At 38.5% G+C, this 144,179-nt stretch overlaps 4 protein-coding genes across 9 annotated transcripts in view; all 4 read right to left on the reverse strand.

Moving 5' to 3' along the window:
• Positions 1-445: 445 nt before the first annotated feature.
• On the reverse strand, positions 446-11,209 carry LOC121873304 (4F2 cell-surface antigen heavy chain-like). Of its 3 annotated transcripts, none has more exons than XM_042376804.1 (11): positions 10,961-11,209; positions 5,326-5,480; positions 5,055-5,218; positions 4,637-4,764; positions 4,140-4,298; positions 3,236-3,357; positions 2,668-2,782; positions 1,817-2,049; positions 1,554-1,559; positions 937-1,080; positions 446-750 (listed from the first exon to the last, which is right to left on the reverse strand). In XM_042376804.1, the coding sequence occupies exons 1-11, from the start codon at positions 11,060-11,062 to the stop codon at positions 666-668; spliced, it is 1,413 nt and encodes a 470-aa protein (XP_042232738.1). In that variant the 5' UTR covers positions 11,063-11,209; the 3' UTR covers positions 446-665. The 3 variants fall into 3 exon arrangements, with proteins under 3 accessions (XP_042232738.1, XP_042232737.1, XP_042232739.1); XM_042376803.1 differs by having other exon boundaries at positions 5,326-5,483; XM_042376805.1 differs by lacking the exon at positions 1,554-1,559 and having other exon boundaries at positions 5,326-5,483; positions 10,961-11,208.
• Positions 11,210-32,955: 21,746 nt separating this feature from the next.
• LOC121873306 (T-cell activation inhibitor, mitochondrial-like) lies at positions 32,956-46,226 on the reverse strand. Of its 2 annotated transcripts, none has more exons than XM_042376806.1 (9): positions 46,058-46,226; positions 43,236-43,501; positions 42,284-42,509; positions 41,745-41,965; positions 41,160-41,251; positions 39,579-39,679; positions 37,649-37,792; positions 37,288-37,419; positions 32,956-36,015 (listed from the first exon to the last, which is right to left on the reverse strand). In XM_042376806.1, exons 1-9 carry the CDS (start codon positions 46,090-46,092, stop codon positions 35,772-35,774), a joined length of 1,461 nt encoding a protein of 486 aa, XP_042232740.1. In that variant the 5' UTR covers positions 46,093-46,226; the 3' UTR covers positions 32,956-35,771. The 2 variants fall into 2 exon arrangements, with proteins under 2 accessions (XP_042232740.1, XP_042232741.1); XM_042376807.1 differs by having other exon boundaries at positions 46,045-46,226.
• A 15,177-nt stretch (positions 46,227-61,403) lies between these two features.
• LOC121873307 (leucine-rich repeat and WD repeat-containing protein 1-like) lies at positions 61,404-114,710 on the reverse strand. 3 transcript variants are annotated; one of them, XM_042376811.1, is made up of 10 exons: positions 114,560-114,710; positions 104,777-104,863; positions 101,188-101,343; positions 99,912-100,054; positions 90,328-90,557; positions 85,272-85,488; positions 81,753-81,917; positions 79,406-79,506; positions 72,473-72,636; positions 61,404-64,377 (listed from the first exon to the last, which is right to left on the reverse strand). In XM_042376811.1, the coding sequence occupies exons 2-10, from the start codon at positions 104,840-104,842 to the stop codon at positions 64,225-64,227; spliced, it is 1,395 nt and encodes a 464-aa protein (XP_042232745.1). In that variant the 5' UTR covers positions 104,843-104,863; positions 114,560-114,710; the 3' UTR covers positions 61,404-64,224. The 3 variants fall into 3 exon arrangements, with proteins under 3 accessions (XP_042232745.1, XP_042232743.1, XP_042232744.1); XM_042376809.1 differs by lacking the exon at positions 114,560-114,710 and adding an exon at positions 114,197-114,307; XM_042376810.1 differs by lacking the exon at positions 114,560-114,710 and adding an exon at positions 110,097-110,158.
• A 12,932-nt stretch (positions 114,711-127,642) lies between these two features.
• LOC121873308 (UBA-like domain-containing protein 2-B) overlaps positions 127,643-144,179 on the reverse strand; it is a 138,342-nt gene continuing 121,805 nt past the window's right edge. Inside the window, exon 5 of the mRNA XM_042376813.1 lies at positions 127,643-128,797. Coding sequence (XP_042232747.1) covers positions 128,787-128,797 — 11 coding nt within the window. The 3' untranslated portion in view covers positions 127,643-128,786. The remainder of the gene's footprint in view (positions 128,798-144,179) is intronic.

Below are 144,179 nucleotides of genomic sequence, written 5' to 3' on the forward strand. Positions count from 1 at the left end.
AGCTGCTTCTTTCCCAAGACTTGAGGCCTGTAAATCACTCCCATAATTAGTTTTTCTCTTCCTTCCGCAATTTCTACCCATACAGACTCGGTTCCTATTTCACCTACATGCCCAGGTAGAGTGCATGTACAGTAGTACTAGGAATCTAGGTAAATGACAATAATTTTTTTGTCAATCTTTTATTTCATGACAACATTTCAAGACAGCTCTCATTAATTCTGAATGTACTCCATTAAAATACAGTATTAAGCATTGTTAACCAAACTGACAAAAAATATACCGTTAAAAATATCTACATGATCATTTTTCATTATGTCAAAATTAAAACTTTTTCAGAGAATACAGTAGAAAATAAATAGGTGTGATAATTTTCATTAAAACAACAGTTATTAAGACTATAAAAACTACTGAAAAATAATCTCAAAATATCCAAATCAATAGTGTGCAATAGTTTTCATTACAGCACGAACAATTAAAATTATAACAGCTGTTCTAAAAATTTAATAAAATAAAAAAGCATTCAGGTGTGCGAGTCAGTCTACGAGAGTTGCCTGCAGGGGAATAATCGTCCCGAGCATATAGGAGCAACTGTCAGTTACAGTGCTCGGTATGTAAGCTGCAGTCAAATTTCAGAGGATCAACTTGCTGCATCCTTCACGTACAGTTTAGAAACTTGGCACAAACTGTATGACTAAACCCTCCAGTGGCCCTAAGAACACTGAAGACATGTCTGATCGTCCAAGATTGTGGCTGCAAAAACACAAAGTAAAAAGATGAATAACAATATTTAAGATAACAGTGTATTTACTAATCATAAAGGCACTAGCACAAAACTTTAAATCCAAATGAACTCATAGTAACTATAATACAGTACAGTGTGTTTAATTTTAGAAATTTAACTGTACAATCTAAAAATTAACTTTTAATTATGCTTACCTGTTAACTGCAATATCAACAGTTGACCTCAATGCGTTGTCACCCTTATCAGACACCCCCGGAATTGATGTGAAATTAACCGTGGCATTATTGGAGTTATGCATGTTTATAGCAACAGCATAACCGGGTGTGCCCTTCATCACTCTGAAACATTACAGTACACACATTAGTATTTGTTAGTGATTACTCGAGTCAGAACGTGTACTGGATTGTCTTAACGATATATAAAGGAGACAGTTCTATGAAATAATTTGCGCATTAAATTAACTCCATCAGTCAAGCTTGTGAATGAATCGACAACATGACGGTAACATTTTGGGTAAGGAAGTGATGCTGGATTATGTGATGCAACGGGAATTAGCGAGATTTGGGACTTCCAGGTCAAAAAGAAAAACCACAGCATTACCCATAAACTAACTAATTATGGAATTTAGGGAAGAAGCAATCATGCATGTATCCTATGTGGGTTTTTTTTTTTGTAAGATTTTCTACAAACCGAAAAGGGAAAAGATAGAAATAAAGAATACCATACACGATGTCAAGGAAAATTTTTCTGGAGTTAAGAAATAATACAAGAGATTAAAAGCAACTGAACTACTATGATAAATATAACTTACGGATTCCTGACAGCACAAAGAGAATTTTGGTGTTAAAGGAAAATGTTACCTTTATACAAATTTTTTCTTCAATCCCCAAACATTTTAAATCAAAGTTCTTCATATTTAAAAAAGCATTCAAGAGCAATGCTGAAATATCCATTTTTATTTGTATTAAAACTAACATTAGACAAAGGATTGAGGACTAAATACATTAACAAGATGTACATTGTTAACATTTGCCCACTACTTATACATTCCTGTAAATGAAAAACATTCCTCACCTGGCAAATGCTATGACATCTTCATCTGTCCCATTAACAAAGTTCATCTTGCCCACTTGAACGGATTCTTTCTCTCGGATATCAGAGAGAGACTTTATAAAGGTTTTCTGATTTTCAAAATAAGTATTATTAATTCCATCAAGGATTGGGGTCCCAGGCACCAAGAAGAGAGAGAGGGTCACCAAACGCACATAGTCTTCGGAGATCTTTCCTTGGGCTACTGTGGGGTTAAACTGCAAAGAAGAGAAGTAATAATGAATAGTAAACAAGAACATCACTACAGGTAAATCAATCTCCCAGCAATTCAGATTAATTGCAACCAGAGCCTCTATGAACCCAAAAGGATATCTCTCATTAGGAAAAAATAGGCAAATACTTGTACCTGTACTGTACAGTAACTCCTCTAGAATACTGTAATTATTATTGTTCACTAACTATACCAAATTATATGAATAGTAATCTGGCTGTAAATATAACAAGATACTCGAACAGTACTGTAGCATGATTCGCTATACTATACGGTATTAAAAACCACTTTAAGTCATAAATTACAGACTGCAGAATTAACATAAGTAATGGCAGAATCAGCCAGTCCCTTCTCAGAATATTTCTCCCAACTTAGAACATTACAATTCATAAGCATTTCAATACAGTACTAGATTTTGTAACCACTAAAAATGTTCAAATTAAGGATCACTGAATTGCAGAAGGATTACATTATATTCAAAACTTTAATTCAAATAATTCTCAGATGGGTATTTATTGAGCGTGCATGAAAACAAATGCTTTGGACTTTTACTGTGAATTGAATGTTTACTGGATAATAAAAAATGTGTAAATCCATTCCTCACCTTGTAGTAAGACCAACTATCAATAGCGTGTTCGTCAAGGAACTCTCGGTATATCCTGGCTTCAAAGCCCGCCACCAGTTCTTGCATCAGGTCTACAATACCATGCACAACAGCCCTGTAGAAAGGAATGTAGTACAGTTCTCAGGAACGTATAGTAATTCAGTTAAAAATATTATACACCGAAACATATGCAGTGAAGCTTATTTTACAGTATTGTACTGTAACACTAAATACTATGCACCTATATATTAATATACATTAGATATTGTACAAACTTCTTTAATACAAAAGCATAATTTTCACAAAAGTTCTGGAAGGTGGACACTCCAAAATAAATGATGAATGAGAAATTCATTCATTTGGATAATTTCCCCAAATCATCTCCATCTGCAAGAGGATGATTTCTCAAGTCAGCTGTTTTGCTGTTCCCTATGTCAAACACCTTAAAACCTAATTAATCCTACAAGTATTGTGAAAATGTAGTGGCAAAACTGTTTCACAGTACAGTGTGTCTACAATACCCTAGTTTTGGGAAGTACAGTACAGTAAATATAAATATTCCTCTTACCCATCAACTGCCTCTAGATTCTTGTTTAGTATGATGCTGGCATTCAGTAACTCTTCTGTGTCTGCTATCTTCATCAAGTAGCCATCAACACCCTTTTCCTTCCATACACCACTGAACAGTTTCTATTAAAAAAAAAAAAAAAAAACAGGAACATTTTAATTACTGGAGAGTCAAGTAACAAATAATGAGAGAGAAGAAACCCACAATGGCACACAAAATGTTTATTCAATGCCGTTTCGGTGACAACCAATTAGAAAAACATTTTCTCTGCCATTTGAACATTATCTATTATGGAGGAAACACCCCACCGCACACACACTAAGTATAGTTTTAAGTGATAAATAATAAATATAGGCAAACATTAAATCTGGCCTCATCATACACAGATTTACTTATGGCCAAGAACTATATTGTTTTGTTAAAAAATTGTAATGACTGTCAAGTCATATCTAACTAAATGTGTTACAAAAAAAAACCCTTCATGAATGCCACTATAATACCAGTACTGTACTGTAGCTACTTCTTTGATGCTCAGAACAATGACATTATAATTTGTATACAATATATACTGGTACCTTTTAAATAAATTATAATAAGATTTACTGCTGTTCATATAAGTCATTTATGAACTTTAAATTATTAAAAATAAAATTACAATTACTGTACAGTAAAATATCCATCTCAGATTTTCTACAGCAATACTGTATTATGTACAGTATATTTAATATTTGCATAAAGCGGTAATATGAATACTTTACAACAAAAGCCCATATTCAACAGAGCATGCCAAAAATTACATAAATTTTCTTTTTAAAAATATTGATAGTTAAGGTTAAACTATTGGAAAACTTTGTGAAAACTGTACAGTACAAGTCACTGATCATTAAACAATATATAAACTTACTGTAAGCTTTTCCAAGAGGCCCGAGTTACCAAAGTCCAGGTCCCTAGAATTGGGCTTGAAGAAACTTTTCATTTCAGGATCCTGGAACCATGTATTGTCTTCTCCCACTTGTGTTGGCACAAAGTCTGTCACCACATGCAGACCATTAGCACTTGCTGCCTGTAAAAGAAAGTTTTAGGATATTTAACATAACCTTGATTCTGCCCTTACACCAAGATTCATGTACAAATACTACTGTATTACCAATGTGGGATGGAGGATCTAAAATGGAAGGTAAATATGTTTTGATTGGGCTTGCAGGATTTATGGTTAACAAATTTGACATCTCAATGTAAAAAAAAAAAAAAAGCCCATGACAGAAGAAAAATTATTTAAAAACAGAGTACAGTACTGTACTGTAAATTCATAATATCTAATGAGTTTATTCTCTATAGTTTACCATAATAAGGAAATTATTATAATTAGTAGAAATTAAAGATGAATAATATCAAACTTACCTTTAGAACATTAAGAACATCGTTCTTAGTGTAAAGACCTGTGTTGATATTCTCAAAGTCTTGGGGACTAATGAGGTCTTCTAAATACACAGTTGTAATACCCAAGTCTGCTGCCATCTTGATCAAGTCTGTGAATATACATAAATGTAACCTTTTGCTAAACATATACTGTATGGGTATTCAAGAGTTTTTTAGCTACTTAACAAAACTGAGAAATGCTGACTACAGTGTCTCCCACCTATAACTTGTTAACAAATGGTAATGCATACTTTAAGGATCACTAAGTATACTGTATGTGTATGTCACTTTAAACACTCGTATCAGTCAGTCAGTCATATTTTGTTTTTCAATACCAAAAACTACAAGAAAAGCCTTCCTGATGGCTAATATGTAATGTTTAAGTTGGAAAGGCACCTACCCTCATGAGTTTCACCAGTAGTGTTGTCAGCTTCAATAGGGGCATTCAAATCATACTTAATCATCGCAGATTCCTGAACCCAGTCAAGTGTTTCCTTTGGAGCACAGCGTGGAGCCTGAATAATGATCACAATTGCTACCACCAACATTGCAGCCCAACCCACCCTGTGAAAGAATACAGTGGTTAGATTAGTTAAGAAATTGCAATACAAAAGTTAATGCTATTTCCTGAATGATCAGACAATATTCACTGCACCACTAAAGCTACTTACCAGAATAAGATGAAAAGAGCCCATCGAAGCCGAATCCAAAATGGGTCATCACTATATTTCATCAACTCCTCCTTAGATAGTCCATTGAAGGTTGGGGCTGGCAAGTCAATCTTGACATCTCCATTTGGTGGATCATTGCCAGTCGTAAACTTCACCTGCTGATCAACAAAATAAAATTACATTCTTGCCACCAATCAAGCATAAACCCACACAATGACCACACTAACACTAAGCCAGAACAGAACTTCCAATCACGAGTGCCTGGGAAATCACCATAAGTGACTGCCCTGACCAATTGCCTTGCACTCTTTTAATGGGAACTCATTAAATATGGTACTCTTACTTCAATTGAATTTAGGTAAATTTGTTTGGTGTTCATTTTAGTCTGTTACCTCCACACTTTCCCTCTACAAATTGCTGCCCACTTTGCACAGCTAATATTGTGGGTAATTTTATCAGTTAAAAAAAAAATAAATAAAATAAATTCTGATGGAAATGCTGTAGAATAAATAAATTTTGGTTTTGGTAATTATTCAGATCATGACCGCCCGCTGTTTTTCATTGAAAATGGGTTTAAAGATACCCAGGTTTTACTGATTTTATTAAAGGACACTGTACTGTATTGTTGGGGAAAATATAAAAATGGCTGAAATCATGAGCTAACCTAGGTAATCAAACCAAACCTTTACCTTAACTCGCCTATATCTAGAAAACTAAGCATTTACACAAGAAAATGAATAGAACAAAGTAATCAGCATACAAAACTGTCTAAAAAAAACCCACTCATAATCACCAAACCGCCACGTCTCATTTCTTAGCCCTCATGGTACTGTTTACATCTGCCACATCACAGCTGATGACACGGCTGTCAGAATGCTATCTTAACTGGCCTATATCTAGAAAACTAAGAATTTGCCTAAGAAAATGAATAAAAGTGAAAGTAACCAGCATAAAAAATTTGTAAAAAAAACACCCTCATAATTACTGAACCGCTGACGGTCACGAGTCGTATATAAGCCTTGAAGTTTTTCCTTCTTTCTCCTGATATAATACAGTACTGTACTTAATATATAAGTAAGTGCTTGCAACTTCTAAATATTAACTAAACTTTCTATGAAAAATTGGCAACAGGTCAGTCATTAATAATGGTTAATATCAACGACTGGCCCGTGGATGCTTGTTTGGTAGATAATGAGGGGACTATGTGGGCACTAGCTTGTCTTCTCAGCGGTGAAGTCTCATCCCAGAATGTAAACAGAGAATCATATGGAGATTTCACAACACTCCGCCGCTCGGGCCGGACAGATTTTGATACTCGGTGTATGCTTATATGAGCCGTTCGGTACGGGCGGCTGCTCTCACGTCCACAAATATTGTAAGTAGAATTACACCATGATATACCGGCTAGGAAGTTATGGAAGGTCAGGTTGGTCAGGTCTTCTAACAATGCTTCAGCTGCTTGTTTTTCTTATCACCTGAGGTTAGGTTAGGTTTAATTTAGAAATAACCACTTAACACATTTGCACAAACTATGGCAGTGTCCACTATAAAACAGTGAAATTGCAGCGTTTTTATAATTGTTTTCTATGAAAAATCGGCCGCGGAACTGTTGTCAATATTTACCTTGTTTGGTGTTCTTTTTAGTACTTTACCCCATAATTTCCCTCTACTTCAAAGCCCTGCCCACTTTGAACCACCATGATTGTTGGTAAAGAGTGTGTGTGTGTGTGTCATATCAATAACTGCTCACTTGCAACCAAAATGAAGGTCAGATTAGTTTAAACTAAACAAAATACGCCAGGAAAACCTTTTCTTATTAACAAGGTATTAGTTTCAAGTTTCGGACCATAATAAGCTACAATTAATTTGATGTGTTTTTAGGCCTATCATCAAATTAAGCAACATTTCTTCTGTGGCACTTCCGTCGCAAATGAATAATAACCAAGGGTAATGATGCAGTTTAGAACAACCACAGAATTCCGGAAATTCACTACACTCAATCAATAGAAGTATTTTTTCTATGATTATTTTCTCATATTGCCGCAAATTGATAATAAGGAAGTTTCTGAATTAAAATAAATAAATAAAATCAGAGCACCTGTTGCCCCTACACGGTTGCTCAAATTGTGTGTGTTCGTACGTTCGCTTACCGGTACCTCCTGTGCCGGGGGGCGACCACCAATCAAATCAGGGGTGGCCGCAGCCAATCAAATCCAATAAAAAATCTAAACTTTTGTTTCAACAAATCAGCGTTCAATATTCGGCGTGGGCACTAGGATGCGGGACATTTTTAATCAGTTGCAACATGGAGCCATAATGTGCTGTGTGAGATTTTGATTATTGAAAGTTTATTGTAAAGTATTATTTAATTCAAAAATATGGAATCTTTAGAGAACAGAGGAACCCACGACACATTCTGGTCCTTGACTCAAACCCCCAACTAAGGTAAGAAATACTCTAACGGCTATTTATATTCTCGTGGAGGCTGACCACGCGACACTAGGTTTATTACATAGTGTTTGGAGGTCCAGGGGCAGGTTTAGTTTGGGTATATGGTATAAGTTAGCAAGCCCAGAGTACCAGGAATTCAGAACACGCAATTGATATAACTATTATGGGGGGGGGGTCTAAATCACAAACATGTGATTTCCAACAAAAACGATGGACATATTTGAACTAATCGCATCAAAACCCACCAGAAAACACTTTTTTCTTTTCAAATTCCATGGTTGCTGTAGTATGCACATTTACCTAACCAAGATATGGGGGTGTTTACCTTAAAATCCAAGTTATTTTTCACCTTACCCCTATACACGGGTCTCTGTTCGTCCACATTCATGTGTGTGTCACCGTGACGTCACAGCTTAAGTGTTAGGTTAGGTCTCAAAATCATTCTGGAGACGAAGCCTAGGTTTTTCCGATGGTTTTTGACGTGTTTTATTCGATTTTGATATTGCTTTTCGTCGGTAACCACTCGTTTTGACTGTGGTGGTGTGGGGAGGGGGGGGGGGATTGCTATCTCATAAACGAGTGATTTCCGAGGACAATCAATATATCAAAATGGAATAAATCACGGTTATTTTTCGTTATCCACCCATCACCTTTTTTCATATGAAAAATATATTTTTTCGCTAGTTTTCTTGCTGTTTTAGATGATTGACATTTATCTTTGGGGCAAATCACTTTTTTCATGTGAAAAAGGGCGATGGGTGGATAACGAAAATAACCTAAAACACATCAAAAACCATCGGAAAACCTAGGATTCATCACCAGAAAGATTATGGTCCGAAACTACCTTTACCGCTAATAGTTTCCGTGGTGTAACTAAAACGAATCTTTACCAAAACTTTCCTTCAATCCGCACACAACATTCCTACCCCTAATCTATTATCACATTCGAATAAGACGTCTAATTATAAGATAATTTTCTTCTATTACATTACCGTCGCAAATGTATAATAACGGAGATAGCGTATCAAAATTTTTCTCTATTTTCTTCCATTATCTTTCGCCATAATCGCCTACCTCACCTCCCATACTGCGTGTCTCCTTCATAAATCATCACGAGCATGCATTCCCGTACACGTCATGCAGCCACTCAAAAGCTTTTTTTTTTTTTTTTTTGCAACTAATTAATATTTGTGGTTTAATTCTCAGTATTTGTGGCCCAATCAAATTCTATTTTTATTTTGGGTCTCATATTTTGAAATTCAAATTCATTTCTGACCATGGAAGTCTGCGATGGGTGTCACTTCAATTATATGGAGCCAATTGAGAGTTTTTTGGAGAAAAAAAAAAAAAAAACGAATTAACTGTAGCATTTTTTCGATTGCATGGTGTTCTCCCGACCCCAGTAATGTGTCCAAGTGCAAGAATGAATGCAAATATCGTCAAGACCAACATATGTGGCATTGTGGTAACTCGTCCCTTATCCCAAAGACAAAGGAGATGGTGTTCATACACCGTCAGTGAATATAAGGGAACATCTTTAGAAAGGTGCCATTTTCAGCTATGGAAGTTACTTTTATTTCAATTTCAATTGTCTATTCCTTGATAGAGGAAGCGGGATCCTAGTGCTGTCACTAGGTACCCCTGTACAATGACACCAGAAGCATCTGGCAAGTGTGACAAGTATATACAGTATAAATATTATAAAGGGGCTTACTAAAGCCTAAGAAAGGAAGGATATTCCTTTAACACATAATCAATATTATTTACATAATATCTGGCCAGTATGGGGAGGATCATCGTGTCTCCGTCAGGGGGTCGTGGAATGGTGGTCCAGCAGGCGTCACGGAAGCGTTGTGTGTGGGGACATCTTAGGAGGTAGTGGATAAGGGTGCGGCTGTCGGGTCTTCTGCATAATGCACAAGAGCGATGCTCAGGGGATGCTGGGATACCAATCTCCCAAGCAAAGTCATACCCAATGATAATACGGGCAGCAATCACGTCCCCTTTCCGCGACCCTTTCCCGTAGACATACGAGAGGTTACTTTTATTTATAAATTATTGTCTTGTCTTTGGGACCACAAGACCATAATTGCGTGCTTGAAGCTGGCCTCTCATACGTCTGTAGACTGGCAGAATTACTTTAGCCAAGTAACGCAATTCTGGTTTGAGAATCAACAACCTATTGGAGGGCATGGAATTGCTGTTGAAATTTAAGAGACTAATTGTTCAAAGGAAATACGAACGCGGACGCACCTTAAGCCAAGTGTGGATCTTGGGGTGTCAAAAGAGTCAAAAAATTAGTTTGTGTTTCCGGTGGTCGAGCCCCTACATGAGAAGCATGACCGGGAAACTTTGGTGTCTCTCATTTTGAAATATATCCGGCCTGGTTCTATTATATATAATGATTCTTGGGCTGCATATAAAAAGTTATGTGATAAATCACTCCGAGAATTTTATAGATCCAGCCCGATATACACACACAAACAATTGAGAGGGTTTAGCATTACTTAAAGGAGTGGATTAAAAGGCCTGGCATCCAGAAACACTTCCTAAAGCAATACCTAGCAAGATATCTGTTCATACAAGATTCTTCGGGAGATGTACTTCATCACCTCACGGAAGAAGCTGCCCGCCTATACCTCCCGTTAAGCGAGAATCAGCATCAGCAACCTGTAATCTCAGAATCCAACGACGAAACGAGAACCAGGCCAATAAGGTAAGAAATAAGTTATTTCATCATATGGTGAGAGCCAGTTTTCTTGTTTTTTTTTTTGTATTTTGTATTTGCCAAGCCATTTTTTCCCCGAAAAACGCCCCACCAAAATAAAAATATCGATAAAAAACGGCCAATTTCCTACGGAAATGAAGGTCATAACCGATCTAAACACAAATACACTAGAAAAACATATTTTTTTACTTTTTAAGAGTTGTGTGCACGTATACAAATTTACTAGTGAATGTACCTTCGTTACCATTGTACACTAAATACACCTTCCTCGTGATATAACCAGCAGACACACTCGACCCCATACTGTATCTCCCAAGTTTATTGTGGCCTTACCTCAAATAAATAATTTAGTAATATTCATCAAATTCTCCTACAAAGCCGTTCTGAACTTATGAATTTCACATGTTTTAATAGATAATCGTAAAACTGAGACTAGAGTCCTCCATCTTTACTTACCTCAGGGCTGTCGTTGGTCAGGGGAACCTTAGTACCGTCTTCTTGCGGTGCCATTTCAGTGTTTGCTGCGCCGTTTTTGACGCCGGTCTTCTCCTCAGTCATGATCACAGCTCTTGGCGAACCTCACTCAGCTAAAAATAATCTTGTTACTCGGATGAAGTCGTAGGGCTTCGTGCCAAATAGTTCAGTATGACGTCTCGCCTCGGTCTGCCTGTCGTCACGGGAGTCTCCTGCCTGGCACCACCACACCCGCTCTTACTCTCACCCCACTCACCCACCACCTTCTCTTTCTCCTCTATTTTATTCTGGGTTTCTGAAAAAAATACACTATAATAATTATTACTTTCACTTTATAGTTTTAATTTATTATATATGAGGTATCTCAGTTATATAAGTTCATAAAAGATGAAATTACATATAATCTATTACTAGGGAGGAGAATAGAACAGCCAGCCTTGACAAGGAGCTTTGAAGGAGGAATGTGATTAATAAATGTAAGTTGATCTTCAATACAAAAATATCCCGTATAATAAAAATTTTAGGGCTAAATAATATTGATATAAACGTATAAAATTGAAGAAAATCCCCATATCATATGAGTTTAACAAATATTTCATATATTATTGAAGTTAACATTTAGGACGCCCCTCGTTGCACAGCCGTGGGCAGGTCCCAATGTAAACCAGTTTTCTTATCATGGCATTGATTTAATAATATGGATTTCAAGAACTGTATTCATGCGTTATCGAAGGTATGAAACATATTTTAATTATGCACCAGTTCACCAGTTAGTAGGAAAACAAAAATATAAGTTACAACAGATATATTTTGCAAGTTAGTGATGACCATGTGGGTGAATGTTGCGTCATGCTGTCCACAAGAGATTTCCACTTAGGATAAAACTACTGTACTACTACTACTTTTTTTTACTACTACTACTACTACTACTACTAATAATAATAATAATAATGGAGCCGCTAATTTGGTTTACTGGAAACAATATTATAAGAGGGGTGGATCCAGGAATATTCAAAGGGATGATTGGGGGGGGGGGTCCAAGAAGTTGTGGGAGGAGGAACATGGCGAGTTTTAGTTAGTTAGTTTAACAAATTTATTGACAAAGTTTGGAGTACAGTTTGCCTATTCTGAGTAATTCAGTCAGTCTTGACACTGAGGGTCATAGGTAGTAGGCAGCTACCAAACAGGGAGATACTACCGCCTGGGAAGATATTGGAAGCATAATGTGTTGTTTAATGGTAGACCCTGCTGCCATATGGCATCACGAAAATTGTGACCAAGTCCCAGGTTGCTGATCTGATTTTCTGCCTCATTTATACACAATTGCAGGGTCTCAATTGTTTCACTTACTATTGACAACTCAACATACATATATTGTTTCTCACTTTTGATTTTTTTTAATTTTTGTATTTATTTTTATTATTAAACTATTATTATTATTATTATTATTATTATTATTATTATTATTATTATTATTATTATTATTATTATTATTATTGTGACTATTGTTATTATTATTATTAGTGTTGTTATTATTATAAGTAGTAGTATTTTATTATATTATTTTTAATTTTGTCTTTTTTATTATAAATTTTATTTACTATGAATTATTACTGTTATTATTATTACTATGTAATCCTATTACATTTTCGCCCCCCAGGCCCCGATGTGGGTTGGTGACCTGTGCCCAGGTGGGCTAATACTCGTAAAAAAAAATCACTTCTCACTACCACGCAGGACAGAGGTTCATACACAAAGAAATACATCATATTCATTAACAGTATATATAGGTCAGATTCATGTGGGTGATGTCACTGTTCACTGCGCGCAAAGTGAGCCCACCCAGCTAGGAGGGGGGGGGGGCGCTGTAGGCCCCCCCAGATTTTTTTTTAAATCTGGCCAATATCATGGGCATTTTGAGGCCATTTTGAATCCATGTGCACTTGATATTAGGAGATATTCTGAGGTCAAAAGTAATTACTTTTTCTGTACAAAAATGCCTGAGTACAATAATGCATTAAAGAAAAAGTACTAGGATTTTCTGATGAAAAGGGGGGGTCCGGAACCCAGGACCCCTGGATCCGCCCCTAATATATATATATATATATATATATATATATATATATATATATATATATATATATATATATATATATATATATATATATATATATATATATATATATATAGTGGAAGAAGAGTTTGAAGAGAGCTCGGTCTTTCTGGACTGTCAGGCAGGCATATAGACAGATATAAAAGACAGACATAGATGAGGCAGAGATAAATAAGACAAACAGAAAATAACCAAGACAGACAAGACAGGCAAATAGATAAGACAGACAGACAGGCATTTAGTCAAGACGGATAGAGAGATAAAGAGTCAAGACAGACATAGATAGACAAATAGACGAGACAGATAGACAAGTCGTACAAACAGACAGGCAGACGAATAAACAAGACAGATAGAAAAAAACAGACAAGACAGACAGAAGCAAACAGACAGGACACAGATAGACAGAAAAACAGACAAGACAGACAGACATACAGACAACATCCTCACATTTCAGCAGTGGCAAATGAGAACAGCCTCCTGGTCAGGTGTAGTGTAGTGGGTCAGTGTCACAGAATAGAGTCAGTGTCACGACCAGAATACACAGCGGGAGGGGGTCTACGTAAAGACCTTGACTAACGTGTGTATGCGTTTCTAAGATCATATCCTTGCCCCGAAAACTTTGCCAAGTATTTCAGTTGTCCCCCTTGGCTAAGCGTACGGACAAAGTTCGTAGCGTTGTCTCTCGCGATGGTCGAGAAATTGTGCTCATTGTTGTGATGTCTCTTTTGTCCTTAAGATGGAATTCGTGAGCATTGTGAAAAGGCAAAGTGACGAAATTTGTCTATACGATTAGCCTTAGCCTTTATATGGCCGTATTTTCAAATTGTATGTTGTCTTTAAGTAATTCAAAACATATACATTAAAAGATAAGACTACAATTATCTGTGTCTATAGGTGTTTGGTCAACCGATATACTACAGATGTTGAGTAGGCGCTACTTAATGGTTAATGGTGGCGCTTATACTATTTTTTTTTGTATTAAGTCTCTTTTACAAATCTAGAACATGCATAACAATATGTTCACACAGTTTAGACCTAAAAGTTGCTGTTGATTGATTTAAACTGTAATAAAGCTTCCTCTCATTTAAAACTTAAATTTCAGCTTATATAATAAAATTGATATTCTGTCAACTAACTGATAACAAATCGAATACGCATGAATATCATTACGTCATCAATATAAACTAAATTCATCTGTGAATAATGAATAAATTCCATTTCCCATGGCGTTAAGCTGAAAGGTCCTCAGAGATGGCAGCGTGTACACGAATGTTAACAAACAGAAACCGGAAAGAGCAGCCCTCATTTGCCTTGTCCTCCTTCCTAGGTTCAGTAAGCAAGTAACACACATGATAAGAAAATGGCTCGTGCCCCCCGAGGCACTTGCACCCCTCTCTCCTCCCCCCAGTTGTTGCTGAGGTGCCAAATATGTAAATATTAAGGTCAACGAGTACTTGTTGACTTTGATGTAGTATTTTTGGTAAAAATATACTGACCATTATAATGTGGTCATTACGTTTGCATAATAGAATATAAAATAATACACACCTACACACAATGACACATTCACTCATAGATATTGACACGCACACAACAAAGAGTTCAGTTAATACCAAGGAGGTACTACCGCCTGGGAAGATATTGGAAGCATAATGTGTTGTCTATGGTAGAACCTGTTGCCACATGGCATCAAGAAAATTGTGACCAGGTCCCAGGTTGCTAATCTGACTTTCTGCCTCATTTACACACAATTGCAGGGTCCCAATTGTTTCTGTTACTGGGACAAAACAACATACATAATGTACATCGTTTCTCACTCTTGATTTATTTTTTTCGTTTTTGTATTTATTTATTATTATTTTTATTTTTTTGGTATTATTCTGCTATTAATTTTATTATTTAATATTATTTATTATTATATTTTCGCCCCCCCAAGCCCTGTGGGTCAGTGACCTGTGCCTGGGTGGGCTAATCCCCGTAAAAAAAATGCAAAGAATGTCACGCATGCAGCTACAGCCTGGAGTGTCATTGAGCAGAGAAACATTTCAAGGAGTTTTGTGTTAAGGACGTTGATGCTGCAGCTGATCTAACAGACGCCACCCCCCGTCAAACTACGGAACAGGTGAATACCAAAGAAGATCAGTGTTGGCACGCACCACCACAAGTACACTAATGTTGAAAAGTAATATTGACATCAGTACTTTGAAGTACTAGTGCTGTTCAAGGTGAGATATCCAGAAGAGTGTTGCCTTCGTCCTTGGCTTGGTGCCGCCTACCCTGTCCTTTTGATGTAATGGTTTTTTAGTGTCAGTAAAATATTTCAATTTCAATTTCAATTGTTGTTGCCGCCAATAGAGAGAACAAAGATTAGATCCCAGATGAGGTTAGGGGACATTATCAGAAGGATCTTGACTCTCAGAAGCTAGCTTGCCTAGCTTATACTACAGACGGGCAAGGGGTGACCGAATTGAGGTGTATAAGCATCTCAAGGGGCCCTACTTATTCGAGTGTCCTTACTTGGAGCTGGCGGACGCTCGCCCCACAAGGGGTCACAGCTCAAGACTGAAGAAGCCGCAAGTCCAGAAAACTGTGAGGGCAAACTTTTTCGGAGTGAGAGTTGTGAACTCTTGGAACAATCTACCAGAAAGTGTTGTGACGGCACCGAGTGCGAGCTCTTTCAAGACAAGACTTGACCAACACTGGAGCGGGTTCAGGTACATTCAGGAGCCGGTGCATGCCCAGTACTTGCCAACAGTGCGTGACAGAGACGTGACCGATCGCCCAAGCAGCTAACGAGCCGATCATTAGGTGAAGAGGATAAAAGTAAAAAAAAAAGTAAAAGTTTATACACGTCTGTTAATGTTGGCAGATGTTGCTTTTGCTTTTATCATCTTCTACCTTGAGGCCTATCAAACCCCACTTGTGCAGTACAATCTCCCAATCACGTTTGAACCATTGTCTGCAAATATAGGGGGGAAGGCATTAAAGGCAATGACGTATAAGACATCTTTGGTTGACCTCCCTGCTGTAAAAATTTGTTACTACTACTACCACTTTTCTGTCACTCGGATTCGAGTATGACGATCATCCAGCTATGATACAATGATATGAGTTATTATGGCTGTCACCTAGGTTGGTGAGTTCTGAGGTGACTAATGAGACCAATACGGGACCGGCAGGGTCGATCACAGATATTGTACATGTGGGGGGCTACTTCTAGTGTAGGAGGGGCAGCGGCAGCGTCTTTCCGGCGTTGGCGCTTGTCTGCCTCGTTATGCAGTCGGGCTAACTTGAAGTAGTGACACTATCTTGTGTGGTGATCCTCCAAGCATTACGGTGTGGCACTTTTTCAGTTTTGCCTTAAGACTATCCTTATACCTTTTCAGTTGCCCGCCGGCGTTACGTTTACTATTCGTTAGGTGACTGTAAAGTAGCTGCTTTGGCAATCTATTGTCGTCCATGCCGGTATCATGGCCAGTCCAGCGTAGTTGTTCATGGAAAATGGTATAGACTCGAAGCTTCTACAGTTGGTGTCAGCAAGGCTGCTGGCATTTGTTCTCTTGTATTCCCAGAGAACTCGTAGGATGGAACGTAGACTACGTTGGTGAAAGTTTACAAGTTTTTAGTGCCTTGATGTGCCTCCTGTATGTGACTCAAGTCTCGCTGCCATATAGCAGGGTGGGGAGGACCACTGCTCGATATACATGTAACTTTGTAGATAATTTCAGCTCCCTACAGCTGAAAAGACAGTTTCGGAGTCTGCCAAAGGCTTAAAATGCACATCTGATCCGATGCTGAATCTCTTCGTCGATGTCCGCGGTGGTGGACAGGTGGGAGCCGTGATACCGAAAGTGGGTAACATTAGAGAGGGTAGTATTGTAGTGGATTTCTCCCCTACAAACGCTGTTTGTCGCTGAGTAGCCGACCCCACCAATTCCCCAGTGTGTGCCTCGTGGTCTTGGTCAACCAGCGCCGCCATACATCACGGAGCGGGGGTCAACTACTAAGCCACGCCTACCCCCGCTATTTAAGACCTGACCTCGTGGTGACCTGGCTCTTTCTATCCACACCAACCAGCCAGTAACACCACCTCCTCCGCCGCTGCCTGGCGGCCCTCGCTCCTCCTCCGCCGGCGAGCATGGCGACCCACAAGCTGTCCTTCTCTGAGCATCCTCACCAACCAGCTCTCTCTACATCACGCTTGTAACCATGCTGCCTTCCCAGCACCAAGCTGCATTGTACATCCAATACAACATGTATATAGAGAGCACATTGTGAGTTTCCTTTCTCCATTCCATCGTGAGTGTGAACCAAACATCCTGAACCCCACAGTATCGTTAAGATGGATGGATGGTGGTGTGACTGGCAGACGCGCGCACACATTGTCAAAGACTGTAAAATAAAATCGAACTTATGTTTTCAAACATATCAATAATTCCAATAAAAACTATCTTACCTCAAACTTTATACACCGCTGCTAATAGAACGGATTTCCGCTACCTAAGTTAACCCGTTTTTTTAGCCCATATCCGTGAACCCAAACAGGTTTTTGAGGTCATGACTATCTTTTCACGTTGTCTCTCGCTTGAGGATATGTTCGAGAATCATTCAATTCCCTTCCTATGTAGGTAGTAGGTAGCTATCAAACAGGGAGGTACTACCACCTGGAAAGATAAATTAAAGGAAGCAGAATGTGGTTTTTTGTGGGGTTTTTAGCAAAAGGTCCCCAGTGATTGGAAAATGGCTTATGCGAGTCCTATCTTCAAGAAGGGCGATCGTCACTCCACGACTAAACTATAGACCGGTGAGTCTGACCAGCATAGTATGTAAAGTATTTGAGAGCATTAAAAGAGATGCCATGATGAAACATCTACTACGAAACAACCTTGTAAAGGATTGTCAACACTGTTTGTGTTGTCTAACTCTAATGGCAGACCCTGCTGCCATATAGCATCACAAAATTGTGACGAAGTTCCAGGTTGCTGATCTGACTTTCTGCCTCATTTACACACAATTGCAGGGTCTCAATTGTTTCACTTACCATTGACAACACAACATACATATATTGTTTCTCACTTTTGATCTTTTTTTATTTTTGTAATTATTATTATTATTATTACATTTTCGCTCCCCCCCCAGGCCCCGATGTGGGTCAGTGCCCTGTGCACGGGTGGGCTAATTCCCTGTATATATATATATATATATATATATATATATATATATATATATATATATATATATATATATATATATATATATATATATATATATATATATATATATATATATATATATATATGCAGGGTCTCAAGTGTTTCTCTCACTTTAACAACACAACATACATATTATAATTTCTCACTCGATTTTTAATTTTTTTATTTTGTTCCTTAATTATTATCATTGCTATTATATTTTTATTTAATTTTCTTATGAAAATTATTATATTTTCGCCCCAAGGCACTGATGTGGGTCATTGACCTGTGCCTGGTGGGCCTATCCCGTTAAAATAAGTAAATATTAATTAGGAAAATGGTCGTATGGATCCATATGGTCAACCTCGGCAGGGCCGGATTAAGCTTAATAGGGGCCTGAGGCACAGATCAACTTGGGGCCCCCTACCCTCAAGGTATATATAAATAACAAGAACAAAATATACCCAAATTTATCAATGATTTCATCAATATTAAGCTTCTGCAAAATAACACATTTAATGTTCATAAGACAGAAAATTGAGACTGCTAGGACATCGTTGAACGAAGTTCATGTTTTATACGCTTCAACTTTGAGAATGGTTGGATTTGGGGGCCCCTTAAGAGTCGGGGGGCCTGAGGTCAGTGCCTCATGGTTAATCCGGCACTGAACCTCGGTCAAATTTATAATAGCATTTTAAATAAACTTGGTACGAAGGGCAGTGGGCATAATTTTGTAGTACAGTACTGTAATTGTTAGACCTATTATGTATTCAACCATAAAACATTTCTTCCTTACGGTTATAAAGAACATTAATAATTTGCTGTTACTATTGCATGATGTCTACAAAGATATCTTTAGTGTAACCTGACCTGATCTGATCTGATCTAATCTAACCTAACCTAACCTGATCTAACCTAACCTGACCTAATCTAACCTAACCTAAGCTAATTTAACCTAAATGTCTTGTAGACCACACACACACACGTCGTTAACGCATAAACACGCAATGGTGGCATTTTCTTGGGAAGTTACTGTTGTGTCATGCACTACCCAGTAATCAACAACTCAGAGCGTTCGTTTCCATCATCACAAGCAGTTACCCGTAACTTTCCCAACCCAATTAATAATACACTTTACAGACCCTGATCTAATGGCATATAATTTAACTTTTTTTAATGTCGGAAATATTATTACTTGTGAAATCCTTGAGATAAATGAATTTTAAGTTTTTGTATCAACCAAAGACTGAGACAAGCAAGGGGTTTCAGACGAAGGAAGACGAACACTAACTGGGTATTCAGGGATGCTGCCTCACGACTCCTTGCGAAAGACGGACATGTGTTCAGTCTCGGCCCTCTGGAGATTTTAAAAGAAACAGGTTGTGGATGTAAAGCTCATGGCGAATGCTGATGCAGGAGAGGGTATTCACGCCTGCTGGGAGTATCTATGAAAAATGACAAATAAAAGCTCGTGATATTTTCTCATCGTCTCTTTTATCATACTTAAACTGATTCTTGTATTTCTCATTAATTTATCCAAAGTATTGTAGTATTTAAAGATGAAATTCATTAACATGGTGTCCATCTAAAAAATTAACGTCAAAAACGTAATTAAATAACACTGTTTTTATGTAATGAACAACCTTTTTTCTTGTCTCGGGAAACTTCCACTTGTGCACAGTTTTATTAATATTATTTGTGGGATTATTAAGCTTGGAAATAGGTCAGATATAGTTTATGAGATGAGCAATGTGTTTAAATTTGGAGACTTGGCAATACATGTGAACTCTATTTTACCTGTCAAGATGTGAATTATTATAAGTTTGGTTCTGCTCTTAAAACTACGTTCTACTACTGTATAACCACATACTGTACACTAAAACACGCACACACAATTCACACATACATACACCCACATCACACACACACATCCACACCCATATCAAACATACTGTACACACCAACATCACACATTCTGTACATGATACACCAACAACACACATCCTGAACATGATACACCCACATCCAGTGGCGTAGCTAGTGTGTGTGCCGCCCGGGGCGGCCCTTGAGTTTGCCGCCCCCCCCCCCCGTGACCCTACAAAAATACATATTGCACAGTGACTCACTCTTTTATATATATATATATATATATATATATATATATATATATATATATATATATATATATATATATATATATATATTAAATAGTTTGCCTTACTGTTGTCAGACAAAAGCCACCCCGATCAAAGTAGGGGGCTTTTGTCTGGGTGGCTTTCGTCTGGGGGGCTTTTGTCTGGGTGGCTTTTGTCGGGGGGGCTTTTGTCTGTACCCCAGTGAGGATAGTGTCTTAGTATAAAATCGCAATGCTGTGAAACAAAATCTTAATATTTAATCTCAGTACCGCAGCAAAAGTCACATCAATATTTTTTAACCAATACTTTGATATTTCTTACCTTATAGTATTATGTCTTCCAACGAAGTAAATAACTGGATCGAAAACACAAGAGAACTTAAAAGTCGTCTAGCCTCCCCTCGTCTTGTCACGATGGAGACTTATGCAGAACTGAAGTGAATTGCTTGTAACTGGTGGATTGGTCGGCTGTACATGAACTGATATGACCCGAGACTGCATGGTTTTGCAGCTACTGGAGACGTTAATTCTTCCCTTTGTATCGGCGGCAAGTTAATCCTCGTCGTGTCTGACCTAACACCTGACCCACACCACATGAGCTCACTGGCGTACTTGTTTGAAGTTGTTTCCTTAATCCTCAACAGGTTACAGGTTGTGTGTGTGGCGGGGGGGGCGCATAGCAAGGGTGTACGTAGCTCATGACGTGGCCGTGATGATGTGGGTCAGGTGTTAGGTCAGACACGACAAGGATTAACTTGCCGCCGATACAAAGGGATGGATTAACGTCTCCAGTAGCTGCAGATATGGGTGATGAGCAGACCTAAAAGTGCCGCCCCCCAAAAGTGCCGCCCGGGGCGGACCGCCCCCCCTTAGCTACGCTAGTGCCCACATCACACATACCTGTACATGATACACCCACATCACACATACTGTACATGATACACCCACATCATCCATACTGTACATGACACACCCACATCACACATACTGTACATGATAACACCCATATCACCTTATATTGCACATGATACACCCACATCACACACATACTGTACATGATACACCAACAACACACATCCTGAACATGATACACCCACATTTACACATATGCTACTGTACACGATACACCCACATCACCCATACTGTACATGATACATCCACATCACACATACCAGGCATGAGCACACTCATTATCAATGGTATTGTATATTGAGTACACCCACATCACCCATAATACTGTATACATGATACACCCACATCACACATACTGTACATGATACACCCACATCACACATACTGTACATGATGCACCCACATCACCCATACTGTACATGATACACCCACATCACACATACTGTACATGATACACCCACATCACACATACTGTACATGATACACCCACATCACACATACTGTACATGATACACCCACATCACCCACTGTACATGTACATGATACACCCACATCACACATACTGTACATGATACACCCACATCACACATACTGTACATGATACACCCACATCACCCATACTGTACATGATACACCAACATCACATACCCACATCACACATACTGTACATGATACAATACATACATCCTGAACATACACACCCACACACACATACTGTACATGATACACCAACATCACACATACTGTACATGATACACCCACATCACCCATACTGTACATGATACACCCACATCACCCATACTGTACATGATACACCCACATCACACATACTGTACATGATGCACCCACATCACCCATACTGTACATGATACACCCACATCACACATACTGTACATGATACACCCACATCACACATACTGTACATGATACACCCACATCACACATACTGTACATGATACACCCACATCACCCATACTGTACATGATACACCAACATCACACATACTGTACATGATACACCCACATCACACATACTGTACATGATACACCCACATCACACATACTGTACATGATACACCCACATCACACATACTGTACATGATACACCCACATCACACATCCTGTACATTAGGGAGTGACAGTTTGGCAAAAGTTTTCAAAATCTAATTGCTTGGGTTGGATTATTTGTCTATCGGCCACGCTAATTCCGAATATGTTTGAGTTTTTTACATCATTGCATTAGAAGGTTTGTGGATACTTTTGGGTTTGGCATGAAAAACGCGAAAAAACTGTAAATAATAAAGGGACTGGCAATGTGGCACAACCTGTTAAAATCAAGTTATTGAATTGGATTATTCGACTACTGTGTACACTGGTTCATAATATGCTATTGTTTTACAACTCAATGCGCTACAAATTATGCCGATATTTTTGCTGCAAGTCACCACATACGTATATTTCGAAAACCAGGGCCCAATATTACCAACGGCGTGGATAGATTCCGTGGAATGAATTCAGGACATTCCCGCTCATGGAACATTACCAAACTCCGTATATGTGCCAATGGCAGGCCAATGGCAATATTTACAGAGTTTGTTGAGGCTCCCTGGACGGGAATGCCCTGAATTTATTCCACGGAATCTATTCACGCCGTTGGTAATATTCGTCCCAGGACTGATCAACGAATTCAGCCCAAGTAGCTTGACTTGGACAGTTAAGGACAAAATCTCAGTCCGTACTTTTGAATAAAATATTGTTCAATAGGTGGTGATATTGAAGTGCTGAAAGTTGTTTTTTCTGTGTTGTTTTGCAGTTAGTTCAAAGGGCCGCCACCAAGATGGGTCGTCCTAAGATTAGCAACACTCAGCTGCGCCAGGGTAACGATAAGGTGTTCGGGGTTCGGATGCCTCTGCCATCTAACAAGTTGCCTCTGAACAAGGAAGTTGGAAGTGCCCTGGCTTATGAAGCAGAAAACGAGAGGTTAAGGAGAAGAACAAATGCTTTTGATTATATGGATGCCACCAACAAGGTGACTGAGAAGGTACTGGATGTGTATAGGAAGGCCACTGTCCCCACTATCTCTGAAATCAGGGTGAAAATGAGAGTCCACGACCTGTGGAGGATGCGGAGGGAGACGATGATGATGAAGGGAAATGGACAGAAACAGAAAAGGAAGAAAACGAAGAACGGGAAGCTGAAGATGAGGTTCGAGGATATAGCTGAGAAGTTGTTTGATGTGGCAGACGACAGCAAAGTGCACGAACGAGAGAAAAGCTTCCTGGCAGCCCAGAGGAAACCGGGAAGGGAGGGCTGCATTGATGGCGTTGACAAAATTGTGACTGCCAAGCTGAAAGAAGAGAGGGAGAAGGAAGCGAAGAGGGCAAAGAAAAGGGCTGAGGAAGAGAGGAAAACTGAGAAGATGAGGTCAAAGAGTAAGGAGGAGATGGAGAGGATGTCGTGTAAAGTGTCGGCAGTGGATGACAGTGCTCAGGAAGAAGATAGTGATTATAAGGATGTCAATGACAATGAGTTCAAGGCTATGGTCGACAGGAGAGCAAGATCAGAGAAAAGGAAAAGGGAGAAAGAAGCCGAGGACAGGATCGGAGAAACTGGTGACAGGTTCAAGGTATCCAATGATGCAGTGAGGTTAGTTTAGGGTAGGTTAGAGTAGTGTTAATTTAGGCTAGTAGTAGGTTAGGTTAGTGTTTAGCTAGGATAGGTTAGGTTAGTGTTAAGCTAGGATAGGTTAGGTTAGCATTGAGTTTGGATAGGTTAGGTTAGCATTTAGTTAGGTTAGGATAGAGTAGTGTTAAGTTTGGATAAGTTAGGTTAGCATTAAGTTAGGATAGGATAGGTTAGGTTAGAGTAGTGTTAAGTTAGGATAGGTTAGGTTATTGTGATTAATCTTTAGGTGAAATAAGTTGGTGTGGAAATTCTTCAGGTGATCCAAATTTTGTATTCATTTACTGAACTACATCATGCTCACAGCCTATCACAATACAGTATATATTAATGGCACAATCTATGATTTATTAACACAAAGAAGTGCAATAATCAAAGCACGAATATAATCTATATCCACATATTTTCTTGAAGCATTGAAAAAAAATTCACTTCTAATACTTTTTTAGACTTATTATCAATACCTTTATTGATACAGTAACCTTGAATACTAGTCAGTCACAAACCTAAACATACCATATGCCTTGATGGTCACAAACATCATAAAAATAGGTATGTAATGTTTTAAAAATCACCAGCAGTGTTCATCATATAATTTCTAACAATTCATAACACAGTACAGTACTTCCCCTCAATGTGTCTAGACTGGCAGTTTCTTAAAACGATTTATATTCTAGAATATATAACATATCAACCTGAAAATAAGCTTGTCTAATTCTGTCCTCTGGTCATATTTTACACATTTTCTCAAAGGAAAGTTTCCAGTTTCAAATCTAAATTACAAAAAAATATTACTTGTATATAAGTAATATTTCATTCTACATTTCGAAAATAGGATGAACTTATGAGAGAAAACTTAAAGTTCAGTCAATTGCACTAATTATCATTTATGATCAATTTGCCACGAGAGATTATGATTAATTTGGAACAAGGAATTCCTAATACAGTACAGGGTGTTTAATATCTATGTACATAGCACCAGAATTTATAATATCAAATTAAATACTTTTACTAATACCACAGTAATTCATGAACAATATATTACCTCAACGCACACACAATACATAAAATATAGTACAGTATACAATACAGTGGTCCCTCGACTAACGAGCAGTTCAATTTATGAGATTTCAGTTAACGACTTAGCTCCCATAAGGATTTTCAGTTCGACTAACGAGTACAACTTCAATTAATGACAGCCTTACGAGAAACACGCTTTGATGCGCGAGTGAGCTGACCAGCTGATCGACTAGTCCACCAATACAGTTATCGGTTTGATGTTTACATTTGTTTCCAGCGGAGTAAATATCAAGAAAGTTGTGCTCTTGAATATTTTTGGATTTTTTATATTAAAATTATTGGTCATTCTGAAATTTAGTTAACATATTGATAATATACAGTACAGAAATTAAGAAATACGAAGGCATTAGAACCAATGCACTCTGTAAAGAACATGGCATGTCGTCATCGACTGTGTCTACAATCAGCTGTTTGCGCTGCCGCTATGTAAACAAAGCCTCCGGGAATTCTACATACGCACCTCAAATTAAGTGTTAATATATTTTATTGGTTTTTTTTTTGTATACTGTACGGTACAGTACTGTATTTTGTTTATATTTAATGTTTTGTTAATTCTATTACCGGTATACAGTACTTTGTATGTACTTTTCTGTGAGTTGGAACCAATTACCCAATATCCCATTGAAATAATAGATTCAGTTAACGACTGACTCTGTGGAACCAATTGTGCTCGTTAATCGAGGGACCACTGTACTGCACATGTTGCTAAACTAAACAGTCCTATACTATACATTAATATACTGTACTACTATAGTATAACTAAAAACTGTGGACAGAACATACAGGAATATTATTGCAACTTTAATGACTGATACATTCCTATTAAATGAATGGAGTGCTGAGCAGTATTGGTCAGTGCATTAATGCTATAGCTCGAATATACTCCCTGTAATGGTTCAGTGGTCACTACCCTACAAAGCTAGAACTACAGGTATACTTTATCCTTGTGCTCAACATCCAATGAATTAGCAACCTAAACCTCTCATGTAAAGAGTTGAAACCCTGTACAGTAATTTCTTTTTTAAATTTATGAATCTTATGATACAGGATATAGTCTTCTACTAAAAACAATTCACCATTACAAAGTAGAATAAGACATCACAGATTATCTACAGTTCTCTTGACCAAAAACAAATAAACATCATGGGATAAAAGTCACCACACACCAAAATAAAAAACAAAAATAAATAAGTTTAAGTAATTTTTTTCTATTTTCACTTACTACTATGAAATACATAATTTAATTTTTTTACAGTATTTCTGATCATTACACATTCCTTCATTTGCTGTCACTCATTACCCCCATCATCTCTAAGAACAACTCAATACCAAACTCTCCAGTCATTCACATACACCAATGAATACAGTACTATGGTCTATTTACAGTCCTCCATAGTTCTATCAGCTACATTTTATATTCTCTTTTGTCTAAAACACAAGAGAAACAGATTCATTGAACACCTAAATTTCAAGTTTATACACAAGCAACACTAACTAGGGTGCTCCAACACTTGAGAAAACCCAAGTGAGAAGGAAATAACACATGGATGACAGAATTATATGGGGGGGGGGGTGTATTCTATAGGTTTCTCTGATGGTCCTGACCTCTAAATACTTCCCTCTTACTCTTACCACATCATGCTTTTCATGAGTATTCCCAGATGCTCTTCTGATTCAATAGATGTATACTGAGGAATGTTATTAGTCCAAAGAATACATATCCATAATGAAAGAAAAAAGCCAAACAAACATTTTACAGTTTTGTTTCCTTAGACAAAAAAATGGAGGCACAGGATCTGTCTGTTCCACCATCACTGTGAACAAGAGGCACTTAGAAACAGATAAGTCTGGGACTAAATATGATGAGCTTGAATAATTGAGTAATGACACCCCACACAGAGAAGTTGAAAGGTAGACAAAACTTACAATGTTATGTACCTAAAAGTGAATCATGCATAAGTCACCTTGCTGTATGGTGGGGAAAAATGTCCATAAGAAATAATCTGGAAAATGGTGATCATTATACTTAACTTCACTGTATTTACAAAGATGTAACACTTAAATACAGTCATTTTTTTATACGCAATGATATGATCAGACTTTTATTCCTACTGATGTTTAGGTTCCTGTTTATTGCACGTCCAAAAACACTGTAAACATTTAGGGTTCTCAAAAAAAAAAAAAAAAAATGACCCTGTAAAAATGTTGTGGCAGGGAAATACTGTACTATTATCATAAGAATAATATTTGTTGCATATGTAATCACCTGTATTGACATTCTATATTCTCTATAAAAAATACTGTATATATACATCTATTTCTATGCAGTAGACCCTTGCCATTCGAGGGTTTGAGTTTTGTGATTTCAACGATTTGCAGTAAGCAGCTGGCGGCTTTGGTGGTTAGCTTGTGAGCCTTTCCCTGCAGTGCAACTAGTCACCCCACGCACCTGCGGCGTCTAATCTTCCTGTTTGCTCTCACCCAGTACCCATGACCTAGCATCTCGTGTTGTTACTCTCAAAACTTTTGTATTTCTATGTAAAAAATGGCCTCAAAAAAGACTGCCTAGTGTCAGTGCTAGCGATGCTAGTGGAGTGACACGTAAAAGGCATAAGTCAGTGATGACCCTGAAGAAGAAAGTTAATTATCAGACAAGTTAAAGGAGGGGATGAGTGCTGCTGTGGTTGGTCGGTTGTTTGGTGTGAACGAATCCACAGTGCGGTATATCAAGAAAAATGAACAAGTAATTAGTGATACTGTTCAAGTAAGTGCTCCTGCAAGTGCTAAGGTGGCACAGGTTGTTTGTTACAAGAACATAGTGAAAACTGAGAAAGTACTGAATATTTGGACTGAGGACCAGCACTGCAAAAATGTTCAGATCGACAGCAACGTGATTCGTGAGAAAGCTAAAAGTCTTTATGCTCATTTTACGAGTCAACAGGTGGTGAAGTGGCTAGTGCGGCTACTGAACCAACTTTTAGTACCAGTAAAGGTTGGTTTGAGAATTTTAAGAAAGGATTCTCTCTCCATAATGTGAAGATTTCGTGGGGGGGGGGGCATCAGCTGACCACAGGGCCGCATATACATTTCCTGTCAAGTTAAAGTAAATAATAGAAGAAAAAGGTTATAGACCAGAGCAAGTGTTTAATGCTGATGAATCTGGTCTATACTGGAAGAAAATACCTTGTAGAACCTACATAAACAAGCAGGAGAGGCATGCCCCTGGGTTCAAGACAGCCAAGGACAGAGTGACACTCATCTTCTGTGGCAGTGTAGCTGGCCACATGATCAAACTTGGCTTGCTTTACCACTCAGCAAACCCTAGGGCTTTAAAGGGAAAAACAAGAACCTTTTGCCAATATTTTGGCAGTCAAACAAAAAGGCATGGGCAACTGTACATTGTACAAGCATTCCTGGATTGGTTCCATAAATGCTTCGTCCTGGAAGTGGAACAATACCTTGCTTCCAAGAAGATGGAATTCAAGGTGTTATGACTGATAGACAATGCACCAGACCACCCAGAAAGTTTGCAATTTAGCCATCCAGGTGTAGAGGTGGTGTTCCTACTCCCTAACACCACTTGCTCTTATTCAGCCTCTCGATCAGGGTGTAATACACACCTTCAAGGCATATTACACACGCCGCTCGTTTGGTCGTATCCGTAGTGCCATGGACGCAGACCCTGACCTAGATGTTAGCAAGTGTCGGAAGGAGTACAGCATTGTGGGCTGCATTACCAAAATCAGTGAAACATTCAATGAACTCAAACCAGAGACAGTGAATGCTTGTTGGCACACCTTTTGGCTTGAGTGTGTGAATAACTTACAGGGATTTCCGTCCATAGTAAAGGATGTGAATGACATTGTGAGTGTTGCACATCAGTTGGGTGGTGAGGGGTTTGTGGACATGTTGCTGAAGATGTGAAAAAACTGATTGATGAGCACGGAGAGGAACTGACAGAAGAGGATTTGGAAGAGTTGGTAAAAAGTGCGGAGGAAGATGATGAAGAAGAAACTATGGAATTGCAACAAGAAGGTTGGGGCTTGGACAAATTTGGTGAACTATTTCAACAAGTAAAGATGGTAACTGATTTCATTGTTGACCACGACCCTTCCTTAGAACGGAACCTTAAGATGGTCCAAGGAATCAACCAGGTATTGTTTCCCTCCCAGGAAATGTTTGAAGACCTCAATGCAAAAAAGAAACAACTACCAATCATGAGTTTTTTCAAGAAAAAACCAGCTACTACCGCCACTGCTCCACCCTCCTCCTCCCAGTGACCCGCCACCTCACTACACACCTCCCGGCCACGCACCACCTCCCAGTCGCACGCCTCTCCACCAACCACCACTGCATCACCTTCTTCCAACAGTGATCCTGATGATCCCCCTATGCTTCAGTAACCAGGTGTCTCCCTATGTACAGTGCACCACTTATCAAGCTCCAAATTTTCACATACAAGTGTAAGTACTGGTGACTAAGTTTCTCATAAGCAGTATAGGTATATATTAGTGCACTAAGGTATTATATAAGTAGCTATTCGCGGTTTTGCCAATTCACGCCATTTCTTGGAACCTAACCCTCATGAATGGCAAGGGTTTACTGTACTATACACTGTCACTATAGATATTTAAAATGGGGAAGCACACAGAAATCTTTCCATGTTTCTCAGTTACAATACATTTCCACAACCAGGCAGTAATGTCTTGAAAGACCGTAAATCAGTTTGGTAGTTTAAACAGTAGACAAGTGATGGACAAACTTCTATATGTGATCATTTTTATGATAAATTTACAGTAAACTACGCAAAGACTACGAGAATATACTTGCTTTGGCTATTTGAGTAAATCTATTTTCTATACCAGTGATGTAGTCAAGCTGGGGACCGAGACCATTCACAATTTTTAGCTTTTATGAGGTTACCTGAAGATTAACCCACTAAGTGCTCACCTGAAGAGTCGCCCTTCTGCTTTAGCCTGAAGTTTAACGGGCGGGGAATCTTCAGGTAATCCATAAGGCTAAAATTGTGAATGACCTTAACTATATCACAGTTCTATATACTGTACAGAATCTTCATTAAAATTTGGTTCAATGTAATACCTATTCTGACCGTTTCCTTGTACTAAGAAGCCTCAACATCGACATTTTTTATTTTGCAATTCAAGTTTGGGACATCAGGTATGATATCTAAATGTCACCAATCTACAGAACAGTAAAGTAAAGTTAGGTAATAGTTCCTAAAGACTGCTGGAATGATTTTAGGACAACTTCAACAGGAGTTTTTTTCTCTTCAATGAGCAAATAGAAAATGCTATATTGTAAGGGAATGTACAGTCAACCCTCACTTTACTCGGTCCCACATTCCGCGTTTCCACGGTACCCGGCCGAAACCCGGGATGCTCACATTCCGCAGTGCGTGTACCCCTTTACGTGGAGTGTCCGGCTCGACGCTATTTTTAGATTCGCCCCTCCCGCCTGCTCCCGTCCCCGCGGTAAGGTTGCGCAGTGCATGTCTCTGTTGCGTTATCAGTGACATCATATGACGTATCGGACTGTGATTGGCCATGCATCCCTACCTCCCTCTGCTGCTAGCTGTAATTGGTTTAAAGTAATATGACGTGTCCACCCGGGGGAGGGAGGGAGGGAGGGAGGAAAGACGACGCTTGACCTAGCCGCGGCAGTTTCATCCCTCCAGGCCACACCGTGTAATCGTGCATCCATTGTTCTGTAAAATGGCTTCCGCCGGACCACCGCCCCCAGAGAGAAACCTTTCCTTGCCTGGACCCAGCCGCCCTAAGCCAAAGAAGACACGACGTTCCTTAAGCTACGAGGTGAAGTACAAGATCATCCAAGAGTTGGAGAAAGGAACAAGACAGGTTGATTTGGCGCACCAGGATGGTGTGAACGAATCTACGATCCGGACGATAAAGAAGGATGCAGCCAAGATAAAGGAGCACATGAAGATCACAAAGTCTACAGGTGCTTCTATGATCAGGTATTTCCACAACCAGGTGCTTCTCAAGACGGAAAAATTACTTGTGAGCTACTTGGTGCGTTAGGCGCGACGGAACATGGCGGTTGACACGCGCTCTGTTAAGGAGCACGCACGTGAACTGTATGCTGCAGTGTCACGAAAGATGGAAATTACAGAGCCCAAACCCTTTAATGCTTCCTCTGGGTGGTTACAGAGGTTTAAGATGAGGAACAAGATCACCAATATCAACATTGGTGGTGAAGAAGCTAGTGCTGACCGTGTTACGGCTAGGGAATTTCCTCCGTTTTTACGTGAGATTATGGAGGAAGGACAGTACACCGACGACCAGGTGTTTAACATGGACGAATCTGGTCTTTTTTGGAAAAAGCTACCTTCCAAGACCTTCGTTGTGAAGAATGCCAGGAAGATTCGGGGCCGGAAGTTGCAGAAGGAGCGCATCACCGTCCTGTTTACCACCAATGCCTCCGGTACCTGTAAGCTCAAGTTATTGGTGATCCACACAGCACGCAAGCCGCACGCCTACAAAAGCATGGACATGACCAAGCTAAATGTCCACTGGCTGACCGCACGTAAGGTGTGGATGTTCTCTACACTGTCCCTCTCCTGGTTTGATGACTGTTTCGTTCCCGATGTAAAGAAATTCTGTGAGCAACAGAATGTGCCATTCAAGATTTTGTTGCTGCTGGACAACGCACCAGGACACTCGCCTCTACTGTTAGATCGTCACCCCAACGTAAAAGTGGTCTTCCTTCCTCCCAACACTACGTCTATATTACAGCCCATGGACCAAGAGTTAATCTGTAATGTAAAAGCTGCATTCTCTACTAAAAAATTCAAGCTCCTGAACGACTACACCAACACCAGGGAAGAGTTGCGTAACCTGAGTGACACCACCACCGATAGCAAGAGCGAAGAAGATGAGGATCATCAGTTGGCAGAGCAAAAAATACTTTTCAAACAATTCTGGAGAATATTCAACATCAAGAAAGCTGTGGACTTCTTGGTGGAGGCATGGGATCAGCTGTCTGTAGCAACTGTTCGTCACGCATGGAGACATGTGTTGCAAGGCATTCCAGCCGTTAGGCAGAGTCAATCTGTGACTGGTGAGGTTCAGACTGTTGCAGTAGCAGTGGACCTTGCCAGAGAAGCTGCGCAGAGTGTTACAGCTGCAGGCTTCTCCGAGACCACCAACGACGACATCCTGGAGGTGATAAGGGATCCTGATGTGACTACCGACGAGATGGTAGATGATGATGACGTCAGTGAAGAGGCAGGTGGTGCGTCATCCCAAGAAGAACACCGCTTATCCCATAGTAATGTTAGGGGTGCCATCGAGTGTATCGAGAAAGTCAAGCTCCTCCTTTCCGACGACCCTGACGCAAACAGGTATGAAATCTTCACTACCCAGCTGTTGCAGACGATGGAGCCCTACATCAAGGTTTATTACGACAACATAAACACCAGCCGTCAGCAAAGCATAACAGAGTTCTTCGCCCGCAACCCACCACAGCCAGCCCAAACCAGTGATAGTGACAGAGGTAGAGACAGTGAAGATGACTTTGAGGGATTTGTCAGGGAGGCCCTGACAAGTGTGGATGACAGTGATGGTGACTCACCTGAGGGCCAGTAGCCTGCCCTCTGCCTCGGAACCAGCCCCCATCCCCGTATGCCGACCCATCTCTTCTACTAACTTAAGTGTTAAACCTAACTTTTAGTTTTCCTTACCTAACCTTTATTTTTCCTAACTTAACCTTTATTTTTCCTAACCTAACCTCTTCTATATTAATTGTGTGTGCATACCATCATAAAGTTAAGATAAAATTTTTACTACAACATAGTTGTGTGTCGTCAAAAAGTGGAGTTTGGGGGTCGGCCCGGTCTATTTCAATTAATCCCATATGTTATGTTGTTCACTTTACGCGTTTCTCACTTTCCGCGGTACCCTGTGGGTTGTATTAACCGCGTAAAGTGAGGGTTGACTGTACACAGAAATCATACACATATCTGAAAACAGTAAATGATGAGAACATAGGGTGTCTAAAAAAAATAAAAATAATTACATGCTGCCTTACAGATTTTTATGGAGATCACGTGAAAGATTATATTATAAAAGCAACATTGTCCTCAATTGTGGGATATCTTGCACATTAACAGGTGAGGACAATGTTGCTGTTTTAATACTGTACAGTATATTGTACAGCTACAGGCATTCCCATGATCTCCACAAAAATCTGTAAGGCAGAGTGCATAACTTTTTTGGGAACACCCTGTATATGTGAATGAATAAATTTACACATGAATGACGCCATACGAAGATAATGACTTAGAAATCTGACTCAAGTAGATAAGACAAACTTTTAACACAACAAACTAAAAGAATTATAAATAACATTGTAAGTTTACACTAGAAGTACATTATAAGCAAGGGCAAAAAATATGTAGGTGTGCATGGTAAGCAAAGATAAAAGATTTTTCAATGGAAACCCACTTTAACCCCTTGTGTACGGGGGTCTTTCTGTGTTGAATGAAATCAACTGTCGTTAGCCAAGTAAAACATGAAAAGCGGCGTCCCTGTAGTGATGGGGTTAGGGGTGAAAAAATAAAGAGCAGGTGATTACTTGGAGATACAGTCATACTACAAAACAACGTTCTACTGATTAGACCCCCACCCAAGCTAATTTTCCCTGATGATTAAACACCTTAGCACTACCTAAGGGGGGAGGGGGGGGGTTAGGTTAAGTCATAGATTAGGTTTTTTTAAGTTAAGTTATGTAAGGCTATGTCAGGTTAGGTTAGCATTAGGTCAGGTTAAGTTAGCCTTAGGGTGGTTAATCTTAAGGTGAAATAAGCTTGGGAGGTTAATTTTCAGGTGATTCTTTTTCATTACCATCCTTAAGTGAACACAACTCATGAGATTTCTGATGAAAAATGTTTCAGGCAGACTTATGAGAGTTTGACTGATCACTGGGAAAACAAAAGAAGAGAGGATTCCTTTGTGTACTGTGAGCACTTATGGTGGAAAACGGCTTCTGAGCCATTGATTTGCAGCAGGAAGATTACTGGAAGGTTCAGGGTGATGAATATAGGAAACCAAATTAATGATAAATAATGAGGTATGATTAATAGAGAAATAAAAAGTTGATATACAAATACAGGGTAGATGGATACTTTTAATGTGATAAAAAAGGAAAAGATTAAGCACTTCTGTTAGCTGGTAAATTGCTTATCAGGAAAACCAATGAAAGGTTACTGGAGTTTAATAATGGCACCTACTGGGGAAGACCAATGGGTAATTCTTAAGATGGACCAATAAGGAATTTCTTACGATAGACTAATGATTGTTTTTTAAGAACAATGGAAATTTTTTTCCATTTGCTTATGGGGGAAAATTTCTTGGATGAAACACTGGAAAAGTCATGGTAAAGAACAAATGAGGGATCCTTAGCACTGTCCATGAGAAAGTTTTTTGTATGGATCAGTGGAACACTCTTAAGAGAGAATACATGTTTGGACTTCCAATAACTAAATGGAAGTGATGACTAGGGAAGCATTCAATGTGTTCTATAATAAACAAAATAATTAGCTAGTCATACAAATGTGAAGTAAAGTACTTATACATACGTACATACATACACACACACACCTCCCACAGTTTAAATAAGTTTGGTGTAAATAAGGCAAAGGATTTACCCTTTACCAATAAAAATTTGATATACAGTATACAGTACATGGTGTTTGGAAGTTCCTGTTAATGGAGTATTTTCATGACTTTAGAGGACTTGTGAAGACTATGAATAACTACAGTAAAATGATATCTATAAAGTGAAACAGTGTATAGCACTTTAACTCACTTTTTCAAGGTCTTCTTTCCCCCAACTCCAACTGGCCGTAATTTCACCACATCAAGCAACACCCCGACTGTTGCCTTTGATAGCCCACAGGTGCTGAAGAATGCCACCATGCAACTCAGTGAAGCAGCCCTTATCTTCAATAAATAAGACATGCCACTACCTGATGACAACCAAGCCAACCCTACACTTTCTCCTCACATCAACATGTAGAGCTCCACTACACTGTTATGTCTTAGTGTGTGCAGAACTTTAGCCTATAACTGGTGAGTACAGTACACTACTTGTATATTCGTGTACAGTACAGGATACATTATAGAATAGTTTCATATTCCTAAAATAAACTACAATACAATACATCACTTTTTTGCTGATGTCTTAGTAAGGATACTGTACTGGGTTTGGAGAAGGGGTCTGGAATGTACACCTTAGTTACTACAGAAAACTAGGATTGCTCTAAATGAATTTGCTGTAAATGAGCTTTTTCTGAGAAAGCATCCTTTGTTTGGGTCAAGGGAAGGGTTTGTGTGTGTCTGTGATGTATTCTATCTCCTATGTAAACCATTCGTATATAAGCAATAGCTGCGTTCAGGCAAGAAATGCATTTTCATAAATTCTTTAGTGAAACTTTCTGCCTCAACTATTTATTAAATTTTTAATTTCAATTTAAAATTTTGTTTATATTTACAGAAACTTATGAATTAAAAGACAAGGTATCCTACTGGAAGTAAGTCCTATTTGCAACCAGACTGTGCAGAAAATACAGCAACATCATTGGAAAAAATAAGTTAATGTTACCATTAATACTGTACTTATGATAAACCTGAGCAGAAGAAATTCAAAATTTTTCCTGGTCCCAGTTCCAGGGGATACACACTTCACCGTCCACCATAACAGCGTAGTAATGTGTGATCCAGATACGTGCACCTGACAAGAGCGGAGACAGACGGTAGCCAGAGTCCAGTAGACGCTCCAGGCACTCTATCATCATGTTTGGCATAACTGAGTCATCTTTCTCCAAGAATTCTAGTCCAAGATCTTCTTTGCACTTTTCATATAAATCCTTTTCTTGGTCACGAATACTGAAGTGGCAAGAGAAACACAGTCACAACTAACGTTATCATTAGCTTCAACACAATTCTCATATAATTACTGTGTTGTACTTGAGTAAATAATGTGCATTAATATAAGAAGAGATATAATGAAACATCACCACAATTAATGTGCTATAATGATTTTTCTAAACAACCAGACCATTTCAAGCTTGGTTTAGGTCAATCATGAAAATGTATTTGTCATTGATATTAATTTAAGTCAGTAACTATTTTATCTTAGGTCAATTTATCTGTATAAAGTGACTTAAATTACCTAACAGATTCTATGATAAAAACAAGTAGAGTAGAGAAGAGTACAGTGGGCCCCGCAAATCTTTGAGGCGTGGTATGACAATGTCAAGCGTAAATAAGCAAAGTTAACTTCTTATGGGAAATAAGGGCTAAGGTAAATTAGCTCAAACATGCTTACAGCTTCCCCCAATACCTAACAGTAAACTACTTTAAATAATGTACAGTAAAGCTTCATTCTCCATCATGTATTTCATAAATCTCAATAACCCTGTACAGCCAGGCAATGGCACACTGGTAAAGCCAGTCTTTACAAAGTGTTCAACATTTTAAGCTTTTTATGAATATTCAGGAACACACACCTCTACCGCTGCTTCTTCTCAGGTTTCCTGTAATATCAACTTGATGTTTTTGGGAAGAAGGAGATGCCATGTTACAAATCAAGGCAGATGATGGGCAATAAGTATAGCAGGCAACTGTATGATAGAGAGAGTATGGCAACTGGTCAGATGTAGACACACGGACAAGAGGTATTTGCCTCTGTGTCCAAGTGTGTATATAATGTGCAATGTATTTAGGTGGATTAATTCCTGATGCAAGTCAAAATTTTATGAAGCCATTGTAAATAATTAGAAAAAAGTAAATTATAATTTGCCAAATATTTGTGGAACATAATTATGAGAAGTATATATTTGTGGGGAACCATTGTACAATAACAGATTTTTCATTCAACTTGACATTTCCAGCTAATGTCATCATCTTTTTCAGAAATGTTCTCTCTTAAGAAAACTCTTATGATAAACTTTTACAGTTCAAATAGTCGTATATTCCACAAGATTCCCCCTTCACAAAAACTGTATACTGGTACTGTACTGAAACAGTTTTTTATTATTACTTTCATCAAAACTCTATTTTGCCAAAAACGTTGTTCTTTAAAATTCCCTGATAAAACCATCTATCTACAGTACTGTATATCAAACAGAAATGTCCCCAATTTTATATTCCACACACCTTTCATACTCAGCAATCATCTTCTCTGCCTGATCCATATTTTCTGTAATAAAGTTGACTAGCAGCCATGGAGGGCAGGAAGATGGTGCTAATATCTGGCCAGTTGGAGACAACATGAGTGGACCAGCAGCCCTAAAATGAATATATTTAAATCAACTCATATCACAAAATACACACATTGTCTTATGGCAGAAAAAAAGATTAAAAAAAAAAACACACACACACAACAGTAAGCAGTACAATTAATCAACCAATTCACTGATTTTTTTTAGAATTGTTTACCGAGTTTGAATTAAATAAATTGAATAGCCAATGTAGTATATTATATCACATATCAATTAAAAGTGCTTTAGGTACTCACGACTCAACCACAAGTTGTAAAGAAGACAGTTTTTCCGGCCAAGACTTTGGAAAACCTTCACGGCCTCGATAATCTCCAAGTGATGTGACTAGACGTCTCAGATGCTGAATGTAATGTTCCACTAACACAAATGGTTGATACTTTCTGCAGGCAAAAAGGTATTTATAAATTTCCACTTTTCATTTCTCATGAGATCAAGTACAAGAAACTCCTATAATGATGCAACTTACTCCAACATTCTCATAAATTTGCTATTATATGAGAAATGTTTATTATCCTTTAATAATCAATGAAATGAGATGACTTCATAGGACAACACAGAAATTAACTTCATTTATTTAAAAATAGAGAACTTCCAAAAAGACTTTGCCATAAAAACAAATTTATGTCTTTATAAGTGGAAAAATACTGTATCCAAATTTCTAAAACTTTCTCTGATGAAAATAAAGAGCAAGGATTGAATCCTTATAGATGGTCAAAGGGATGAGTGAGGTGAGTTACCTGTAAGACAAAGCTGCCAAACACCTCCTGGGCAAAACCTGCCATTGACATCACACTAAAATTCAATTGACCTGCACTAAGTGCCACACTGTTCATACGTAATGAAAAGCTCATTTCCAAACCCTTAAAACATCTCAGTTTTAGAATGGTGATTAAGAAATATAATTGTTTAGTGGCCAAAATAGCTTTGTCATATAACCACAATAATAAGAGTAACACCGAACACATACTAAACAAGGCACCCAATGAGGACCTTCTATTATCCGAAACACAGACGAAACTTAAGTCTCCTGAGCAAACAAGGCCGGTTCCCTGTCATTTATCTTTTATTTATTATTTCCACTTCTCAACTTACTAACCAGTCAGGCAGTGAGCCTGTTCTTTGTTATGACCTTCATTGTCCAGTGTTAGTGAAGGACAACACTGGAGTACAGTACGTGCCTGAAGAAAACCTGAGATGTTTTGGTAGAGTCACACTGGTTAACACTTTTCTAACTTTCCACCAGGGGATTTAAACCCATGACTACAGTGGTGAGACACATGCTAACTACCACTGTAATGAACCACCATTACAGTACTTACACAAAATATGGTTGGGTTGGAAAGTAACTTAGGTTCAGATGATACAGAGGAGTTCAAAGTTTACTCATATAAAAAATGCACTCACTGACCTACCACAGCCTATTCAAATTAACTGATAAGCCTCTTGAAGAGTTTACCAATGATTAGCCAATTACTAACAACTGTAAGCGTGTTAAACTCTCCAGGAACAAAATTGATGAATGTAAAATGCAGGTCTGCCAAAACCAGCAGTGTTGCTTCAACATTTGCTTGCACATGGTCATCCTTTGCTCACATACCGACTCACCCCAAACAACCCACCTGGGGCAAGTCCCAGTCCTCACAAATAAACACATCACAAAATACATGGAGAAAGGTAGAGTGTTTGTGAGATGCAATTTACATAATCCAGTGTTAAGGCTTGCCACTTCTAGCCTGCTAACCCAGACTTGGCAGCACCAGCAATACATGATGATAAACCTTACAATATGATACCAGTAAGAACATATATTTGCTATACTCTATATTGGTATACTGTACTCTATATGATAACTGAGGAGCAATAGCAAACATATCCCTGAGATGACCATCAGATTCAATCAGACTCAGCAGGTTGGGTAGGATGCAATTCAGTCATTGTTTGTACTATAGTATATCGTTGTCCATCAGTATAATGTCCTGTTGTCACATACTATACTGCACATTCTTTGGGCACTGGCAGGCTCTGTACAAGAGGTGATTGACAACAGTATGCATTGTAAGTCACACAAGAGGCTTTTTAACTATAAAACTCATCTCAAGGTTCTCATGCTTCACTTCAATTTCCTGATTCCTGAAACTAATTTCTACAGTAGAAGACCAGTCTTACCGATGAGTGACTTGAATTTCTCTTAAAGCATTTGAAACTGCTCTCTGCATGTCAGGTATGCGCTGTATCATAGAATCCTCCTCAGGTAGTTTGCATATAACCTATAAACATATATGACTTGTAATAAAACTTATTCAACACAAATTTCACAAAATAACAAGTATATTATTTTTTCACTTAATAATTTATCATCCTAAACTGAGAAGCAATAATCTTTTTTATTCTAAATAAAAGAAATATACTGTACAAATAACATTCTAATTTATAAAGTGACCTTCCACAGCCATCTGCTGTAGTCAATTACATGGCCAGTGTATAAGTCACCAAATACTGTATCAAAATTACTGTAGGTGTAACTCATCTATTCATCTCTTGTGATCCTGAAATTCAATTCTGTAGCTGAGCCTGGATTGTGTGCCTAATGGTCCCTTCCTATAGGGGCTGCTGGAGGGAGTTGGAACTGAGGTGGTTAATCCAAAAATGGTAGTCTGGAGGCAAGCAGTGAGGAGGAATAATTTTTTTTGGGGTGTTCTTCTGAATGTCAAACACAAAATTACGGCTTCATGTTTGGATGAAGCAACTCAAGAGATGGAGGAAGAAGACAAATACAGTATACCATAAGTTCCAGGTGGTGTGAAAGGGAACTACCCATGTTCCCCTCCAGATTGTGTAACCTGGGAAACAGGAGGAGGTAGCCGGGACTCCTTGAGGAAACAGATTAATGACTTCACTGCCTCCAGTGAATTATCCAATCTAAAGTTAACTGGCAGTCAAATTCCCTTTGATAATCCAATACTGTATTCATGAAAATTTAACATAAAATACAGTACTTCATGCAGATTCAACCACTCCAAAGGTGAGATGATCATTATTGCTTACCTCCTTCAACCTCCAAAATGGAAGTTTCCTTTAATTCTAATTTGTTTAGCATATTATCATGATTATTATCATAAAAAAACAGATTACTATACTGTATACACTAAACCCCACACCAGTGCTCAATACTATAAGGAGTAAGGTGCATCATACAAGCAAAACATTTGAACCATAGGGAATAAAATTTATATGTGGGTTCACGTACAGTACAGGTATATCCACACAGCAAATATAGACATTAACACCACCAGCCACACACCAGGTACTGTAAGTGTGCCTGGTGAAGAAGGCAACTTGACCAGAAAGAAGGGACAAAATTAAATGTTAGTCCCCTAGTAAGCACCCTGTATTGTGAGAACAGATCAGACTTACAGCACACCTCGAAAATTTTACAAAGCATAGCATATAAACATGTTTGTTCAAACCTATTCCTGTTTCCCATAAGAGGTATTCTAACCTAACTATACCATCACACAGGTTAGGGGAAAAATTAATTTCAGTATTAACCTTAAACCTCGGGTTAGGGTGTTGCTGGCAGTACACCCCCACCCCCCTACGGGGATAAATCGATAAAAAAAAATCTACTTCAAAAAAAAAAAAAAAAAAAAATAAATACATAAATAAAAATAAATCAATAAAAAATTGGTGGGAAAATAGGCGGACGTTCTGGAACATCACCCGGGGCCTAAGAGTTAAATGACCAACCTTCAGCCACTGGTTACGGACTTCTGAAGTACTAAGAACGACATGTCCTTCCAAACTCACACCCGTCTCATTCCCAAAGTGGACAGCCCGACCTGGTGATAATTACAGCCTTTAGTTTATTTTATACTGTATATATCTCCTGCTGAATACACTTCTACTGATGAAGAGAATCAGTTATATCAAAAATTTGTTTTTACTTTATACTCTTCACCACTGATCAGTTTCTTAACCCAAACTCTTTACCACAAATCAGCCTCTCAGCCTCTTAACTCAAACCCTTCACCACTAATCAGCATTTTACACCCAGAGTTTTAATCAACCTCTTCCGGTGACGGGGGTCATCGTGTATACAACCAGACTTTTAAATATTTGAGTCACGAAGGACACTGCACTACTGTGTTTGACAGAGAGGTGTGGCAGTAAAATTAACTTATAATAATGGAATTAGTTACTTTTACCACCACACCCTCCTCTCAAAGGGTTATTAAAACTCTGGGCTTTAGCCTCTTAACTCAGACTCTTCACCACTGATCAGCCTCTTTAACTTAAAGACTCCTCAGCACATGTCAGAAACTCTTCACTCACCTTGCAAAATTTCCTTAATCTCCTGATGGTGCATGGTGAGTGCCTTGAGACCCTGAAGGCAGCCTCGCAAGTGTGTCGTGCCAAGACCTCGTTGCCAGGAGAGCTGACTCAGATTCAGTTCCTCTATCAAACTGTGGCGGAGTCTCACGATATCTTGGCGAATAGGCTCACTGACGGCTAATCTTCTCTCGGCCTCCCCCATGTTCTTGATCAGCCATGAACTGTAGCAATAAGTCAACAATTCAGTCAAAAGACATTCTGACTTTGTTTTGGGATTATGTAAAGATTAGACACCCCTAACTTATTTCACCTGATGATTGTATAACCCCTAATACAGTGCACTCCTAGTAAGAAATACTGTATTTAAAAAATGAAGGGGAAATTATTGAAAATTTCCTTTTATAGTATCACTCTTTTTTATGCAGTATACCTCTTACACTGTGTACAATGATTTATTCAATCATAAACTGACATTTCTCACTAAGTGGGGTTCTTAACTAATATTATGCAGTACAGTCGTTGAATAAAAAAATTCTTACTACAGATTTTCCCTCAGTCTGGCTGAATACAGCTCATCCTCAGGGTTAAAGGTGCTTGAGCCACCATGAAATGGTTGATGCCACTTTATCTTCCTGTCTGGTTCGTGCAGTGACTCTGGAAGGTTGTCCACATATTTGGTGGGAAGGTCAAATTCATTGAGAATACGGTGCACGATGTCTCGAGCTGAAGGTTTATTCAAGTTCAATGCTACTGTGTTCAGGCTACCTGTAATTTAAATTAATTAAAAATATCAAAGAATACTTGGTGAGAAGTTCCCTAAAAATTATCGACAAGTTGCTGGCTATTATGGAGGGGTCTGTTAGAGGTCTGATAGCTGATGTTCTAAATAAGTGAACACATGTGTTAAGTGCCACACTACTCTTCAGTCATGCTTGGTAATGTGACTCAAGAGACAACAGTGAACTATACTGAGAAGGCAGGTTATTGTGAGTTAAATGTGAGGCAGACAGTGAACAATTCAGTCAAGACACTTAAAGGCTTCCCTTAGTGATTCTAAAACATTATTAAAATTAATGAGAATGTTGATAGCACTGTGCCACTTGACTACTTTCAGACTGTGGAAAAGACGGAACAAAACTACCAACAGCCTGAACCAACAGTCTCATGAAGGCACCCAAGAAGACCCATTGTTATGTCCCTTGTGAAGCACCACATTATGATATCAGAAAATTATATGTGTCCAAGATATACAAATTACTGTGATAGAGAATACATATATTACTAAGTCACTTTAATTTAGAAAGATTAAAGAACCCCCAACAGTTTGTAAGAGATTCACCAACAGCATAACAGATGCCACAGAGATCATTAGTAATGACTGAAGGAACCTCTTACAAGGGCAGTAGAGGAAGACACACCATAAGCTGTCCAAAGTTTAAAAATCTTATCCATACTGTCAAGAATAAAAGTTGTGTTTGTAAACTTTCCTACCTTGCATTTTCTTATTTTTGATATAGAACTGTAGACTGACAGGCCTTGGTTTCTCATGATTGATGAGAGAATCAAGGTGACTGTTAAGCAACTTAAGGGAAGCATCGTTAACATGTTGAGCTCTTGGGTGTTGACCAAAGAGATCTGGGTGGACGAGGAAGTAGAATGGCCGCAATGCTGTTGTCACTTGAGCAGAAGATAAGTTCCGGCAAGAATTCTTAATTTCATAGAGGAGTTGTCTAGGAGCTCTGGAAGTTATGATATGCCTGAAATAGATTCATACTGGTATAGAGTACTGTAACAGCAATTCTTCCTTCACAAGCTATATAACAATTTTCATAATACTGTACAGTATAATCATTATACAATACAGTACTGAAAACCACATTATACAAAACCAATTCATCATGCAAACGTCTTTAGAAATCATTAACTGTTTTTTGAACATATTTTGTCACACCAAATGCAGAATATACAGTATGATGGTGTGAGGCCACAAGTGTGATCTCATTCAAGACCAGAATTGACCAATACTGGCACAGGTACAGATACATTCTCGGGCTGGTACATGCCCAGTACTTGCCAACAGTGCATAACAGAGATGTGATCAACTGTCAAAGCAGCTAACGAGCCAATCAGTGACGAAGAAGATAAAGTACTGTATATACGTATGGGGTGGGGTACAGTATACTGTAAAATACAATGGCTTGCTGCATTCTTCAGTAAAAATAAACAAATATGTGCAGGAAAACAGTACGAGTTTCTAAAGGATGCAAGAATGATCTTACAATAACAATAAGGTGACATTTAATGCTCAATGACATCAATTCTTCTTTACTATAAAATTAGGCAGGAGATATTTGACGGTATCCGGCCGAATAACCACTGGTTATTTGACCGGGATTTGAATCAAATCTAAGTACTTCTGGTCATAGAAAATTCTACATATTATTTTATATACTGTATTGACAATTTCAAACTATTAGAACAAATTATCATGTAGAAATAATACATGCAAAATTAAGGATACAAGGAAGATGAAATCAGATTAAATTCTAATCAATTTGTTAAGAAAACCAACACCTGAACGTTTAACAGTTATAATACTGTTTAGGTAGCGGGTGTAAACCCCAGAAACTGTTGGTCTGACCTAAATTAACTTAACCTAACCTACATTATATACTGTATGTCCAGGAGAGAAGTGGGACATCTCGGAGTATAAGAAAATGATTTAGGAAGATAGTGATAAGCTATTCAACATTTACATAATGGTGTAATACCCACAGCCATCCCAGGGGCGGATCCAGCTGCAGGTGGGGGAACATGGCGAGTGCAGGAAGCCCACCCAGCAATAGCAATTACTTTTTACTATACTGTACAAAAATGCCTGAGTACAATACTGCATTCAAGAAAAAGTATTGTAATTTTGTGATGAAAAGAGGGGGTCCAGACCGCCCCCCCCACCCTGTATCCTGACAAGAATCTCTATTAAAATCATAATGAAATCATACACAATCCCTAAGGGTCCGGGTCAAATAGCCGATGGTTATTTGACCAGGAATCCCGGTCAAATAAACACTTCAATAAAATTACGTTTGAAAAATAACTAATGACCTTCAACACTTTGTTAGCTTCTAGAGTGGCAGGAGTTTCTCTCAGCTGAACACAATACCTAGGTGCAACACATTCCTTAAAGGGTTAATGCTGGTCATAGCTCCAGCTTTGACCAACCTTAACACTTGCATTTTAACATCTAAAGTGATGCTTTTACTTAACACATCTGTCACATTTCCAGCACTAAAACTTAGGTATTATTGTAGTTTCAGCCCCAACTCAGTTAGAGCATTTTACTGATAACTCAGTAACCACTCATTTGCAATGGAAATGAAAGTCAAATTCGTACGAATCAGACCAAATACCATGGGAATTTTTTTTTTATAGTCGAACAGTAATTGAGGCTGAACCTGCAAATTTACCAGGTTAAGTTGCGTTAGGTTAAGTAAGGTTAGGTTAGCTGCCTATTAGCTTCCGTTTTGCTCTCCCCCACCCAAAATCCTGATTTCCTACGGATCCCTCAATACTGTTGAAGAGGATTGGGGGAGGGGTGATAGCTCAGTAACCTCTCATTTGTGATGGAAATGAGGTCAAATTTACATGAATCAAACCGAATACCACGGGAAAAACAAAAATTTATGGCCAAACAGTAGTTGAGGCTGAAACTGCAATTTTACTCAAACTTGCAGGTCTTTTCTCATATACAGTATCATTAGATTAACAGGTAGACATTTATTCAGTAAAATTTCCACATAAGTTCACCCTAGTTCAGCATTTGCACAGAATAAGCAGATACAGTATTCAAACAGTGATGAAAATTAAGTTGATTTAATCATGGTCAGCCCCAAAAAAGCTATTAAAAGGTTATTTACACTCTGGTATTTGTACGAATCAGTTACTAATCAAATAATAATAATAAAAAACAAGTTAAACAAACACTCGAACTTCTACATGACACATTTACTAAACTCACACTCATTAAAACTAGTGAATATTTCGGTAAAATATTACAAAGTAAATCTATATGCAGCTCTACATATTAACAATTCCATGAAATTACGTGGTAACAATAAATTTCACTCCAATACTTCTACCTTAATCTGCTAATTTACCTGTTACTAAGGTTATTGCTATTACCGAAGCACTGTATTGTACTTTTGTGAACAGGAATAAGAACAATTAACAATGCAGTAGTATACACAATAACAGCACAGTATAACACACAATTAGGAAAACTACAATAGAATGATCTTACATGTAATCCTTACCACTTGAACGGATGGCACGACTGCAAAGGAGTCATTTATAAAACTGTACGAGGTATTTTCTTGCGCTGTTCCTTAAAATCTTGACAATCACAGCAACAGCAACAGCAGCACCGTCAACCACTAAGCTGTAACAGTAAACAAACTCCTTGCTCGGCCTCCAGTACCACAGTTGCATGTTATAGTTTTTCAACATCTACAACATTATGTTTACCAATGATCAGACGAAAAATTGCAAATTAAATCATTATTTGTTCAGTACTTTTTTAAAATCATGAATGAATATTAATATTTCAACAGCTGAGCACTTGTATTACAAACACTTGTTACTCGGCAACTCTAGGTGCTTGGAGTATGAAAAGCATCTACTTCACATCAGTGTCAGTGAGCTATGACCATGTGTAAAGTGGTATTTGTGGGTGTAGTGTAGTAATCAATGTGACAGCTTCTGGCATCCACAGTGCCCTGGTGCCCGTGAAGCCTACTCCCGGGCCCCGGCTCTGTGACTCCCAACATTACGCCCCCCCCTCCCACCGCTGATGGTTGGCACTTGTAGTGGATTCCTCCCCTACAAACGTTGTTTGTCGCTGAGTAGCCGACCCCGCGAATTCACCAGTATATGCCTCGTGGTCTAGGTCAACCAGCGCCGCCTTACATGACGGAGGTCAACTATTAAGCCACGCTTACCTCCGCTATAAAAGACCTGACCTCGTGGTGACCTCTCTTCTTCTAGCTGCAGCCGCAGCAAGCTACACCACCTCCGCTCCTGCCTGGCGGCCCTCGCTCCCGCCGGCGAGCATGGCGACCCACAAGCTGGTCCTCCTCTGAGCACCCTCACCAACCAGCTCTCTCTACATCACGCTTGTAACCACGCTGCCACTTCCCAGCACCAAGCTGCACTGTACATCCAATACAATATGTATACAGAGAGCACATTGTGAGTTTCCTTTCTCCATCCCATCCTGAGTGCGAACCCAAATAACTCGTACCCCACACACTTATCACACGTGTTAATGACTTCATGTGGTGTTTCACGTGACTACGGTGGTTATACTGGGCTGGTGGGAACAGGAATTTAACAAGTGAGTTGGTGAATATTGGGTGTAACTCCTATCAGTGTTACTCAAGGACACTGCTGGCCTACATATCACCTCTCTGCCCCAGTGTATAAGACCTAGATTCCATTTAAATTGAACCATGGCAGGAGTCGACGCCGAGCGGCGCTCTGCTGATGTTCCTGACGAAGGAAACGAAGGAGATGATGAGGACAGTCATGACGACACTGAAGCTGGCTTTCAGAAGTTTAAGACTCGTCAGCCGAAACGCAAAATGAGGACCCATGGAAGGAAGCAGAGTAGAGCCAATAGGTGCATCCCTCCCATTGCTCCCCGGGCTAACTACATACGCCTTGCCTTCCATGAGAGCACAACCAATTTGATGAAGATTAAGTGGTTGAGAGCCCTGAATGAGGAATATTGCACGACTACACTGAATGTTGTCATGCCAGGTAGCACCCCTAGTTTTGTTTATGTAGGCCGAGAGGAGACGGATGCTATCCAACGCTTCATTGATGGAAAGGTCGGCTCACTACATCTCTTAAGCGAGATGAACCTGTCCGACCCCAAAAAATGAAGGAATACCTTGTCACCCACTTCCCCAAGGTTATTCCCCCCAGTGGCGCTCTGTCACTTCGGGGCGTCCACAGAGCAAGAAGACTTTATAAGGATGGTGCACAACTTAGTAAGATCATCATTGTTTGGAAAGGAAGGAACCACCTCCTGAGGAGTACCGCTTCTTCGGCATGTATGGTACCCCTAGTAACATCAGTCGGCAGACTCCTCCCCCTGTGGTGTGCTACAACTGCTTCGGGGTCAATCATGTGGCGAAATAGTGTCACAAGACAGCCACCTGCGGCATCTGCAGGAATGCATAGCACGAGGAGCTGCCCCACCAAGGAAGCTGCCTCTCGGGAGGGGAGAGAGCAGGCCCCCCCACCTGGGAGGCAGTGTCCCAGGTGCAGGAAGAAGGGTGTGACGGCCTGGCACCCAGGTTGTCCTGGGAGGCCGCCTCCACCCACAATAGCGGTCCCACTCAGTGATGCCAACAGCAACACTGTGGGGTCGCCTTGATCGCCTGAAATCAACAGCCTCACCTCCCCACCCAGGAGGCAGTGTCCCAGGTACAGGGAGGAGGGTGTGACGGCCTGGCATCCAGGTTGTCCTGGGAGGCCGCCTCCATCCACAATAGCGGTCCCACTCAGTGATGCCAACGCGGCCGGATCTCCTCCACCACCTGAAGTCAACAGGCACAGTGATTCTCCTTCGTCAGCCAATGCACATCAGGTTAAAGCCTGCCAAGTAAGTGTACCAGTGAACAATGGCAGTGATAGTGTTAGTGGAGCTTCTGAAGGAGCTGGTGCCTCCTCTCATAATGATGCGAACTTGAGGGTGAGTAGCCAGAGTGAGACCGATAGTGATGGAAGCATGAATGGGGAGAATGAGCCCCAGACTGCCAGCGTGGTCTCTTTAATAACCCCAGGTCTGAAAACTGTCCATAACCCTGCACTTCTTCCAATATTTATGGAGTAGGAACTCGCGGGACTAATGAAGGAACCTGTGGATAAAAATCCTACTGGAATAAGGGCCGTGAGGCGCATTATCAAGAACTCCAGGGGTGATGAATTTGAAATGGTTAACTTATTGGTCAGGCTGATCTATGAAGCAACGCGCGACTCTCTATACTAAGTTCAAGGTGGAACGAATAACACGAATGCTTAGGTTCATTTCATGGAATATCCGGAATGTTAACCGCAGAATTAATGACCTACAATGGTTTGTTAAAGTTTTTAACATTGATGTTATTGGTTTACAAGAACCTTGCACGTCCAGCACCCAGAAGAAAGTTGCACCCAGGATAGCTGGGTTTACAGCACACAATTGTGGAGCAGGAAGTGGCCTGCTCACTTGTGTAAAGAATGGTCTGGTCTGTAAATGGATCAAAACTCACAATGATGAAAGTATTCACTATCAACAATTTACAGTAAAGACAGCAAACAGTCAATTTTCGCTGTATAACATCTATGTTCGGTGTAATGAGCTGCGAGCAGACGTGTTACCAAAGCCATCAGGTAACAATGCTATGCTGTGTATGGGTGACTTTAACTCTCGTCACACTGTCCTCGGTGATGTCCAGTGTAACTCTAATGGGAGGGTGTTCGTGAATTACATCAATAATCATAATATCACTGTATACGACACAGACAAAGTGACACATCTGATGGGGGGAAGACTTGATTATGTGATTGGGTATAACCTAGTAGACAGTAATGTCAAGGCTAAGGTCATCTCAGACCACCTAGTCAGTGATCATTATGCAATACTTACTAAATACACTGTTGCTGATGTCAAGTGCTCTTTAGGCAACAGAGAGTAGCTAAGTACTGTTCTTTTTTCTCTCTCTTTACTTTTTTTTTAATAGGTGTAGATCTATACACAGTCTGCACCCCCACAACAACAACCATGAGTTTGATATGTGATTACTGCAGGGAGACGTCAGATATGGAGGATACAGGCCTGACCCTTACGGCATTTAGGAAGTTGCAAACTGCCGTAAAGCATGATGGCTGTTGCTGGAATTGCCCTGCCTGCATAGTCAAGGTGAATGAGGCGATTGCAAGCCATAAGGGAACGAGTTCTCTAGGGACGAAAATAGATGAAGCTGGAGCCCTGCTGGTTGCCAAACTAGAGCAAGTTGGGAAAGAGATCCTTGCTAAGACTGAGGAAGTAGCAGATAGAATGGAGATGGTTGCTAAGAGGAGTTATGCTGACATATTAGCAGGGCCACGGGAGGGGGCGGAGAGTAATGCAGGATCAGAACAGGTTCTACAGCAGCTAGGGACTCTGAAGAAGTGTGTCGAAGAAATGAAAATTAACGGACCTACTGTTAGGGGAGAGGAGGAGCAACAGGAACGTTTCCAGCACAGGAACAATGTACTGTAATAGTTTTTGGAGTCCCAGAGAGCCAGGCGGAGGGAACTGTGAGTAAGGTAACACACGATAAGATGCAGTTTCAAATATTTGTACAGAGGTTCTGAAGATTCCATCAACCCCTCAGGATGTGAGGAGGCTGGGACAAAAGCAGGGGCATAAGCCTCGCCCCCACAGGATCACACTAGCAAGTGGGGAAGAGAAATGAAAGGTTATTTGGCAGGCAAAAAACTTAGCAAGGAGCGAGGCATCTCAGAGTGTATTCATTCACCCAGATCGCACAGTAATGCAGAGGGAACAGCACAAAAAGCTCCTGCAGGACTTGAAGCAGAAGAGGGAGGAGTCAAGGAAGAACGGGGACGGGTGTACATGGGTTATATTCAGGGGAAGGGTAGTGGAAGCAAGTGTGCCGACACAGGGCCAAGGGGCAGCAGTGGACCCTCCACCCGCTCTAACCCCCACCCGGGAGGTGGCACCAGCTCCGCCTACCAGACTGGAGGAGGTGAGCGCCGTGTAAGCAATGACATTTCTAACCACACCCTGCAAAATACAGTGTACTTAGCAAATGCTGCACCTTCTGAGAATGGGGGGGGGGGTTACTACTAAGAGCAGAGACGTTGCCGAGAACAAATTCTGGCTTGAATGTCATGTACACTAATAATGACACGTTTCTTGATAAGCGAGAGGAGTTTGAAACACTACTGAGAGTACTGTGGGGTTCAGGAGGTTTGGGTTCACACTCAGGATGGAATGGAGAAAGGAAACTCACAATGTGCTCTCTTTATACATGTTGTATTGGATGTACAATGCAGCTTGGTGCTGGGAAGGCAGCATGGTTACAAGCGTGATGTAGAGAGAGCTGGTTGGTGAGGATGCCCAGAGGAGGACCAGCTTGTGGGTCGCCATGCTCGCCGGCGGGAGCGAGGACCACCAGGCAGGCGGAGGAGGTGTTGCTGGCTGGTTGGTGTAGGTAAAAAAGAGACAGGTCACCACGAGGTCAGGTCTTAAATAGCGGGGGGGTAGGCGTGCCTTAGTAGTTGACCCCCGCTCCGTGATGTATGGCGGCGCTGGTTGACCTAGACCACGAGGCACACACTGTGGAATTCGTGGGGTCGGCTACGCAACGACAAACAGCGTTTGTAGGGGAGAAATCCACTACAATACTCCCCCTTCCCTAAAGGCGGTGTAGGAGACTTGTCTGCAGGGTTGCATAGCACATGTGAGGCAGAACGGGCGGTGCATGCCTCATGTGAGACAACGGCGATGGCGTGGATGAGCCGGTCGCTGGATACAACTGTCTAGATACACAATATCTGTGGGAGAAGAGAGGGAGAAAAAGGGTGTGTGGAGGCGATGAATGCTGTGCTACCCTCATGGCAGGAACAGAAACCGCATCAGGGGAGGCAGGGGTTACTGCTGGGCCGGGATTGGCGTCTGAGGCAGGACGGGCGTGCTGGTGTCGGAAGAGGAGCGACTGTCTGCTTAGAGTAGCAGAGCTGCTCTAGGGTGTCTAACCTGCGGTCTAGAGACAGTAGTTGTAGAGCCGATGAGAGCTGCTTCTGTGTGGATAAGCCAGTCTTCCATGTTGCTTGAAGACTGGGAGTGTTATCAGTTTCTCCTCCATCCTGTGTGAGTGCGAATCTCCGGGAGTCACCATTTGTGGGGTTCAAGATGTTTGTGTTCTCACTCAGGATGGGTTGGAGAAAGGAAACTCATAATGTGCTCTCTATATACATGTTGTATTGGATGTACAATGCAGCTTGGTGCTGGGAAGGCAGCATGGTTACAAGCGTGATGTAGAGAGAGCTGGTTGGTGAGGGTGCTCAGAGGAGGACCAGCTTGTGGGTCGCCATGCTCTCCGGCGGGAGCGAGGATCACCAGGCAGGCGGAGGAGGAGGAGGAGGAGGTGTTGCTGGCTGGTTGGTGTAGGTAGAAAGAGACAGGTCACCACGAGGTCAGGTCTTAAATAGCGGGGGGTTGCGTGGCTTAGTAGTTGACCCCCGCTCCGTGATGTATGGCGGCGCTGGTTGACCTAGACCACGAGGCATACACTGGGGAATTGGTGGGGTCGGCTAAGCGACAAACAGCGTTTGTAGGGGAGAAATCCACTACAGGGTGCTTGTTTTTTTTATTATTACTTATTAATTAGTCTCTGCTGTAATATTTTCAAAACACGTCAGATAATTTCAGACACAAGAATTTCGCACATCAAATGAATAGAATAAAATAAAATAAAAATGTTTTTGTATTTACACAAAATAAACTGTAGTTATAAAGAAATACAATGCGATACAGCACTTTTTTTTTAGAGATAGCCCACAGGTCATTGACCCATCGGGGCCTGAGAGAAGGTAAGGGCCAATAATAATAATAAAATTAATTCATAGTAAATAAAATTATAATATATAATACAAAATTGAAAATAAAATAAAATAAAAATTATAATAATAATAACAAAGAACCATAAAGAAATACAAAAATGAAAAACATTATATGTATGTTTGTTGTCAATAGTAAGAGAAACAATTGAGACCCTGCAATTGTGAGTAAATGAAGCACAAAGCTAGACCAACAACCTGGGACTTGGTCACAATTTTCGTGTTGCCATATGGCAGCAGGGTCTACCATTAGACAATACAGTACATTATGCTTCCAATATCTTCCCAGGCAGTAGTACCTCCCTGTTTGGTAGCTGCCTACTACCTACTAGTTTGGTTAGTTTAACAACTTATTGGTAAGATTGGAGAAAGAACAAAATAACTTGTGTGGAGAGGGTTTTATTATTATTATTATTATTATTATTTTTATTGGTTTTATTGCATTTCGCACCCCACATTCCTACACCTAATCTATTATCATATTCGAATAAGACGTCAAGTTATAAGATAATTTCGTCTATTACATTACCGTCGCAAATGTATAATAACGGAGATAGCGTATCCAAAATTTTCTCTATTTTCTTCCATTAATCTTCAGCTATTATTGCCTACCTCACCTCATCACACTGCGTGTCTCCTTCATAAATCATCACGCGGCCAATCAAAAGCGTTTTTTGGGGGCAAACAATTAAAATGATTTGTGGTTTAATTCGCGGTATTTTTGGCCCAATCAAATTCGATTTTTATTTTGGGTCTCATTTTTCCAAATTCAAATTCATTTCCAATCATGGAAGTCTGCGATGGGTGTCACTTCAATTATATGGAGCCGATTGCGAGTTTGAGGGAAAAATGAAGAAACTATAGCATTTTTTCAATCTCATGGTGTTCTCCCGACCTCAGTAAAGTGTCCTAAGTGCAAGAACGAATGTAAATATGTGACATTGTGGTAACTCGTCCCTTATCCCAAAGACAAAGAAGAGACGGCCAATAAAGTAAGAAATAAGTGATTCCATCATATGGTGAGTCAGTTAGGTTAGGTTAGTAAACATTATTAGTTCAGTAACGTGATGAAGCCTTGTAGAGAAATGAGTGACCTGTTTGACACTCAGCAGCTAAATTTAATGTGAAAATCATAAGAGCTTCCAGGATTATTTTGTTATTTTTCTTACAAAATAAATATCTGCATTAACAATATATCACAGACGCACCAACATACTGTCAGAAAATATTAAAAATCCATTTACGTAAAATAAATCCTATAAACTACGTATATACAGTTGTATTACATCAGTACAGGTTGACAATCCTTTATCCGAAATCCTTGGGGCCAGAGGCATTTTGGTTTTAGGAATTTTTCGGTTTTCAGAATGGTTAATTTTTTTTTTATATGTGAATTAGCCCACCCAGGCATAGATCACTGACCTACATTGGAGCCTGGGGGGCGAAAATATAATAAAAATAAAAATAATAAAAATAAAAATAATAAAAATAATAATAATAATAATAATAATAATAATAATAATAATAATTCATAGGTCTAGGTTGTGTTTCTCACTTTTGATCTTTGCTGTTTTATTATTATTTTATTATTACAGTATTATTATTATTAATTTTATTATTATATTTTATTATTATTATTATTGTAATCATTATTATTTTATTTTGGTGTATTTTTATTAAAAATTTTATTTACTATGAATTATTATTATAATTATTATTATTTCTATTACATTTTCGCCACCCAGGCCCCGATGTGGGTCAGTGATCTGTGCCTGGGTGGGCTGATTCACATAAAAAAAAAAAAAAAAAAAAGGCCCCACAAAAAAACTTTCGGTTTTCGGATAAAGGGTTGTCAATCTGTAGTACAGAATGCCTCGTATAGGATCTAATTCTTTTCATGTCGTCTCTTGAACTAACCACACCTAAAACATGATATATACAGTCACTTAAAAAACTATCTGTAGAAAATTGTGTTGGAAAAAAAATGACACAAAGGACGAAAGATTTTGGCAGCCACACCGAGACAACAGGAGTCGTAGTGTTAATGGACGAGTTGTCGGTTCTTGGTAAAGACAAGAAATACACTCTGCCACGCTCGTAGAGTGATACGGTATATATAATTAGTAATAAAAGTTTAAAATCCTGCTATAATAGTCGAGAAGTTTATTTCTCTAAAAACAGGGTCCCCCCATTTGCAATGACATCACCAGTTAACCCGGAAGACGACGTTCTCCAACAAACTCATCGCTGCAGTCGGAGGTAATACAAGGTTGGCCTCTTCAGACCCCAAATGCCGAAAAGACATGTCTGGACCTTGCGAGAATTGCATTTTTGACGAGTTTGCCAAAAGTGCCGAAAAGACAGGTCAGGACCTTGTGAGAATTGCATTTTTGGCGGGTTCGCCAAAAGTGCCGAAAAGTCATGTCCGGACCTTGAGAGAATTGCATTTTTGACGAGTTTGCCAAAAGTGCCGAAAAGACAGGTCCGGACCTTGCAAGAATTGCATTTTTGGCAGGTAGTTTTAAAGTTGCCGGCATTTTTGCGGTCGGTACGGAGAGCGCGCGAGTTTTGTGGCATCCCGGTTTTATATCTAGAAGTGTAAGTAATAAGAGTGCAGAGGCCTTATTGCAACTATATCTTGCGTTAGTCAGGCCGCACCTCGATTATGCGATTCAGTTCTGGTGCCCTTATTATAGAATGTACAGTATATCAATTCACTGGAGTTGGTGCAGCGAAGAATGACGAAAATGATTCCGGGACTTAGAAACCTTCCATATCAAGATAGGTTAAAGAAACTAAACTTGCATTCCTAGAAAGACGAAGAGTGCGGGGATATATGATAGACGTATTTAAGTGGGTGAAAGGAATCAATATAGGCGATATAGATAAAGTTCTTATAATATCCGAGCAGGATTGGACTCGTAGCAACGGATTTAAGTTGGATAAGTTTAGGTTTAGAAGGGAGATAGGAAGGAACTGGTTCACAAATAGGGTGGTGGACGAGTGGAAAAAGCTTAGCAACTTTGTAGTAAGTGCTGGAATGCTGGAGAGTTTTAAAAGGAAGCTAGATAGATTCATGGATGATAGAGAGTGGTTGTAACTCTCAACAGGAACTGCTATGCACATGCACAGGCCAACCGGCCTATTGCAGACTCCTTATTTTCTTATGTTCTTATATGTCTCTCTTGTCCTAGGAGACTGCCCCACACGTGCTCGCTCCGTGGCTCAGTCCGAGATAAACACTTGTACGTCTCATGCGTGTGCTACTCTGCTCTTGTGCTTGTGATGGCTCCCAAATGCCCTCAACCACCTTCATCCAGCCACGGAAAGGCACTCAAACAAGTGAAGAGAGATAAGGTCATGTATTTCCCCCATACATATGCCTGGCAACAGGAGCTTTAACTCTCCTCGCTCCCTGCCATATTTCACTGGATTTACTGTTATCACGCTTGGGGGTGAATTACATAACCTCACATGAGGTGACCTCACACAATGTACCCACAGAGGGCGACCTCACCTTACCTGGAGACTTGATGGTTGAGGATGACCTGATAACGAGATCTGAGGTTGACGAGTTCCACAACAATTTAAATAATGAGTTACTTAATGCACAAAGGCAGAACATACCATACAGAAAACTCAGATCAAACAACAATGACCCTAAATGGATAAATAATTATTTAAAGAATATTATTGGACAAAAGAAGGCCATGGGAGAATAAATCGTGGTGAAGTTTACCTCCGAGATTATTTTAAGGTATTGGCCGGTAGGGTTAAGACCGAGATAAGAAAAGCAGAGGAATAATGAACTGAAGGTAGCAAAGGAGACGAAGTCAAACCCCAAGGGATTCTATCAAATGTATCAAACTAAAACACGAGAAAAGATTGGACCAATACAGTCAGATACTGGTGAGCTAATGTGATAACGACGGAGAAATGAGCAATAATCTGAATAAATATTTTTCAACAGTTTTCACCACCGAAAATTTAAACATGATACCCGAAGCACTGATTATATACAGACCAATCATTTCAAACTCTATTCGAAATCACCTGGAGAAGCACAAGTTGAATCAATGAATCCCAACATGGCTTCACAAGCGGGCATTCATTTCCAACTAATCTATTAACATTCTTTTCATGTTTTTAAATCAGTGGACAAGGGGCACAATTATGATGTGGTATATCTCGACTTTAGCAAAGCCTTAGACAGAGTCCCCCACGAAAGACTAATAAGAAAAGTGGAGGCTCATGGAATTAAAGGAGATATTCTAAAATGGATTATGACGTGGTTACAGGACAGGAAACAGTGCGTGAGCATTAACGGCACTAAATCCGATTGGAGCAACGTCACTGGTGGAGTTCCTCAAGGCTCAGTACTTGGACCATTATTATTTATTATATACATAAACGACATAGATATCGGCGTAGACAGCAACATAAGTAAATTTGCTGATGACACTAAAATAGGGGATGTAATTAAATCTGACGAGGACTCTGCAAGACTACAGGAAGATCAAAACAAATTTTTCAAATGGTCTGAAAAATGGCAGATGAAATTCAATGTGGACAAATGTAAAGTCCTCAGTATAGGAGATGTAAACAGGGAAACAAGATACTAGATGGACAAAGATGTTATTGAGAAATCCGACTGCGAGAAAGATTTAGGAGTAATGATAAGTAGGAATCTTTAGCCAAGTAAACAATGTGTATTTGCTCGAAACAAGGCTAATAAAGTACTTAGGTTCATACAAAGGAGTGTTAGTTACAAGACTAGTGAGGTCATCCTAAAACTATATCTGCGCTTGTGAGACCTCGCTTGGATTACGCAGTTCAATTCTGGTCACCGTATTTCAGAATGGATATAGAATCCTTAGAAAGAATTCAGAGAATGACAAGACTAATCCCGGGCATTAGGAACCTTGAGTACAGAGACAGGTTAAAGCATCTTAATTTGCACTCCTTCGAGGTAGAGTGAGGGGCGCTATGATAGAGGTGTATAAACGGAAGTCAGAGCTAAACAAAGGAGACATTACAAAGGTATTTAAACTATCCAACCAGGAGCGAACTCGCAAAAATGGTTTTAAATTAAAAAAAAAATTAGATTTAGGCGCAAAATAGGTAAACATTGGTTTGGAAATAGAGTAGTGGACGAGTGGAACAAGTTACCAAATACCATCATTAACTCGAATACGCTGGATAGCTTCAAACATAGGTTGGATGGATATATGAGCAATAGGGGTTGGGTGTAAATGGGACTGCCCAGTATAGGCCAATAGGCCCGCTGCAGTTTCCTCCTTTCTTGTGTTTACTGATAGAATAGTGCTTATTCATGTCATTGTTGCTAGGTTAGCTCATCATTGTAACCACCAGGCTACTGAGCCAAGCTGTGAAGTGTTATGGTTTTTTCAATTCGTATTTTTGGGTAGATATACATAACCTTCATTTATTTTTACTCATTTACATGCATACACCATCCTACATGCATATTGTGAAAAAGTATACAGTATTACACCATAATTACCGACATCCTTCATGTTGGGTTGGTTAGATGGCTACGAAAGAAATTCCGTATGTTTGATCTTTGTATCAACCCAGCTGGCGCTGTATGGCAACTTGACCACTCCACTTTAATAACAAAGCACCGAGTTGACTTGAGGGTAAACTCGCATTTTTTCTACATTACATTTTGTTGTCGTGTTTATTATTATTTGTGAGAGGATTTCCCCATTATTATTCATTTGTATGCATTTATGTAATAATAATAATAATAAAGATAATAACAACTATAATTAATGGTTTATTGAAAGAGCATGGCAGCCAGTAGGCTGAAAATATACAGTTACATAATTGGGGAATGGGTTACATGAACTGACAAATAACTTAAGTGATACAAATATGATATATAATTAAGTGGGGAAAAGGTTATACCACAGGGCATTTCAACAAACTGACAGTGCAAAAAGGTAAGACTGGCTGGGAGTGAATACATACACTGGCTGATTACAATTGTTGATAATTTTTATAATGGTTGGGACTAGCCTGTTCTTATAGCATATGTGTGTGTGTGTGTGTGTGTGTGTGTCTACACACACAAACATATACAAGTATACTGTACAAGAAATAATTGCCCTAAGGGCAACTGCAGAAAGGGAATATACATTTCTTTGCACACAAGTAAAAATGTAACCCCTCCTCCCTTCCCTGTGATTATTAGATGTATTAATTGCCTGTATGTTGACCTGGCGAGTTAAAGCTAAGCATTTACATGCCTAGGTATAAAGGTAGACGTCGCATTCTGGACTACAGGGTATATCACAAAAACAGGTTTTTAGAATTTTTTTAGGGGGGACATAATATCAAAATATTCAACTGGCTTGTAGTAGTGAAAGCACAAACTCCTCAATATTCCTGGCTTTTCAGACATTTGATTCCCTTCAGTTAATGCAGAGCTAGTAACTGGTAGGAGTATGAAATGCAAAAAGGCAACTCAGGGATAACTGTAACACATTGTCTCAAAGACAATATTTGTGACACTGTTACATTAAGAATATTCCACACATTCCAAATCATCTGCACAGTTTTCAATCATGCTGTAACAAATTTCTCTAACTTGGCACATGTCTCACAGGCATAAAATTAAATAGATTACAGGCTTTAAATAGAAAATATGTTTGATGTATGATTCTTTACTCAATTTTAAAGTTTCTTCATAAGTGGGGCACAGTAGATAATTTGATAAAAAATTGTCACATATATCCAGCTGGAAACCTTAAACCTTTAATTTACATGAGACACCCCAGAATTATCAAATAAATAAAAACCTTTCATGGGTTCATAAAAAAAAATGAAATGGCTCTGGTGTTTGAGGTAAATACTGTATATGAAAGGTTAAAAATGCAGAATAGTTTCTTCATTTGCATTACCTTATTTGTAGGCACTACTGGCCTATTATCACAATAAGTAACAGAAAATAACAATCACATCTTCTGAGAACTTTAAGGCCACAAAGATCCAAAACAAAATAACTTTGGATTCATGACATATAATACAGGCACAATAATTTTGAATAAAACCCTGATAGAAATGACAATAGCTTACAAGAGAACAAGAACTGAGGCTAGTGAAATGATCAGCATTAGAGATTTCTCAACAGGTATTAATAGCAGGTCATAAATATAATTATATAAAATTACTTAAAAACAAACAAGAATAGAAAAAACATGTTTTAATGTGAAAATACCAAAAGAAAAAAGAAAACTCAGTACTGTTTCTTAAATTAAAAAAGCAACTTTAAACAGCATAAAATAAATCATGTTCAATGTTTGGGTGTTTGATGCAACCAATGAGCACTGCACAAATTCTAGCATCGCAATTGTCAAAAGAATAAAAAAATATATATATATTGTGGCCACCATAAATAGTGGCAGAGCAAGTAGTCTACCAGTACTTACGCCCGGCCTCATTAATACACTTCATAGTTGACTCCTACGTACTGAATTAAAATAAGGTTAATAAGATATACAGTTTAGGCAAGATGTCTAGCAGAGTAACCACAACACTGAAATATACACACAATATACGGAAAATTTCATTAGAGATTAATCACGCACATCACTAGCCTCGTGCAATGTTATGGACAAAAGTACTGAAGTACTGGTAAACCACGTGCTCCACCATTATTTATGGCAGTCACTGTATATGATACCGCGTCGAACACTGAGTTACCAGCTTCCATGTATCAGGTACAGTGGTCCCTCGGTTAATAATGGTTCGATTAACGAATTACCTTCCATTAGGATCTTCAATTCAGTTAACGATCAAAACTTTGATTAACGAAATCCTTACGAACAACACGTTTTGTTGTGAGTATCAGCTGACCAGCTGATGGGCTAGTCTGCCAATTCAGTAATCTGTTCTATGTTTACATTCGTTTCCAGTGGAGTAAATATAAAGAAAGTTGTGATCTTTAATATTTTTTCATTTTTTATATTAAAATTATTAGTCATTTTAAAATTTAGTTTACATATTGATAATATATGCAATACAGGGAACTAGTTTTTTGTGCGCCCATCAGCCGCTTGACTCAGCCACCAGGCGTTAGTTTGGCTTTGTTGACAGTGGAGTGAACATCTATTTTGTTGGTGTCTTGAATATTTTTGCATTTTTACATTGAAATTATTGGTCATTCTGAAATTTAGTTAACATATTGATAATATATAGAGCAGCCAGTGTTGATTTAAATAAAATAATCTTGAATTACACCAAGTGAACTTAAAATTTTATTGGTGAAATGACGGCATCAAGCACGGGTCCCCTGAAAGGTGATTTCTCCTCCATCCCCACTTCCTTCTCTTCTCCCTTCTCCTCCACACCCCCACTTCTAATTCCCATCATCATCATCAACCAGGAACCTTCTACATACACACCTCAAAGTAAGTGTACTTTACTGCATTTTTTTTTACTTTGTATGTACTGTACTTTTCTGTGAACTGGAACCAATTGCCCAATATCCCATTGAAACAATGGATTCAGTTAACAAACGACTCTGTGGAACGAATTGTGTTCGTTAACCGAGGGACCACTGTACTGTGCTCCTATGCAAAAACATATTTCTATTAGATGGGAATTGTTATCCATGGACATGTATACTGTAATACCAAACCACATTAAAAGGTATTTTCTAATAACAGATAACAAGCAGCCCTCAGTAAAATGAAATGTCTGGATCTGGCCTATTTGCTTAAAAGGAAAGCAACATCTGCAAAGCATAACTCTACAGTAAACACAGTACACCCACCTCTCGTTTTACGCGGAGGTTACGTTCATGAAAATCACCGCTTAATTCAAAAACTCTTAAATTACACAAAATTTTCCCATAAGAATACATGTAAATGGTAGAGGTTAGGGTAACCATCATATACCATACAGGGTACGAACAGTGCTCTCACTTAAACCAAGCACGCGGCCAACCTCTGACACACGCTCTGCTCTGTGAAGGTGGGTGATCACATTTAATTTCACATCCGTTGCGATTGTTTTTCGTGCCTTTTTAGCTTTAGGCGCCCCAGAGGAGGCAGATGGACGTTTTCCAGACATGCTCAATGGGGTAAACAGCATTTAACACTAAAAAGGTATGTGATAAACACACAATGCAAAAGAAAGCAGAGAGAAAAAGTAGTGCTGGTGTGAGCTGAGAAAGCAATACGCGGGAAGCTTGCTGGACGTCGTTTCATCATTAGTAGTAATAACCGTTATTATTACATTATAATAATTATTATTAATAATATTAAAATCGTTGATGTTGATATGACTGCGACTTTAGTCATAACTTACAAGCACCTCACCTGGCATCACACGTGGCAAATTTAAACCGCTTTGAACTCGTTATTTAAAAAATAACTGCGCATAAATTACCTTTTGGTATTAATTGAACAATCACGTTATTCAAAAAACGTTTAAATCAAACGCGAGTTACCTGTACAGGCATCCCCTACGTTACCAAAACTGTAAAAATAATTTATGTGAATACTCTGTGGTAGCCACAAGGCAGTTTCAGTATATTTGATTCCCCAGCCATGATCAGCTGTGCCAATTTCTGGACATATTCTTATTTAAGATGAGTGGAAAGAGGCCATCAGTGCAAGTGCTAGCAGTGTTAAGAGGTTTGAACATGGGGAGAAGCCGAGTTACATTTCCAAGAATTTGAGCCTTACTACCTCCACTGTCGGAACAATCCGTGATAACAATGACAAAATTAGGGTTAGTGAAGAAGTTGCTACTCCATTGTCAGCCAGCACACTAAATTTTCATCGGAGTGATGTTATGATAAAAATGGAATGCTTAGTCAGTGTGTGGATTGAGGACCAGACCAAGCAAAATATGCCCATTAACACCAAGGTAATTCAGAAAAAAAGCTAAGAGGCTGTATGCAGATTTAAGTCACAAACAAGGTGCTAGTTCTAATGAAAAAACTTTAAGTGCCAGCAAAGGGTGTTTTGAGTATTTAAGAAATGATCAAACCTACAAAACATTAAGATGGTAGGTGAAGCAGCCAGTGCTGATACTGAGGCTGATGGATACACACCACAAGTGTACAATGTTGACAAAACAAGCCTCTTTTGGAAATGCATGCCCGCCAGGATATTTCTTTAAACCGAAGAGAAAACAGCTCTTGGTTTTAAGGCTTCCAAAGATCTGTAAGGGTTCTGTTAGGGGGTAATGCTGCAGGAGATTTGAAATTAAAACCCATGCTTGTGTACCACTCAGAAAATCCAAGGGCTTTTAAGGCCTATGCCAAATCTAGGTTACCAGTGATATGGCGCTCTAATAGGAAAGCATGGATGACTGACAGCCTGTTCCAAGATTGATTTACAAACTGTTTCTTACCTGTAGTAGAAAGGTACAGTAACCAAAAAATATTGCCAACAAAGCCTTGTTACTTCTATATAATGCTCCCAGTTACCCTGTGAACCTTAATGATCTTTCCAGTAATATCAGGGTTGAATACCTGCCCAAGAACACAACTTCCTTGCTCCAGCCTATGGATCAAGGTGTGATTGCCAGCTTTAATGTGTAATATTTATGCAGGACTTTTAGACAACTTGCAGGTGCAATGATGGCAAGGATCAGTAATCAGTCAGAGATTTCTGGAAGAAGTTTAATATCATAAATGCTGCAGAAAACATTGCCAAGTGATGGGATGTGGTCAAATGTACAACTATGAATGGTGTGGAAGACCATCAGGCCAGACTGTGTCCACGATTTCAAAAGTTTTCCCCAGGTTCAGACCTTCGATCAGGTGCAGCAGGAAATTTTAACTCTAGCAAATGGTGCAGGGTTCGACCAAGTGAATCAGGATGGTGTGGTTGAGCTGTTAAGAGTCACACAGAGAGGATCTGTCCAATGAGGATCTTATGTTAATGGAACAGGAGTGAGCTGCTGGTGAGGAACAGGAGGACACCTGTCCAGAAGTTCCATCTACATCTTGTGAATTAACAACAAAGGTTTTGCATTTCTGGTAAGCAAAATTGGAGTGTTTTGTTCATTTATTATCATGTAACATCATGAATGACTCACTGAATGTGGTTAAAACCGTCTAATTTCATACGTATATCTGCTTGTGTCACGTTCTTGGGCCTCAAAAAAATTCCCATAGAAATACATCTCAACTTTTATAATGGAAGTCAATGGGAAAAATGGTTTCGCATTATGGAATTTCGCATTGCAGAAAGATTTTCAGGAACGGAACCCTTCTGTAACCCGAGGGATGCCTGTACATAAAACTTTTAAGGGAATTAGAGAGACTGGTAGTGAAGAGGTAGACTACATGTTTCACAACTTAATTATATTCTCACTTTTGAGATATGCTGTATGGAGGATTAAATATCAATACAAAGATAAATTACACATCTTTTCAATTTAAACTTGATTTAGCTACAAAAAAATATTTCAATTACATTTGGCAGCAATTGTTGTTTTTTGCTTTATAAACAAAAATCATTTGCATAAAGCAAATGTTAACTAGCCTGACAAAGAATTCAAAATTTATTTAGCTACTATACTGTACTTCTATTACAGTACATAATTTGGTGTTTAGTACAGTAATGACAACTTCATGATACATTTCTTTGCCATCTTTTCCATAAATTTCATACATAACCATCAAAGACATTTCAGTCCACTATCACAAGAGACAAAACTTTCCCACTTGTCAGCACTACAGTAAAGTACTCAGCTTAATTGTAATTGCACTGGTGCACAATGGCAGCAAATACTTTATAATTTGTTCATTACTGTAGTTTTCTTAATTATCACCATCTTCTTCTTTGCCTCTTTTCCAAATACATACCATATTATTGGAAGTGACAGCAACAATGTGATGGCCACCAGGTGAAACTGCACATTTATCAACAACTATATCATAAGTGTCTAGTCGTAACTTGCGAGCTTTCTCCACCTGCAACAGAAATAAACATAATACCAAAGGTGATTTTGGTAATCATATTATGCATGAAGTATGCTGAAGGTATATATTACAATAAATTAATAAAAAACACATCTAAGTGATGTCACAGTTCAGCCAGGCAGTCAAGTGACAGTGGAGTTAACCAACTGACTGAGACGTGTGTGTGCCGTGACGTCACATGGAAGGGAGGGAGGCGGGTAAGTCAGCCACGCAGTAAAGCTTACCGAGTGGACTTCACATACTTTCAGCTCCCACACACACACACCTATGCTCTTCATATTTCTCATTTTATAGTTTTATACAGTATTCTCTTAAAGCTCGTGGGGGTTAGGTAGAATGAACCCCGCGAGAAAGCAAAATTCGAGAGTTTTTCATGTCGGTTCCCGAAGTGTGCAAAATATAGTACTGTACAGTACATACAGTATAGTATAAACAGCTATATGCACATGCATAACAACATTCTGTACACATATCCCTTAAACTACTAGGGTATAAACATGGCCCTCGCCCCTCCACAGATTGCACTATGGGTTGAATGTGGTGCAAGGGAAGTTGTGTACTTTCCAGCACCACCATAAACACTGTCCAAGACCACCACCACAATCACTTCCCAGCACCACCACCACAATTACTTCCCAGCACCATCACCACCAAAACAATCACTTCCCCATATACATGCTCGGTTTTAATGGATATTTCCCCTTATCTAATTATTAGTGTCCCTTTAAACTTATTGGTAAATGCTATTTTAATAGAATAAAATTATTGTAAACTCAGTCTTATTTTAACTAAAATACATAACTACAGTAGAGTGTAGTACTGAAAATCAATTTCTTGCCTTGTCATATGATGAATAACGATTTTGACCGAGTACAAAGCAGGCATGTTGTTGTGATGCAATCTGGGCTGGTGGAACCATGTTGCCCATGTCTAGCCGTTCTACAACACTAACAAAAGACCAGCGAGATAGGCAAGATGTATAAAAGAACATAGACTATGATATAGTGCACTTGAGAATGTTCTCAGGAATGGAAATCGTTCATAATCCCGGGAAGCCCTGTACTAGTCTTTTATTTTTTAAAGTGTACTATACTAGTCTTTATATTTGCTTAAGTGAGAGAGTGGTAATAATTGTGATGCCCCACACCACAATACATTCATTTTAAAGAGTTACTTATGATTTGTAGTTTGACAACTGCATGATGTCGCTGTAATATACAGAATAAAGATATTATACTGACATTGTTGTAGATGCTCACCCTATCCTTGTGATTTATGAAAATATAACTTATACTGTATATTATGATGATTATGATGATATACAGCAGGATCTCAAGTTTTGCGACTAATTGGTACGGTTTTAGAGTCGCGAAATTTAAAATCACGAAATGAGTGACATTGAAATATAGTGGACCCCCCATTAACGAGCGGTTCAATTTAGGAGTTACCTCCCATAAGGACTTTCAGTTCTATTAACGAGTACAAATCTATTAACAACAGCCTTAAGAGAAACATGTTTTGGGGCGCGCATCAGCTGATCAACTCGTTCGCCAATAATCGGTTCTATTTTTACCTTTGTTTCCAGTGGAGTAAACATCGAGAAAGTTGTGCTCTTGAATATTTTTGCATTTTTAAATTTAAATTATTGGTCATTCTAAAATTTAGTTAACATATTGATAACATACAGTGCAGTGTTGGTTTAAATAAAAAAAATCGACCAGAATTTCAGAAGATTCGGACAAAATTTTTTGGGGTTCTGGGCTCAGAAGCCTCCCCTAAGAAGCATTCACAAAACAGGGAGAAGGTAATTATAGGCTTAAAGTTTTTATCTTTGTGAATTTTGGAAGAAATATAATAAAAATGCAGTGGACAGAATTGTTGAGGCATGGCGGAAGATTAATGTTACATCAGTGCTACACACATGGAAACCCTTGTTCGCGAACTCCAAGATAAGTGGGGCAGAGCAGGCCGAGGCAAGCAGGAAGAGGCAACACTAATGGACACAGTGGAGGCAGCGCGGTCAGTCCCAGCACTGGGATTTTCGTATGTTCAGGTAGAAGATTTGTAAGAAATCATTGGTCTATATCAGCAGCAACCAACAGTTGAAGAAATGTTGGAGGAGGATGAAGAACAAGGTCAACAGCAAGCAACACAAGAGGATGACGTTAAGCCTGGTGAACCTACAACACGCCAGCTGACTGAGATGCTCACAAGCATCGCACGTTTCAGTGAGCAGCTACAAGAATACGATGCCAGGCCTCATCCTTGGAACCTTATCTGCCCTGCCTTTGATAAGGTTATGGAGGAATATAAGGCCTTGTAGTATCTTGGGTTATTTAATGGGAGAATGAAGAGTCACATGGTCTGTCTGGCTGGCTGTTTATTCTCTGTTCTTGGTTACCACGTGCCTAACACATTTCGTAAGAAGTAACATAATATATAATATATACATTCAATAAATGCAGCATATAAACATACATATCTATAACACTATTTTTCCCTTTCAAAAGAGAGCATGGCTGCTACAAATCCTAAATAAACAAAACTTACAGAATTACATATGGCAGGGAAGAAGAGAATAGAACACAACAAATATAACTTCCTAACTAAACAGTTTTGAAAGGCCTGTTCACAATTCAGATAATTAGAGGTCTAATTTAATTACAGGTCTCCTAACTCTGTTTGATCTTCTAGGACTATTCCCTCCATCAAGTTTTACAGGGGTTTTACTTGCACTCTGTGCATTATCAGTGACAGACATATCATCACTACAATCAGTTGACACAGTGAGTGGATGCTGGGAAACATCATCTTTGACATCATCATGATGATGATCATCTGAAAATGTGTCAAGTTTATCATCATGTCCTGGTGCTACATTCATCTCGTCATGTGCCTGAATGATGTGATCCACATGAACATACCTCAAAGAGTTACCACATTTCACTAAATATGTCCTAGATCCACATACCTTGTCGATGACACCAGTTATCCACTTTGCATGTACAGTACCATAACCTTTAGCCATGTTCCTAACTCTCACCCTATCATTTACCTTGAACACTCTTTCACTGGAACTCTTATCATGATACATTTTTTGTTGAGCTTGTTTCCTCTCTACAACTTCAAACAGACTTGGCTTAACTAAACTTAATCTTGTTCTCAACTGTCTCTTCACCATTAACTCTGCAGGAGTACATTCTGTCACACTATGTGGCGTGGTTCTGTATCTGAGTAAGAAATTTGCTAGTCTGTGTTTCATTGATTTTCCTACAGTTCCTTGAATTACCTGCTTGGAAAGTGCTTCCTTTACAATTCTAACTGATCCCTCAGCTGCACCATTAGAGGCAGGATGATAGGGTGGGATCAGTACATGCTTTACACCGTTGAATCTCATGAAGTTTTTAAACTCTGATGATTGGAATGGAGGACCATTGTCAGAAACTACCTCTTCTGGTATTCCATGTTCGGCAAACATTAATCTTAATTCATCAATGGTGCTACCAGCATTAGTACTGTACATGTGCTTAACATCAATCCACTTTGAATGACTATCAGTTAATACAAGAAATTTGTCTGTTCCCTTATCACAGAAGTCAATGTGTACTCTTTGGAAGGGACGGGTAGGCCATTTCCAGGTTTTCAAAGGTGTGCTGGGTGGCATACTCCTAACATTCTGACAAACAGAGCACTCACATACCATCATTTCTATTTCACCATCCAGTTTAGGCCACCACACAAAACATCTGGCCAGTGCTTTCATAGCACATATACCTGGATGTTCAAAATGCAGTTCATTCAAAATTTGCCCTCTAAAACACTGTGAAATTAACACCCTCATACCCCACAACACACATCCCTGTTCTACTGATAATTGACATCTCCTTAAATGATACGGTTGAAAGTCTAAGGATGGACAAATCTCTGGCCATCCATTTAGTGTATACTCCAGGACTCTTCCTAATACAACATCTTTCCTAGTTTCATGAGCAATCATTCCGGAGGTGACTGGAAAATCTTCTGCTATCATGGTTACAGCATAAACCTTAGGCTCTACTCCATCATTTGATCCACTACCTGGCAACCTTGACAAAGCATCTGCATTGGAATGATCATCTGAACGTCTGTACTGTATCTCATAGTCATATGCCGACAATATCAAAGCCCATCTCTGCATTCTTGCTGCAGCAAGTGTAGGAACAGGTGATTTAGGACCCAAAATTGCCAAGAGAGGCTTGTGATCAGTTATTAAAACAAAATTCCTCCCATATAGATACTGGTGAAATTTCTTTACTCCAAATATGATAGACAAAGCCTCTTTCTCTATTTGTGCATAATTTTTCTCGCTTTGGGTAAGAGTTCTCGAGGCATATGCAATGGGTCTTTCTTCACCGTTATCCATTATGTGACTTATGACAGCACCTAATCCATAGCCTGATGCATCACAAGCAAGCTTTAGTGTTCTACTGGTATCATAGTGGACCAAAACATCAGTACTAGACAGAGCAGCTTTACAATCTTCAAATGACTTCTGAGTTGCACTGTTCCATTTCCATGGTATCCCTTTCTTTAATAGTTCATGCAGAGGGGCTAAAACTGATGAAAGTCCACTCAAGAACCTTGAATAATACTGTATCATACCTAGGAAAGCTTTCAATTCACTGACATTTTTTGGAGCAGGTAAATTTACTATGGCTCCTACTTTATCTTCTGCAGGTCTCAGCCCTTCTGCATTCACTTTGTAGCCAAGATAAGTTACTTCTTTAGCTAGGAATGAACTTTTGCTCTTGTTGAGCCTGACATTGTGTGCCAACAATCTTTCGAATACTGTGGCTAGGGTTTTGACATGATTTTGGATGTCACTGTCAACAATAAAGACATCATCCTGAAAACATAACACATTGGGAAGACCCACAAGAATTTTGTCCATGATGCACTGAAATAACTTTGGTGCACTCTTAACACCATAAGGCAACCTTTTGAACTTATACAATCCTTTATGAGTGTTGATGGTAAGGTACTGTTGACTTTCAGCATCAACAGAGACCTGAGCATATGCTTGGGACAAGTCTAACTTTGTGAAAATGGTTCCACCTGTTAGTGCAGCAAACAAATCTTGAGATGTGGGTGAAATTCAAGATGATTTTCTTTAAATCAACACTGCACTGCATTATATATTGTCAATATGTAAAATAAATTTCAAAATGACCAATAATTTGCTTGCAAACACAGAAAAAAGCATTTAGTTGAAGAGAGTCTCAAGCAAGATGTTACCTCCACTGAAAAGACAGAGAGACTGGCACCTGTTTGGTGCGTTGCCAGGCTGGATGGCGAGCATAAAACTAGTTACCTTACCTTCAATTATGTTCAATAATTGTTAAAATGACTAAAAAATTTAATATTAAACTTTTAAAATTATTGAATATAATATAAACTTCTTGATATTTACTAAAATAGTAAGGAATTTAAGCCCTAAAACCGATTACTGTATTGGCGGACTAATACTACAGCTGGTGGACCGCCAAATGCAAGTGAAAACATGTTGAGGTCGGCTCGTAAAATACTTGTTAATCGAGGGATTGCTCGTTAACCGAAGTTAGGAACCTTATGGAAGGTAAATCGTTAACCGAGGCGCTCGTTAACCGAGGGATCACTGTACATCATTACTTCACGACGATATCGGACAGATTTGCAACAGCCAATTAGCTGTAACTGTTGAGGAGGGGGCAGGGCATCTTTTTTCAGCAGGGGAAAAAATGCACTACACCACTATCATTCTGGGGGGCGAAAATGTAATAATAATAATAATAATAATAATAATAATAATAATAATAATAATAATAATAATAATAATAATAATAATAATAATAATAATAATAATTCATAGGTCTAGGTTGTGTTTCTCACTGTTGATATTTTTTCATCCTTGTATTTCTTTTATCAATATTATTTTATTTTCATATTATTGTTATCATTCTTATTTTATTTTTGTGTATCAAACACCCCTTAACCGCAACTGGAAGATAATTATTTTTCTAATTTCCTGCCGCCGTGCACACAGGAATTGGTGGGCAAGGGGTGGAAGCGCCTGCACTCAGTGTTTCATTGTGCATTGTTGTATGCGGATCTTGGCTATTCGTTTTCATATTGTAGTATACTATTGTGTACTATGTGATGATTTATAGGCTACAAGTTGCGTAAATCAAACATTACTCTTGTCAATATTGAATATTGTATACAGCATTTTAAAAAAGGTTGTACAGACAGCTATACCCCAATAATACTCGACAGTATTTCTTACCAGCCTTAAACGGTATTTTAATGCATGAATAGCATGCATACCGTAGTAATAATATAAAAACACTCACCATGTTTAACCTTTATGTTTTCAAAGAGACTTATGGCCTTCCGCTGAATTAAGTTAAGGCTTAAAGGCATGCGGTGCTGATGCTGGTCTTCCAGCCACACACTCAAAAGTTTTTCCATCCCTGCGATTACTGAGCCTCTTTTCTTTCTAATGATCGTGGAATGCATTGGCACAGAACCTTTCACATGCTGCATAATGCGCTCTTTGTCCTTCAAAATTGTCCCAACAGTCGAACGATTCATCCCAAAAGCATTAGCTATGCTTATCATTTTCTCACCTCTTTCACAACGCTTTATAATGCCCACCTTAGTTTTCAACATAATAGTGCGACACTTCTTACTACCACCATCACCACTGGCATCACTCTTACGCTTCCGAGACATGTTGGGGTCAATAATATTCGTCAAAACCACAAATAACACTGTGAGGCAGCAGAGGAACACAACAACAATGGCACTAGGGATACAGGGTGACACTGAACAACCAATGCCATCTATTACGCGGTGGTTGAACTTATGATCCGGCGTGGTTTTCAAATAGGCAATTGTACATATGGACGGGTTTGTTCGTTATCTCTGAAAGTTTGTAACTTGAATGTTCGTAAGTAGGGGAGCTCCTGTAATCAACTAATAAAACAAGGAAAAAGCCCTGGCTTAGATAAACTATCAGTGGCAAAATGATTGTCTACTATACTGTACAGTATGCCCTAGCCTCCTGGGTGACACACACACATGTCCTACAGAACTGTCCTCCTAGGGGACACACAGATGCCCTATGGCCCTGACCTCCTGGGGGACATACAAAAACATGCTCTACAACCCTGTCCTCCTGGGGGACACACATACACATGCCCTACAACCCTGTCCTCCTGGGGGACACACAGATGCCCTACGGCCCTGACCTCCTGGGGGACATACAAAAACATGCTCTACAACCCTGTCCTCCTGGGGGACACACATACACAAGCCCTAATGAGTTGCCTATACAACTATGAAATATAGCATGGGTTATAGAATAAATTGTGATCATCAGAAAGTGTAAAACGATTATAAAAACTTTCAACAATTAGAACACAAATTCGTGGAGCTTCCCTTTGTGTGTTTTATAGCTGAATCGCCAGGCAAGAGATGAGCTTCGTCGTGCGCATGGAGGCTGGTTGATGGAGGGACTTTCAAAATAGCAATTAAATGCCAGGTAGCGACGTGTCCTCCTAATATTACTTATTAAGTAATTATGAGATGTTTTAATTGCCTGTATGTTGGCCTGACGAATTGGCTAGGAATTAACATACCTAGGTAGCATTGCTGAGCGTAGAATTCGAGCTATATCACAAAAACTGGTTTTTAGAAAAAACCGGCTTATTGTCAAACATGTCTGTCGTCATGGTCATACCCGCCCCATCCCCCCCCCCCAATTTTTCTCAACGGTTCTACATGATCCACGTGGGTTGCCTAAAATGATGGGGAGAAAAAAAAATGGAAAACCAGAAAAAACTGAAAAATCACATCCGACTGAATTATGTGTCAAATCTCAGTCTTATATATGACTGGGGGAGATACAATTTTTCTTATAATCTCTTCACTCCGGCCACTACAGCAACATCACTTTCAATACTTTATTCAGCTAATGCTAGACAATTTTATTCAGTTCATGGGCAACCTTGCACACAAGGGATTAAAAGAAGGAAAAAAATAAATAAATTTTTTTTAAACAACTTACCTCTGCATCTTCCAGTTCAGGCCAGTCTAAAATTTTTACTGGTTCAATTGGTGGTAGCTGTGACCCCTCAGTGAGCGGACTGCTAACTTTACCAGTGACATAGTCAGCAACGTTGTAAACCCATAATGCTCCTTTGTCATCACCACAGACAAGAATGCACGATACTGTAATAATAAAGTCACATTAAAGATCATAATTTAAATAGCCCCTATAGAGGAAACTAAGTTCTAATATAAGTACTCGACAGTCTACCCTCATAATATGTGGGGTTCCATTCTTTATAAATATTGCAAGGAAAATCACCTGTGGAAAATTTACCATCTTTTGAGAAAACAGGGCTAAGAGCAAAATGTTTGTGGATATTATGTACTGTATTCCAAAAATGTTACCTTTTTTCATTTTCTTTTTTTTTATGAGACATGAAATGGAATTAAGTTACTAATACTATATATATTTTTTTTAATACAGTAGAATATAATAAATTATAACATTCAGCTGCATTAAAATAGAGCATCATTGCAAAAGCAAGTTAATACAGGTTGTACCTCTCTAGTCCGGCAACCTCGAGACCTGACCGGTGCCGGACCATGGAAATTCGCCCATTTCCTGGATAGATAGTGACTTGTGCTTATGCTTGGAAGCTCCAGCACCACTTTCTCTGCATTATGGTCTCTTTGAAGACATATTGAAGGGTTAAATGTCGTAGAGTAGCTTCTCAAATTTCGCGAGTTTTTAATTCAACGTATTTTATTGGAACAAAAAAAAATAAGTAAAAATTTTGACGGCGGAAACTTGAATTTCGACGAGTTTGAACGACCCGCCAACGTGCAGACGACGTGCATAATCGTGTAAACAGCGTCATTTCTCTTATGTAAAAAAGATTCATTATTGTTTATTACTGAATGTCTTTTTTATTGAATTAATGTTTATGTGTGCAAAATGAGCAATACAATTCATTAATAATACGTAGAATATTAAAACACACGAGGAAATGACACAGCATTGTTTTCGTTGATCACAAAACCAGTGACTGACTGGTTCTACATATAAAACTGAAGAAAATAAGACCTTGGTTGAAGCTGTAGTAAAATTAATATGGTTGTTTTAAGTAATGTTATTTAATGTTAATAAATGGAACAATAGAAATAACTAACGATAATGGTAAAGAAAAAAGAGAGATCGCGTATGTAAGTGCGCACACGTAAAAACATATCGTCATTACTTGACATAAGAATATGAAAGCAACACCTATTTACTGTTCATATATATTTTAATTAATGTTTCTGAATTTGTTTTTAGTGCATTAATGTTTGTGTGTGCAAAATTAACAATACAATTTATTAATAATACCGTATATACCCGTGTATAGTGCGAGTTCTTAGGACCAAATTTTTTGGCAAAAAGTTGGGGGTCGACCTCTATACGGGTAATAGTTTCGTTAGGTTGAAAAATATTTACCAGTAACTACCAGTAAACAATGGAAACGACGCACCAACGCACCACCCGCTGTGAGTGTCGGTACAGTTGCCAGGGCAGATCTCTTGCGTCATCATAGCAAGCCCAAAGTAGCCAAATGCATGGTATGGTATTCACAGGAGAATGTAAAACATAAAGTATTCATTTTTAAAAGTTTATTTATAGATACATAAATTTTTGTTAATTAAATTTGAAACATCAATCTTTGTTAATTAAATTTGAAACAAAAGAAAAATACGATACAGTATTACCCCGCCTAACGCGGTTTCACTTAACGCGTTTTATCATATACGCGGTGCCTCGCCAGAGCTGAACTTTCACTTAACACGGATTTTTTCCACATATACGCGGTGAGTGTCCAGCTCGAGACGCTATTTTTAGATTTGCCCCACCCGCCACCCTGCCTGACTGCCTGTTTTAGCTCATAAAATTCATACAAATTACCAGCCAGAATTTAAATTCATATTCTGTTGGTGATCATTTTGAATATAAACATCATATATTTTGCATTAAACATACAATTTTAGATAAAAATTTTTCTCTAGGTAACTATGTTATCTTTTGTGCAAAATATATGACATTTATATTCAAAATATTCCTGGTCTTACAAGGAATCCAGCAATGTCAATTATATTATCCTAACTTTAATCTGAGGTATTATTTAATACTAAATGTTAAAAACTCTGGAAGGGAGGATTGGTGGGGGGTGGGGGGGAGGGTTGGGACTGACCGCGCGGTTGGAAGAGGGGGGGAGGCAAGGTGGGGTACTTTGATTGACAGATAGTGTCGTGAAGATTATTATTTTTTTATTAACTGAAGATATTTGTTTTAGCTCATAAAATTCATACAAATTACCCGGTCAGAATATAATTTACATTGCTGGAATTCTTATAATTTGGTGATCATTTTGAATATAAACATCATATATTTTGCATTAAACATACAATTTTTAGATAAAATTTTTTCTCTAGGTAACTATGTTATCTTTTGTGCAAAATATATGACATTTATATTCAAAATATTCCTGGTCTTACAAGGAATCCAGCAATGTCAATTGTATTATCCTAACTTTAGTTTGAGGTATTATTTATTAAAATTTAGTGGTTTCCCCCAAAAATTTCTCTGAGAGGAAAGAGCTGGCAGTGTAGTGTGAGAGTGGGAGGGAGTTGAGTCCATTATTTGAATGGACATTAACTTGGCGACTGTATTTCTCTATTTCTCTTAAGTATTAATTGTGTGCATGTACCATCATAAAATTAAGATGTTATTTTTACTGCAACATAGGTATGTGCCTTCAAAAAGTGGAGTTTGGGGGTCGGGCCGGTTTCTATTGGAATTAATCCCATATGTTCTGTTGTTCACTTAACGCGGATTTCACTTAACGCGGGACCCTCTGGGTTCAATTGACCGTGTTAAGTGGGGTACAACCGTACCTTATTTATAAATATTTTCATTGAAATATTACATCACAAGTATATTTTACCTTAACTGTGCCTGAATGAATATATTCTCAGAAATAAATATGGAAATGTAATATTTTTGCTGAAATGACGTACGTATTACAGTGGAAAGTGGGATAAAATTGTGACAAAAACAATGACTTTCACTTTCTTTCATCGTTCAAAAGATTTTACCGCAATCGCTTTTCGAATGGTTTTCAGTTAAAAAACTGTTGTATTACAATAATATTCTATCCTAATTGACTTGAATAAATACTACGATACCATATTTCTGAATATTTTCATTAAAACCCATCAAAATCATTTTCCTCGTCATCATCTGCAGCGCCAAACAGCTCCTCCCAATCCTCTCCTTGAACAGCATCGTCATATGGATCAACACCATCATCAGCCATAGGATCATCAATATCTTCATCCTCATTCACGCTCTCATTAGCCTCATAATCCCACAACAAGTCGTCTTCTGTTCCATCAAGAGCATTCGAAATCCCACATTTCTAAAAAGATTTCACCACAATTTCTGGTCTGATTGCATCCCAGGCCTCTACAATCCATTCACATAATGTTGCTAGTGATGGAGCTTGGATGTTGCCTCCCTTTGTGTATGTCTTATCGCCTTCTATCATCCAGTTGCTCCACTTCACTCTTACCGCATCATCAAATGGTTTGTTTATGGAAACATCCAGTGGTGGGACAAGACTTGTTAATCCACCAGGAATCACAGCTGTATCAGTGTTTTCCTTCCTAATCCCAGCAGTAACACTGTCAACAAGATGTGACCGAAACATATCCCACACAAGTAGACTTTTTTCTTTGCGCAGCCCCCCTGGTCTAAAGTTCCAGACTTTTTTAAGCCATATTTGTATGCCGCCTTCATCCATCCATCCTTTCTCGTGCACATGGATGATTTAAAAAATGCTGTCTGACTTGCAACACTGTTGGTAGGGTCAGGTGGTTCTAACAGCACCTGCCAGGACCCGGTAATCAAATTTATAAGTGTCTAACCTCAATTACTGTAGTTTATCTGATGTAGGCAATATGAAGTAAAAAATACCAGTTAAAGTGAGAAATTGGAAGAGAATAAAGAAGAAAGATGTCGTTGGGCTATTTTTGGTAGGGCTGAGGGAGAGAGTACCAGCTGTTTGGTCTTTTTTGGCGGGAGAGTCACGCAAATAACCGTAGTACTGGTATTTGTTTGGTGTCTTCTGTATTTTTAAAAATGAATACTTGTTAATTAAAAGTACCGTAACATTGTATTATATACAAACTTGTCATATTTCTGGAAAATAAGAAGCAAGAAAATAAAAATATACCGGTAAACACAATTTCAACATACGCTAAAATTAAAAGCTGCTTAAGAAGGGCCGATGCAAACACAAAGCCTCCGCGACCAGGGCTCTGCCGTATCAGCTAGACGGTACACGTGTTTTTCGAATCGTTTTCAGTTAAAAAACTGTTACATCACAAGTGAATTAGGAGAGAATATTATTGTAATACAACAGTTTTTAACTGAAACCATTCGAAAAGCGATTACGGTAACATCTTTTCAACGAAAGAAAGCGAGTCATTGTTTTTGTCACGATTTTATCCCACTTGCCACTATAATACGTACGTCATTTCAGCAAAAATATTACATTTCCATATTCTCAGAAATAAATAGTAGTTTTGCTGAAACGTGATGTATTTCAATGTAAATTAGGATAAACTACATGACGAAAACAGAAGACTTTACCAAACCTTTCGATGTTCAAGATATGTTACTCGTTTTTTTAATAGTTTTCGGTTAAAATACTGTTATATTAGTGATATTCTATTCATACTGTGGTTGATATAATACATTCACGGAAATGTAATATTTTTTGCTGAAATGACGTACGTATTACAGTGGAAAGTGGGATAAAATTGTGACGAAAACAATGACTTTCGATTTCTTTCGTTCAAAATATGTTACCGTAATCGCTTTTCGAATGGTTTAGTTAGAAAACTGTTGTATTACAATAATATTCCCTGCTAATTGACTTGAATAAATACTTGAATGGAAATATACAATATTTTCGTTGAAACTACCCGTGTTTCAGTGTAAAGTGTCGTAATAATAAATGGTAAACAAGTTTATAGGACGTAGTGTTTTTCTGAAGGTTTTGTTGTTCCTTTACCCTCAAAAACTTGGGTCGACCTATAAACGAGGAATATCATAAATTAACGATTTCTTGGCCAAAAAATCGGGGTCGACCTATATACGAAGGGGGGTTATAGACGAGTATATACGGTACCTCACAGGTAAAAAATAATGTCATTCAAGACATATTTAGGTCATAAGACCCAGTAATCCCCCACCCAACACTGGGTGACCTGACATTGCATCAGGTCAGGTTAGTAACGTGACCCAATAATCTCCCACCCAACCTTCATCGCAAGTGTTAGACATGATTAGTTACAGTATGAATTACAGTATAGTTAATTAAGTGAAGTGTGTAACAGAGATGTCACGATAGCCCAAGCGACTGATGAGCCGAGCAGTGGTGAAGAGGATAAAAGTAACAGCTCTACCCTGTATTCACACCTGTATCATGTAGAGCTTTTGTTTTTTTAAATATTTATTTAACCAAACTTTTAGAAAAGTATACAGGATTATTTTGATAAAAAAATGGTGTGTAACGAAATCAGAACTGATTTTACTGACTCCGGTATCAACATTTCTTATGGGTTTTTTATATACAGTAAAAGAATGGAATTCCCATCACTATATCATATAAAAATATTTTGTTTAAGGATATCTTATTGGAAACGTTTGGTAGAGAATTTATTAAGCATCAATATGGTATCAAATTCATCCCCCTATCACAATTAGCCACACTTGAGCGAGGAAGGGGGGGGGGCTGACCACACGAACCTACCCCCAGAAAGGTTTCAATTCCATCAACACACCAACACCACCACAACACACATACACCCCTACATCACACACAAACACACCCTCCAACAACCCCACACACACCCAGCAAGGGAATTAAGACATGTGCGTGTCTGTATGACTGCATGGTAGCAAGTTAAAGATTAACTCTTGAGGAGCGCTTGGCAACACTCATTATCACTCCATCTCTCTAATCACCCACACCTTTCAGCTTTCTCACTCCATATTTTAAAATGTTATGTAACATAATGTTGACGGGATACAAATTTGCTCATTTATACTTATATCTGTACTTCTCACAATCTCTCTAAAAATATTTTAGGTTTCGTGTTAATCGAGACTTCTTCAGGTCATGAGACCCACTAATCCTACACCCAAGAAAGGGTGACCTGACATTCCATCAGCTCAGTAATGAGACCACTAATCCCCATCCTACCTCCACCTGACGTTGCATCAGATCAGATCAGTTACACAAGACCCACTAATTCCCCACAGCTCTATGGGAGTGGAAAATAACAGTCTTTGCTGTAACACACAACTTCATTCATGTCCTTATCCTTCAGATTTTTTATTTTTAAATATATTTATTTAACCAAACTTTTAGGTTAACTATTCTGGATTATTATAGTAAAAAATTAATTTCTAACTTAATTAGAACTGTATTTACGGATTCCAGTAGTTTAGACTCGAGGAAAACATCTCCAGCACCCAGAAACATTCTGGGGAAGTGGGCTAGTGTGCGTCTGTGCAAGAGGTCTAGCTTAGACACTCGGAATCTTTTCCCAGTAACCGGAAAAGGTTCCGGGGATAAGGAATTTTTCCGGGTTTGAGAAAGTCGTCTTGTTACCCGGAAATCTCTCATCCCTGGAAGTGCTCAGCACCAATTGTTTTGGCTAATGGGGATATCACTGTATCACCTGTACAATAATACTTGTAATGAGTAAGTTCATGAACTCCACAAGCATATAAAAAATATAACTAATCATAAACAAAATATTCAGCCTGATATTCAATTCTTCAAGCTAATATTTTAGTTACACAATACAATATTCTTTTCTACCAATAACACAAATTTTCACTCACTGGGGTCAACTCCCATGTTCATGTAGTAGTTATCTGTGTTGCTCCATTTAAGTTTGAGCATCAAGTCATCAGTCACTTGAGTCTCAAACTGACTGCCAGACCTACAGCAGAAAAAAGAAAGATTAATTTAAAACATCATTGCCCAACTGATTTTCAGACAGAGTTGGAAAAACATTAAAAATCTCTAGGGTATATACTGGACTGTATTACAATAAACTCAAATACATACCCTTCAAAAATCATTCAGAATCTTTCTAGAAAAAAAATTAAAAATAAATTGTACAAGTAAGATATAACATATCCAATATTTAAACAAAATAAAATGACATTCCAATGACGATTAAGACTGATAAATAATTCATACACACAACCCATTTTACAATATGCACATGAAAATTTATAACTCCAAAACATGTGAACTACATTTCAGTATCTTTCATAGAATACTATAAGAAGCTGGGATTTCACAATGTGAACACCACAACATCAGATGGGACAGCCAGATAGATGGACAGGACAAACACACTATTACCCTACCCTGGCTTATACCAGTAATTTGAGACCACTAATCTCCTACCCTACCTCCACCTGACATTGAGTAAAGGTCAGGTGGAGGTCACCCTTTCTTGGGTGGGGGATTAGTGGGTCTCATGACTAGAAGATGTCTTGAATAAACACAAAACAAAGTATAAATGAGTGAAGTTGTACCCTTTCAACATTACATTACATAGCATTTTAAAATATGGAGTGAGAAAGCAGAAAAGTGTGTGTGATTAGAGAGATGGAGTGGAAAAGACTGGTGCACCAGATTGACTCGTGCAAAATAGGAAAGATTTGCTTTAAATTAAAACATTGTCCTTAATTGCGGGCGTCGCTTTAAATCAATATTCTTAAATTCAATTCCTTTAAATCAACGTTCTACTGTAGTAGTGACAATTGTAGTACACTACTAATCAAACGACTGTCATTGACGATGCAATATTTCTTATTTATTAATTAATACCACAAAATCACACCAAGGCACCACCCACACACCCCCATATTGTATGACAAATTTATGCATGGTTAAATGTGTGGTGGTGAATTAAAAGATCAGCTGTTGAGGAGCTTGGCAACACTGGTGCATGTTACCATTCCTTTCTACTGCATCCCTCTAATCACCCACACCTTTCTGCTTTCTCACTCCACATTTTAAAATCTCAAGTAACGTAATGTTGAAGGGATACATTGTGATAAGTGTAAGTATAAAAAAATACTATATTTTAGCTTTCACGTTTATTCAAGATATCTTCAGGTCCGAGACCCACTAATTCCCTGTCCAACAATGGGTGACCTAACACTGTATCAAAAGGTCAGTAACATGAGCAAAAAAAGACTTGCTCTCTTAATGATAGTCTACCAATCTCTATACTGTGTGAGTGAGAGAGCTAGGATATAAAGATCTATGGCCAGAGCTCTAGGTGTGAGCTCATGTCTAGAGAGCATAATGGTCTGCCAATCTCTCTTGTGTGAGAGAGGTGGGTGCCAGTGCTGGCAAATGCTAAGGTCAGTTGGACCTTCCTAACCCTATTTTGAGGAGGTTGTATATAAGGAATTGATTACATTATTATTATGATGTAGTAAGGTCTTTAGTTTTACAATATAATATTATAGTGTTATGAATACAATATTCCTCTATAACAAGTAGCATCCATGATCACACACACACTCACACACACAATTGAGAGTAAATGAGGCAGCAAGTCAGATCAGCAACCTGGGACTTGGTCACAATTTTTGTGATGCCATATGGCAGCAGGGTCTACCATTAAACAATACATTATGCTTCCAAAGTGACCGAGTCACAACACATGATATGGCCACAGTATCTATGTGATCAGCAGATGACATGCGGTTCTTGTTGACATTTACTGCATTGTAGGCAGGGGAAACTGCACTTTTCATGAATGAATCACTCTGATTCATTAGGCCTGAATGATTCAGTTATGACAAATTCTACCTACTACCTCAAGGAGATGCCAGATGTCTCCATCAGCCACAAATTTTCTCACTTCCTATGATATCAACAGTACATCATCCACTTTATAATTCATTCATAAACCATTCAAATCAACTTCTCTAAAACTTAGCAAAAAATATTATTTCTGAGATCTTTTTCAGGACTGTTCTAGAAACTGATCCCTGACAACCATGAGCTATTGAGCTAATGATACACGAGTACCTTCCAGTGTGCAGAACCTTCTCGGCTACAGTATGTGCTATTCTTCTCTTACTGTGTGAATTTGCAGTCACCTTTCATTGCAAACAAAAGAAATTTGGAAAAAGTAGTTTTCATGTGATCTCTTACTTGGCCATGGTCCTCTTCTTCAAGGATCGTGATATGGAGAAGATGTAGATCTGGCCATGAAGTGCACACTTAGCAGCTAACAAATCATCACGTAGCATACATACAGAGTCTAAAACAGAACCATTTCCATCTACTTCTGGAAGCAGAAACTCAGTACGTTCTAATCTGAAATAAAAATAAAAATTTTAGGACAGTTCTGTACCTCCAAAAATATTTATCAACCTGGCCAGGTACTAAACCTTCCCTCCTTTATTTAATTAGCTATCTATTATTTGAACCAATCCACCAAGCAGTGGTAGACAACAGCAGAATGACTGAAAATCAAGAATTCTTCATTTTGGAGCCAGGCAACACTTGAACTACTATATAGTCTTTTTATTAAATACAGGTATCCCTCGCTTAACAATGGGTTAAGTTCCTAGAAAATCATTCATTAAGTGAAATATTGTACATTTAACGACAGAAAAAAATTACAAAAATAAGGTTTGGTTCCCCAAAGACAAGAAACCCCAACAATATACACCCCGAGAGTTAAATCAGTAAAAAATAAAATAATAAAATAAAATAAAATAAACTTGCCTTATAAATGAAAAATAGTACCCATTTACTATAATTTACTACCATACACATTAAAAAACATAAATAAAATACTATTTAGATAAAAATATACAGCTAAAACCATCAAGGAAATGTTAAATGAAAGTTTAACACAACCGCCATTTGCATAACACAACAGTTTGGTCTCAATGTTCACCAAAAGCAACTCAGCCCAGCTGGGACACTGACTGATCCCCATCTCAGCATGCTACCTCTCACACACACGTTTGTTCCCTTAATGTTTTTTTACCTTACTTTTTTGCACATTATCTAATTATGAAGGAATGTGCATGCATGTAACTGGAAAAAAAAAGTTTATCTACTGGAAATTATGAGTTGAAAAATAACCATAACAGCTCTCCCACTCAACCTGCTAACTCGCTGACGCATGAAGAAATGTTAGTCCCTTATGTTTTGACATAATATATACAGCAGTACACTCACACACACACACACACACTGGTCCCTCGGTTAACAACACAATTCGTTCCAGACGGCCGTTCGTTACCCGAAACCATTGTTTCAATGGGATATTGGGTAATTGGTTCCAGCTCACTGAAAGGTATATACAAAGTAAAGCCGGAATATAATTTACATTGCTGGAATTGTTATTAGATAGTGATTAATTTGATTATAAACAAGCTAAAATTTGCATTAGACATACAAATTTTAGATCTAATTTAAGAATTTTATTAGGGAAAGCAAAAATTTTATCTTTTATGCAAAATATATGAAGTTTATATCCAAATTATTCCCTGTCTTGCAAGGATTTCAGCAATGCAAATTGTATTATCCTAACTTTAGTCTGAAATATCATATAAAATAAACACCTTAAAGCATAAAGAAAACGCCAATCTTTTGTTTGGGAACAGCAAGGAGGGAGGGAGCCAGCAAGCGTGGGAAGAGGGGGGAGCGGAGGTGAGGTGACAGTGTGTCTGGTCTTTGTTTGTTTACTTGAGATTGTTGTTTTTAGCTCATAAAATTCATAGAAATTACCCGGCCAGAATATAATTTACATTGCTGGAATTCTTATAAGATAGTGATTAATTTGAATATAAACAAGCTAAAATTTGCATTAGACATACAAATTTTAGATCTAATTTAAGAATTTTATTAGGGAGAGCAAAAATTTTATCTTTTGTGCAAAATATATGACATTTTTATATTCAAATTATTCCCTGTCTTGCAAGGATTTCAGCAATGCAAATTATATTATCCTAACTTTAGTCTGAGGTAGGGAGGGAGGGGTGACAGTGACATGTTTGACAGTTGGCGCCTGTGGTGTGAAGTATTTAATTGTCAATTTATGTCTTTTAGATTGAGTTTTTGTTTTTTGCTTATAAAATTTAATAGAAGTGACCGGGGTGAATTTAATTTGCATTGCTGGAATTCTTATAAGATAGTGATTAGTTTGAATGTAAACATAGAAGAGATCACTGAATTGGTTGAGTACCTCCTCAGCTTATCAGCTGATGTTCAAAACAAAATGTGATTTTCCTAAGGATTTCGTTAATTTAATTTTTTTCGTTAATCGAATTGAAGATTCTTATGGAAGGTAATTCGTTAACTGAGGGACCACTGTGTGTGTGTGTGTGTGTGTGTGTGTGTATATATATATAGTGCTGATAACCACAAGGAAAGAAGAAAACATGAAGTTCCCAAGCGCTTTCGTGTAATTCACATCTTCAGGGGTGAGTACAGACTAAGGAGAAGTACAAAACAAGGTATATATATACAGAGGAGGGTGAGATCAAGTCCACAATGGTCAGGTATTAGGTAATGACCCTACTCTATAACTTCTTGCTAGATTATGTTGAAATTCATGTGGCGTATAGGTAATTTACTCCTCTTGAACATGACATATAGATATTTCCGATTATCACTCTGTTTTGGGTGCATAAAATTTTTCCTAACTTACCATTTTTTCCTCCAAATATTTAAAGAGATAAATCAGCCAATAATAAACCAAGCCAATAAAGAAAACCTCTATGTTCTGCCATGCACAATATGGTATTCTATTACTTAGTTTTTGTTTTATTAGAATCAGCCCATAAATGGCCAGGCCTTAAGGATTTGAAGATTAGAAAAACTCATTTTGAGATACTGGCCGATAGACAAGGGTGAGGCGAGAGCAACGAACAGTCGAACAACCTCATTCTCGCTTCTTTTGTGGGTAACAGAGGTGTACAAGCAGCCTCGGACTCTCGTCCTACTGCTAGTTAGCTGAAAAAGGTGTCAGATACTGATTTTTACCAAATGATTGGTATTACTTTACACCAAAATATTATAAATACTTTTCTACAGCTTTTGCTATGTAAACAGAAAGGACCTCTAAATGAAGAGGGGTAGAACAATTATGCATAGCTACATAAATATTATGAATCATGCAATCAAAATAAGTCAGCAGATAAAGCATAGGCAACAGCTTTCCTCAGGAATTTTTCTGCATATTTTTTTAATTTTCCGATTTTCATCGTATTTTCATCTGGATGTTCTCTCTTCAGGGAGGGCAGTCAGGGCTCAACACAAGGGGTGGGGGAATGGCAGAATGAAAGAAACAGATTGAGGGGAGATGTGGGAGGGAGGGGAGGGGGGGTTATTATGAATACATCTTTGCCCATTTCTCCAAGATGGCCGCCCCAGCTGACTCCCGGGGCATGCCACTTGAATTTTCCCTAGGACCCAAATTCATATAAGTGAGGAAAGCTTTTATTAAATGAAAAAAAAAGGGGTTAATTGGTAAATTTGTGTAAGCGAATTTTCATATTTTCAGTGTTCATTAAACGAGGGATACCTGCATCTAATATTCATAAAATAATTTAAATCCAAACTTTATGTCCTGAAAATGATAATCCAGCAGTAGAAATTCCTTTCTATTATGACCGTTATTCATTGGAGCATTAAGAGAAAAATAACACTCACCTGTCATTAGTCTCAATCTTCTGCATGTCAATCTTCCATCCAAACAATCCTCCATCACAGCCAGCAATAAGCAAGTCATGAGTACATGAAAAGGTTAAGTTATAGACATCCCTCGCCACAGCTGGAATTGTCAGAAGATGCACTGGTGTTGTGTCATACCTGGGCAGGGCAGGAATGCCCACATCCCACAACTGTATCTGTCCATCCTCATGCCCACCTGTAGTGACAAAGTGCAATGTATTGTGAATTGTTGGTAAACTGGTGCACTTCTTTTGTCCACTAAGGACACTATTTTTTCTTTCTTCCTTTTTGTTGCTTCATAAGGCAAGTACAGTGATATCTCCATTATCCGAACACTTTATGCAGAGCACTTCCAGGAATGAGAGATTTCCGGGTAACGAGATGACTTTCAAAGCTAGAAAAAAATCCCTCATCCATGGAACTTTCCAGAATTTTCTGGGCAACGGAAAAATTTTCTCGTTACTTCTAGAAATTACCCATTACATCATCTCTCAAACCCAGAAAAATATCCCCCATCCCCTACAATTTTCCAAAACTTTCCGGGTACCGGAATATTTTTCTTGGAATTTACAGAAAATGCGCCTAATTTTTAACTCTCAAACCCGGAGAAAAAATAATAAATAAATAAATTTCCCCCATCTCTGGAATTTTCCGGGTACAGGTACTGGGAAAATTTTCTTGGAATTTTCCAGAAAATGTGCCCCTTGAAAAATCGTTCCTAAAGTTTGGGAACGGTTTTCAGAGAAAATTTCCGTTCCAGCTATCGGAGAGTTTCAGTTAAAAGGGATTCTGGCTAACGGAGACATTATTGTATAAAATATAATGGGTTGGCAAAGAAATTTCACTTAATGAGTGACCAATTAATGATTATTTAGTTGAATGATCTTTGCATTTTAGTGTAAGAAAGCTCAATTAAAAAATTTCTGTCTAATTTAACAAGCAAAATTTTGAAAGACTGTTCACATGTTTACCGGGACCCTCAACAAGGCACTCGCTAGTTACCAGTTGTTTTTTTCTTTCTACTTGTACAATCCCGGACAAAAGTCTTGTGCCAGGCAGTTTTGCCTAACTTAGTCATGTGGCAACATTGAGGACACACGCACGAATTCACATAACGTGTGCCAAAAACCCTGATTATGTGAACAATCCATTACAAAGCATCTCTAAATGCATATCCTCTGCTAACTACACAATTTATCAATGATAAATCGTAAACTGGTAAAGAGTATATTTTATATTGCACAGTACGAGGTATTCCTTTAAACATAACATTAGCAGTGATATTGGCCACTGACAGTCAGTAACTAAGATACAATGCCTCAATCTTTCATGTCCACCACACCCTATTTTTGAGTTTTAATAATTTTGTATAAAACATTTTTTTAGTTTAAGTAAATATGTAATACTTGTATCCATGTAAAATAACCATGTAGTATAAAGAAAAAGACATGAAATATTTGTGGTGAACTATTACTGTTTCATCTCATATCACATAAGTATGATGATAGGAATATGAAATATTGTCTAGGGCGAGAGATATTACAGGAAGTCTTTGTTTAACATCGTGGTTCCATTCCTGAAAACTGCGACGTTAACGGAATAAATTTTCCCCATAATAAATAGATAAAACACGGGAGTTACGTTCCCCAGCCTCCCTTTGCCCCATAAAATTAATTACATATACATAAATTCAGTGGAATGTTTATTGAAAATAGCATATGTTATACAGCTGCTCCTCAACTTATGACGGGGTTAGGACCCCAACCCAGGTCATAAGTCGAATTGGTCGTAAGTCGAAAATGCTTAAATAATACATAGAAAATCTAAAATGGGTGTCTCTTTTTCTTCTCAGCATCACAAAACCACTTTTAAGCTTGCCAGCCAGTTTAAAGTGAATTACAAATGAAAGTTTTGTCAGTACACAGCGCAATCACTAAAGCCGGGACTCGAAAATACGTAATTTGACAAAATTTTAGTACCACTGAGGCGATCGTATGTCCGGGTGGACGTAAGTCGAGTAGGTCGTAAGTCAAGGAGTAGCTGTACATCCAATAAGATAAATAAACTCAATCATTTTGTATTGTACTCATTAATGGGCAGAGGTGGAGCGAGTGTGTGGTGGGTAGTTGAGAGGAGAAGGGTGGCGAGTCACTGAGACTTGAAGGGTGGTTCCCCCTCCCGCTCTGACTGGGTGATGCGGCGTACAAAGTAGTCCGTGATGACGTTTTCCGAATCATGGGTACCTTACGAGTAGTGACGTTATAGCGAAACAACGTTGTCAGGGGCAACATTAAACGAGGACTTACTGTACTTATATGTTGCAAACATGTTTTTAATAAAAAGCAAAATTAAAAAAATAAAGGAAACACAGGAACACACATTGTGTCTACTAGACACCTAAATTATGTGAACAATCCATTCTAGAGCATGCTTATGTGGTCCTCCATTTTGAACTTCACCACTTATCAATAATAAGATTTCTCTTATGCGAGTGCCAGGAGGACAGATAATATTTATGTAAAGCATAATATTCGTAGTAAAGAGGTTCATATTGGAAAAAGATCGCCGAAAGGGAGTGGAGGTGGGTATATTATCCCTCTCCCATTGCTTTTAGTGATGCTATTAATGATGTCAGCCTCATAATATTATAGACGATAGTTTATTGTAATATGGAAATGATGATTTTAGGGACAGTTCATGCCATTCACAACCTTTAACTTATCTGAGACTATGGCATGGTCATACAGCAACCACTCAGTCATTCCAGCAACTACAACCATGGGAGACCAACTCCACGATATCTCCCACCGGGATAAGAGTCAGCAAGATAGCAAGGCAGGTGGGCGTCTCCAGATCGAAAGTGTGGTGTTGGTTACAATGGTTTAAAGAGTAAGGTAATTTAACAGATTTTCCCAGATCAGGATGACCTATATTGACCAGAGCAGCAGATGACACAAGGTTTGTGGCACACATCCATGGCCATCCAATGCAGTAGACATGACGGAGCCACTGCAGTTTGAGGTCTCCGCTAGGACAGTTAAGTGACGACTCCATGGAATTGGGGTCCACCACAGGGTCTCTGCTGTCAAGGAAAGGTTCCAAAAATGACACTGGGTTGGGAGACTACAGTTCCCTGAGCAGTATGTGGGGGAGGACCTGGACTTCTGGTCAAGAACTATTTTCTCACATGAAAAAACTTTCAACTCTACCAACCACGGCCGTCTTCACCTGTTACAACAGGCAGAAGCCATGTGACCGTAAACATGTAGGGCTGGATTAACCTCAGCAGTGTGGGTGAATTGGCAGAGATAAATGAGATTCACCACAGAGCAATATCTAGAAGCATTTTAAGAGGTGATAATGCTGCCAACAGTCTGAGTATACACTCTGCTCTACCAAGAACACATCATTTTCATGCAGGTAGTTTTGTAATTTTTCCTAAATACATTGTAATGTTATGAATCATTTTTATCATACAATTTATATTGTTATACAATAATATTTGTAATAATATGAACTCTATGACAATTGATTTCATCTCCTGTTTCAATTTATCTCATATCTGATACCCCATCCACACCGTCAGCAGTGAAGCAGTGGTCCATCAAACACAGAGACCACATCCAGCTGCTGGACTGGTTGAGTAGAGCCTGTGATTTGAACCCCATCGAGATTGTATGGACTAACATGGTTAATTTGTTGGAGCCACAGCAGGAGAGGACAAGGCAGCAATTACTGTAGCATACCCTGGCAGCGTCGGAGGCACTGAGAATGAGACAGTATATGTTGCTGGCATTTTTGCGGCTGGGACAGGGAGCCATTTGTTCTCGAGTCAGTAATTTCCTTTACCTGTACGTATTGTAAATAAGTGTGTGTGTAGACACACACACACACACACAAAACACATACAATTAAATAATACTGAAATTGGAAAATCCTCTCTCAAATAGTCAGAAACAAATTTATTAAAAATGTGACAGTCTACCCTCAAGTCTGTGCTCTATTAATAAAGTACTGCAATAGAGCACGGACTTGAGGGTAGACTCACATTTTTAATAAATTTGTTTCTGATTATTTGTGAGAGGATTTTCCAATTACAGTATTATTTATTTTTGTGTTTTGTGTGTGTCTACACACACACACACACACACACAACAATGATTATGGGAAAATACTCTCATGCATGTGGGAATGGGTTGGAGCATGATGCAATCTTTTGGAATGCCCTGAAAATTTATTCCCAGACCCAGAAATAGAAATGCGTTAAGATTTTCCAGAATTTGTCTCGGAATTTTTAGAAAATGCACCTGATTTTCAACCTCAGAATTTTTTTCCCAAACCCATATTCAGGGAATTTTCCGGAAAAAATTCAGAGCTATTGTAGAGTTCCGGGTTTGAGGGATTGCGGCTAATGGAGATATTACTACTGTATATCTCTTTATGCTGCATTTTTTATACCTGTCCTCCTGACACTCACATAAGATAACTCATATCATCGATACATGGTGTAGGTAGTTCAAAGAGAATATGCACACAGACACGCCATAGAATGGATTGTTCACACGATCAAGGTGTCTAGCAGATGGTGCCATGCGGTGTGTGTGTGGGAAGCATTTCATCTGTGCTTGCAAATACATTGGTTCTCGTCATTAATTTAGATTGAAATGATTTTTAACGGTATTCAGTGAAATAATTATTAATGGTATTCATTGGTTTGTTCCTGACAGTGCTGGCAACGAGGCAATCTAGGACATGAAATGCACCCTTTAAACCATAGAGCGACTCTTAAACTATGCGTGTCTCCGACGTTGCCACATAACCAGGTTAGGCAAAACTACCTGGCACAGGGCTTTTGTCCAGGACTGTACCTGTATTTACATTTGGTCCAATATTATTATTTATTTGCTGAAAGACTAAACAGAACTTTAATCCCCTAACTTGATTAGATATCCCACTCTTGATGTCAGAGAGAGAATAATAACAACCCACACCACACCCCCACACAAAACTAGGAAATATTAAATAAGTTACTTACAGAATAACCATGCGGCTTTCTTGGGATGGAACAAAAGAGCACAGACTACAGCTGCAGCTTTATTTGGCACAGTACGAAACATCTGGTAGCAGACGCCAACCTCCGGATGAATGAGTAAAACAGTGGAGCGAGCACCAGCAGCAGCTAAAATATTCATAGTTTCCAGGCCCATGCTGTCTAGAGGAAGAGTCGTCCATACCTGTGCATATAAGTTCTCTCCTGCTGTTGCCCTATTGGAAAAAATATATAATTTTATTGTACATTATATATAAACATTCCATTAACTGTACATAAAGTAAAATGAGAAATTAACACAAAAATCATTCTTAATGTTAAAATCATTTTTAAGCAATAAAAACACAAACAACCCATCTACTTTTTTTTTTAACCCTCAAACCCTGGCGAGTCATGCAATAATCCTAGGACACCCGCCGGGTGTAGTTATATGACTACAAGGCATTTTTCAAATGTCCTGAGTAAAAGTTTTCACACTAAGCTCACCAGATGTCACCTTGGTGACCCCTCAAGCCAATTACCGGTAGCTCAACCAATCACTGTACAGTATGTCTCATGTTATACAAATTGTCATGGAGGAAGGAGATACAACTTATGCTCCTTTTTCTCCCCTTGTGGGAGCCAGCAGCAAGCGTAGTGGAGATAGCGCAACAGTATTACAACTTTCTTCAGAGCCCGGACAATCCCGGGGAAAAATATAGAATAAAGAAAAGCATTTCTACTGAAGAAATTTATTACAGGTTGAGTAGGATTGTAAATGTTATTGGTGATGGGAGTGGGAACCAAAAGATGAAGATATACAGTAAGTAACTCCTCAGAGGAGGAGAAGGAGGAGGGGAGGAATATTTGCAGCGCCGCTCTACACCAGATGACACACTAACACAAACAATGGCTATGCCCCAGGAAAGTGGCTCTGCTAGTTCCTAAATTAGTGAGCTTGATTCACCACAGGTGACAACTATACACTAACACAATTCAAATTTTGCTTCTGTTTAGTGATGAGAGAGATTTGGTGCCAAACAATCCCGACTTTGATCCATCGACACCAGGCCTGTGTCAGAATTATTGAGTTTCAGAAGACAGTGTGCTGTGTTTGGTGTGTGTGTTATACAGTAATACCCCGCTTAACGCGGTTTCGCTTAGCGCGATTTCACGTATACGGGGTGCCTCGCCAGAGCCGAACTTTCACTTAACACGGGTTTTTTCCACGTATACGCGCAGAGTGTCCGGCTCGAGACGCTATTTTTAGATTCGCCCCACCCACCTGCCTGCCTGCCTGCCTGTTTTAGCTCATAAAATTCATACAAATTACCCGGCCAGAATATAATTTACATTGCTGGAATTCTTACAATATGATGATCATTTTGAATATAAACATCATAGATTTTGCATTAGACATACAAATTTTAGATATAATGTTTACTCTGAGTAAATATGTTATTTTTTGTGCAAAATATATGACACTTGTATTCAAAATATTCCTGGTCGTACAAGGAATCCAGCAATGTCAATTATATTATCCTAACTTTAGTTGGAGGTATTATTTATTACTAAAAAGGTAAATATTCTGGTTTTTCCACACATCTGGTAGGGAGGGAGGTACCGACCGACCATCTGTTACGGTGTGAAGAATATATTTTTTTTTTTATTAACTGAAGATATTTGTTTTAGCTCATAAAATTCATACAAATTACCCGGTCAGAATATAATTTACATTGCTGGAATTCTTACAATTTGATGATCATTTTGAATATAAACATCATAGATTTTGCATTAGACATACAAATTTTAGATATGTTTACTCTGAGTAAATATGTTATCTTTTGTGCAAAATATATGACATTTATATTCAAAATATTCCTGGTCTTACAAGGAATCCAGCAATGTCAATTATATTATCCTAACTTTAATCTGAGGTATTATTTAATACTAAATGTGAAAATTTAGTTTTTTCACCCAACATCTCTTGAAGGGAGGATTGGTGGGGGGGACGGACCGACCACCTGGCGGTTGGAAGAGGGGGGAGGCAAGGTGGGGTACTTTGATTGACAGATAGTGTCGTGAAGAATATTTTTTTTTTATTAACTGAAGATATTTGTTTTAGCTCATAAAATTCATACAAATTACCCGGCCAGAATATAATTTACATTGCTGGAATTCTTACAATTTGATGATCATTTTGAATATAAACATCATAGATTTTGCATTAGACATACAAATTTTAGATATTATGTTTACTCTGAGTAAATATGTTATCTCTTGTGCAAAATATATGACATTTATATTCAAAATATTCCTGGTCTTACAAGGAATCCAGCAATGTCAATTATATTATCCTAACTTTAGTTTGAGGTACTATTTATTAAAATTTAGTGGTTTTCCCCCAAAAATTTCTCAGAGAGGGAAGAGCCAGGAGTGTAGTGTGAGAAGAGGGGGAGGGAGTTGAGTCCATTATTTGAATGGACATTAAATTGGCGACTGTATTTCTCTATTTCTCTTAAGTATTAATTGTGTGCATGTACCATCATAAAATTAAGATGTTATTTTTACTAGAACATAGGTATTGTGTCGGAAAAAGTAGAGTTTGGGGGTCCGGCCAGTCTCTAATGGAATTAATCCCATATGTTCTGTTGTTCACTTAATGCGGCTTTCACTTAACACGGTACCCTGTGGGTTCAATTGACCGCGTTAAGCGGGGTACTACTGTATATGTCTCCATGTCTGATGTGTGTTGCGCAGTATGCATATGACCTCACCTTTGTCGCACACCCTGAACGTGACCTACAGCAGATCCTGTAGGGTAAGATGCATTTGCACACTTCAGACTTAAGGCGAATGTACGTAAGATTCAGATTCTCTTTCAGCCTGCCCCTGGTTCAGTGACACCTCTGCCATCCATCCAGGCTAACGGTATTACCCTCACTAACGTTACCCACTTTCAGTATCTCGGTTCCCGCCTGTCCACCACAGCAGACATCAATGAAGAGATTCAACATGTAATCAGTGTGCATCTGAAGCCTTTGGCAAACTCTGTACCTGTGTCTTCAACTGTAGGGAGCTGAAATTGTCTACAAAGTTGCACATACATCCAGCAGTGGTCCTCCCCACCCTGCAATATGGCAGCAATACATGGGCCACATACAGGAAACACCTCAAGGCACTTAAAAACATTCACCAATGTAGTCTACGTTCCATCCTACGAGTTTGCTGGGTAGACAAGAGAACAAATGCCAGTATTCTCACCGACACCAACTGTAGGAGCATCAAGGCTACCATTTTATCCATGAACAACTACGTCTGACTGGCCATGTTACCTGCATAGATTATAGTAGACCGAACGCTGGCAGGCAACTGAAAGGGTATAAGGATAGTCTTAAGACAAAACAGAAAAAAGTGCCAAATCGGCCCCCTAACCTGGGAGACAATTACTTCACACCGTAACGCTTGGAGGAGCACCACACAAGAAGGTGTCAATACTTTTGAGTTAGCCCGACTGCATACCGAGGCAGATAAGAGCCAACGCCGGAGACGCTGCCGCCACAACTTCTGCACTGGATGTACCCCTCCACACATGCCATATCTGTGGACGACCCTGCCAATCCTGATCAGCTTCTCCAGTTACCTCAGAGCTCACGAATGAAGGTGACATCCTTAATAACTCATATCATTGTATCACATCTGGATGATCGTCATACTCGCTTCCAGGTGACTGCAAAGAAGAAAAAGAAAAAAAGACTTGAAAAAGTAGAAGACTTGAAAAAGTAGAAGACTTGAAAAAGTAGAAGACTTGAAAAAGTAGAAGACTTGAAGAAGTAAAAGACTTGAAAAAGTAAGAAAACTTGAAAAAGAAGACTTGAAAAAGTAGAAGACTTCAAGAAGACGACGACAACTTGAACAAGAAGATGATGACTTGAATAAGAAGATGACGACTTAAAGAAGAAGAAACATGCAAGGTCTAAGTGCAAAGAAATGTGGCAACAATGAAGAGAAGATTGACAAGGTGGCAGACATGGGCCCTTGATGATCTATGTGAAGCAAATACACTGCAGGAGAGACTAAAATTCATAGGAGATGGAAAGCAAAACACTGAGGATGTTGCCAGAAAATTTAGTAACAAGATGCGTGAGGTAAAAGTGTTCTCGGCGGTAAGATCTCTCACAGATGAATCTTCCGGTGAAGTTTTGCCAATAAAGAGAGAGACATTACAACAACTGAAGGAAAAATACCCCCCTGCAAGTGCAGAGTAAGGCATCAGGTTCCAGGGTGACTATATCCCTCCAAACAGGAAGGACGATGTGGACTGGGTGACTTCTCTTCCACCCCAATGCCTTCTCTTCTCCCATCTCCTCCACCCCCATTCTAATTCCCACCATCATCACCATCCAGGAGCCTTCTACATACACACCTCAAAGTAAGTGTACTTTTCTAAATTTTTTGTTGAATTTAGGCAATTTTCGGTGAGCTGGAACCAATTACCCAAAAACCCATTGAAACAATGGTTTCGGTTAACGAGCAACCTTCTAGAACGGATTGTGCCCGTTAACCGAGGGACCACTGTATTGTTTATTACTGAGTATGTATTAGATTGAATTAATGTTTATATATGTGAAATGAACAATGCAATTCATTAATAATACGTAGAATATTAAAACGATGGTTCTACATAAGAAACTGAAGAAAATAAGACCATGGTTGTAGCTGTAGTGAACTTAATATAAAAAATTTAATACCTGTACTGTATATGTTTTAAGTAATGCTATTTAATGTTAATAAATGGAACACTAAGAGTAGCTAACCACTAATGGTAAAGAAATAAGGCGAAACGATTGGGAACGCCAAAGTATGAACAGTAAGTACACACGTGTGAAAACATATCGTTATTTCTCTACATATGAATATGAAAGCAACACTTATTTACTGTTCATATATGTTTTAAATAATATTTACGAATGTAAAACTAAAATTCTATTCACCAATGGTGGTAAAGTCTAAAACATAAGGACAGCCAATGAACATTGTGCGACTTTTTAGTCAGATGACAAAGTCATCAGGTTCATCTCTGGCTGAAGATGTAGCTTTCCATAAAGCTGTTGCTGAAACTGTTACTGAACCTGAAGTGGAAGCAGCTTATGATGCTGAATTTGATGGTGTAGCTGAAGTTGATGGTTTAGGCCTTCAAATAATAAAGCTGTCGAAAGAACCTTGCACAGCTGCTTTCTTTTCTCATTATACATCTTTATGTAGAAGTCACTTGCATTTATTTAAATTTTAATGCTTTGTTCTGTTAATAGATCCACTTCAGAAAATATGTTCATTGCTTGCTACATATAATATCCAGAGGCCTCTCACCTTTTTCATATCTAGTTTCTCAGCTAAGCTTAGACAGTTTCTATTAACTTTTGAAACAACACTACCATCACTTGCTCTCTTGCTCGTGTTGAATAGGGATGCAAAAATGCTGTAAGAAACCTGAGAAAGTTTTTCTTCAGTTCCTGTTCCAGATGCGTGAAAGCAAAAGGCCCACCAGGCTCCAACTGTTGTTTATCACACATTAGCAAGGCACTCTTCTTTTTTTTTACATTAATATTTTTTTATACAGTAGTACCCCAATTTGCGGTCAATTGAACCCACAGGGTACCGCAGAAAGTGAAAACCACGTAAAGTGAACAACAGAAGATATGGGATTAATTCCAATTGAGACTGGCCCGACCCCCAAACTCCACTTTTTCCGACACAATACCTATGTTGTAGTAAAAATAACATCTAAATTTTATGATGGTATGCTCACACAATTAATATTTAAGAGAAATACAGTCGCCAGGTTAATGTCCATTTAAATAATGAACTCAAATCCCCACCCCCCCCTCTTCCCAGCTCACTAGCTCCTACCTCTCTGAGAAGTGTTTGGGTGAAACTACTAGATTTTAACGTTTAGTAATAAATAATACCTCAGACTAAAGTTAGGATAATATAATTGACATTTCTGGATTCCTTGCAGGTCAGGGAATATTTTGAATGTAAACTTCATATATTTTGCACAAAAGATAAAATATTTGCTTTGTGTAAACCAAATTATTACAATAGATCTAAAATTTGTATGTCTAATGTAAAATCCATGTTGTTTATATTCAAAATGATCATCATATTGTAAGAATTCCAGCAATGTAAATTATATTCTGGCCGAGTAATTTGTATGAATTTTATGAGCTAAAACAAATATCTTCAGATAATAAAAAAAAAATATTCTTCACGACACTATCTGTCAATCAAAGTACCCCACCTTGCCTCCCCCCCTCTTCCAACCGCGCGGTCAGTCCCAACCCTCCCCCCCACCTCCCACCAATCCTCCCTTCAAGAGAAGAGTGGGTGAAAAAAATAAATTTTAACATTTTGTATTAAATAATACCTCAGATTAAAGTTAGGATAATATAATTGACATTGCTGGATTCCTTGTAAGACCAGGAATATTTTGAATATAAATGTCATATATTTTGCACAAAAGATAACATATTTACTAGAGAAAACATTTTATCTAAAATTTGTATGTCTAATGCAAAATATATGATGTTTATATTCAAAATGATCATCAAATTATAAGAATTCCAGCAATGTAAATTATATTCTGACCGGGTAATTTGTATGAATTTTATGAGCTAAAACAAATATCTTCAGTTAATAAAAAAAAAAAATATTCTTCACGGGGTAACAGATGGTCGGTCGGTCCCTCCCTCCCCCCCACCCCCCGTCCCAAGGAGATGTGTGGGAAAACCACTAAATTTTAATAAATAATACCTCAAACTAAAGTTAGGATAATATAATTGACATTGCTGGATTCCTTGTAAGACCAGGAATATTTTGAATATAAATGTCATATATTTTGCACAAAAGATAACATATTTACTAGATAAAACATTTTATCTATAATTTGTATGTCTAATGCAAAATATATGATGTTTATATTCAAAATGATAACCAAATTATAAGAATTCCAGCAATGTAAATTATATTCTGGCCGGGTAATTTGTATGAATTTTATGAGCTAAAACAGGCAGTAAGGCAGGGTGGCGTGTGGGGCAAATCTAAAAATAGCGTCTCGAGCCGGACACTCACCGCGTATATGTGGAAAAAATCCGTGTTAAGTGAAAGTTCAGCTCTGGCGAGGCACCCCGTATATGATAAAACGCGTAAAGTGAAACCGCGTTAGGCGGGGTAATACTGTATTTACATTTTTAGTAATAAATAATAACCCAGACTAAAGTTAGGATAATATAATTGACATTTCTAGATTCCTTGCAGGTCAGAAAATATTTTTAATGTAAACTTCATATATTTTACACAAACGATAAAATATTTGCTTTGTGTAAGCCAAATTATTACATTATAGTAGATCTAAAATTTGTACGTCTAATGCAAAATCCATGATGTTTATATTCAAAATGATCATCATATTGTAAGAATTCCAGCAATGTAAATTATATTCTGGCCGAGTAATTTGTATGAATTTTATGAGCTAAAAAAAAAAAAAAATTTTTACTTCACCCTAAATTAACTAGGGTTTTAAATTAGAAAAGTTGTTGGTCGAACCGTTGTTATCGGAGGCTTTTCTGTACAGGGTATACTATTTTCAATAGAAATGTCGATGATATTCTCTATATGTAATGTTTTTCATGGGGTAAAGGGAGGCTCGGGAACGTAACTTTCCATATTTTATCTACGTATTTCTTATGGGGAAAATTTATCCGCTTAATGTTGTTTTGTATAACAGCACCTTTTCAGGAACTTAACCCCGACGTTAAGCGAGAACTTAATGTATTTATATTTTCTGTACAAACCCATAAGATTTTAAGATATTTAAATACAAATCTATAAACTACATACAGGTACTCCTCGACTTACGACCACCTGGACATACGACCGCCCCAATCGTACCAAAAAATTTTCAAATTACGTAATTTCGAGTCCCAACATTAGTGATCGCGCTGTGTACTGACAAAATTTTCGTTTGTAATTTCCTTTAAAATGGCTGGCCAGTTTAAAAGTGAGAGTTTGGTGGAGCTGAAAAGGAAGAGAGACACCCATTTTAGATTTTCTATGTATTATTTTTGCATTTTCGACTTACAACCTGGATTTGGGTCCCTAACCCCGTCGTAAGTCGGGGAGGAGCTGTACAGTGGTCCCTCGATTAACGAACACAATTGGTTTCACAGAGTCGGTTGTTTACCGAAAATTTTGTTAACTGAATCTATTATTTCAATGGGATATTGGGTAATTGGTTCCAACTCACAGAAAAAGTATACATACAAAGTACTGTATACCGGTAATAGAATTAACAAAACATTTAATATCAATTAAATACAGTACTGTACTGTACAGTATACTGTATAATAATAATAAAAATACAAACAATAGAATACTGTATTTTAACTTACTTCAAGGTGTGTATGTCGAATTCCCGGCGGCTTTGTTTACATATCAAACAGCTGATTGTAAAGGCAGTCGATGATATGCCATATTCTTTACAGAGTGCATTGGTTCTAATGCCTTCTTCATGTTTCATAATAATTTCTGCACTGTATATTATCAATATATTAACTAAATTTCAGAATGACCAATAATTTTAATGTAAAAATGCAAAAATATTCAACAGACCAACAAACTCAATGTTCACTCCACTGTAAACAAAGTTAAACTGAGAAGCGTTGGCGGGTGATTCGATCAGCTGAAGAGCACAGAAAAACTGTTCCCTGTACTGTACAATATATATTATCAATATGTTAACTAAATTTCAGAATGACCAATAATTTTAATATAAATAATGCAAAAATATTCAAGAGCACAACTTTCTTGATATTTACTCCACGGGAAACAAATGTAAACATAGAAACAATTACCGTACTGTATTGGCGGACTAGCCGATCAGCTGATGCACAAAACAAAGAGTGTTTCTCATAAGGATGTTGGTAATCGAGGTTTTGTTCGTTAATGGAACTAAAAATCCTTATGGGAGCTAATTCGTTAACCAAAATTTTGTTAATTGAACCGTTCGTTAATCAAGGGACCACTATATTGGCAACTGGAGCATTTTGTTAATCATAAACATGTAGTGTACAGCTGGACTGGGCTTATGCAAGGTAAAACAAACAAATAATTCCTCTTCTGCAATAATACCAAAGGAACATAACAAATTACTTACCAATGATGTTACAAGGAGCTTTACAAGCTTTAGAAAAGTGTCCAGCCATCTTTGCACCAGATTTTAAACAACCATCCTTAGTTAAAGAGGCAGCCAATCGTGCCACTTCTTAATAACTACACCACTTCCTACCCCAGCTAGCCTCGTGTGAAGGCTCCTTAACCCCCCTCAATACAGGGATGACACTTTCAATATTTTATTCGACTAATTCCTGACGATTTTATTCAGCTCAGAGACGACCCTGTACACAATGGGTTAACTTATAATACTGAAATATAACATAGGTATTTGATGAAGAAAGTATTCAAGTGTATTTGTATTTCCATTTTCACACAACCTATAGCGTATACAAATTTGTAAGTTAAATCTCACTTACATTTTTGTGCTACGATTATACTTGAGCACCACTTCACCATCATCCACGTTGATGAAACACACAGATGAGCCACCACATGTTGCCACCACATTGGTCATGGAGTGAGCCTTCTCTGGGTTTGGTTCAAACGAACACTGCCATATCTAGGGATTGTAAAGACCCATAATATTAAAACATACAGAGATAATAGGTACACATACACAATATAAACTAATTCTCAGATAGTGTGAATGGTACCATATGTAAAATATTATCCAACACTACAATATATAGAACTGCACTACAATTCAAAATTTTTTTTTAACATTTTGGTGGGCCTGCAAGCATCAGTGTGTCCTAAGGATTTACAGTGCACAGATGCTACCTGCTTCTTCATGATAATCACTCATATTTCTGTGGAGTTAGATTCAACTTTGTTTGTAAAATAGTATTGTAGAGCAATCATTGTGAAGAAATACACATTTAAAAAATGAAATATAATGGAAAATAATGTCAGAAACTAAAAAAGAAATACAAACATTTATGCTTCAATTGTTGTCCTCTGAGCACGCTCTACCCACCTTGAGTGGTGGCAGCATGTGCCCAGTGGGGCCCCTTAAAAGTTAATATATTCTTTTCAGCTTACTACATCCTTCCTCATGGCCTGCTATTTGCCAATTGACTTATGACATGGAGAATCTTAGTCCCGTGCGAGACCTTCAATTTGGATTTTTCAGAAGCTGTCATTATGGCTTTGTTCCCAATCAACATATGCCAGACTTAAGGTTTGGATAATAAACCTCCAAAGAGGCTAATGGAAGTCATTAATGTAGTTTCTACAATAGCTGTGTCAAAGTCAAATGTGAGCTAAGTATAAATGCAATGCATAATCATGAACTATCTGAGAGTATCTCTGAGGGTGGTAACTCTGTCTTCCTTCATGTTCATTAAATGTGTGGGACAACCATTGAAGCTATTCAACCCTAGACCATACATATAAACCTGGGTACTGCAACACTGTGAAGCTGATGACCAGAAGGCAAAGGCTGTTCATACTAAGGAAGATGATGACAGTGAGGCTGCAACTTTGAATTGACAGGCTCTGCACCGTATCTCCTGTGATATTTTCATAATTCTAGCCCTGCCAGTTGAAAGTCTCATCAAACTCAGGTTACCTAATTTGGGGACTATTTTTCATATCTGAGCAGACAAACAAACTAAATGCGAGACCAATAATCCTGTTACCCTGTGTAGAGGAACAATTACTTAGACAAGACCAATGACAGTCCTCCCTTACCTGTGTCTGTACATCAGCTGGGTCATTGTTCTTGGAGTGTGTCCGCAGAAAGTACTGTGGATGAAAATCCGAAGGGTCGTCAACTTTCTCAACTGGGCGTTCACCGAACCGATAACTGGCGTCAAATTTGTATTCAATTTTCCGAAGTGGCACTCCCTGTTGATATTGAAGACATAAAAAGCAGATCCTGTAATTAAAGATATACTGTACAGAGTACAGTAGAAATTTGAAGTCTCACCCACATGGGTCTATCACAGTTAGGACAAAATTGAAAAAGGTAAATAATTGAAAATGCCATTAAATTGCAACTGTGCCAATTAGTGCATTCTACCTATCCTAGTTGGCCTGTGGCACATTAAACACAAAGTACATGAACTTAAGTAACAATTAATACTATACAGGTATCCCCAATATACAAAGGGGTTATATTCCTGGATTTAAATTTATTGAATGAAAAACAGTGCATGGTAGAAACCAGAAACCATGTATTAGTGGGAGTTAAGTTCCTGGTTGGAAAACTTTTGGTCATTTGAGAGATGCCAAAACTGATCATCATCCAGACAGCTGGAAACTTAATTTTAACCCACCCAGTGTGATTTCTGCTCACCAGTAGCATGTGCACAAGTGGATTTTTACACCTCTGATTCTAGAATGAATTAATATACCTCCTACTGTACTTTAAGACCCTCTAAGTTGGTTTTCCATAAGTTGGAAACCTCAGTAAGTTAGATGAGCTTTGACTTGGAAGGGAGGAGGGGTCGTGTAGGACAGTAGTTGGGCGAGACATCAGTTCCCGCATGTTTGTTGCCGTAACCCCCACTCCACTGCAAGCACTGTGTTTTGTTCATATTAATTACTTCCCTAGTGTATTGTTATATATTCTAAAGCAAGTAAAGGCAAACCAACACCACTGAGGACCACTGGGAGAAAAGGAATGGTGCTCAGAACTCTACCATTTGAAGAAAAACTGAAGATACATGACAGAATCGATGCTGGGGACTCCTTGATATTATCTGTAAGGAGTTTGGGATGAAGCAGAGTACTTTTTGCAACATCAGCCAGATTTAAGTGTATATTAAATATAAGTGTAACTAAACATTAACGGCCATATTATTAAACAACATCTTCCCTTGAAGAATATCTTCATGTCGAAAGCCGTATTTTTAAATGCGAAGAACCTTTTAGTGCAGCGCACGAAAGAGTGTGGTGGCATGAAAACGAACTAATTGCACCTAACTTTGAAGAGTTAGCTATGAGCTGCTTTTCGTCACCCTCCTCATAATTATTTTGTTAGTTTTATTAAATATTTATTGTCAACACGATTAATGTACAAAGAAACACGTATTGGTAATTTTACAAATGTATTTTTTTTTACATTATTGGTTTTACGGCCCATATTATGACAGTGCAAAAGCTGTGTTCCCTGTCATATTACGACTTTCGTAAAAGATGTGCTGCCTGTCAATTTGTTATTGCCAAAGGCAAGCTGCTGGAGTCATCCCATCTTACTAATGCTAGCACTAATCTGGTAAGCACATTTACAGTAATTTATTAAACTTTTTAGCAGTTTTATAAGTGAGTTTCTGTCAGGAAAATATAAACTAGTGACGTTCTTGCCTAGAAATATTCCAATGGATAGAGGCAAATTTCACTGGGAGAAAATCTTCTCAAAACTTTATGTTGCATATATTAATAAAGTAAGTCCATTTAAGTTACTTAATGCAACTTTTTAGCAGTTTTATAAGTGAGTTTCTTTCTGGAAAATATAAACAGGGGAGATTTATGCCTAAAAATATCAAAATGGGAAGAGGCAAATTTCACTGGGAGGGCATTATCACAAGGATGGTAATATTACATACAAAAACACCTTTGATACAGTGGATCATGATATAATATGTGAAATACTGCAGGCTCTAATTTTTCATCACCAATTACATTATTTCGTGGGCCGTGATTTCGTGCGAAGCCCAACAGGGGGAGTGTTATCGCCACCCACAACGCCGGTCACATGTTAGGTGAAGAAACTGTCTACAACTCAGAATAGCTTACTAAGCAAGATGGAGCTGGTAGCAGCTGTGTGACTGCCTGAGGGACAGTCTATCGCCTTCTACTGTAAAGGCAACATCTTGATTTTCGTCAGCCAACATCTTCCTGTAGGACACTATATATGTTCTCGTTGGTCTAACCCTAGACCCCAAAACGTGAGTGTGATTGTGAACTGTTGAATCCTCTGAGAACTCTAAATAACTTTAATAAGTGTAATTATGCACTGTATATTGATCGTATTATTCAAACTGTGTCCTGATGTACCAGCAGTTGTTATATGTTAATTGTATTCAACAGGTTTTTGACCGAATTATACTCATCGCATCAACGACAAGGGTCTTATTGTCCTGCACAAACCAAAATCGCTCCTATGAGCGATTACAGGTACAGTATTGGCCAATTTCCAGCCAATACTGCAGATACTTTAAGTTTATTATTTTTATCTTTGTCTCTTACAGTCCAAAACTATCCATTTCTATTGTTACACCTATGGTAGATCTTACTGCGAGTGAACTGTTCTGGAATGCAACTAGCAGTTGTATTTTCTCTCTAACATATACAGTATTAAAATATTTTAGGTCATTAAACACATTCTATCTTTGTTCAGTGTACAATATATCTCCACTCATTGGAACAGTGTATATTTCATGTTAGGAGAGCATATTTGAACAAAAACTACCACTGAAACTACTGCCTTGATGCCCACAACCTCCATGATTGGGAAGCTCTCTAGTGATAATTTTCCATGCAGCACTATTTCCGAGATGATTCCTCATATCAATTTAGTTCAAAGGTTCACAACTAAAGCATCAGCAGATGCTCAGTTTTCTGGATTTGGCAATATCAAGGCATTATTGGAGAACAGATTTCATAGATGTCTTGATGACAACAATCCAATACTGGTAACATATCTTGATCCAAGATAAAAGGAAACCCTGCATCAAACTGAAGGTGATAAAACATCTAAAATATATGAAGTTAACTACAGAGAGTGATGGTCAGCTGTCTTTAGAAAATAAAGGAAGCTATACAAGAGGAAAACTGTGAGCGTACCAGTGAGCATTCCAGTGAAACTGAAGTGCAGATCCTAGAGTCTTGTGCAAATTGATGACTTTAGTGACTTTGATTTTGATAAATGCTTAGAGATAGAGGGTGATAGTGATCTATAGAACCATATTTAATTCCAAGGAGTTCTTCTAAGAATAAAAAACATTGTGTCACACCTTCAACTGTCAGAGCTGAAATGAGATACCAGACATTACAATTGCAAGCACGTGATGGAAATCCTTTAGATTGGTGGAAAACTAATAAGCTCATACAGTACTTGCAACAGTAAGTCTCATTGCAAACAAGTGTATCTTTCTTCTCCACCTTCATCAGTGGAAAGTGAAAAATTATTCAGCATTGGTGGTAATGTATACACTCCAAGTCGAAGTCATCTAATACTGACATTGGAGAAACACCCATGTTTTTAAACAATAATTTGAGAATTTTTAACTTTGATTACAGAATACAATTATATACTGTACTGTACTGTACTCACTCTGCCACCAGCCTTCACCCTCTTGGCAGCTGGTCCACCAGTCCTGGATTTTGATTTCTCAGACATGATGTCTGAAGTTGATTTATTCTGTTGAAAAATATTGTGTTAACAAAACAGAAATGAAAGCTTAATCCTGAAATCCCATTATATAACCAAAACTGGATCATATGATTTGTGTAATACCAAGACAAGTCTAGAGAATGATACCCAGGGAATCCATAGACAATACAGTACAGTAGCTCTTGTGACATTCACGCCCTTTAAAAAGGAATATAAATTTATATGGACATAAACTGTGCATCAAGTTTAACAGGTTACAATACAGGCAGTCCCCAACTTTTGAAATGGTTCCTTTCCTGATAAAACCTTCGTTAACCGGATCACATTTTCCCTAAAATCGTAAAATCGCTAAGTCTTAAAAAAATGCTACAAAACATATTTGTAATGAAATTTTTTGGTGTACTGAACATAATTATTTTTAGCCAATTATTGTAACTTACTAAGTTAATATTCCACTCACTGAGAAACAGCAGCAGCAACTTGTATTGAATGATAATAATTTGAGGCATTGCCTGGAGAAACTAGCACAATCACCACCCAGGGCACAATCATGTTTATCCTGCAAATGGTTCTTCAAACACCCTATTTTCATGCGGTGATGGATAAAATGCAAAAACGCCATTGACTATATGGTTGAATGTCCATAGACAAAAACCCAACTCTGGTCCACATCTCATCGCATCAAATGTTAGGGGAAGTTAACAGTATCGTTTCAAAAAATTATTTGCATAATTTACAAACATTCAGCTTCATTTAAAACAAACTGCAACATTCTAGCTAGAATACCTTCTGTGTTATCAAATTCCGAATGTTGCAAACTTTGAATGCATTTCCTGACAAAAATTGAGAATGGTGCTTGTGCTAGTTTCTCCATGCAACGCCTCATTTATTCTTTAAAAAAAATTTTAATTATAATTAATCCTGTAGTTGAATCTGGAATTTTTGTAATATTATTTTCTTGTTACACACAAATATAGTAGTGGCAGCAGCAGCATCCTCTCCTTATACATGTGCTGAGAAAGTTATTTTTTATTACTGCACATTATGCTGAGCAGTGAATGTTATTATTATTACATTGCAATATATTGTGCAGTAAATGTTATAATTATTATTAAATTACATAGCAAATATTATTATTATTATTATTATTATTATTATTAGTAGTAGTAGTAGTAGTAGTAGTAGTAGTAGTAGTAGCAGTTGTAGTAGTAGTAGTATCTGTAGTAGTACAGGTGTATTATGGTACTGTGATCCCTCGGTTAACGAACGCCTCGGTGAACGAAATTTCAGTTCACGAATTACCCTCCATAAGAATATTCAATTCGGTTAACGAATTCCTTACAAATTTTTCCCAACATGCTTTCGCCTGCTCACCAGCTGTAGTATTAGTCCGCCAATACAGTAATCAGTTTTAGGGTTTAAATTCGTTAACATTTGAGTAAATATCAAGAAGGTTGTACTATTCAATAATTTTCCAAGTCTTATATTAAAGTTTTTAGTCATTTTAACAATTGTTTAACATAATTGAAGTACAGGGAACTAGTTTTCGGTGAGCTGAAACCAATTACCCAAAATCCCTTTGAAACAATGGTTTCGGTTAACGAACGACTGTATAATAATAAATAAAAAACAATAGAATACTATGTTTAACTTACTTTGAGGTGTGTATGTCGTATTCCCGGCAGCTTTGTTTACATATCAAACGGCTGATTGTAAAGGCAGTCGATGATGACATGCCATATTCTTTACAGAGTGCATTGGTTCTAATGCCTTCTTCATGTTTCATAATAATTTCTGCACTGTATATTATCAATATGTGAACTAAATTTCAGAATGACCAATAATTTTTATGTAAAAATGCAAAAATATTCAAGAGACCAACAAATTGGATGTTCACTCCACTGTAAACAAAGTTAAACTGAGAAGCATTGGTGGGTGATTCTATCAGCTGATTAGCACACAAAAACTGTTCCCTGTACTGTATATATTTTCAATGTTAACTAAATTAGAATGACCAATAATTTTAATATAAAAAATGCAAAAATATTCAAGAGCGCAACTTTCGTGATATTTACTCCACTGGAAACGAATGTAAACATAGAACCAATTACTGTATTGGCATACTAGCCAATCAGCTGATGCGCACAGCAAAGCATGTTTCTCGTAAGGCTTTCGTTAATCAAAGTTTTGTTGTTAATGGAATTGAAAATCCTTATGGGAGCTAATTCGTCAATCGAAATTTCGTTAATTGGACCGTTCGTTAATCGAAGGACCATTGTATTTCCTTTATTTGTTACATTACAGTACTGAAAAGATTTTCCCACAATTTTTACAGTTTCATTACATGAATCAGTGGTAACTTACTCAGCCATCACAAGGCCACAGCTGCCGAGCAATGTGCGTTATGTATTGAAGATTATCCGGGTGTGTATGGGACTCACTTTCGATGGAGAGAAATAAATTACAGGTAGTCCCTGACTTACGACTGCCTCAACTTACGTCCATCGGAACTTACGACCTGTTCTGACCTTACGACCGTCGGGACATATGACTGCGGCAGCCGTGACCAAAAATATCTTCAAATGACGCGCGCATTTTCTATACCGAAACGTTTTCGTCCCGGGCGAGAGCGTGGCGTGGCTTGGGTCACCGCGTGGTTACACTCACTCAGTACAGCGCTTAGTTAGTGTTTGGCTATCGTATCCTATACTGATCGCGCTGTGAACTTTCGTTATTATCATATTTAATTGACTTTATAATGACTGGAAAGTGTACAAGTGAGAGTGCTGGTGGTGCTCCAAAGAAAAGGAGACAGGCAATTACTTTTGAGATGAAAATGAAGATAATAATGCAGCATGAGAATGGTAAAACAGTAGCAACACTCTCACGCGACCTAGGTTTCTCGCACTCGACCATATCCATTATTCTGAAGGACAAGGAACGTATTCGTGATGTAGTGAAAGGAACAACACCTATAAAGGGAACTATAATTTCGAAGAAAAGACAAGGTCCTATTCACGATATGGAAAAATTATTGGTGACATGGATAGAAGACCAGATACAGAAGCGTGTACCCTTTAGCCTTCTAACCATACAGGCTAAAGCAAGAAGCCTGTTCCAAAGCCTGAAGGAGCAGGCAGGAGATGAATGTGATCTAACCTTTACAGGAAGTCATGGGAGGTTTGATAGACTTAAAAAGCGCTAGTCTACGCAATGTTAAGGTGAGTGGAGAGACAGCTAGTGCTGATGTTGGTGCTGCCGAAGCTTTTAAGGAGGAGTTAGATGAAGTGATTGTGGAGGGGAATTATTTGCCTGAGCAAATATTCAATGTGGATGAGACTGGATTATTGTGGAAGCGCATGCCTGAGCGGACATATATCCACAAAGAGGCGAAAACAATGCCAGGATTAAAGGCATTCAAGGACAGAATTACACTTCTGTTGGGGGGAATGTTGCTGGTTTCAAGCTAAAGCCCTTCATGATCTATCATTCAGAGAACCCGAGGGCTTTTAAACATGTCAGCAAGCACACACTGCCAGTGTTTTATCGCAGTAATAAGAAAGCCTATCAGTGGCGAAGAGGATAAAAGTAAAAAGTATGACCTTAGCACTGTTTGAGGATTGGTTCATCTTGCTTCATTCCACTAGCCAAGGAGTATTGTCTGCAACAATGGATTCCATTCAAGATTTTGCTGATTTTGGATAATGTTCCAGGACACCCACCACACCTGGACAACATGCACTCTGACGTTAAGGTAGTGTACATTCCCCCTAACACTACCTCTGTCATCCAACCCATGGATCAAGGTGTTATTGCTGCCTATAAAGCGTATTATTTACGTACAACCTTCGCTCAGGCTGTTGGTGCTGCTGAAGGTGAGAAAACGCTCAGAGAGTTTTGGAAGGAGTACAACGTTTTGTCATGTATAAAGAACATTAGTGCAGCATGGGATCAGGTTACAAAACATTGCATGAATGGAATATGGAAGAAAGTCCTGAAAAGATATGTGGACAGTTTTAGAGGATTTAATGAAACTGAAGTTATTTCGGATATTAGTAACAAGATACAGTGACCCCTCGTTTAACGAACGCCTCGGTTAACGAAATTTCGGTTAACGAACTGCCTTCCATAAGGATCTTCAATTCGGTTAACGAACAAAAATTCGGTTAACGAATTTCTTACGAACCGACCTCAACATGTTTTCGCTTGCACTGGCCGGGCAACCAGCTTTAGTATCAGTCCGCCAATACATTAATCGGTTCTAGGGCTTAAATTCCTAACTATTTTAGTAAATATCAAGAAGTTTATACTATTCAATAATTTTAAAAGTTTAATATTCAATTTTTTAGTCATTTTAACAATTATTGAACATAATTGAAGGTAAAGTGACTAGTTTTAAAGCGCAGCATCCAGCCTCTTAACACAGCAAACAGGCATTAGTCTCTCTGTTTTCACTGGAGGTAACATCTTGCTTGAGACTCTCTTCAACTAAACGCTTTTTTCTGTGTTTCCAAGCAAATTATTGGTCATTTTGAAATATATTTTACATACTGACAATATATAATGCAGTACAGTGTTGATTTAAAGAAAATAATCTTGAAATACACCAAGAGAACTAAAATTTTATGGGTGAAATGGTGCCATGGGGTGACTTCTCTTCCACCCCAATGCCTTCTCTTCTTCCTTCTCCTCCACCCCCATTGTAATTCCCATCATCATCATCTTCATCCAGGAGCCTTCTACATACACACCTCAAAGTAAGTGAACTTTTCTACCATTTTTGTTGAATTTAGGAAATTTTCGGTGAGCTGGAACCAATTACCCAAAAACCCATTGAAACAATGGTTTCGGTTAACAAACTTTTCGGTTAACGAACGACCTTCTGGAACGGATTGAGTTCGTTAACCGAGGGGTCACTGTAGTGGAGTTAGGTAAACAGCTTCAGTTAGAAATTGATAATGAAGATGTTGAACAGTTGGTTAAAAGTGTAGCAGAAGAGCTCAGTAACGAGGATTTTATTGAACTAGATGCACAGAAAATTACAGAGGAAGAAGAGAGACAAAATGTAGAAGAAGAACCTGCACCCCCCAAAAAGTTTTCAGTGAAACAAATGGCAGAGGCATTTGCTACAATTAATAAAGCAATGCAAATGTTTGATGGCATGGATCAAAATTATGAGCGTTATGCCAAAGTTGACAGAATGATCCAAGATGCACTTGCTTGCTACAGAGAAATTTATAATGAAAAGAAAAAAACAAACTGTGCAGTCTAAATTGGACATCTATTTTAAGAAGTCCCCAGTGCTGTCTCCTCACGCCCCACCAGTGCTGCCTCTTCACTCCCTCAAGATGATCCAATACCTTCAACCAGCAAGTTTCCACAGTCCATAAACCTGTCTGAAGAAAGTGACATTGATGACCCACCCAGCCCTGTCTCCTTTGCTTCTTCCAGTTAATATAGTCTCCATGTATAATTAGAAAATTATGGGGGCCCCGTGTGCATTCAGCTGACTACATTAAGGGTTAGTGCTATCACACTGTATCCATTCCTCATTATTTATTACTTTTACTGTACTGTATTTCATTGTAGATTTTTATAAATAAATTTTGAAATTTTTTTTTTTAACAATGTATTTTTTTTTTTTTTATCTATGTCGGACTTACGACCAATCGGACTTACGACTTGGATTTGGGTCCCTATCCCCGTCCTAAGTCGGGGAGCACCTGTACACTTACAAAATTATGTCGAGGCATAATTTAGTACAAATACCATATTATAATTTTGAGAACTAGGTGTTCTGATTATTTTCTATTCCAAGCAGTAGTTATTTTGGCAAGTTTGGGGGAGATTTTCTTGTACTGTATAAATTGATGTATTACCTAAGCAAGAATTTTCTAGAATGCGCAGTATTGCATCATTTTTTTTTTATGATTTATGTATAGTAAGCCTAGATCATTCTAGAACCTTCCGGGCATATCTCATTCTGACCTGCAATGCCTGGATAGTGCTAGGATGCTCTGGGCACCTGATATGTAAAAACAGCAGCAGCGAGGTGTCTGGGAGAAGTAGTCCCCTGTTTCTGTTCAGAATGTGAAGTACAAGCCTAGTAACAGCTACAGATAATTGTTGTTCACGTATTGTGGAATTTTTTTTAGTGATATACAGTAGTGAAAAGACTAAAGAATTGTATACTGGTAGTGTGCCGCCTGTATATACAGTATTCAAAGTGAGAAGTCCACTGGTAAAGACATACCCTGTGAACAGTTTTGTGAAGAATTAGTGATTATTAAAGTAGACTGCAGATCACAAGTGTGTTTCTGTAACCTGGCACCACAGTCAACTTACTTTTTAAAAGTATGTACCAACTCAAGACTTAGTTCAAGGATAGTTTGATTTCATTTGCTAAAGCTACAAATCAAGCAGGTGGTGGCTTACTTGCTACAAAATTTAAGTGAAATATCTGTGTCCGTCAATAATACAACACCAACTTCAAAATATGAACTGTCAAGCATATAAAAAGCAGTGGGTATTTGGTTGTGACCGGTAAGTTCCTACTAATGCTATTTTACAGTGAGTGCCCTCTGATTGGCTAATCGTCCATTACCAGCGAACAATGCAATTACTATATTTGACCGTGACTGGCGGCATTTGGCACTTATTTTGCCACGAGTCAATCGTTGTGTAGCTGTAAACATGCCTAACTATATTTCTATTGTGCATGGAAACTTATCATTAGAACCTAAGGTCTTTTTATATTATTGCACCGTTTTATCTCTAGGTGCTAGAAATATGTTTTTCGAATATTTAGACAATTCCAGGACATTTTTCGGTAAAGGTTTACAAAAACGTTATCACCAGAAGGAAATGTGGGATTTGGTTAAAAAATTTTGTACACACTATTAGCATGATATTAAACTCAGAAATGGAAATGACAATACATAGAACCTAATAGAACCTGACCTAACATACCCATAGCTTGGGTATGTTAGGTCAGGTTTTATTATGTTCTATGTATTAACGTGCTAATTTATGTGTTAAACAACTTACCTTAATATTTATGTTGATATACATCAGCAATGGTGAAGAAAAATTCGTGGAAGAGTTCACCATCATTTAGGAAACGTCTCTTGAAGAGGTATTCAGCGAGGTAAACAACAAAAATGGCGCCGGGAGGAAAATTGTGAAGCAAGATAGAATAAATAAAAAATATATATAAAATACTTAAAATTATACTAGAAAGTTGTCATTTCTTTTAATATACTTAAAATCATCAAAAAAAAAAAAAAATTGAAAAAACTAAGAAAATCAACAAACAACTTTTAGTGATAACGGTTTCGTAAACATTTACCCATTTTTCTTCTACGATAATTTCGTCGAAAATTAAGGATAACCGAGATGTTATTTTTCAAATATTACTATAGTTTGTATGTCACAAGTCACCCATTCCTTGGTTACGTCGGGCAGAGAAGCTCTTATTGTAGTCTCAAAGACCATGGTTACACTCACTTTATGATTAATCATTCTGAAAATAATGTTCTGGAAAATCCTGAAATTCACACACAAAACATTGAAAGAGTCTGGTTAGATTTAAAAAATATGTGAAACGGCCTGGAATTCAAGCGGAGTATTTTGAACAGTATCTAGCACGTTATCTGTTTGTTAGAAACAATAAACACAACTGGCTGCACAGGTTTTGCATTCAAGCAGCTCGTCTGTACCCTCCTCAAAGTGACCGACTCCCACGAGCACCACTTCAAATCATCGATTTAAACATTCACGACCCAGATGAGCCAGATTCTTCTTCAAATTAAGGTACGACATGGGGGTATGAACAAGGGGGGTCCAGGTAGGTGGAACCCCCCTGATTAAATTAGGTTAGGTTAGGTTAGGCGATCCGACTAATTACCCAAATGTACCCAAATGTAGCCGCAATGAAGTCAAATAATGGTCCTACATGAATTAATCGGACTGCCAACCACTTCTCGACTAGTATTTGGTGTCAGTCACAAAAAATTGGAAAACTTAATTTAAACCGAGTTAATAGAACGCGTGCTTGTACCGAGGGAGCGAGTAATTACCCAAATGTAGTCGCAATGAAGTCAAATGATGGTCCTACAAGCATAAATCGGGCTGTGAATCACTTCTCGATTATTATTTGGTGTCAAAGTCACAAAAAATTGGTAAACTTAATTTAATCTGAGTTGGGTTAGGTTAGGTACATGCACTCGATCTAATAACTCAGATTAAATTAAGTTTACCAATTTTTTGTGACTTCGTGACACCAAATACTAGTCGAGGTTAGGTTAGGTTAGGTTAGGTTAGGTTAGGTTAGGTTAGGTAAGGTTAGGTACATGCACTCGATCTATTAACTCGGATTAAATTAAGTTTACGAATTTTTTGTGACTTCGTGACACCAAATACTAGTCGAGGTTAGGTTAGGTACATGCACTCGATCTATTAACTCGGATTAAATTAAATTTACCAATTTTTTGTGACTTCGTGACACTAAATACTAGTCGAGAAGTGATTGGCAGTCCGATTTATTCATGTAGGACCATCATTTGACTTCATTGCGGGTACATTTGGGTAATTACTCGCTCCCTCGGTACATGCACGCGATCTATTAACTCAGATTAAATTAAGTTTTCCAATTTTTTTTTACTTTGTGACAACAAATACTAGTCGAGAAGTGATTGGCAGTCCGATTTATTCATGTAGGACCATTATTTGACTTCATTGCGGCTACATTTGGGTAATAAGTCGGAGCCTAGGTTAGGTTGTTCTTTTGGTGATTTTCTGTGGGTTTTTTTACACAGAAAAAGGGGTAGGTTAAGTTAGGTTATATTTCTTTCGGTATTAGAAATATGATTTTTTTTCCTGTGTTTTTTACGACTTTTGGAGTATATTGGCTTTGTTCTCCATTGGAAATCACCTGTTTCTGTGATTTCCTCCACCCAAAAACTCACTTCCCAACATCTTCCCTTAAGATTGATAGTGGGGGGGGGGGTGTTATCTCATAAACGAGTGATTTCCAGCGGAAATGAATGTCAAATTCGTTCCAAACTCATCAAAAAACACAGGAAAAACATTTCTAATACCCAAAGAAAGAACGGTGCACTACTATAAATTTACCTAAAGTAATAGAAACCTACCTAACCTTACCTAACTTCCTAGCCGGGAGGTGGACCCCGTCATATTAAACAGATAGTACTTAACCACTCATGATAAAACAGCGTTAGTAGGAACTTAGCCAGTCACGGTAAAATAGTTACTACACATATAAACGAGCTTGCATAACATCTCAAATATAATAATTAAACGGAAATAGAATGGAAACAGGAAACTACTCTACTTGCTCACATCGTATTTAACTTCTTCCATTCCTGAGAGGGTCTTAAACGTGGTACAAGCCTGCCATGCGAGTCACAGATCAGCTGGTCCAAGCATGTTGTGTTTGCCCACCAGCCTCAACATCTTCTAACAAATAAGTTAACATCTTTTCCATTATATATTACATCTTTTTGTTTTAATGATGCATTGTAAAATATTGCGACAATTTGTCGTCAACTTATACAATCATTTATCATTCACAAGAGTTTAATGGCTTAAGCAATGCGCAAATTTCCCCAAGGAAACCACAAAATTGACAATTTTCTTAAGGCCTACGTTACCTATCTACTCAACCCCTTCCTTTCAAATTCCAAACACAAATAGTTTCCTTACCTGTTAAAGCATGAAGAGTAGGAGGAAATAAGAAAGAAAAGAGAAGCGAGTATATACTACAGCTGCTGATTATGCTTGTCTACTTCCGTGCAGCTCGGTGTTGACAAACTCCCATCCTAAATACCAAATTACCAATTCCCGCCTCTTTCGTAACTAACGCGGGAAACTCAAATTATTTTACGACACTTAATAATGATCAGGGGCATCTTTTTGGGTGGGGATTCTTGGCTCATATTTGTGCGTCTCGTTCACTTTTAAAAATGTGTCTAATTTAGGTTTAATCAAGTAAGTTTTTCATTACATTCCGATTGTGAAGCATTGTATCATTCTACATTTATGACGCAGAGGGCATACATAAATTATTGTAAATGACAACAAATGTTAATCCTTTCCTTAAGTTTGAACTACGGTTAAGATGGGGCTTATTTGCGTCCTTGGGGGCAGTGCACGTCCCCTCTTGGAATTTACGTTTTTTTAACATTGGTAAAGCAGAGGAATAGGCCTGGCCGGGAGGTACACAACCACAAAATCAATGCCATATGACAAGATTTATCCATAAAATTTTTGATGAAATGCGTATATGGCTGTGACTGACCATCCAAAGGCTGATCAGAGAGTGAAGTACAGTATTGTGCCTTTAGCTAGACAGTCCATAGTGATAACAGTGACTGCTGTGGTGAAGAGGATAAAAGTAAAAGAAAAAGGAGTGAAAAAAAATGGGACAAGCAATCAGAGCTGGCGAACGCTCGCCCCACAAGGGGTCACAGCATAAGATTGAAGAAGCCGCAAGTCCAGAAAACTGTGAGGGCAAACTTGTTAGGGGTGAGGGTTGTAAACTCTTGGAACAATCTACCATAAAGTGTTGTGACGGCACCGAGTGTGAGCTCTTTCAAGACAAGACTTGATCAACACTGGAGCGGGTTCAGGTACATTCAGGAGCCGGTGCATGCCCAGTACTTGCCAACAGTGCGTAACTGAGACGTGACCGACCGCCCGGGCGGCTAGCGAGCCGATCAGTGGTGAAGAGGATAAAAGTAAAAAGTAAAGTACCACTGTCGTTCGTAAACCAAGTCATATTGGTGCTACAATGTTTTTTTTTGTGTGTGTGTGTTTTCTCGGGAACTGAAATTATGCTTACGACCCACCGTTCATAGGGAGATACAGTGTACACAGTGATAGCACATAGAGATCTATTCGTTGATTAGAACTAGGAAAGAGATAATAAGTAAATAATGGTTAAAAAGAGAAGAAAAGTAAGCAAAGCTGTCTTGAACGGCGTTCATTGCCGCTGTAGTAGTTAAAAGTGAAACGTTTTAGGTAAAAATGAAGTGCCAGACGTACGACTCACTCGGACAGCGGTCGGTTGGCGTTACTTTTCCTTTTCTTTTATCCTCTTAACCATATAATCGGCTCATTAGCCGCTTGGACGATCGGCCACGTCTCAGTTACGCACTGTTGGCAAGTACTGGGCATTCACCGGCTCCTGAATGTACCTGGACCCGCTCCAGTGTTGGTCAAGTCTTGTCATGAAAGAGCTCACACTCGGTGCCGTCACAACACTTTCTGGTAGATTGTTCCAAGAGTTCATAACTCTCACTCCGAAAAAGTTTGCCCTCACAGTTTTCTGAACTTGCGGCTTCTTCAAACTTGAGCTGTGACCCCTTGTGGGGCGAGCGTCCGCCAGCTCCAACTAAGGACACTCGACTAAGTAGTGCCACTTGAGATGTTTATACACCTCAATTAGGTGGGTCCGACTAATTACCCAAATGTAGCCGCAATGAAGTCAAATAATGATCCTACATGAATAAATCGGACTGCCAATCACTTCTCGACTGGTATTTGGTGTCACGAAGTCACAAAAAATTGGTAAACTTAATTTAATCTGAGTTAATAGATCAAGTGCATGTACCTAATCTAACCTAACACAACACAACACAACTCAGATTAAATTAAGTTTACCAATTTTTTGTGACTTTATGACACCAAATAATAATCGAGAAGTGATTCACAGCCCGATTTACGCTTGTACGACCATCATTTGACTTCATTGCGGCTACATTTGGGTAATTAGTCGGACCGCAATTAGGTCACCCCTTGCTCGTCTGTAGTATATGCTAGGCAAGTTCAGGCGCTCCAATCTCTCAGGGTAGCTGAGGAGCCGAAGTGCAGGCACCAGTCTGGTGGCCCTCCTTTGAACATTTTCAACCAACTGACAGTCCCTGGCATATCTCGGGGACCAGACAGGGTGACAGTACTCCAGATGGGGAAGCACTTCACTCTTGAAGATCGTTACGAGCAACGGACCGTCTGGATATCTAAACGACCTTCTTATAAGATCCATTAATTTATTTGCCTGATTTACCTTCTTCTCGCAATGGCCCGAAAACTTCAGCTCATTGTCAACATTACAGGAGGATCTAAATAAACTGCAGGGGTGGTCTGAAAAATGGCAAATGAAATTCAATACCAGCAAGTGCAGCGTACTTAATATTGGAAGAACAAATACTGTCAATGTATATAGCCTTAACATCAACCTAGAAAAGGCGACTTGTGAAAGAGACCTAGGGGTACTTGTAAGCCCGGACCTACGGCCTAGAAAACAGTGCGTTAATGTTCGAAATAAGGCAAACAGAGTACTGTATTGGGTTTTATATCTAGAAGTGTAAGTAATAAGAGTGCAGAGGTCTTATTGCGACTATATCTTGCGCTAGTCAGGCCGCACCTCGATTATGCGGTTCAGTTCTGGTGCCCTTATTATAGAATGGATATCAATTCACTAGAGTCGGTGCAGCGAAGAATGACAAAAATGATTCCGGGACTTAGAAACCTTCCATCTCAGGATAGGTTAAAGAAACTAAACTTGCATTCCCTAGAAAGACGAAGAGTGCGGGGAGATGTGGTAGAAGTATTTAAGTGGGTGAAAGGAATCAATAAAGGCGATATAGATAAAGTTCTTATAATATCCGAGCAGGATAGGACTCGGAGCAATGGATTTAAGTTGGATAAGTTTGGGTTTAGGAGGGAGATAAGAAGGAACTGGTTCACAAATAGGGTGGTGGACGAGTGGAACAAGCTTAGCAACTATGTAGTAAGTGCTGGAATGCTGGAAAGTTTCAAAAGACATCTGTGAGTACTCCTGCTGCATTATAGGATCCTCCTGTTCTTGCTATTACAACTGCATTTCCTCAGAGTCTCTCACATGCAGCCACTGAAGTCACAATAAACGGACACAAGCTGAAGGCACTAATTGATTCATGTAGTTCTGATAGTCTCATAAGTGAAAGCACCACGAAAAAATTAAATCTGAGTGTATCCATTAGTTAAGGAGACCTCTATGGCATCAACGTCATTAAGTATCAGCTCTTCGGGGTTTTCTAATGTAACTTTGGAGCTCAATGGCCAAATGTATCCATCTACCAGTCTTGGGGTATTAAAAGATCTGTGTTGTGACCTGCTTTTGGGCCAAGACTTTCAGATACAACACAAAGGTCTGACATTCGAGTATGGAGGACATAAACCAGAGCTCACAGTTGCTGGTACCAATTCAGTCTGTGCACTCTCAGCAGCTTTGATGGATGAGCCATCGCTTTTTCCAAACCTGCCACCAGAATGTAAACCCATTGCAACCAAATCGCGGCACGTCAGTAAGGATGACCGCTTGTTCATTATGCAACAAACATCTCGCTTACTGTCAGAGGTATCATTGAAGCAAGCTCATCTCCATGGCGCACCTAGGTTGTTGTGGTGAAAGATCCTCTTAACAGACACAAGAAGTGACTCTGCATTAACTACTCTCAGACCATTAATCAATATACGGAACTAGATGCTTATCCACTGTCGAGGATAGACGACATGGTCAATAATATTGCCAATTCCAGAGTGTTTTCTACATTTGACTTGAAAAGTGCCTATCACCAAGTTCCAATCAAGGAATCTGACAAGAAGTACACAGTTTTTGAAGCTGATGGGAGACTGTAACAGTTCTGTAGAATACCATTTGGTGTCACAAATGGAGTTGCTGCTTTTCAACGTTTGATGGACAAGCTTGTGGAAGAAGAAAATCTCAAGAATACGTTCCCATACTTGGACAACATTACGATTGTCGGACATACCCAGGCTGAACACGACGAACATCTTCGAAATTTCTAGAAGTCGCCGAGCACAAAAACTTGACACTCGATGAATCTAAATCCATAAAATCAGTATCCTCCATCAATGTTCTTGACTATTGTGTAGGGAATAGTACCATAATGCCAGAACCTGAGAGGATGCGTTCACTCCAAGAATTGCCGCCACCCACAAACGTAGGATCTCTGCGGAGGGCACTGGGAATGTTCGCCTATTATGCCATATGGATCCACAATTTCTCAGACATGATTCAACCTCGGGAAAGCAGTAAGACGTTCCCACTGGGCGAAGCAGCCTTGACAGCATTTGAACTTTTAAAAAAGCGACTTGTGGATGCAACTCTACGATCTGTCGATGAGGACCTGCCATTTGTAGTGGAGTGCGATGCCTCAGATGTAGCTATTTCAGCAGTCTTGAACCAAGGTGGCCGTCCTGTTGCATTTATGTCCAGGACTTTGCAGGGCGGTGAGCTACATTACCCAGCTGTAGAGAAAGAAGCTACTGCCATTATAGAGGCAGTGCGTACATGGAGCCATTTCCTAGCCATACGTCATTTTGTGCTGATCACTGACCAATACACTGTATCATTTATGCTGGACAACAGAAGGCGAACTAAAATAAAAAATAATAAAATACAAGAATGGAGGTTGGAGCTAGCATCCTTCAGCTACACCATATGGTATCGCTCTGGAAAGGAAAATGTGGCTCCTGATACGCTGACCAGAGCATTTTGCTGTCCAACATTTCCTGCATCTACTCTCACTGAAATCCATAATGGACTCTGCCATCCTCAACAGATGTAAAAAGAACATGTGCATCTTGTAAAGTCTGCGCAGAATTGAAGCCCCAGTTCTACCGCCCATCAGAAGGGACACTCATCAAAGTTACTCAGCCTATGGAGCAGCTCAGCATTGATTTCAAGAGGCCTCTACCATCAGTGACCCGTAATCCTTATATGTTTACAGCCGTTGATGAGTACTCACGCTTCCCTTTTGCATTCTCATACCCTAACATGCACACCACGACTGTGATCAAATGCCTTGAAACAATATTTAGCCTTTGTGGAATGCCCAACTTTATACACTCAGACAGAGGTACAGTACCTCCTTTATGTCCCAGGAGCTCAAGGCATACCTTTCTCAAATGGGTGTCGCAACAAGCAGGACAACACCCTACTGTAGCATTAGGGAGTTGCTGTGTGGTGAGGAGCTTGTTGAGAGGAGGTCTTGTCTGTTTGAGAGCGCTGAGTAGAATCCTCTTCACGGTGAGGCTGGGGGTATGTATACGAGTCCGCCGGAAGTGAGCGTCATTGCTGGCCGACCACCGCACAGTCAGACAACTAGGCTTGGCTGAGAAACTCTCCGCGGGATCGGTTGGTCAGCGACAGTTGTAGGGGAGAGTATCCACTACACTACCATCCCACAGGGAATGCACAGGTCGAACGGTACAATGGTATCATATGGAAGGCTATTCGTCTAACACTGAAGTCACACGATCTAGCAGATTTGAATTGGTGCTCCCAGATGCACTACACTCAATTAGCTCACTTTTGTCTACTTCAACTTATACAACTCCACATGAGCGGTTTTTGGGATTTCAACGATTCTCATCTCACGGTAGTTCACTACCATCATGGCTTATGTCCCCTGGACCAGTGCTGCTTCAACGTTTTGTCCGGTCTAGCAAGAATGAACCTCTAGTAGACCAAGTTGAACTCGTTGATGTAAACCCAACATATGCTATCATTAGGTATCCAGATGGACGCCAATCTACAGCAGCTGTCTGTGATTTGGCCCCATGTCCAACGAGTCTGACAACTCCTGTGAAGCAGCATGATGTCGAATCTGATCACAACAATCAACCCTCTCGAGTCCATGACAATGGGACGAGAATGATGGATTCCCCAACTACACCTAGTATTCAAGGTTGTGACTTACCATGTGAAATACCCAGTGAAGATGTTCCCCCTTCCCCGGTGACATCCAGAAGGTCTACTCGAGTACCAAAGCCTCCCAATCGTTATGGCTGGGATTAAGATCATGTATTGAAGTAAATTAGTATCTTGATGAAAAGTATGTATTTGAGTTATCTGCTGTGTTTACGTACTATTAGTGTACATTTTCTAGGAGGGAAGAATGTGATATTTTTAAAATATCATAATGGAAAATATTGTAATATTATTTTGTTCTTGTTTGTAGGTATCATTTTAGTTTATTTCATTATTAGGATAAAACCACCATGTTATATTATGTTCATTGTTGTTTCCTCTTTGAATTGTTACAACATTTGCTTTTGTGTTATTTTGGATATGTAGTGAAATGAGTCCAGTAAAGCTTGGATGTAGCAACCAAGTGTTTTATTTACCACATTACCCTAAGGTCAGGATGTTGTGGGTGTTACCCTTAGGTATATATGTACAGTGTTTTACTTTAGGACATAACGCGCCCGAAAGTTATAAACATTTAGCTCTCCCTATTCTGGGCATTTTGAACCCACATATAACAGGCGGAAATTGATAATAGCGACACAATTGAATTTAATTGATTTTACATAATTTTAAGTCTTCGTCTGAGATATTATCATTGGTAAACAACCCCTAGGGACTCGGTGAAATATTTAGATCTCCCTATTCTGAGCATTTTGAACCCCATATATACCAGGCTGGAAGGGAGGTGTGGGTGTGCTTATTTATGATGTATGGGCCAAGTATATGATTGATTTTCCACTGGTCTGCATTTTAAGAAAAGTTGAATGTTTTAAAACTGAGACATGATTCTGATTCATTTTTTTATCAAGGATTTAAAAAATTAACTTTGTTTTGCTCTAGCAAGTCACACTTTATTACATATAAGACAAGATAATATAACTTATACAAATACAACATACAAATATTACAAATAAAACAATTCAGTCGGCTTTAAAGTTAACTAAACCTAAAGATTATTGTGATTTAGGCTATTTGCCTGCAAATCTAGAAATAAATTATGTACAGTATATGAATATGTGTGAACATAATATGAGGCTTCTAGGATGGGTAAAACTTGATTTTTTTTTTCCATTTCTGGCAGTCTTTTCACTGGCATACGGTAATCTCTCTTCAGCATCCAGCAGTAGTCTGACATCATGTTCACATTCCACCTTCCTTGATACCTCTTTTCCATTTCCTTAATGTCCTGGTGAAATCTTTCACCTTGCTCTTCACTTAAACTACAGTATAGTCTGCATTTACGTGGATTTTGTTTACGCGTTCGGTCATTTACGCGGTGCCTTGCCAGAATGCAAATGCTTTAATTACGCAGAGAGCGGCTGGAGGTCCAGACGCTCCACGCCATTTTTTATTCAAGCGGTCCATTCTCGACCATATGCGGGAAGCGGCGCGGAGATGGATGCGCAGTATGTCGCTGTTGCGTTATTGCTGACGTCATATGACATATCGGACTGTGATTGGGCCACGCATCCTTACCACCCATGCACTCCCTCCGTCGCTAGTTGTGATTGGTCTAATGTTATATGACGTGGCCTGGCATGGGAGGGAAGTGTCTGACCCAGCCGCGTCATTCTCATTGTTCTCAGTCCCAGCATATACTGATCTCTCTTGTGCTCGCTAATCTGTTCAACAATGGCATCCACTGAACCCCCACCACCCCAGAAAAACCTTGATTTACCTGGACCCAGCCGCTCGAAGCCCAAGAAGATACGACGTGCCCTAAGTTACGAAGTTAAGTACAAGATCGTGCAAGATTTAGAGAAAGGAACGAGACAAGTTGATTTCGTGCGCCAGCATGGCGTGAACGAATCTACGATCCGGACGATCAAGAAGGATGCTGCCAAGATTAAAGAAAACATGAGCATCACCAAGTCTGCAGGTGCTTCAATGGTGAAGTACTGTCAGAATAAGGTGCTGCTCAAGACTGAGAACTTGCTGGTGAGCTACCTAATTCGTCAGGCAAGACGGAACATGGCGGTCGACACGCGGGCAGTGCAGGACTACGCACGTGAACTGTACGCATCAGTGGCGCGCAAGATGGGAATTGCAGAGCCCAAACCCTTCACTGCTTCCTCTGGGTGGCTGCAAGGGTTTAAGAAAAGGAACAAGATTACCAACATTAACATTGTTGGTGAAGGAGCCAGTGCTGACTGTGCTGCCGCCATGGGTTTTCCTCCATTCTTACGAGAAGTTATGGAGGAAGGACAGTACACCGACGACCAGGTGTTCAACATGGAAGAATCCGGTCTGTTTTTGAAAAAAATTACCTTCCAAGACTTTCGTTGTCCAGTCTGCCAGCAAGTGTCGGGGCCGGAAATTGCAGAAGGAGCGCATCACCGTCCTGTTTACCACCAATGCCTCCAGTACCTGTAAGCTCAAGTTGTCGGTGATCCACACAGCCCACAAGCCTACGAGAACATGGACATGACCAAGCTAAATGTCCACTGGCTAACCTCATGTAAGGCGTGGATGTTCACTGGTCGTCCCTCTCCTGGTTTGACGACTGTTTCGTTCCTGACATCAAGAAATTCTGCGCACAAAATAATGTGCCATTCAACATTTTGTTGCTGCTTGACAATGCACCAGGACACTCGCCCCTACTGTTGGATCGTCACCCCAATGTAAAAGTGGTCTTCCTTCCTCCCAACACTACATCGTTAATCCAGCCCATGGACCAGGAGTTGATATGCAACGCTAAGGCTGCATTCTCTGCAAAGAAGTTTAAGCTCCTGAACGACTGTACCAACACCAAGGATGAGTGGCACAGATAGCGAGAGCGACGACAACGAGGATGCAGAACAAGAGTTGGCGGAGCATGAAGTGCGAGTTAAACAGTTTTGGAAAATGTTTAACGTAAAGAAAGCTGTTGATTTCTTGGTGGAGGCATGGGGGCAGCTGTCTGTGGCAATGATTCGTCATGCGTGGCGGCATGTGTTGCAGGGTATCCCAGGTGTGAGGCAGAGTCATCCTGTGGCTGGTGAGGTTCAGTCTGTTGCAGTGGCAGTGGACCTTGCAAGAGAAGCTGCACAGAGTGAGGAGGCAGGTGGTGCGGCATACCCGAGAACAACAGAAGTTAACTCATGGTGATGTACAGGATGCCATCGAGTTTGCCGAGAAACTAAAGCTCACCCTTTCAAAAGACCATGTCATTCACCGGTATGAAGTCTTCAATAACCTTCTAGATCAAAGTATGGAGCAGTACATACAGATGTATCACGACCACATCAACACTAGCTGTCAGCGTAGCATCACTGACTTCTTCACCCGCAACCCACCACAGCCAGCCCAAGCCAGTGACAGTGATGGTGACTTTGAGGGGTTTGTCAGGGAGGCCCTGACAACTATGGTGGATAGTGATGGTGATTCACCCGAGGGCCAGTAATCTGGCCCCTGCCTCGGAACCAGCCCCCATCCTCATATGCCGACCGATCTCCTCTACTAACCTTAAGTGTTAAACCTTGATTTTTCTTTTACCTGGTACAGTATATTATTCTCTTATTGATATTTCTCTTCTATATTATGTGTGTGTGCATACCATCATAAAATTAAGATACTAATTTTACTACAACGTACGTATTGTGTTGCAAAAAGTGGAGTTTAGGGGTCGGCCCATTCTCTATTTCAATTAATCCCATATGTTCTGTTATTTCATTTACACGTTTCTCGTTTTACGCGGTACTCCACGGGTTCAATTGACCGCGTAAGTGGAGACTATACTGTACTTAAATTTTCAAGAAAATACTCAAGATGGGAAGGTGAGAAATACACTTTTGCCCTCATATTGCAACCCATGTTTTTAAAGTTACTCAACATACCTTAAACAATGTTTTGATAGTTTGGATCTTTTCTATTGCCTGAAAAACTATACACAACATTCTTGAAACTATTCCATGCTTCGTTCTCACACTAGTTCATCGATTCTTCAAATTGGTGGTCCTGTAGTGTAGTGTATGTGGCCAGTTGTCTAATTTCTCTTTGTTAGGCTCACATACATACGTACATGTAGGAGATCTCACACTAAGGATGGAGGTGAGAAAGGAAACTCACAATGGCATTATATATATATATATATATATATATACAGTGTGTATATATATATATATATATATATATATATATATATATATATATATATATATATATATATATATATATATATATATATATATATATATATATATATATATATATATATATATATATATATATATATATATATATATATATATATATATATATATATATATATATATATATATATATATATATATATATATATATATATATATGTATATATATATATATATATATATATATATATATATATATATATATATATATATATATATATATATATATATATATATATATATATATATATATATATATATATATATATATATATATATATATATATATATTTAGATATATATATATATATATATATATATATATACCCCGATTTACGTGGTTTCGCTTTACGCGATTCTACATTTATGCGGTACCTCGCCAGAACCGGAATTTCATTTTACGCGGTGCATCTACTCATATACGCGGGTGAAGTAAAAAAAATTTATTTGGCTCATAAAATTCATACAAATTACCCGGCCAGAATATAATTTACATTGCTGGAATTCTTACAATATGATGATCATTTTGAATATAAACATCATGGATTTTGCATTAAACCTACAAATTTTAGATCTAATGTAATAATTTGGTTTACACAAAGCAAATATTTTATCTTTTGTGCAAAATATATGAAGTTTACATTCAAAATATTCCCTGACCTGCAAAGAATCCAGAAATGTCAATTATATTATCCTAACTTTAGTCTGAGGTATTATTTATTACTAAAAATGTAAATATACTGGGAAGTTGCTGCTTGGTAGAGGAGTTGCTGTGGAGGAGTTTCTTAAGAGGAGGTCTTCTGCAAGGATTCCAGCAATGCAAGTTATATTCTGTTAAGTCAAATCTGTGGCATTTTATAAAAGAAAAACTTCAAGCCTAAAATCACCTTCATCCAATTAATTGCTATCACCACTGCTATCTGTCTCCCCTGCTGGCTGGGAGGAGGGTGGAAGGGTAGATTGGCTGTTGACAGCCTGGAGCTGGGTGCATAGTTGTCAGTGGAGGGGTCAGGAGGGACTCAGGATTATAGAAGACAGGGAGTTTAAGTCTTTCACTTAAAAGGTATCTCTGACGTGACTTGGCAGAATATAACTTGCATTGCTGGAATTATTGCAATATTGCAATTAATTTGAGCATAAACATCCCATAGTTTGCACAAAACATAAAATTTTTATTAATTAACTTTTGAGTACAGGTTGTGATAATTTATGTGTTGTGGATGCAGTTGCGAAGCTTCGTGACACCACTAGTATACTGTATAATGCATTTCCATATGCCCTTGTTTATTCACTGATCACTTGTTTAAGTGCAAAAGTAGCCAAATCAAGCCATCATGTATCAATTAATTTTAAAATAGAAATTATAGTCAAATGTTATAAAACTATAGTTTAGTAGTGCTGTTAATGTGTGTGCTGTGCAAGTGTCATGGACATGGCACTTCACTCTTCCCACCCACGCACCAACCATATGAGGATGCGGCTAAACATGGTGCAATCTTTCATAACACTGGATACCTTTGTCCCCAGGCCCGGAGCAGAAAGGTTTGGAGTACTTTTCTTGCCATTTTCTAAGATTTTCCAGTAATTACTTTATATCATTATTTATCGTTTTTATACATTTAGTATATTCGCCGCAGGCTGAAGTACAGTTGGTTTTACTGTATCATGTGTGTGAGTTGTCTCCGTAGGTATGAGCGTATTAACGGAATTAATCTCGATTTAGCGAACTAGTTTACTAAATAAAGTGAAAAATACAAATAAAATGCCTTCCGCTAAATCGAGAGTATACTGTACTCAAGTAAAGAAACAAAAAAATTTTAATCGTCTCAAATATTAAAATAAATCCACAGTAAATTCTAAAAAAGTAGTTAACTAAAGATAAAAATAAAAGACAGGATTGCACATGTTTATTTGCAAATCATATTATTGAGATTATTCAATTGCTGATTCTCGAAATTAGGGCTGTCTAATCAGGATCTTATCGACCTAAATATAGCCTAGCGTGACTTACCAAAAGAAAATTCATTCAGCCGCTCTTCTCCCTACAATCCATCGGAGGGATAGAGAACGCACTGAAAATATATCCATCCAACACTATGATCACTTTCTTCCTTATCCACACAAGTATCGTCAACGTGGACTTATGGTCCGCAGACATAATGTTGTCTCTGCTGGCATTAGGTTAGGATACAGACCTATCTGGCAAGTATCTGAAGTGGGGGATGACCAACACTTCTTTTCATGTAAACTCTGTTACTGTCCCAACATTAACACCTTTCAACACTATTGCCTTGACTGTCCCACTGTCAGGGGCCTCCTACCACAGGATGAGTCACTAACCACTATATGTCACTACCTACGTATTCGTAATAATCTAGATTTAATTCTTGTACGCTACCTATATTACAAGTCAAAGCTTGTCCAGCGAGACACAAGTATCAATGTACAGTATTAGTGTCCGACCGCATGGTCTTGTGACTAGGCTTGTCGTCCCCTGTGATGTAATAATAAACAATAAACCTAGCATGACTAAACAGATGCTCACGAGCAGCAGATGCAGGTAGTGGGGTGTTAAGCTTGAGAGATAAGTCACATAATGTCGGGAAAGACTTCAGTAGCTTTCATTCCATCCCCTGGGCATGCCAAGTAGCTATCAAGCTCTTTCAGTTGAAGAGTTTGTGGATGATTGTTTCCTCCATAGTGACTGAGTCTGACTGTGACTCAAAGTGAGCTGTCCCTCTAATTGGGTTGTAGCTGTGGTGACGTTACTTTTCGATTCTAAATGATGAGTGACTGAATTTTTTGCACCACAATTGACATGTAGCAGGTGCTGGGGGAGGGGCTACAGTGGTACCTAGTTATTTAACTCTTACATCCCGGGCTAGGGTGCCGCCGGCTTTACCTCCAGTGCGTGGTAAAATGAGAAAAATCAACTTTTCCCCAAAATTTTTTTAACATTTAAAATGATAAACCATAAAAAGACATAAGAAAAACTATACATTGTCCCTTTATATTCTTCTGTGGTGCCTCAGTGACGAGACAAATAAGGGGAAATTTTTTTTTACGTCGAGCATTTGCTGTCACTACGCACTTAGGGGTCATTTTTACGCTTGCCTTTGTGTCCGAGTTGGCCAATAATGCTTTTATTTACTGATTATAATACTTATTTCCTATAAATAATTCATTTAGAATTTATTTTATTTGCATTACCCTTCATAAGAAGTGCTCAGTGACACACACACAGTCGGTCATCAGGCTTTATGTCTGGGAGAGCATGTAGGTCATACAAATAATTATCGGAATAATAATTCCACAAATACATTTATAACATAATCGTAGCATTATCATCTATTAATACTAAACTTAAATAAAACTACACAACTTTTAGTAATATTACTTTGATACAACATGATAAAATAGACAAACAATGAAAATAAACAAACAAAAGAAGTTATTTACCAAGAAGCTTCCCTCTGACCGCGCATAAGAGGGCTATTTTTAGCCCGTCTTTGAATCCGAAGTGGCCAATAATGCATATATTTACTGATTATAATACTTATCTCCTATAAATAATTAATTTATAATTTATTTTTTGCATTATTTTTCATAAAAAGTGCTTGGCGACACACAGCAGTCTGTCACCAGCTCTCTTTGTGTTTGGTAGAGCAAGTAATACATAAAATAATAATAATTACACAAATAAATACATTTATAACATAATCATAGCATTATCTTCCAATAATGCTACACTACAACACTACTACACTACTTTTAGCAATATTACTTTGATACAACATGATAAAATGGACAAGCAAAAGTAGGAAATTACGTTCAGGAAGCTTTCCTGTAGCCGAGGTGTGGCATGACAGCCAAATAGTCACAGGGGAATCTGATAACCAGCACTGGGCATTTAAATAGTGGCGGGAAAAGGCACGCGTTCTGGAATGTCACCCGGGGCGTGCTGGTCAGACGTTCTGGAACGTCACCCAAGGCCTAAGGGTAAAGCAGAATTTTAAATACACTCATTCTCACACATATGATAGATACAGGCTTTATATCCAAGATTGATTTATGTAAACCATTTTAGAATCACAGCCTCTTTGAAATTCATTCTAAGTACAGGTACAGTATATGCAAAGAGCAAGTGACGTCTAACGGGAAGACCAAGCCCCTGAAGGAAAGGTGGGGGATGAAGAGAGGGGATTCGATGAGGGAGGGAGGGATAAGAGGGTAGGCTAGGTGAGGTGGGTGGTCAAGGTGCTAACGAACACATGAAGATCAAAGGGAAAGTCCGCTGTCATAGCCACTGCCACTTGACCTGACGTCACCAGACCTCTAGATATGTGACCCACACTGTACCCTTCACGGCTCCACCCACACAACTCTTTTTACTGTGGTTAATAATTACCATTAGTTATTAATTAAAAAATATATTATTATTGTAGTTTGCATGTAATGAGTATTGTATTTTTTTCAATTGTACTGGAGTAAAAGTATTAAAAAAAACATAACTAAAAGTATAAGTACTTAAAATTTTGAGCTCTTTTTAAAAAGTAAATACAGTACCCCAAAATGTTACTTGAGTACAGTACTCAAGTAATTTTATTTAGTTACTGTACAACTCTGATCATTTCTTCAAAATCCATATTTCCCATTATTCAGAGTCCTTACTAACCGTGGGTGAATTCTAGAATGTAACCAGTATTGTTGGCATATGATTACAGTATTGTAATACCCTTCCATCTAATATTAGTCTTACTATCACTTAAACAAATTTAGCAAAACAACTGAGAATAAATGGTAAACAAAAACAAGAGATAATTTTTACATCATGTTATTTAATTGAAATCTATAATACACAGTTGACACATACTCCAATCAAAGGAGCATTCTGGAGGCAGCTATAATACCAAGTTGCACCTACTGGACATCTGATTCAAGGTGTGAAGAAGTGACAACCAAAGTCTGGAACATAGCAAAAGTCATGAAACAGCTTGAAGAGTGACTTGTCTATTCTGCTGTCAGAACTGTACAAGATAACTGACATTTTAATGGGTGTTCCAAAGTTCTGGTCTCAGTCCTTTTATTGAAAGATTGGTGCAGACACATAGGAATCTCCTGTCAACAACATATGGGCGATATTCTAAAATGAATATCTATGGGACTTTTTCTGACACAGCCACTAAATACAATACTTTGAGTGGCTTGTGATAGAAATGAAAAGTTGGTTATCATAAATTCATCCCTAACTTTTTTGACCTATCATACATCTATATACATGACATAAACAGTAGCATATTTACTGTACTAATAAACATATGGTATGATCAACAGTGCCCATGAATGCATTTAAACATTCAGGTTTGGATATATTCTCATTTCTCCCTGTGTAAGCAGCAGACACTCCACACAATGTCAGCTGAAAAATAAAATTTCTCTGCTTTTATACCATCTCTTACACAGTAACTTTTTGTCACAAAATGCATCAGCTAATGGCATTCACATTTTGTGGCATATTAAAATTCATGTCAAAAATATACCCAGCTAATAATTTTGGCATCTGCTCATCTGTTGAACAAATCCACGAGTGTATGACAAATAATGAGCATCTGATGCATGATCCTAAGTCCATAAACATGGATGAACTCCTGAGTTGTGTGTAATATTACAAGTTTGTAAAAGTGCCCACCTGGAGCAACAACCTAACTGCTGCCCATAATCTACGCATTGGGTGATGAAATATGCACTGTTTATATATGGTTTACAATTTTATACAAAACCGGTAATAGTGATGGATTTTTGTCATCCATTCTGAGAGACAAGTCAAATGAATAACATGTATACTGTGTTGTGCTCCCACTCCTGTAATCTTTTGTTTCTTGACTGAGGTGCTTGAAGGAGGTTTGGCAAAAGCCATCTTCCAAGAGTAGAAAATTGTGATTAAAGCTACATTATATTAAACTTATGTCGTAGCTTTTGCATTAGTCAGAATTATCAAATCCGTAACATCTAGAAATCTGTCCATGATAAGAAACCTGTGGTTGCCGAGAATAAGGTAAAGACTGGATGATGAAAAAGGCAACTGGATATACAGTACTGCCATGATTTATAATTCATTACACCAGGAATATACTTTATCCACTAGGCTGAAGTACAGTATTTATTAATTGCTCTGACCATATCATCAGTATTTAGGGATGTAGGTACTTGAGACAGTAATTGCATTTATCCAAGAAACACAATTAGATATTTTAAATTTATGGCATAACAGAGAGCATTCATAGAAGAAATAATTGTCTAACAAGGCAAATTCTTCCTCTCACAGAATCATTTTGATTTAGAATATATTAGCTGAAAATGGACTCTGTCAGGGTTTTGATGGCAGTCGAAGGTGAACCTATACAAATCTGGTTATCATGAAAATTTTAAACTCGAGATAAAGTAAACAACATAGCCCTGGAAGGGTTTTAATAGCATCTATACAGTATCTGCAAGACTCAATTCATTCTCTTTTTGTAATGTTAATGTAATTTCTGTAGATTTACCTTGAGAATCAATTTATTGCTTTTTTTTTCAAATGTAAAGGATGGCTTACTTGCATTCTAAAGAAGCAAAAATAAAGTGAAGTAAAAACTACATGTAAATGGAGTTTTGATGCTACTGTATAAATGATTATCAGCTAAATACTTTCCATTAAATTTTCCATAAACTGAATTCAATGAAATTTAGATTCTGTTCCAATGAAATTAAATACTGTACTGTACATTTATGTATATTGAAGTGAATTATTTTTACTTTATGGTTAATGTTTATAGGTTTTCCCCACAACCTTGATGATACATGATTATGGTGTTCAGCTATTATGAATCATATGCAAAGACAGTTTTCCTTAAAAAAAATATATATGGATAAAATTTTTAATAAACTCAAAATAATAACTTACTGCATTTTACGGCATATAAGACACACGGCCAAATAAGACACACCCTCCCATTTTAGCAAGGAGTATTTAGGAAAAAACTTTTGTGTTGATTTTCATCATGTAGTCATAGTTTTCTTATAATAATATATACAGGACCAGTAAATGTGAGGAATAAATAAAAATAATACCCTACCAATAAATAAGTTATAACCAAAAATACTGAATTGCCAAACTAGTAAATAAAAGACAGATGAAAGTTTAACACAGTCACCATAGCAATGCAGTCGTTACCTCTGCCAAGTCCCTAGCAATGCTCCCCCACCACTAACCGCCCAGCCGTCCTCCCGCTCCCCCACTAAGCCAGCTAACTCGTGTGCAAAGAAATGTATATTCCTTTTATGTGTTTGCCCTTAGGTCAATTATTTCTTGTACTTTTTTCACAATATGTATGTAGGATGGTATGTGTATTTAAGTGAGTAAAAATAAATGAAGAAAGTTAAGTATATCTACCCAAAAATACGAGATGAAAAACAACCATAACACCAGTAGCCTGGTGGTTATAGTGAGGAGTCTAACCTGGCTACAAAGCTGCCAGCGATGTTAACAGACATACTCGGTAAATATGAACAGAAAGTAATATGTAACTCTTCATTTGTATCAGGTGTTTGTAGATATAAAAATAAATGTTGCAGGTATGGCATTAATAGATTGTAATGCTTGTAAGAGTTCAGAAATGGTTACTGCTTAGCTACCTTTGAAGAGTACAGTAGTTATAAATCATGCTATTATATTTCCAATACTGTAATATTTTTTTTTATTTAATAACAAATAATTATATGTTTAAGCAAACAATACTGTAACATATTTTTAAATCTGAAGTTGGGTTAGGTAGAATTTAGCCTGTTGGAGACAGCAACTGGGGGATTCATTAGCTTGCAGGAGGCATCAACTTCACATATAGGACTCAGGCTGATTTTGGAGCTATTTTTCAGACAAAAAAGTGCATCTTATATGCCGTAAAATACAGTAAAAAACGACAAATTTAAGAGTATTACAATTACCTTAAGGGCAAGAGACATTTTGTATAATATCCTTAAAAAGTATGGTCATCTGATTACAATACTTATGTTAAAACAAAAAAAAATTCTAGGAACAAATGTAAGGATGTACAGATATGAACAAAAAGAATTCAGCAGGCAGGAAGGGAAGGAGGTGGTGCATGGGAAGGTAGGGGTAGGTGGAGACTTCGGACATCCCATAGAGGTGGCGATTAAAAGTCTGCGATTCTTTCCAAATCACATTTTTTTTTAGTTCAATTATGAGGCAGGCACAACTTACACTCCCTTCCTACTGAATTATTTTTGTCCACACCTGTACATGTACTGTACCTTAGTCCAGTGATACACACAAACTAAGATTTACATATAATACTATAAAGAATATTTTTGTTTAATTATTTTGCTTTGTTCACACACAAACAAAAGTAGTTTATAATTTGATCATGCAAGTACAGTACATTGTATCCATACACAGTGAGTACAGGGCCGTAAAAATGCAATACCATAGCAGTCTGTGGGCCCAGTTACTAATTACAATACTGTATATTAATTATCTTTTCCCATCCACCCTGAGACATAAATACACAGAGACTTTTCATGTGGGGTCGGCCAGGAATATGATCCAGGACTGATTTGAACTGTATCACTTTTAAGTACTGGTATTGGTATTTCTAAACATAGATTCCCTCTCCCAATCCATTTCCTTCAGTATGAGAGGATATGGAGAATACACACTATAATTTAAGGCCTTATTTCCAAAACCTACTACCTGTACTAATAAAGAAACATTGCAACTTGATTAAACAGTAATTCCTCGCCAACCACCGTTTTGAATACAGGTTATCCACGTTTTATATTTTGTACAGTACGTACACTGATTTACCAACTATGGTACAGTATTCAATTTTAAATATCCACATGCTCCCATGGCAATTGCATATTTCTAGACCAGAGAAGCGGGAATGTTTGCTGGATCAGGTCTACCAAGTGGTTCTCATCTTGTTCACTTCATTGTGTATATGCATCTCAATTGACAGTGTTATCATTTACCACACCTCTTTCATTCAATATATACTTATTAAAAAATTTCATATTACTTATTTCGTATTTGTTATATGGCTTGTTTTATATTACACCAGCAGTAGTCAACACCTTCTAAGGATCAGGAGGCTGCAGCAGCTCAATGGGTCATTATCATTCAAAAGTGTTTATAATTTCATTGATTAAATATGTACAGTATAACCTCAGATATCCGGCATTTAACCATCCGGAACTCTCAAGCAATTGTCTTCTTTTTTTTTTGTGGGATCAATTTCCAGGAAGTAATGTCTAATCACATGAAAAAAACACAAGAAAATCTGTTTAAATTTGATGCCACTTTGCCTGTGGTTCAATTTTTGGCCACTAGAGGTGCTGTGTGCATCCTCCATGTAGGCCAAATACACTGGGTGCTGCTATTACAGTGCCATTAATGAAGAAAAACTAGTTTTAAGTATAATCCTAAGGAACTTAAAAAGCTTGAAAAAAGGTAGTGAACTAAGTGATTACTGTACCCATATTTACTCAAGCTGTATCTGCTACTGTACAACAACATGACACACATCACCACAGTGGTATATATAACCAGTGCATACAGCTCTTTAATTCCTTTTATAATATATATATATATATATATATATATATATATATATATATATATATATATATATATATATATATATATATATATATATATATATATATATATATATATATATATATATATATATATACATATATATACACACACAGTCAACCCTCGCTTTACGCGGTCCCACATTCCGCGTTTCCACGTTTACGCAGTACCCTGCCGAAACCGGAATGCTCGCATTCCGAGGTGCGTGTACCCATTTGCGCAGAGAGCGGCTGGCAAGCCGTGCCATTTTTGGATCCAAACCTCCCGCCCTCCGCCATGTTGTGTAAGCGGCGCGAGTAGGTTGCGCAGTGTGTGTCTTTGTTGCGTTATCAGTGATGTCATATGACATATCGGACTGTAATTGGGCCATGCATCCTTACCTCCCTCCGCTGCTAGCTGTGATTGGTTTAAAGTAATATGACGTGTCCACCCGGGGGAGGGAGGGAGGGAGGAAAGACGACGCTTGACCTAGCCGCGGCAGTTTCATCCCTCCAGGCCACACTGTGTAATCGTGCATCCATTGTTCTGTAAAATGGCTTCCGCCGGACCACCGCCCCCAGAGAGAAACCTTTCCTTACCTGGACCCAGCCGCCCTAAGCCAAAGAAGACACGACGTTCCTTAAGCTACGAAATTAAGTATAAGATCATACAAGAGTTGGAGAAAGGAACAAGACAGGTTGATCTCGCGCGCCAGCATGGTGTTAACGAGTCTACGATCAGGACAATTAAGAAGGATGCAGCCAAGATAAAGGAGCACATGAACATCACAAAGTCTACAGGTGCTTCTATGATCAAGTATTTCCACAACCAGGTGCTTCTCAAGACGGAAAAATTACTTGTGAGCTACTTGGTGCGTCAGGCGCGACGGAACATGGCGGTGGACACGCGCTCAGTTAAGGAGTACGCACGTGAACTGTATGCTGCAGTGTCACGAAAGATGGGAATTACAGAGCCCAAACCCTTTAATGCTTCCTCTGGGTGGTTACAGAGGTTTAAGAAGAGGAACAAGATCACCAATATCAACATTGGTGGTGAAGAAGCTAGTGCTGACCGTGTTGCGGCTAGGGAATTTCCTCCGTTTTTACGTGAGATTATGGAGGAAGGACAGTACACCAACGACCAGGTGTTTAACATGGACGAATCTGGTCTTTTTTGGAAAAAGCTACCTTCCAAGACCTTCGTTGTGAAGAATGCCAGCAAGATTCTGGGCCGGAAGTTGCAGAAGGAACGCATCACCGTCCTGTTTACCACTAATGCCTCCGGTACCTGTAAGCTCAAGTTATCGGTGATCCACACAGCACGCAAGCCGCACGCCTACAAGAGCATGGACATGACCAAGCTAAATGTCCACTAGCTGACCGCACGTCAGGCGTGGATGTTCTCTACACTGTCCCTCTCCTGGTTTGATGACTGTTTCGTTCCCGATGTGAAGAAATTCTGTGAGCAACAGAATGTGCCATTCAAGATTTTGTTGCTGCTGGACAATGCACCAGGACACTCGCCCCTACTGTTAGATCGTCACCCCAACGTAAAAGTGGTCTTCCTTCCTCCCAACACTACGTCTATATTACAGCCCATGGACCAAGAGTTAATCTGTAATGTAAATGCTGCATTCTCTACTAAAAAATTCAAGCTCCTGAACGACTTCACCAACACCAGGGAAGAGTTGCGTAACCTGAGTGACACCACCACCGATAGCAAGAGAGAAGACGACGAGGATCAACAGTTGGCAAAGCAACAAGTACTTTTAAAACAATTCTGGAGAATATTGAACATCAAGAAAGCTGTGGACTTCTTGGTGGAGGCATGGGATCAGCTGTCTGTAGCAACTGTTCGTCACGCATGGAGACATGTGTTGCAAGGCATTCCGGCCGTTAGGCAGAGTCAATCTGTGACTGGTGAGGTTCAGACTGTTGCAGTAGCAGTGGACCTTGCCAGAGAAGCTGCGCAGAGTGTTACAGCTGCAGGCTTCTCCGAGACCACCAACGACGACATCCTGGAGGTGATAAGGGATCCTGATGTGACTACCGACGAGGTGGTAGATGATGATGACGTCAGTGAAGAGGCAGGTGGTGCGTCATCCCAAGAAGAACGCCGCTTATCCCATAGTAATGTTAGGGGTGCCATCGAGTGTATCGAGAAAGTCAAGCTCCTCATTTCCGACGACCCTGACGCAAACAGGTATGAAATCTTCACTACCCAGCTGTTGCAGACTATGAAGCCCTACATCAACATAAACACCAGCCGTCAGCAAAGCATAACAGAGTTCTTCGCCCGCAACCCACCACAGCCAGCCCAAGCCAGTGATAGTGACAGAGGTAGAGACAGTGATGATGACTTTGAGGGATTTGTCAGGGAGGCCCTGACAAGTGTGGATGACAGTGATGGTGACTCACCTGAGGGCCAGTAGCCTGCCCTCTGCCTCGGAACCAGCCTCCATTCCCGTACGCCGACCCATCTCTCCTACTAACGTAAGTGTTAATCCCAGACCTTGTTTTTTCTAACCTAACCTTCAGTTTATTGACTATTCCTTTCTATATTATGTGTGGGTGAATACCATCATAAAGTTAAGATGTTATTTTTAGTAAAACGTACGTATTGTGTCGGGAAAAAGTGGAGTTTGGGGGGTCGGCCCGGTCTCTATTTCAATTAATCCCATATGTTATGTTGTTCACTTTACGCGGACCGCCGTGGGTTGAATTAACCGCGTAAAGTGAGGGTTGACTGTGTATATATATATGTGTATGTCGTATTCCCAACAGCTTTGTTTACATATGAAACAGCTGATTGTAGAGGCAGTCGATGATGTCATGCCATATTCTTTACAGAGTGCATTGGTTCTAATGCCTTCTTCATGTTTCATAATAATTTCTGCACTGTATATTATTAATATGAGAACTAAATTTCAGAATGACCAATAATATTAATGTAAAAATGCAAAATATTCAAGAGACCAACAAACTGGATGTTCACTCCACTGTAAACAGTTAAAGTGAGAAACATTAGTGAGTGATTTGATCAGCTGATTGGCACACAAAAACTGTTCCCTGTACTGTATATATTGTCAATATGTTAACCAAATAAATATACCCAATAATTTTAATACAAAAATGCTAAAATATTCAAGAGCACAACTTTCTTGATATTTACTCCACTGGAAACGAATGTAAACATAGAACCAATTACTGTATTGGCGGACTAGCCGATCAGCTGATGCGCACAACAAAGCGTGTTTCTCGTAAGGCTTTCGTTAATCGAAGTTTTGTTCGTTAATGGAATTGAAAATCCTTATGGGAACTAATTCGTTAACCGAAATTTTGTTAATTGGACCGTTTGTTAATCGAGGGACCACTGTATAAGCATAAATAAAAGTATGAAAATGAATGTCTTATTTATCTGGCATGCTAGGGACCTGGGTATTACCAGATAAGGATTGTTTTATTTTTTTCCGTTATTTGGAATGCCAGACCTTGAATGTACTAAATGTACAGTAAAACCTCTACAACTGGCTGTGAAGCCTCAGTTGAGATCACGAGATTTACCCCTAAAAGTAGCTGTAACCTTAAAACTGAAAATCGTTGGGATATAAACAGCAATAACAAAAGCATATAATTTACAACAATGAAAGCATATAAAGATCAAAGGTGATATAATACAGACTATGTAGCAGTCGCCACTGACGCTCGCTTTAGCAATACAGAAGTGGTCCAAGCAATGGAGCTCTGTGCCATGGACCCTCAATCCTCCACATGGATTCACAGTAGAAATCAATAGATAAAGTAAACCCTCGATAACTCAAAACATATGGGGCTCTGGCCTTGCCGAGTTATCCCAAATTCCGACTTATCGGGGCACTTTCCCCCTCCTACAAAAATACAAAAATAAAAAATTATCGACCATATACTGTATGTGTATATGTAATTACCAAATGTAAAAAAGTAACACTTACCAGCACTGCAGGTGAAGAATGAAGCATTGTAGTAGGCGAGAGGCATGGTAGATGACACAGAGGGTAATGGTAGATGATGCAAGGAAATGGTAGGTGACACAGGTGATGGAGGAATGCTACATAAACAGTAAACAGTGTGGCACTTATGTATACTATTGTAATTTGGTCACTTATACAAAATGAAGACAAATTTTAACAAAAATAATTTTCTCTATGTATAATTCAAGTCTGAGCATGTAAATAAACATATAACTTATATCACAAGGGTATTATAGTCCACTCTTGTAAAAGCATTTTCTTTGTTACAGAGCAAAAGGGTAAATATTAAAATACTCTAATGTATGTTAGAAATAAAGAAAATATATAAAACTATAAAATAAGAAAAATGAAGAGCATGGGTGTGTTTGTGTTGGAGGTGAACTTATGTGAAGACCACTCACCGAGCTTTACTTCGTGGCTGACTCACCCACCTCTTTTCCTCCCATGTGACATCACGGCAAACACACACATACACATATCAGTCAGCTGGTTGATCCACTGTCACTTGACTGACTGGCTGAACTGTGGCATCACCAAGATGATGGTTTGAGTGTGGAAGTATATAAATTTTATTGTTTATCACAGCAATTTTTTTATAAAAAGTGGTTATAGCCAACAGGTGTCAGACTTGCGAATAAATGACTTCACTTGCTTTTGGATTGTTGGAGTAAATTAGAATTTTTACCAAAGGGACAAAGTTGGGATACCTGGAAGATTCAGATAGTTGGAAATTAGATTAAATAAACTGAACTGTAAATTAAATAAAATCTACGACATGGGATTTACCGTAATAGTGGAGACGTTCTGCCTTACAAGAATGGGGGAGGTTGTTGGGTGTTACTGGGTGAATACCACAGAAGCCAAGTTTTACCAGGGAGTGCTAAATATTAATTCTGGTGCCCTACATACTCTGTGGTGCAATGTATAGTACTTTATACCCAAAATATTGGGGTGCTACAGCACCCTCCCTTCCCACGTCCACGTACTAGGAGGGGTGAGCCAGCACACACCCGACCACAACAATAACAAACACCAGACTGACCAAGCGTGGAGGGCAGCGAGTGTTATCCACGTAGCCAATTATGCCAAGATTTTCTCAGATAATTTTATATACAGGTATCTCTGCATTTCCCAAGTTATACTATAATACATTCTGAGACCACATCAGTACCGAGTTATATGAAATTCTGAGTTATCGAGGGTTTCTGTACATAAAATTTATACCTTATGATGTTTATTTATATTTTTTGCATGTAATATTGTGTGTGCATGTAAATCAGTGAAATAATTGAAGGAAATCTACCCCAAATTATGAGTTGAAAAGTACTTTATATCTCATAATTTTTTTATGGCACTTTCCGCATGTACAATTGTGTGTACAGTATGTAACTGAATAAAAAAAATTCACCCGTATTGACCTGAAATTACTAATTGAAAAATACAGTGATCCCTCGGTTAACGAACACAATTCGTTCCAGTCGTTTGTTAACCGAATCTATTATTTCAATGGGATATTGGGTAATTGATTCCAACTCACAGAAAAAGTACATACTGTATGCCGGTAATAGAATTAACAAAACATTAAATATAAACTAAATACAGTCCTGTACTGTACAGTATACAGTACAATAATAAATAAAAAACAATAGAATACTGTATTTTAACTTACTTTGAGGTGTGTATGTCATATTACCGGCAGCTTTGTTTACATATCAAACAGCTGATTGTAGAGGCAGTCGATGATGAAATGCCATATTTTTTACAGAGTGCATTGGTTTTAATGCCTTCTTCATGTTTCATCATAATTTCTGCACCACCGACGGGTCAGATGCACCTGGCACTGCTCAGCAGCAGCCACGTCAACTGTTATGTTGGCCCATACCAACTCCCTCCCCTGAACCCTCCTCCCCACCGGAATATCAACAAGTTCTCGCCAGAAGTTACTATTTCATTTGGGAAAGGAATGGAACCAGTGTTGAATAGTGGTGAACAGTGCTTAAGTCAGTGAAAAACAACTCAGCAGTTGAGTCTGAGCCAAGCTAACCTTCACACAGTGAGGTCCCAGGTACCCAGTGATAATTCCCCTGAGACTCCACGATAGAGAGGCCTGGGACCACACCTCACCCACTTGAGTGAGTGAAGTCCTGTGACGTGGTGTCCCCATGATGCTACGACACCACGTAGTTAATGAGTTGCTACAGCATCATGTGAAGTTCCTCATAACACCATCTGCGAGGGAATTACTACACCACGTGATGCCCCTCATAACACCATCTGTGACGGAATTACTACACCACATCAGGCCCCTCATACACCATCTGTGAGGGAATTACTACATCATCAGGCCCCTCATACACCATCAGGCCCCTTGTAACACCATCTGTGAGGGAATTACTACACCACGTCAAGCCCCTCATAACACCACCTGTGAGGGACCTAGTACTCCACGTGATGCTCCTCATAACGCCATCTGTGAGGGAGTTACTACACTTCGTGTCTGCTGTTCAACACCTCAGCTCACATGATCTACGTGTGTAAACATTAATCTGTATGTTCACTGTATATGTTCCTTCACCTTTCTCTAATGAAGGCTTTCGTTAAACCACCAATGTATGTAATAAGTCATTTATGTCCAATGTATATTTTCAGCCTTCGGGCTGCAAACTTTTTCAATAAACCGTTTTTTATTATTATTATTATTATTATTATTATTATTATTATTATTATTATTATTATACATGCTTTAACACAGTATTCTTGGCTAATTTTATTCCAGTACAGTAATGTACAACACAAATTTTATGCAAAAAGAGCAGCTAGTGAGGGAACAACCTTCTACAATGGCAGCAGAATATGAACTAAGTGATCCATCATCCAAGCAGCTAAGCCACCCAAATGCCTGACGTGTGGGGATGCTTTGGATCATGATGCAATCTCTCGAAACTCCCTGAAAATTTATTCTCAGGCCCAGAATAGAGAGATTTGGAGAGAGTTTCTGGAACCTATCTTGTAATTTTCCAGAAAATGCGCCCGATTTTCAACACCGGAAAATTCTTCACAAACCCGGAATTGAGAAAAATTTTCCCGAGAAATGTCAAGCAATTTTCAATTACGGCTATTGAAGAGTATACTGGCTAAGAGGGATTCCGACCAATAGAGATATAACTATTTTTGGCAAAATTAATATTTATCTGAAAAATGCAGATGAGCAATATACTATAAGTTTTTTGAAGATATACATTTTTGTTCAATGCTCTGAATGCGACGATCAGCAATGCTACCTAGGTATGTTAATTCCTAGCCAATTTGCCAGGCCAACATACAGGCAATTAAAACATCTAATAATTACTTAATAAGTAATATTAGGACACATCGCTACCTGACATTTAATTGGCCTGGCGATTCAGCTATAAAACACACAAAGGGAAGCTCCGCGAATTTGTGTTCTAATTGCTGAAATACTCACCTCCGCAAGGATATTATATACGATATTTGTACTTAATAGCACAGTGATGAAGTAGAGTGACTTTTAACTGGCTTTTTCTATGCAATTAAAATTGTTTATTTAAATATAAGCATATATAAAAATATGAGAATAAATTAATTTAATTGAAAAACAAAACAAAACACCTGTGTGACTGGTTGCCAAACATATAATGCAAATACAAACCTACTCTGATAGGCCCAGCTCTTATGTGCAGATTATTATCTGCTCTTATACATATGATCTCTTGTTTATATATGGTTATCAGCATATACATGGCTCATGCATCCCTACAGTGATTTATTTGCATGCACACACACACACACACACACACACACATTTACTTTGCTAAGGAGAGCAGCACGGCTAGGGTTATACCATGGAGGCCAGACATGGCATCTGTGGAGGACTGCTTCATTACACTTTCCATTAAAATTTTTTATAGTACCTCCACAGTGTACTGTATCACATTTACTAACTGTGTAATAAAAGTAATTTTCTAAGAATAGCATACACCCTGTACTTATTTTGAACATTTGGCTGTACATTGTAAGACTGCATAAGTCTCTGTAGCCATTTCCTTTAACCACTTATTTCCCTAGAGCCCTTGGCAACCAAGGTTTTGCCAACCATGGAAGAATTCTATAATGTAACCCCTGTGGTTAGTGAGGGATTACTGTAATTACCATTGGAACTGGTACAGTACCACAGGCATTCAAATACTTCTATGAAACACAAGAGAATAATTTCTTTAACATGCTAGATATGTATAATTCCTGCTAATTCAATTTCATTTCATAACATATGAAAACAAAGCTCAGGAAATACAAAGTGATATAGCAAGCAATTAATTTTCTCCTTGTACTCAAGTTTGTTTAATACATTTCAAACAAATATGTATTTACTATAATTAATATAAATGAAAACCAAATAAAAAACTCTTTTACAAATAAATATTTTAACAATTACCAAAATAGGCAAGGCAATACATGAAGTTCAGGATATACATATATAAAAGTACATCCCATTACAGTTCTGATAGATACATTCAAAGCTATGTACTTCCACTCTTGAGAGACTGTAAGTGGACAGTTATAGCCTCATTTGAGGTAGCAACTATTTGTGACTGTTCTCTTGGATGATGTGTCATTGTACACAAACAAAATTATGCTATGCAAAATGCACTCCCTTCAGGAAGCCTGCAATAACTTTCTGAATCCTATTAAATTATTCAAGGGTCATTAAATGCTTGTAGTTCAAATAAAGGTATCCCCCTATTTATGATAGGGTTGCATTCCTGAAAACCCTAATGTAATTCAAAATAATGTAATCAGTCCCCTTTTAACAATGAGTTTCAATGGGATATGTTCCTAGACTGTCCAACACAGAAAAAAAACAATGCTACATTAATTAAATAAATACAAAAATATTAAACAAGTCACAACATTAATAATACCAAGCCTGCTTCTTAACAATGTCTAACTTCGTCTCTAAAGACACGGCCTTCCTCGAAGCTTTGCCTTTCCCAAAGGCGGAAGAGTCAGCAAGATGCTTGCTAGCCTTTTTCAAAGTTACAGATTGACCTTGCAAATTCATGTTTCAGAAGTTTGTTTTTCCGCAAATGCATGCATTTTTAAAGTGTTCCCCAATTGCCATGTTGGTGCACCTCCAACTCGGCCCACCTAAAAAAAAAAAATCGGCCCATCAAATACCAACTCGGACAATCTCGGATAACCAAATTTTAACTAAAACATACTACCGTATGTTTATCTCAACGTCATAACATAAAACATTTATTACCTTTCCTTTAATTAAAACATTCTACCAGATGTTAATGAAAACCAGTACAGTCAACCCTCACTTTACGCGGTTAATACAACCCACAGGGTACCGCGGAAAGTGAGAAACGCGTAAAGTGAACAACATAACATATGGGATTAATTGAAATAGAGACCGGGCCGACCCCCAAACTCCACTTTTTGACGACACACAACTATGTTGTAGTAAAAATATTATCTTAACTTTATGATGGTATGCACACACAATTAATAATTAAGAGAAATATCAATAATATTAGGTTTTTTAACACTTACTTATATTAGTCAGAGAGGCTTGTAGGGCCTCTTTGTCAAACCCCTCAAAGTCCATATAAGTCCATATCCTCACTATAATTATCACTATCACTGACTTGGGCCGGCTGTGGTGGGTGGCGGGTGAAGAACTCAGTAATGTTTTGATGACTGGGCGA

Source organism: Homarus americanus, unplaced genomic scaffold (genome assembly GCF_018991925.1).
Source record: "Homarus americanus isolate GMGI-L3 unplaced genomic scaffold, GMGI_Hamer_2.0 scaffold32929, whole genome shotgun sequence".
NCBI classification, from domain to species: Eukaryota; Metazoa; Arthropoda; class Malacostraca; order Decapoda; family Nephropidae; genus Homarus; species Homarus americanus.

Coding starts and splice junctions, on each gene's coding strand:
- LOC121873304 (XM_042376803.1), bottom strand. CDS start 11,062: ATGACTGAGGAGAAGACCGGCGTCAAAAACGGCGCAGCAAACACTGAA. Junction 3,358..4,139: donor GCCTCTTGGAAAAGCTTACA/GTAAGTTTATAT, acceptor TTTTTTTAATAG/AAACTGTTCAGTGGTGTATG. Junction 2,050..2,667: donor ATAGTTGGTCTTACTACAAG/GTGAGGAATGGA, acceptor TCTTCTTTGCAG/TTTAACCCCACAGTAGCCCA.
- LOC121873306 (XM_042376806.1), bottom strand. CDS start 46,092: ATGACTCCTTTGCAGTCGTGCCATCCGTTCAAGTG. Junction 41,252..41,744: donor GATTAAGGAAATTTTGCAAG/GTGAGTGAAGAG, acceptor AATTATCACCAG/GTCGGGCTGTCCACTTTGGG. Junction 37,420..37,648: donor TTACAACTTGTGGTTGAGTC/GTGAGTACCTAA, acceptor TATTCATTTTAG/GGCTGCTGGTCCACTCATGT.
- LOC121873307 (XM_042376809.1), bottom strand. CDS start 114,217: ATGGAAGAAGTTAAATACGAT. Junction 101,344..104,776: donor GGGTGAAGGCTGGTGGCAGA/GTGAGTACAGTA, acceptor CAATATCAACAG/GGAGTGCCACTTCGGAAAAT. Junction 100,055..101,187: donor CAGCTGATGTACAGACACAG/GTAAGGGAGGAC, acceptor TACAATCCCTAG/ATATGGCAGTGTTCGTTTGA.